Genomic DNA, 127894 nt, shown 5'->3' on the forward strand with positions numbered 1-127894 from the left:
GCTACATGAATCCCAATTCAGGTTCCTCTACAAATTGCACTAAGATTTTCCAGTTTGATTGTACAGGGTCTTTGAAAGTTGTATTGGGTGATTTTCTCAAATTTGGTCACCTTTTTCCCTATCTACCAACACTTTTTTGGATTTCAAAGAATTATGGTACCTTGGACCACATATGGTTTCTTGACAGTTTTTCTCTGACCTGCAAAGCTCGAGCACAACTGCAAGTGATGTCCGCTTGATGTGGTTGCTTCACTAAGAAGATCTTTTCTTCTATAAGCTCATGTTGTAGTAATTTGACATCATTATCTTCTACACCGTTTAGGCATCTAAAGTTTGATATGCTTGGTTGTCTCCCACGAGCAGTTGATGCCTGATCCTTCTCCAAGATGTTTAGCCATTGGTCGTAGATTTTATTATTCTACATGACCATGTGTGCTTCTTTTTGGCAATGATTTATGGTTTAATGTGATGTTTGCCACATTTACAAAGGCCTTAAAAAAAAGAAAAGGAAATTAACTTTATTTCAAGACATATGTGTAACAAATATGAGCATAGGAAAGTGGAACTTACATCCCAGGGTGCTCGACTTGGATGACCAACAAGAACTCCTGGCTTGAGTTTTGTTGGTTTAGAATATGCAAGCTATTGACCATGGTCATGCTTGAAGACCTCCACATAAGGCTGGTGCTTCATTGCTTTTATTCTCTCCATAGCACCTGTGAGGTCCCCAACCCCGAGAAGATTGGGGCGACTTGATAGATGGCCTTCCTTTATTCTCCTTTTCTGTTGACGACACCCTACTCCGTTTACACAAAGTGGAGATTCTAATGAAAGTTGCTTCCTAACATAAAGATGAAATCCCATTGATATATTTAGAATCCGTAAACAACGCCTTTTTTCCCACGTTTAAAAGGCCCGACCACCATCCATAAACCATAAATATGATATGAGACTTAGCCTAAACTAACTAGTAATCTTGTGAAAACTACCCGACTAATTGGGTCCATAGCTTTCAGGGGCACGTAGATTTGGAACATCTCGACTCTTGACACAATGAGTTTATAATTTCACTTCTCTTAATAGGAGGGAGTCAAGAGTTTCTCGACTAATTGAGGCCACCCATCCTTGATTGGCAACCTGAGCCACCCACACTTTCCACCCCACACTCACACTTTTTAGCTTGTTTTCTCATTACTATCACGCTTTTTTACACATACAAACAATGTTCCTTGATTAATTCCAGACACAGGTTCTTTTATATAGCCCTTCAAACAAAACCAAAACAATTCAAACAAGGCCTAATGAAGACAATCCTATATTTCAACAAAAAGAACTTTTCCATTTTCTTATGAGTTTGCCGCTACCCGCGGACTTCCTCGGTCTAACCAACAAAGCCTTTGCAAAGGATTTATTCGCTAACCGCGAATTGCACAACCTTTCTATCTCGCTAACCGCGAGGCATCCCACTACCCGCGATCAATCATATGTACCTGTTGCGAGAACCACTATCATGTCTAAATTATACGAGGATCTAGAGCTATTCTTGGCTCTTTGGACATTTCTCAATGGAGAACTGAAAGTTGGCCTACCACAATTCTCACAAATGAATAGGCCCAACAAAATCACAAGTGAGGAGGAACGCTTGGACCCACAAACCAAACCAGATGTAAGCTCAATTGTTGAAATACTTGTTAACAAGTTGGGGCAATACTTTGGAGGCAATGAAGCTAATGCAACGCTACCAATCACTACTAAAGAATTAATCGTGAAGGGAATCCTAGATGGTGTACAAGAGTCAACATTAAAACAAAAAGCTATTGGGAATCTATGAGAAGACCTCATCTTGAATTCACGAATGTAGTGGTAAAAATGGCTAATGGATCTATTGTTATGCCTATTGGAATGTTTAAATATCTCAAGATCAAGGTCTTGGACACAAGGTAAGGCATACCTCCTGTTGGGTTTCCAAGCCCTAGATTAGTTTAGTGTGAGCCCGTGGGAACAATATCCTATGGCATGCAAATACTTTTAGTTAGGAGCCACTCCACAAGTGGAGTTTGCATTGTTTTTGCATGAAAAGTTTAGCCTACAAATGTAAAAGGATTTCTACTCAATCAATAGCAATAGAATAGCGTTATTTTTTTTGTTGCATCTCTGTGTCGAATCTTTGCTCTCTCTCTCTCTCTCTCTCTCTCTCTCTCTCTCTCTCTCTCTCTCTCTCTCTCTCTCTCTCTCTCTCTCTCTCTCTCTCTCTCTCTCTCTCGCATCTGCTGCTCAGCACCACACCATGGCTATCTTCCGGCTCCACCCGCCCTAGCTCAAGTTACAACAACTAGTATCAGAGCTTTGGCTCAAACCTCGGCTCTCGACTCAACACAGCACGGGTACAGCTGCTTAGAGAAGGGAAGCATGCGTAGTCGACTTGCAGGGAATTGATCAGACCCGGCATCATTCATTTTGCCCTGGCTGTGTGGTGAACTTTCGACATACCAGCAAGCCCTGGTTCAGCCTTCTCAACCTGCTGCAAGCCAAGCTCTCCATCGACTCCCTGTTTCGGCTGCTCTGCAGATAACTCGTTTTTTTTTGTTGTGTTTTATTGTGATTTTCACATTGCAAGCAAAGGGCCACCCAATTTGGTCTCGAACGTCCTATCCAAGTAGGCGGGCAACATCAAGACTATTGTGCTCGGTTGCATATTGAAACACAGGCCCGCAGGCCCTGGTTGGTGGCGATAGTAGAGTTTTTCGAAACGCCTACCGAGGCAATTTTTCGCAAGGCTTGGTCTAAGGTGCATGCAACCCGTTCAAGAGAATTTTAAAATGCTATGTAAAGTACCTTGTCAACAAGAGCAAGCCAACTTCAAGGATTTGAACGAGCAACGTTTCAACACAATAATAAAGGTTCCTATGACTATATGGATGTGTGTAGCAGATAAAGGGCTATCTAGTACTCGAGAAATCAACTCGATGGAGATTGTTCCAATACATGTTGATATAAGGAAGATGCAAAACATCCATAAGCCAACCTTTTTCTTCGAGAACCAAGAGGTACATCAAAAGATGCTAAATATCCAGATCTGCTTCGAGACTACAGTACAAGTTTTTAAAACTATTTTTTTGTCACTTTTGGTGTCATAGAGCTGTCCTCTTTTGTCTATTATGAAAACCATCATAAACTTTCCAGTCAAATCCTCTTTTTACTTCATCATATGCCATGATAACAAAACTTTGTACGGGTTAGACATTGCCACCACACAGATAAGTGGTAAGACCTCCCAATTTTTTGTCGGTTCTTAGCCTGTTTTTATCGCTTCTCATGAGGTTACTGGGTACACCATAAGCCCAAGGTTTGGCAGTGAACCAAAAACTCCAATATTTTTTGGTAGCTACATATTTGGCCTACACCCTATCTGTTCAAGGGGGGGTTACTGATCTAGCACCAGGTTATGGATAAACCAAAAATCCTTGGTTGTGAGAAAACCTAAAACTCACGGTTGACGAGTATACCAAAAACTCGAGGTATCATGAGTTGCTTGTCCAGTTCGGGCTTAAGGGGGGGATTGTTGGGTTTCCAAGCCCTAGATTAGTTTAGTGTGAACCCGTGGGAACAATATCCTATGGCATGCAAATACTTTTAGTTAGGAGCCACTCCACAAGTGGAGTTTGCATGGTTTTTGCATGAAAAGTTTAGCCTATAAATGTAAAAGGATTTCTAATCAATCAATAGCAATAGAATAACGTTATTTTTTTTGTTGCATCTCTGTGTCGAATCTCTGCTCTCTCTCTCTCTCTCTCTCTCTCTCTCTCTCTCTCTCTCTCTCTCTCTCTCTCTCTCTCTCTCTCTCTCTCTCGCATCTGTTGCTCAGCACCACACCATGGCTATCTTTCAGCTCCACCCGCCCTAGCTCAAGTTACAACACCTCCATCATTATGGATTTCGCCAAGCAGCCTATGTCATTTGAGATGATCTTAGGGCGTCCTTTGATGAGGGAAGCAAAAATGGTGCATGACTAGTCTAGAAACCACGTCTACTTATAGTTCCAAGACTTTGTCATTAGAGTTGATCTTGTAAGCAATTGAGCGCATCCTTTAGGAAACACGTTTATAATTGACAATCAATCGGACACCACAATTCACCCATCTCCATTGACATATTGTTATACATATAAAAAGGACATGGATATTGGGGAAGACTCTCTTTATATGGATGTCCTACCTGTAATGGCTGAGCCAAACAATGTTGATTGGGTACACCTCACAACAACCATAGACACTTGGGTCAATAGAGGAACAACTTGGGTAACACCCGAGGGGGAAAATATACCACAGTTTGCACCAATAAATATGTTAAGTGCAATGCATATACCTTCTAAGGATACAAAGAGTGAAGACCTAAATGACATCCAAGCCACTAGTGCCTTGGAAGATTGTGACCAATGTGACTTAGAGATTGAATCACTGATAAGAAGTTGATTCTGAGATTGAAAGGGAATCCAACCCGCATATTAGCTGGAGTCACAAAACAAAACCCTTGATGCCAAGTACCACATCCTATAATGATGTATTCTGGAGTGAAGTGGACACAAATGAAGAAAAATCAAGTGAATCCATGCTAGAAGCAACCCAAAATCAAAAATTAGACAAGAGGAGTAAGAGATATAAGAGGCGACAATATAGAGTGAATGTACGTGCTAGGATAAAAGAAAAGAGATCCACCGCAAAATGGCTTAGTTATGTGGGGGCATGTGATGCTCATCAAAAGTTGGTAGATAATTGGGGTGAATATCTCTAGAGTGTCATGAGGTACAGTCCGCAACCCCTTGACCTTGCACAACTAGAGATTATAGAGAAGCCAAAAATGAGTCGTGTTGTAAAAAGACGTCAAAATTGAGAGTGAGCTCAACAACAAAAGGAAGCGGAAATTCAAGCAAAGACCTAAGCACAGAGGATCATGTAGACTTACAAACTGTACCTGAAAATTTTAAATCTTATACCATAGGGGAGCAAAAAGTTGGGTATGCCGAAAGCCCAGTGAATGCCTACCAAGGGAAGTAGTGGAGTCTACGATGGTCCGACAGTAGTTATGGAGATAGAACTAGCAGAACCTGGTGAGAAGTCTAAGCCAATTTTTATTTGCTCAAGACCTACTAAGATTGAAGAGGCTGTACTTAAAGAGCTTCTCAATAATTCAAGGATATATTTGCTTGGAAATATGATGATATGAAGGGCGTTCCACCTTCCATGGTGCAACATACAATTCCCATGATTAGCATTGCCAAACCAGTCCATCAATGACCCTACCCAATGAATCCTAAGTATGCAAAGATTGTTTAATAACAGATGTGGATTCATATACCCTATTGAGAACTCGTAATGGGTTTCTCTAATAGTAGTCATTGTGCCAAAAAAGAATAGAAAACTCAGAGTGTACATGGATCGAGACGTGGACCTCAAGAAGGTTAATGCAACCACTAGGAGAGATCATTATCCCTTGCCATATTTGAAATGTGTGCTTGAAAGAGTTCCAAGCAAGGAAGCTTATAGCTTTTTAGATGGGTACTTTGGTTATAATCAAATCACGATTGCACTAGAGGACCAAGCTAAAACTGCTTGTAAAACTGAATTTGGAGTGTTTGCATTTTGTGTTATGGCCCTTGGCTTGACAAATGCCCATGCTACATTCTAATGATTGATAAACATTGCGTTCAAGGAATATTTAAGGGAGTTTTATGAAGCTTTCCTAGATGATCTTTGCAATTATTCCTCTTGGGAGAAGCATCTTTCATGTTTACGAAAAATATTTGAAAGATGCAAATTGTATCGCATCTTGAACCCTTACAAATATCAATTTTGGGTTAAGCATGGAGTCATTTTAGGGTGTATAGTGTCCAAGAATGGGATTCCTACATACAAGAGTATAATTAAAGCGATTGCCAATTTGCCACCACCTACAAACCATAAGGGAGTTCAAAGTTTCATGGGCCATGTTAGTTATTATCGACGGTTTATTTTAAACTTCACTGAGATGGCTTGTCCATTGTACAAGCTTCTTATCGAGTTTCACTAGACCGAGGAGTGTGACCATGCTTATGAGTTATTAAAATAGGCCTTGACAAGTGTCTTAATCCTATGAGTGCCCGATTGGAATGTAATTTTCCATGTGCATATTGATGTACCAAACTTTGCTATTGTGTGTGTTCTAACTCAACTAAGAGAACATAAATTGGACTACTCTATTAGCTTTGCAAGTCGCCAATTAAATGATACTAAGATGAACTACACCATTATAAAGCGAGAAGGTTTAGCTATGATTTATGCTATAAAGAAATTTCTATATTACCTTCTTGCTACCAAGTTTTATTTTACGTTGATCATCAAGCGTTGTTGTATCTAGTAAACAAGCCATCTTCCATGGGAAGAATTACAAAATGGTTGTTAATTTTGCTCGAGTTTGATTTCATTGTTGTTGTTGTAAGATCTGGCAAGAAACATGTTATGAAAGATCATTTGTCTTGCATACCCAATGGTGAATCCCCTATTGGAGTTGATGATGAATTGCCCGACACTTCCCTGTTTATAGTCGAGACAATGCCTAAATGGAGTGAAAAATTTGTCAATTTTTTAGTTAATGGGTTTCCCCCCAAAGAGCTTCGAAAGGACTTAGCTCAAAGTTAATCAAGAAATGGAACTTTATTGCTTGATTGTATGAACTCTCTATAAGCAATAAAAAGATGACATTCTTAGGCGTTGTGTCCATGAGGATGAATATTTGTACATTTTGCAAGAAGCACACATGGACGTAGCTGGTGGTCACTTTTTAAGCAAATTGACTACTAGAAAGGTATTATAATCAAGCTATTGGTGGCCCACTTTATTTAAGGATGCATCACTCTTTACAAAAGGATGTGATGAATGCCAACGTTATGCAAAACCACAAAGAAAAGATAAGATGCCTCCACATCTTATTAAGGTGACCCAACCATTTGAAAAGTGGGGCTTAGACTTTGTAGGTCCAACTAGTCCGGCAACCCATAATACTCAATCCTGATATATCATCACGGCCACTTACTATGTGAAAAAAATGGGATGAAGCTAAAGCTACATGCAAGGTCGTTGCAAGGGCAACAACTAAGTTTCTCTTTGAAAACAACATTACACGATTCGGATGTCCCTTTGAGATTGGAGTGACAATGGCACCCATTTTATAAATGAAGTGATAAAAGAAATCACATAAGATTTCATGACATCCCACCATAAGTCTACACATTATCATCCACAAGAGAAAATGGTCAAGCCAAGAGTACCAACAAGACTCTAATTTCTATCTTGACTAAGACAGTAGAGGCTCATCGTATAGATTGGGACTTAAAGCTTACATCAAATTATGGGCTGATTGTACTACTTATAAAGTGGCTATTGATTCCACGCTGTTTAAAATGGGGTATGGTCAAGAAGCAGTAATGCCATGGGAATTCGTCATTCCTAGTCTTCGAGTAGCTTCTGAAGAAGGTTGGGATGGTAACCCATTAGTTGAGCAGTTATATATCCTTAAAAGGCTAGAGGAAGAAAGGCAGTTGGCTATGCGAAATGCCCTTTTAGAGAAAGACAGGAGAAAGAAGTGGTTTGATCGCCATTTAAAGAACAAGCACATCAAAATTGGTGATAAAGTTCTTAAGTATGGAGTGCGTAATGAAAAGAGAAAATTGAAATACACTGACAGAGAACCATATAGAGTATGCAAAATTACCCCACAAGGTACCCTTCGTGTGAAGACTCTAGACGGAGTTGAAACCATTGGAGTCCTCAATGGGAGTAAATTCAAAATATATTATGATCCCCTAAGCCAAGAGGAATTATGTGCCATCCATCAAAAGGAAGCAGCAAAATAACAAGTTGAGTCAAAAAGATACAAGCTAGGATTGAAGCTCGAGAGCAACCACAACATATTAGATGCCAATGAGAAACTAATCTTGGAGTTACACATTCATTCCAAGTTGAAGCAGATGACAAGTTTGTAGACTCTGAACCGCCTCTATGGTACCCAATTGAGTTGAATAGATCCTATGGGAAAGTACTATATAATGCATTATTGGACACAGAAGCTCAACATAATTTGCTATCCTATGGAATGTGGTGTTAGCTAGGAAAACCACCCTTATCCACAAGTACCATCCAAGTCAAGGGTTTCAATAAGAAGAGAAGAAGACCATTGTTTTTGGAATCCTACACACTCTTGTCATTTATGACAACGAGACCGTGGTTTAATGCTTTTTGGTCATGCATGTTGTCACTATGGGGGTACCATAAACCTAGGGTGCAAGTAGATGTCTGCAACTAAATGTAATATCAATTGGGGGGCTGAGAGTATCACGACACAACAATCAACACTTTTTTTGGATAAAATCCTCACCTATTACCAACTAGAATAATTGGTTTAAAAGGATAATGACATCTTTTAATAAGGTAGGATCTATCCAAGGAAGGGGGGAATACAACTTATCGTGTATCGTCTTGTAAACTCCCACTCATCCTTCCTTCCCTGACCTTTTAACCTCCCAATATTAGAGAATATATATATACATATATATCCTTAGACTAGCCAAAAAGTAATTAAAAGAAGAAGGCAAAGAAGCAAAAGAGCACGAGCCATATATAGAGAGAACGAGACATCAAAAATCCGCAAAACTCACAATGTCATATCATGTACACCGACACCCTAGAATTACTCGAACCTAATCAAAATATATGTATGTTCATAGATATGGATAGTTCATTAGAGTCATCCACTTCTACACTTACTGAGAGGTACCCTCTTTACTTTTCTCAAGTGTTTAATGTGATCTATCGTGTTCTTACCTCTGAATGGGATCTGGTACATAAAGTATCGCGTGAGGAAAATTTTGAGGAATTAGAATGGCTGATACGTCTATTGACCACTAGTGATCCCTACTCAGTAAAGAACGTCTCCCCGATTGCACAAGCTTATCCTTTTTTCTTAGTGAACCTATGTGCATGGGATGATGAGGAAGATTTATCTGATTTCACGGATGAGACCCATGATCTCACTGAGGATGACTTTATTTATCTTGCGGACAATGAGGATAGAGGCTTAGCCTTAGGGCTATCATCCAACCTATACAATATCTTCTTTCCTTGATCTTGTCGTGTGGAGCAGATAGATATTTTGTTTTAGTGTTGTTCAATAAATGTTTAATGCCTTCTCCCATTGATGAGCCTCTTGGAGGTATATGGTGTTGTTTGCTAATGTGTACACGAAGACATTACAATAGCTCAACATTTTAGCATTGGGTGGTCCTTGGCATGTTCACATCAAAACGCATCAAAGATCTGTGGCCAACAAAAAACAACTATTTTGTATCCTTTATTGTTACTTTCTTGTTTTTATAGCATTCAAATGTTTGTTTGTTCCAAGAGTGATCGGTAATAACGGCTCTAACATACTTGCTTAAGTATTCTACCTTAAAATTCCATATAATTTTATCTCATAGTTCTTGTCTAGGTTTGTTAATAAAGAGTTTCAGTTGAGCTAATTTGACTTAGGTATGGCGTTAGAGATATTCTCTTAATACTTGAGGAGATGCCTTCCTAATTCTCAGTGGTTACTTTAGGCTCTTGATCCGATATTATGAAGCATTGTGTGCAATGTGTTAGTGCTTTCTAGTGGGCTTAATCCCTCTTGACCTCTAGCTTAAGTGTTATAAAGGAAGTTTGACTATTGTGATGGGTAACAATGTCAAAATGACCCCCAAAGATACACAATTACAAATTTAAAAAAAGGCAATGCCACTAAAAAAGAAAAAAGAGCCCAAAAAGTCAATTAAGGCTCTATGTGGCAACAAAGTCTATAGCACAAACACTTTAAGGGTTGAACCAACGGGAATCAATTTAGGCGACGATTTCATGCGTGATTTCCTTTCTCATACCTTAACTTGAGGGTCTTTTAGGTATAGCCTCTAGTCAACTCTGGGACATGAAACACTCTGCTCTTGTGATTAAATAGCTTAATTGATTGAGGAGAATTTGAAAAATTGACTATGGGATTAACAATTGACCTTTATTGCTAGAGTCCTTGATTCATTGACCTCTACAAGTGCTAGTGAGTTTAATTATAATGTGTTTTAATGTATAATGCTTAACATGTGCATATAATTTTTAATTTAACATATTCTACAAGAATGCAGTCATTGTGTTATTCTCTTGAGGATTTTGCAGGGATCGAGTGCAGCTGAGGAGTCGCGATGTTACAGAAAACATGGTCATGTCTTTCAACCTAGACATCTTGATTGTGAGCATGTCCATGGGCCACTACTCTCATCAAGATGCTCACTACTATTTGACCATCCTTGGTACCTACTCAAGTTGCCACACTCATAGCTTCCGAGGATGAAATCTAGATCTAGAAGGGGAGCATGTTACCCATGATACCATTATTGTTTTTTTCATATTTTTAGTCATGGACTGGCCTTGTCGGTCCCGTAGGTTATGGTCAAGGTTTGGTGATTGCCGATGAGAGGTGCACGAAAACTGTGCACCAAATTTATTTAGTGTTGATTGGCCCATGATTGGCCGAATGTGGGTGCCCATATGTGAAAGGGACGGACCCATAGATAAGGATTGTAAACCTAGTTTTTTCTCATTTTGAAAGTGCTAAGATTTGCTCTTGCCTAATCCTCTTGGGCTGTCTGTCTGTGAACGTGAGAGAGAGGACGTAGGCGATGAAGCAGTGGCATGGTTGCAGCAAGGAGGATGAGCAGCAGCAACAACGGCTTCTTGCTCTCGATCGCGCATGATTCCATCAACGATAGCAACAACGGAGGAGGTGAGTGACACACCATTTGTAGTCATAGAGCTTGTCTGTGTACACAGGTTGTGTGCTTGCAGCCCCTATGGCTCGCATACCGAAGTTGACAACACCTTTTGCAATCTCTAGCAAACCCCTATGCATTTGATAATACTACTCTCTAAGCAATACATTACATGCACTATATTGCAACTATCTCACTTAAATCAAACTTTGTCCCATTTTAGGAACATAATGCACATGATGAAGCATGTAAATGCACCACTAGGTAATGACAAGCATACATCTCTTACACCAACAATGTCACATGTTGAACCATCAACAAGATGCACACAACCAAATCTCTCTCTAGAAAAACTCGTGAATCACTCATGGCATGGAGCGACGTGAAAAATAGCATCATCATCATCTAGCAACCAAATTGGAGAAAGTGTGCACATAAAGCAGATAGCAAGAAACCAGAGGCAAAGGTGACATCACCATCATTGACATACTCAGTCATTGCATGTGCTCACTAACTACAATCACTAACATATCTGCATCACACATGCATCTCTTGTGTCGCCTCATATTCTTGAAGCAATGCCATCCAATGTGTCGTGTACAATGCCAACCTCACATAAGCTAACAAGAATGAGACTGCTATCTCTCAAGAGTCAACCCTATTGAATCCATACATATATGAAAGCATATGGCATCAAACCATGGAGAGAAAATGGGGGAAAAATCAGATAGAGTTTTCCCCAATAACTGAGCAAAATCTTAACCAAAGACTGGCATAAACAATGCACATAAACAATAAATTTGTCCTAATAATTAATATATAATTCTCCTAAATGATTTTCTCATGTTAAACTGATCATTTAATATGGGGAAGTACTAGGGGAGAAAAGCTAGAATATTGGTTAGGTTGGCAGACCGATCACAGTAGGCATGGGATCCAAAGGGGGACCACCTGCAAAAGAGCAATGTGCATCGATGGGGTTCAAAGACCCTAAGGTTCAGCCCATTAAGACTTCCAAAATGCTAAGGTTCCAAAACTAAATGAAAATCTTCAACGGTCAAACCTAGGGAAAATTGGATGCTTGTGTGGGAAGACTCAAAAGTCTTCCCACATCCCTATCCAGGAGGGGGCGAGCCATATTTGTAGGGGATGAGAGAGAAACACACACACACACCCACTCTTTCAAGCTCCCTTTACACAAAGGGCATAGTGGACACATGTCAGCTTCCTAGCCCAGTTGGCCCTAAGGTGCATTCAAATCCTATTGGATGGCCATAGAGGTGGACCAATGAGAATTATGCTAGAGTAAATTTAATTTAATTAATTTAAAAACACTTGATAAAAGAACCAATAGAAATTAAGCTCTCTAGAAGACTAATGGATAGTCTCCCAAGGGGTCCAATGAGCATTCAACAGCGCAATGGCTTGCCTGATTCCTATTGGCCAGAAGACTAAGAGGTTCAATGAGATTTTAATTGCGTTATTTAAATACCTAAAGCTCTCACAAAAGGGGAAAGGGGGACACATGTCACAAGGCTATCACTTATGCTTCTTAATTGTCATTGGCTAAGATTTGCATGGGCCAATAGAATGCCAGCATGAGCAAATAGCAAGAGAGAGTCGACCAAGAGAGAGAGGGGGCTGATTTTTGCAAGGCATTATCACACACACACTCACACAAGCTCGTGTGTGAAGTAAACAAGACTATCTCCTTCTCGAGCTTTAATGGAAAGCTCATCATCTACTCCAAGCTTGTCAGAAGGGAGGCCTACACCAACAACTCTTGGCTTTGTGATGCAAATCCAACCAAGAGCCAAGCTCCAATGGATGCTCGTCTCCTCTATCATGATAATTACTAAGCTATGCTAAGCTATTAAGAGTGATTATGAGGAGACATACTTCTACTTGTAAGAATAATCCTTTCTTCCTCTCGATCTACTCTCATACCCCGCTAGCTCTCACCATCTTCGAAGTTGTGTGAGGTCTTGGGTTTGAGACCGTGAGGGAATTGATGTTGTGTTTTCAAGTGTAATCTTGGTGCTTGAAGCTTCCATCTTCATTACACCAGCAAGTTATTGAAGAAACACAAAGTATTGTATTGTAAAATGTCTCCCTTGATGGGGGAAACCTATAATACAAAGTCTTTTGGAGGGGGGACCGGCTCCATTTAAATCCGGCCCTTAACTGTTGTCAATAGCTTAATTTCTCTCTCTTTTTGAAGTATTGTTCATGCCTATCTAACTAGGTGTTATGATTTTGTTGCTCTTTACTCCATCCAAGCACTCTTGCTATGCTCATTAGGAATCTATTCTTAATGAAATGCTCACTATGTCTATGTTATTTTCCGCTATACACAAGTTACTAGATCATTAAAAGTTACAATGGTATCAGAGCATTTGGTTTCTGTTTTCTTGCTCAAGAAGAGAGGTCCTCAAGCTAACTATGAATGGTTGGTATTATTAATTGCAATTGAGTAAGTAGAATAGGGATCTTTCATCCTTGCAGTGCGCCTGCTTCGTGTTGATAACGGGGCATCACCATTGAGAGCTAAGGTCTTAATAGTGGAGTCCTACGGGGCTTTCCTACGGCTTAACCACTATTGAGCTATTAGAAGCTTGATAGGAGTCGGTACTGTTTTGGTGGTGAAAGACCCTCTCTTCTATTCCTTGCAATTAATAATATCCGAGCCATGGGAAGAGCTTGAGTGCTTTCCTAAAGGGGTTAAGAGGAGTAGCAACTAGGGCTTGAAGTGCCAAAGTACACTTAAAAATTTTACACCTAAAAATTGTTAGAATGGTTGACAATAGTAAAGAGAGTGTAATTAATGTTGATAGCTTTGATTTTGCTAATGAACAGGCTACTAATGATGCCCCTATGCTTGTTAATTACCTTGTTACTAGGCTTCAACAAGCCATGGGCAATCCCTCCCTCCAAAGTGAAGTGCAACGGCAGCTACGTGCTCATGGGATTATCCAAACTCCCCACCAAGAAGAGAGACTACCGAGGAAGCCTCCTTGTGAGATACATGCTTTCAAATGCATAATAGGCCCTCTTCCACTGATGGGCATTAAAGGATATCGATAGTGGAGGATCTATGCTTCCTAGAAAATAATCACCATTGTTATTAATGTGAGTATATATAGACTATGAAATCGATGGTTTGCTTAGGAAAAAATGTTTTGAAATCTTGCCACAAGCTCATTTTGAGTTTGTGGTGGTAAGAAAGATAGAGGGAGATGGATCTCATGACTATAGATATGTGGGTAACCTTAGCCTCCCCCCCCCCCCCCCCCCCCCCCCCCCCCCCCCCCACCCACCCACCCACCTTATTTCTCCACACTCTCTTGCTGACATCTTTCACCCGGAAGTACATAAATGGGCGCGCATGTGTGCACGCATGCGCGCGCACATACACACACACACACACACAAGTATATCCACAAGCACATATAATTTTACACACACAACTATCATACACAATAGCATAAGCAATTTGTATGCGGGATCACATTCTTGTTGCTCTTAAGTAAACCTTTGGAAGCTTTGGTTTAAAACCAATATATGCATATCATCATAGGTAAAGATGGAACCAAGTTAAGTGGTGCTGCATGAGTGATATACCCCCATCTCTTGCATGGTGTGGACATCCTCTCTTTGTACCCTCATCACCCCACTCTCCCCTAAGAGAAGAAATCGTCATCTCAATTGAAGCTTGCAAAACCATGGACCCAGCACTCTTATGCTACCTAAAAGCATGTGCATGGAATCCTCTGCATCTAAGGCTAGAAGTTATCCTCCTTTGTCCTTACATTTCGAGCAAAAACTCCCCAGTTATGGCCAATCAGGTCCACGAATACCCACTATGGTGACATCTATAACACGTGCACTATTTCTATGACACCTGCAGTCCATACATTAAGGACTTATTATAGTTTTTTGATTATGATGGATGCAGGTAACGAGAACAATGCTTGCATAGAAGGGCTATTGATTAAATTAGAAGGGGTTTAAACCCACACTTCCATGTGGAAGATATTGTACCACAAGGCCTTTATAATTTGAACATGGCCATTTCTTGCATCCCTATTTTTAGTCTTATTGATGTGGTTATTTTTGTTTATTGGCTACACACACACACACACACACACACACATACACACTAATAGTTCTTGTGGTGTTGAAATCACCATCGATGACCCTTTGAGCATATTACATTAGTAAGTCTTCATGACATGCAAGAGATTGTACAATCTTGGGATGCAACATTACACACCTTAGCGTATGGAGATAAGCTTATGGATGTCCCTAGTCTTATACTCGGGGGGGGGGGGGGGGGGGGGGGGGGGTCACTATAATAAAAAAAGCCTATCACGTGGGTTCAACATTAGGGATTTCTTTTTTATCACAGTTTCACATATGAAGGGTTTCAAAAAAATGGTATTGGAAAAAAATTTACAAATCGAATAAAAAATGGTCCCTTTTATCGGTGCAAAATTTATGGCTAAGGGGTTTTTAAAATAGTCCTTGAATGCACACAATATATACATATGACATATAGTGAAACAACCCAAACACCCCCCCCCCCCCCCCCCCCCCCCCCCCCCCCCCTCCCAAGGTCTTATACAAGGATTGCTCTTATTTATCAAGGACCCCACATTTCATAATATTATCATCCAACATGAACATTGTGAGCTCATGTTATTAGTTGTACTTGATATCCCTGCATGGCTAAGATTGTATGTTGTAGCCAAGGAAAACCCAATTACTGCCAATGCTAGACTACATGACTTAATGGCTAATATTAAGACCATTCTTGATGAAGACACTAAGGAGCAGAAGGAATGGCGGGACCATTCGCCAACTGTTATGCACCAATTTATGGAACTTCATGGAAGGAAGCTAAGAAATTTGATGAGGCAAAGGTGAAGAAGTACGATGCAAGGAGCCTCGGAGTACCCCTTGTCCCCCCTATGAACCCTACCAGTAGCCTAATTCTAGAAGAGCTTGATGCGGACGAAGGAAACACCATAAAGCAAGAATTCTCTATCAGTAGGGCTACTATGTACAAGATCACTCCATCAAAAGACACCTAGACAAACCCCTTCATACCTGACTGGATGCTAGAGGTCACGCTTCAAGATACACATCAAAAGGTATGGGATTTTGACAAATTTTCCTTATTGGCACCACCTATCCCTAAAGGTTTTTTGCTTACTTTTTAAATGACAAAGACCAAGCAACAACAAAGATTGGGTTAAACCAAATCTTAATGATCAAATCATCTAACATTTTGGAATTTTTTTTAATGGGATGCCCTTTTAGTCTGTCCATGTTTGAGACACAAAGGTGCTCATAGGGCTTAGTATATGTGCTTGGGGTTAAAGGTGCAATTTCTCTTATTGATCAAGATCAATATTTTACTAACCAACTATGGAATATTCATAGGACTTTCATCATGTGGATGCGACTTTATGGTTGAAAATCCTGCAAGGATGGGAATGCCTTATGGTTCGACCATGCATTATGGCTCATGATACATAAATTTCTAGCCTTTTTCCCTACTGATCACTCCTTGAAGAAATCAACTCTTAAATTTTGAAATGGGTTTCTTTAGAAAGACAAGAGGCTATTAAAGCCCTCCTAATCCATGTTACGTATAAAGGAAGACTACTAAAAGAGTATGTCAAGCATGCAACTCTCTTTCACCAACCACCACCAAACTCACCAGCAGGTGGTGACCTATAACTTTTCTTGGAAAAAGTTGTACTACCTACATGGCAGGAAAGAAGAGGAGGAAAAAGAGCTAGAATGAACACGCCCACCCAAGGAAGAGGAGGGAAACCCAAAACTCAGAACCTAAGGTAGCTGACCCAACCCCCAACCCCTTCATGGACTTCTATTGCTTCTCCAATAGAGTCATTTGGCAGTTATTCTATGGTTAATAATATTTTTTGTACCCCCAACAGAATCCCCACATGAATCTCCACCATACCACTCCTTCAAATCTACCTACTATTGGTTACACCCCAGGATGTGCCTAGTCGACTAAAAATCTTTTGTATTTCTAACTGCAAGAACTCATTGTCAAAGATGAAGTTTTGAGAAGGATGTTGGCCCAACGCTCGCCTATGGCTACCCCCCTCATATCAGATACGATACCTTAATGCTTTTTGGAAAATCAGCTCTATAAGGAGATCCATTAGTTATGTCTATGGAGTGGGAGGCAAGTATGCATGTAATCTTGATCGTTTATGTTTTGGGTGGACTTTTCTAGAGAAAATGAAGGACAAAGTATGCAATGCCAAATTGGTCTTTTGTTTTGATTCACAGTATGTGTCCCTATGTAGACCAAGGATAATGGGCTTTTATGAAGAAATCCAACATATACTTGCATATGAGGTGATTTCCATAAGTTACCCTATGGATCAAGTCAAAAATCTTTTCTACCTTTGTTATATAAATATGCCCACACACAAGAACGTTCAAAACTTAGATCAAGATGTGGACAATGTGAAAAAGACCTTTTTTTGTTACTTGTTTGGATAAAGCCCATAATAATTCTGTTTTGGTATGCAAGGCTTAGATGTTAGTACAAGCCAAACAAAGGTTAGAAGAACTAGATTTTGTCCCACATGAGGAATCCCAAGTAAGGGCCCTAGAAAGAATATACTACATATGTGAGCAATTTTACATTGTAAGCACATGGCGACTCCTCTACCTAATGGCCAATTATGAAGCTCACCAAAGGCCTTTAATTGGATAACTAATGTTACTAGCACACTAAGAACATGCATTCCTCTTATCAAGAAGAAGGCTTTTTTTTTTGAACCAAAAAGCTTTGCTATGTCATAGCATTATAGTCCAATCCTAGTGGATTGTGGACTCCCTCTATGATGTTGTCATAAACGCTCCTAAGAAAGCCTCCTCTGTATTTTTAACAGATATAAACAAATGCCATGAAAACATTTCCCATGAAGAAATCATAGGGCTAAAAACCAAAATAGCCCAGCTAATCTTGTATGCCTATGACCATTCACATAAGAAGCACATTTCCTTTGAGAGATTCCCAACTACTTGTGTAATTGGTAATTGGTATGATCCAGAATATAAGAATTGTATCTCCACTACTAAAGAACAAGCTATTTTCATTCAATTCGTGGCTTGTGGACAACATGATTGTTCAATGTAATGGAAATACCTATTAACAAGCTAATGGCATACCAATGGGGTTGGCTTGGTCACCAATATGGTGCAATTTATATTTACACTCATGGGAATCTCAGCTAGATTGCAAGATCCATTTACTAGGCATAAGCTAGCACTACTACAGACTGCCTTCAGGTATTTTGATGATATACTTTGGGTCAACAATGACCACTCTTTCTTCCTTAAGCATTTCCCGATTTATCCCCCTTGTTTAGCAATTGACCTTAATGCGACATCTTTTAAGGATGGAGTAAGGAACAAAACTACATTCCTCAACATGCAACTTGAAGTCAAAGATGGTAGAATCAAGAGAAGCAAGCTTGACAAAGACAAAATTGTTTCAACTCGGATATTCAAGTACATTCACAAAGGCAGCAATCGACCATCAGGTATGGGCTCATAAAGTGACACTGTCAAAGATAAAACGTATCCTCTTTTCCAACTCTTCATATCAAAATGCAGCCCAAGACATCAAAAAGGATGTATAGACTTTTATAGCAATGGCTTTAAAAGACTCAGACTTTGGAGGCTGGTGAAAGGATTTCTACTTAATTACGAAACAGAGGTTCATAACATTCCAGCTCTATCACACATGCTCAATGGTGGGCACTAGGTAGTACAAGTGGTTTACAACAATTTGGCCTAAAAGTTAACACTTTACTGTAAAGTGGGTTGACACAAAGCGGGTTGACACAAAGCAATACACGTTTCATGGCTAAATTTGAAAAGGCTAGTTGACATGTTGCTAGATGCGGGTCCGGTTGTGGTATACATTTTGAATTTTGGGACTCAATAAGAGGGATTAAGGGTGGATTACAAAGGATTCAATATGGAGACATTTGATGGGTAATGGTTTAAGCTTAACATGGAGGGTTGTGTTGCAACAATGCGTAAAGGAGAGTCAAACTTTCTTGAGGTGGACATGGAGAAAACATGGAGCGATCTTTGAGACACATTCGCCCTTCATGAGCACTGCAAACAACTATGTCCATTTTGTTGACTATAAGTAATGGTGAAAATTTACTACAAGTAATCTCATAATATAGCCAACATTCTTTGTAGGTGATTTCTGTCCTAATACTTCGAAGCTAAGATGGCGATTCGTCATTGAGATTGCCCCTTGAAGTGCACAAATCTATGAAGGCTACAATCTCTCGATTGTGGGTGTACCAGAGGAAAACATAGACATCGTGGAAGACACCCAAGAAAGGATGCTCGAAGTGGAAGCTTTCAATGAAGTCGTGTATTTCATCATGACAACAAACGCATAGGGCAACAATGTGAATGACCTCTTGGATGAAGGTGAGGATGCTTTTCTACGGAGTGAGCTCTTTTAGATACGAGGATTTACATTGAGTTGTACCACGAAGAGATGGAGGCTCTTCAAACCAATTCACAATATTTGAGCAAATTTGCTCCTAGTGCACCTAAACATGTTCTGGTGCAATAAAAACACATCTTGGTTGTTTTTTATGGTATTCAATTAGTTTTTAAGGTTCTTTCATTGATTAAGCTGATTGTAATATGAAATTTAACTGGTTGTTTAATTAAAGTTTTTTTATTGACCGTGCAAGTTTAGGGTCTCATACATGTTGCTTGTTTCTCTCTTGCACTTTTTCTTTCGTACACTCACTTGGGACACCTCGCTCACGACTAGACCTAGATGCTTCATATGACACCCTCTCAGCAAAGCACTGTGCATATTTGGAGTCTAGGCAAGCATCCTCGTTGCCATCCCTATCGTGGAATGTATCCTCGCAGCGCCCTGATTCTTCTGTGTCCATCGACATCAATGTGAACCATCACGGCCACAATGCTCTAAGAGCCGAGTCCCACTGTGTATGAGTGGTATTAAATAGATGTTGGTATAAAAAAGTCACACTCACTTTCCTTTGCTTTATCATGTTCTAGAGAACATCCTCCTTGAACTTCGTGATGCTCTTAATATTGGTTTTTTTTTTTTTTTGTGTACTTGCATCCTTCTTGCATGACTAACCAATGAAAATTCAACGTTTCTTTTCAAGCTCCTAAATTGAAGGAGTGAAATTCACACTACTTATTAAGGAAGGAAAAGTTTACCCAAAATTACCCGAAATACATAAGATAGTGTGCCATATATATAACTAGTACGGCCGGCCGCCGAACTCTCCCCCTCTCTCCCTCTTTCTTGCGTGCAAAGGGGCTTTTTTTCATCTTGGACTTTAGCCTTCAGGTCGCAGATTGCGACAAGTGTAAAGGACTCCCCCTTCTGCCACGTTATGTTAGTAGATTTTAAATTCACTAATATCCCTCATACATAGTGGGACGAACAGAAATGGAGGCGGATGTTGTAGAAATGGCGCGATGGAGTATCAAGGTTCAAATGTATCACCTTGCGCAATGCATGCCTTGCTGTGTTGAACGCAAAATTTCAAACATTTTACCAGGTCCTTTTTTACAAATTGCATTTTTTACCAGGTCCTTTCGGCATCAATGCCCTCGCCATCTTCTTCAGCACTTTTCACCTACAGCAAAATTCTCTGCTGAGCTGCGCTGCTGCGCAGCCCCTACATTTCACCATCATCAACTTCAGCAAGATATCCATCATCACACAGGCTGTGTTTGGTTCCCACTCGCCACTTTCTTCGTTGGTAAGCGCTAGCTGTGTCTGTCTTTCTTCTTTGCTTCTATAGGACATTAGACAAGCTGGTTGTTTGCCTCTTTAGTGCTCTGCAGTATCGATTTCATCCATCATACCGAAATGGATGAAGAAGGCGGAGCCAGGGACAGATCTGCTTTCAACTCGTGTAACTACAGCGACTCTGCTTACTGGAACAAACGCTACACCGATGACCCAAAGCCTTTTGAGTGGTACCAGTGCTATGCAGGAGTCTCTCCGCTCGTCAGGAGATTCATACCTTTGTCATCTCGGGTACTCGTGGTTGGTTGCGGCAACGCAGGTAGTTGCAGCTCTCAAAGTCTTACTCAACCTCTACGTCTTAACGTTTATCTTCTTTAAGCTTGACTTTATTTTGCACGAAATTTGAGAATGCAAGGAATGAGTCAGTGCCCGTTTGTTAGAGGTCTAAGCTTCGTGGCCCTAGGAACGGCACACCAGCATAGGCTTAGGTCGTCTCAAAAATGGTTATGCTGGGCATGTCATTCCTTTTCTCTTCTTTCCATGGGCACAACATGTCGCTCAAAGATGCATTATTTTGCAAGCCTTGATTTTATGAAGCCTGAATTGCATTATGTGTCCTTACATGGAAATTTGTCAACTTCATGAAGCATGCTATTATGAACTCTACACCTAAGCCATCTGAAGCTTCAGCCTGTTATTGCAATTTAAGGATTTGGAAATTTAAGTCAGGAAGTGTAATTAGTGTTGTGCAAGTGATGGAGTGCGCGCGCACAGAGAGAGAGAGAGAGAGAGAGAGAGAGAGAGAGAGAGAGAGAGAGAGAGAGAGAGAGAGAGAGAGAGAGAGAGAGAGAGAGAGAGTGGATGGAGCAATCTATGCAGCACTGCATTTGAGTAGTGAATAATGAAGAATGGTTATTTATAAGGTTAGTAAAGTGAGCGATTGGACATGGCATGTTTGGTAGGGCACATCCGCCCTTTACCAACAACCTCCCACATAAAAGCCAATGTTCCTTTAAGCAATCTATGGACATACATACAAGGTATCTAGAGCTTGGATCTCTACCCGATGCCCATAAGCACTTGAGTTTCCAAATTTTGGGAGGGTAGATCTTTGGTTAGTAGATCGGTAGTAGGGTTGTCATACGTGTGAACCTTGACAACCTCAATGTGCTTTGTCCTCAAGCACCTTATGAATGAAGTGATACCTCATATCAATGTGCGCTATCTTCCATGAAACACTAGATGTCGTGCTAGTTGGATAACACTCAAATGCAACAACATATGCAATTTCTGTTGTAAACAGAAATATATTCTTGCAAACAAGATCACAATGAAGCTACACTAACAATGAATGTAAAGACATAGCATGACGTAGACCTTCTGCTATCCACATTCCTTGCATAATTTGCATGCGTGTAGCCAACTACACCGTGTCTTTGCCTGCAAAGCAAATGCAAAACTCTTTCATACCATTCAAGCATATCCTCACACCTTTCATTGTCATCCAATGCTTCTTGCTAGGATTTTTCCATAAATATGCTAACGACTCCCAGCACAAATACAATGTTTGTACGAATCCAAATCAAGGCGCATGTCAAAGAACCACAAGTAGATGCATAAGGAATCTTAGCCATCTTAGCCCTTTCCTCATCATATCTGGGACAATCCTTGATTAAGTTCCGCGTAGGCAAAGGAGGAGAAATTTGCTTCCCCCCTCCATATTCAAACGCTTCGGTGCAAGGCAAGTAAAGAGCCTTCGTAGACTTGTCCAGCATAAGGCGTATGCAAAGCATATGGCTTGCTTCTTCCAAATCCTTCACGTGAAAAATTCTCATGTAACTTTGCCTTCGATGCATCTACCTCAAAACCATTCTTCCTAGCGATGAGCATATCATCGTTATAAAGGATCAGAATTAAAAGACTACCATTTGTAGCTTTCTTTGTGTGGGGCAATGATGAATTTTGCTTCTTTTGCAACTTGAGACTTCATAAAAGCATCAAACTTATGATATCGGTGCCTAAACGGTTTTTGCCTATGTCAAACCGTATAGGCTTCTCTTAAGAACACACATGAAATTCTCTTTCCCGTTCTCGTCACAAATCTAGCTATTGCATGTAAATGTCCGTATGAAGTGTTAAAGTTTAGGCACTCAAGTGAACTGCCCAATGTGATCCCATTATTTAGTTTGTCTTTTAGGTATTTATTTTACTTATTTGTCAAAGTCTTGGGTAGGGCAATTTACTAGGCTTGCTATATAAGCAACCCCTTGCCTCCATTGTATACACATTCAATTATTCATTGCGAAGGTTGATTGGTTCAGGAGACTCTCTCTCTCTCTCTCTCTCTCTCTCTCTCTCTCTCTCTCTCGTGCTCACTCCCCTTGGTCTCTACGCTTCCGCATCGTCGACTTTGACATGGTATCGGAGCGAGGTCGTGCTTGAAGTCCTTGGCGTGGAGGGCTGGTCGTCGACATTCCTCGCCCCCCCTTTTGCTCCCAAGCATTTTAAAACGTTGATGCGTGCAGCGGCGCCGAGACCCTTCTCCTGGGTGTTTTAGAACGTCGCTGCCTGTAGCCCCACCCTCCCCTTCCCTGCGTTTTGAAACGCACATTGCAGTGTAGCAGGTGTTAGGTGCCTCCCTTCCTTGGCTTCCAGCGTTTTGAAACGCCGCAATAGAACAGGCTCCCCCTTGGCGGCCCTGCGTTTTGAGACGCCATCGTGTCCAGGGTGCCTTGCGTTTTTTTCAGCAGCGTTCTAGAATCTAAAACGCTATTGGCCAGCAAGTTAAGGGGCAACAACTTGTGTCTAGCGGGTTGAAACCGGGCCAGTCCTTCGAGAGCATGGCTCCTTGTTTTGATGACCCTGATCCGTAGACAGGGGCATCAGGGAAGACACTTTTGGCGTGACTTGGGAGGCAAAGAGGCAGAGAAATTGGAGCTTAAGAGGGGGACAATGTGGGGATTTTATCGGCTTGGTTTGTGCGGCCAACTTTGGAGTGTGAGAAGGTTCCCGGAGTTCCAGATCTTGCAACTTCACCATGGCCCCGCCTTGCTCAAGGGCCGGCGACAAATTGAACGGGAATAATTGCGCTCATTGGAATTTGATTATGCGACGTTGGTTCTCACGGAAAGGGTTATGGGATGTTGTCGACGGCTTGGAGCCTCGTCCCACACGGGATTCCCATAACAGGTACACCCACCTTCAAGATGACAAATATCTCAAATCGTGTTGATTGAGATGCGGCTAATGCGAAGGCAATGTCGGCCATTGTGGAATCTCTTACAAAGGACCTTTCTCCAGCTATTCAAACCTTGAAGATTGCCAACGAAATGTGGTTCAAGCTCGTAGGTATTTTGATCGGGATTCTACAATGCGAGCAGTCACCCTTCTTGGACAGTTGTTTGCCATCCACTTTCCCCGAGGAAGGTCCATGCAATCATTTCTTATGAAGACTAAAGTTATTCATGATCAACTATCGGCTATGAAGAGTGCATTGACGAGTCCAGTTAGCTGCTTTGGTTCTCACGAAGTTGCCTCAAGAGTATGAAACAGTGGCTAGGACACTACGGCTACAAGTCACAAAGGAAAAGCTGGAATTTGATGATCTCAGCTCTTTTTTCATTGAGGAGGAAGCCTGTTGGTAACTCAAGGCAAAATTCAGATTTTTGAGCCTAAGTTAGGGGCCAATCTGGTGTCCGTCTACTCATACAGGTGCAATCTAGCAGCCTGTATCCCTCTCCCCTTTGTTGTGTCTTGAAAGTACAGGTAAAATAGACGACTAATAATGGGTGAAAGCTAAATCAAGGTTTGAAGTAAAGTTTACCGCCCTTTTTGGATTGAACAGGCCGGTTTCACTTTCCCGTAAGACGGGAGATTCTTGCAAAACAAACCACACAAAGCAATAATTCTCAATGCGTATCAACACCTTATACTTGTCGCTCCTTGCTCGGAAAAGCGACCTCTGTACTCAGTCGTCACATGAACACTTGCCGTTTCCGTCGCCAACCTCTGCTCCAGAAATCCTAGCGCTAGCACTTTCTGCTGCTCCCGGCTTGTTGGAAACTGGACGCTTGCTGCTCTTTTATAGGCTCCGGCACCCGGCGGGAATAGCAGCCGAAAAAGCAGAGCCCTGGCGCCCTAGAGAGAGGGGAGAGAGAGATCGTTGGTGTTGGCGTTTTTTAGAGAGAGTAGAGAGAGAGATCGTTGGTTTTGCCCATGCGTAGGTTTTTTACGTAAGTTTTTTGAGAGCCTTGCTTTATTTTAATAATAAAAGGGCTGGTCACTTAAAAGTGACCGGCCACTTTATAAAATAAAGTGTGAACCTGTTCAAACTTTAAAACCTCAGTCAGTTAGTGAAAACCATGCTACACGAACACATTCCAGGCGTCCCCGGGTGCAGGACACGACACAGATGCACTGCAGACACAGACTCCTCATGGGAAAACATCTGTCCTCCCGCGACTGTTCCTGCTTTTCGTAAAAAGCTTCATTGAACCCATCTTTATTCTTGTGCTTGCGTTCTTACGCGTATTTTCTTACTCAGCTCGGATTTCCTCCTTAGCCTACGGAATGCCCCCTTTCTGATGCACCCGTCACCCATCATGTGACGCATCAGGGGCACTCATAACCCGGCCCTTTCCACCGGACTTACGGAAACTCCTTCGCGATGTTTACCGTCACCCATCAAATGACACATCAGAGTTGTCCGTTCTTGATGGCAGTTCCTGTAGCTACAATCTTTTAACAGTTCTTAGTGCACACAATAAAATATCCTAAAAAAAGAGATTAATCATTAAAAATAAGAAAATAGTCCAATTAGCAACATCCCTCTGGCTTCTAAACAGTTGACCTCAACTGTAGTGCTTGGACATATATCTCCAGTATCTCGGGATAAGCTGCTAATTCCTCCTGCGTCTCCACTGAGCATCTAGATTCGAATAATTCTTAAACGTAACCAAATACTTCCGTGTTATCTTTCCGGGTTTGAGAGATTGCTCCTGATGACTTATTATCTGCTCCGGTTGGAGTATTTCTTCTGTTTCCTCAACCTCAGGAGGTTCCTCAGCACTAGGCTGGCTCGGAGGCGGTCCCATATACGGCCGGAGTAAACTGACATGGAAAGCATTATGGATCCTCCAATTAGGCGGTAGCTCTAATCGGAAAGTGACATCATTCACTCGCTCAGTGATCTTAAACGGTCAATAATAACGGGTAGAAAGTTTTACCACCTTCCCCTTATGAGACGCTTGTTTCTTAAGTCTTGCATTCTCAAACTTGAGTAAGACTAACTGTCCGACTGTTAAGTCTAGATTCCTGTTGTGCTTGTCTGCAGCTTTCTTATGCTTTTCTTGAGAGCGTAGAATAGCTCTCCTAACTTGCCCGTAGGCTATGTCTAAATCCCGGACAAATTCATCTGCTGCAAAGATCTTATCCTTAGTTAAAAGGATGGCTGGAAGCAAAGGCTTACCATAGAGAATCTCAAAAGGTGCTTTCCTCGTCGATGAGTGTATGGTATTGTTATACGCATACTCGACAAGAGGAAAATATTTCTCCCAGTCAGATTGCCGGTGTGACACATAAGCTTTTAACATATCCAATACTGTGGAATTGGCTATCTCACTTTGCCCGTCCGTTTGAGGATGGTAGGCAGATGAAAAATTCAGCTTCGTACCAAGATTATCCATCAAGGCACGCCAAAAATTTCCGGTCATGCGAGGATCTCGATCACTCACAATAGACTTTGGCATTCCATGATGCTTAAAGATCTGTGCCAGGAAGACCCTAGCCATATGATCTGCTTTTATCGTTTTCTTAACTGGTATAAAGTGTGCTTGCTTGCTAAACCTGTCCACAATGGTCCAGATCGCGTCATTTCTAGTCAGAGTTCTAGGGAGGTCCATGATGAAGTCCATGGCAATACTTTCCCAAGGTTCATTAGGCACATGCAAAGGTTGTAGCAACCCAGGCGTCTTATGCCGATCATACTTCATTTTTTGGCAAACCAAACAGTCCCTGACATACTTATCAATGTCAGCTTTAAGGCTAGGCCAAAAGAAATATCTTTCCATTGCTAAGGTCGTAGGGAGAATACCCCGATGACCCGCATAAGGCGAAGCGTGTGCTTCATCCATGATCTTCTTTCTTAATGGTTCCGCCACACATATGGCCTGATGGTGGTAGAGATAACCGTCCCGAATGGAATAGGGAAACTCATTCTCTCCACGATGTAGCTTTCCCCAAATGGTGGAGAAATCTAGATCATTCGGATACAAATCTGGTAGTGCTTCTAATTCTTGGTGATACACCGAAGTGATAGCGTTCACCCTTGGCCGCCTAGACAGTGCGTCCGCGACCACATTCTTACTCCCAGCCGTGTGAAGGATCTAGAAGTGAAACATAGACAAAAAGTTTGCCCATCTCATCTGCTTCTCAGATAGTTTCCTTTGCGTAAGAAAATACCGCAAACTCTGGTGATCAGTCTTGATCACAAAATCCGCTCCTAGAAGATAGTGCTTCCAGTTGGATAAGGCGTGAATCACAGCCGTGAGTTCCTTTTCGTAGATTGATGCATGCAACTCTGCATCCTTAAGCCGTCGGCTTTCGTAAGCCATTGCATGTCCTTCTTGGTTTAACACTGCTCCGATGCAATCGCCTGAAGCATCGTAGTGAACCTCAAATGGTTTCCTTAAGTCAGGCACTATCAAAATAGGTCCCTGGCTTAGCAAGTACTTGAGCCGATCAAAAGCTCCTTGTTGTCTCGATCCCCATCTGAAAGGAATCTTCTTCTTTGTCAAATCATGAAGTGGTCCTGCCACATGAGCAAATCCTCGGACAAACCTTCGATAATATGAACATAATCCCAGGAAGCTACATACATCATGTACCGTAGTGGGAATAGGCCAATCTTCTACCACTCGGATCTTGGCAGGATCCATACTCACTTGATTGTGAGAGACTATATGGCCGAGATAGTGTATCTCAGAGAGAAAGAACTCGCTCTTCTTTGCATTCACATGCAACTTATGCTTTCGCAATTCTTGAAACACTAAGTCCAAGTGCTTCCGATGTTCCTCTTCTGACTTAGAGAAGATGAGTATGTCGTCAAAGAATACTCCCGTAAAAGCTCAATACGGGCTGAAAATGCGATCCATCATGCGATTGAACGTCGCAGGAGCATTGGTCAAGCCGAAAGGCATTACCAAAAATTCATATAGTCCAAAGGTTGTGCGGAAAGCAGTCTTATGGACATCCTCAGGGGTGATCCGTATCTGATGATACCCACTCTTTAAGTCTATGCGACTGAAGACACTTGCACCCTGCAACTTATCAAGTTCACTAACGACGTTAGTGGGGATGTCGTGGTATTTAGTCAATACTATGCATGATGGAGTGATGGTTATATTGTCTTGTGGGTGACTACCATGGGTCTATACCTTGCACTTTCCTTCAAGGGTGAATCTAGGCTTATCCTGGATTCATCTAGGTATATATCATCAATCCGAGGGATCGGAAAGCGATTCTTGATCGTGATCTTGTTTAAAGACCTGTAGTCTATGCACATTCGAAACGTGCCATCTTTCTTCTGCACCAGTAGAACTGGAGAGCAATAGGGTGAATCACTTGGCCGTACTAACCCTTTCTCTAGAAGCTCGTTGACTTGCTTCAGAATTTCCTCTTGCCTATTGCATGGTCCTCGGGTCTCTCTGTCGGTAATTGAGAGGGTAATGAATCGGAAAAACAGTCACTATACTGTTGTAAAAACATTGACCTTTCTTTATCTAGCACAGATAAATTTGATTCATCACAATCTGACACTTCACGTGCAAAAACCAAGTACGCAGAAAGATGCTTTTTCATTAGAGAAGTAATAACAGAAGCTGATACAATAGGAATAGACTCCCCTTTAAGCTTTACATCCAGAATGTGAGTCTTTCCCCTGCTCTGTACAGTGATCTTTTTGTTGTAGGCATCCATGATTCCCTGTACACGAAACAACCAAGGAGCGTACCGGAGGGAGTTCATCAGGGAGTGTTTCTATGAAACAATCTTTGTACTTTTCAATAGATTGAAGACGCTTAATTTCCAGACTAGAGAGAGAGTCCCTACTAGTTTTATCCTTCTCACGTGCAAAAATCAAGTAAGCAGAAACACACTTCTTCATTTCTTTCTTAATGGAGATATGGCTTACAATTGGGAACTGCCAATCTCCGACATCAGCATGAATCTTTATTTTCCTACCCCCATGATCAAAAGTGAGGATCTTTTCCACATAATCGGGAATAGGTGTCATGTGGAAGTGCCGTGGCATACCCAAGATGATATCACATCCCTCGATGGGTGCCATCAAAAATGATTCGCGGTCCTTGTACTCGCCAATCCGAAGATTGAGCTGTCCTTGCACGGGAGTTGCATTGGTTGTCAACCCCTCGAATGCCGATCCGGATGTAACTGATGTGCCAAGCTGAGCCGGTGTGAGGCACAAATGTTCCGCAGTATCCAGGGAGATGAAGTTATCCGTGGATCCTGGATCATAGAGAATCAGTACTCGCTGGTTGTTCAAAGACCCCCAGCTCTTCAGAAGTTGACGCTTTCCTTTCTCCGTTTCTGTGTTTCCTTGAACATCTGGAATTGAGTTCGAGCTTGGCGGTGCGGGTTCCTTCCTTGCTTTCTCTTGCCTCGTAGAGGCTTGTTCTTGCCGTTGTTGCTTTAGCGGGCAATCCGGTTTCATACGTCCTTTCTCGCCACAGTAGAAGCATCTTCCTTCCTCTCTGAAAGTTTGAATTTGAGTAGGAGAAAGATACTTAGTTCGCTTGCCATTGCCCTCTGGCTTCTTAGAGTGATCATCGTCCCTAGATGGAGGACGTTTTCTTCCTTGGCCTCCTTGGTCATCATAGACCCCTCTTTGTCTTGCACGATAAGTTCTATGCTCCATTTTTCTGGGTGTCTCGGTTGAGTGCAAATCCTCAGCAATGATTGCCGACTCCATCATCCTCTGAAGAGTATCATGCAGATACACCTTCATACTCTTTCGAAGCTGCGGTTGGAGAGCCGCTTCGAACTGTCGTTTCTTTTCCTCATCGGCAATCTTCATGAAGGGAGTGACCTTCAGAAGAACCGACCAATACTTGTCCACATAAGTCGTTACTCTTTCATGTTCCTTCTGGGAAAGCCAGTCCCATTCCTTCCGCATGTCCTGCTCTAAGTCAGGTGGAAGGAATTGTTCATAAAATTTAGATTTGAAGCTCTCCCAAGTTCTAGCATGTGAACCTTCCAGAATCTTGGCTAACCACCAATTACTTGCCGTTTCCTTGAGGTGCATCCCCACATGGCGTAATTTGGATCTTTCTGTGAAGTGCCCATTGGTAAAGGCGACTTCAAACTGTCTGATGAAGGATAGTGCTTTGGAGATGTCTCTCCGTCCGTTGTAGGTTTCGAACTTGATGTCCTTGTCGCCCGATTTGAAGACTCTCATGCGATGTTGTGACTTGCGACCATGCTTCTTGAATCGAGGCTTATCTTTAGGTTGATGTAAGGTAGTGGCAGTAGTAGCGGCTTCCTTCTTATGACGAGATGATCGAGAAGTAGAAGTATAATCAGGAGAGTAAGATGGAGATGAGATAGAGATGTCCTTGCTCTCGTCTAGCAAAGAGAGCGCTTTTTCCTGGCCTTTCCTTGAAGTAGGCCGTTCATTCTGATCCGAAGATCCTTTGTGCACCTCGGCACGTTCTTCTTCTCTTGTCTCCTGTGGTCTCATGCCAACAGTGTTGTCTGGATGCTTGGCTGCATCAGTTCCATTCGTTTTCTTCATTCCGCCCAAAAGCTTTTGGACGTCTGGCAACAGTAAGATTTGTTGCAACTCCGCAAGCTGAGCTTGCACTTGTTGAAGCTCCTCTTCAACGCTTCTCCCTTGGCTCGACATGATTCTTCCTGTTCTTCTCGGAACCGTCCTTCTTTGCAGAGAAAGAGAGGAGTCCGAGCTTTGATACCACTGTCACAAAACGGGAGCGTACACGAGCACTTAGAAATCTGAAAAATAAAATACTTTGCAAAAGGGAGAGAAGGGAGAAGATCGACACAGTGTTGGGGACCAAAAGATGGGCTGGTCCCCCCCCCCCCCCCATTAAGAGTATTCTTTATTCAGGGAGAATTCTTATACAAGCACGAGAACCCGAGGAAACCCCTCCGTTCTGTAGTCTTAGACCCGAAGGTCGTGCTTTCCCGTAAAGGGCTTGGGCGCAAGGCTGTTCCTTCCCGTAAGGGACTTAGGCGCGAAGCCGTACTTTCTCGTAAGGGACTTAGGCGTAAAGCTGTACTTCCCGTGAAGGGCTTTCCCGTAAGACGGGAGATTCCTGCAAAACAAACCACACAAAGCAATAATTCTCAATGCGTATCAACACCTTATACCTGTCGCTCCTTGCTCGGAAAAGCGACCTCCGTACTCAGTCGTCACATGAACACTTGCCGTTTCCGTCGCTAACCTCTGCTCGAGAAATCCCAGCGCTAGCACTTTCTGCTGCTCCCGGCTTGTTGGAAACTGAACGCTTGCTTCTCTTTTATAGGCTCCGGCACCCGGCGGGAATAGCAGCCGAAAAAGCAGAGCCCTGGCCCCCTAGAGAGAGGGGAGAGAGAGATCGTTGGTGCTGGCGTTTTTTAGAGAGAGGAGAGAGAGAGATCGTTGGTTTTGCCCATGCGTAGGTTTTTTACGTAAGTTTTTTGAGAGCCTTGCTTTATTTTAATAATAAAAGGGCTGGTCACTTAAAAGTGACCGGCCACTTTATAGGCCACTTTATAAAATAAAGTGTGAACCTATTCAAACTTTAAAAACTCACTCAGTTAGGGAAAACCATGCTACACAAACACATTCCAGGCGTCCCCGGGTGCAGGACACGACACAGATGCACTGCAGACACAGATTCCTCGCAGGAAAACATCTGTCGTCCCGCGATTGTTCATGCTTTTCGTAAAAAGCTTCATTGAACCCATCTTTCTTCTTGTGCTTGCGTTCTTACGCGTATTTTCTTACTCAGTTCGGATTTCCTCCTTAGCCTACGGAATGCCCCCTTTCTGATGCACCCGTCACCCATCATGTGACACATCAGGGGCACTCGTAACCCTGCCCTTTCCACCGAACTTACGGAAACTCCTTCGCGATGTTTACCGTCACCCATCAAATGACACATCAGAGTTGTCCATTCTTGATGGCAGTTCTTGTAGCTACAATCTTTTAACAGTTCTTAGTGCACACAATAAAATATCCTAAAAAAGAGATTAATCATTCAAAATAAGAAAATAGTCCAATTAGCAACAGTGTCGCCGTGGCGGAGGGATCAACGGCAACAAAACGGCCCCTCTTGGCCGCTTCCGTAACCTCATACACCGTGAGCTTCTCAAGAAGATCCAACCTCTTCTCGGGAGCTACATGAGGGCAAAACTTCACCTCGTGACCGGGTTCATGAAGAAGATGGGCTCGCACTTTGTTTGAACCACCCGTTCTCTTGTATGGGCATAGCTTGCACGCCCATGGTCTTGCACCGCCACCTTTGCCACGCGTGCTAAAGTCGACTTCATCCCACCACGACCACGTTTGCACGGCGGGCCTCCTTCGAGAAGAACCGGCTTGAGAAGTGGAGTTGGCTTGAGATGACATGATGTTGGAGAGACTCGAGAGAGTAGAGCTTAGAAGTTAGAGGAGAGCTTGTGTGGAGAGAGAGTAGAGGAGAGCTTCAAAGTGGGTAGAAGAGGGAGAGGAGAGCTTCAAAGTTCAAACTTCAAAGTGGGTAGAAGAGGGAGAGACTTGAGAGTGGAGACTAGAGTGTAGAGTAGTCAATGGTCATGCTTGAGCCTTGAGCAATGACTCAATGAGGCTATGAGGCTTGAGCAATGAGCATTGAGTAGAGAGGAAAGCTTGAGCTTGAGGGAAATTGCAAGGGAGTATGAGTATTAAGAGGCCCAAGGGAGCCTTTTATAACCTCCCAAGGGCCAAGGCTCCCCAAAATGTAGCAGTTGGGGCTGCACAGAGCCGTTAAAAACGGTCAAAAACGGTAACTTTTCGGCCTGACTGCTGCCGTTCCTAGCCGACCCCGTCCGACCCCTGCCGTCCCGGCCGTTCCCGGGCCGTCCCCGGTCCGTCCCCCCTGTGACCCGCCCGTCCGGCCCGAAATCCATCCGTTTCACATCGTCCCCTTCCGTTCCCGGCCCGATTATGGCCGTCCCCCGGCCCTAGGGCCCGTCCCCCCCGTCCCCTGTAATTATGGTCCGAATGCATCGGGAAAGTCATCCAATGCGTGGGGATACTGATTGTGAAGGGTCCTAGTACAGTTATGCTGCTGAAATCAGGCCAGAACAGTTGAAATTCAGCCAAGACTATGCGGGGCAGCTAGTAGGGAACCACAGCTTTTATTCCCTCTTTTAAAGAATAAAGAAATACCGAAAGGGGCGCCTGTTTAGGGGCCAATTTGGTGTTGGTCTTCTCATACAGGTGCAATCTAGCAGCCTGTATCCCTTTTCCCTTTGTTGTGTCTTAAAAGTACAGGTAAAGTGGGTGACAAATTAAATTGGTGAAAGCAAATAAGGTTTAAGTCTAAGGTCTACCGCCCTTTTTGGATTAAACAAGCCGGTTTCATGGTTCCATCGCCGGGATTAAATCAATTTTTCCCATAGAAGTGAGCCTTGGTCAATTTGGGCTTGAAGACACAGGGGATCATAGACCAGACACAGGGAATTGCAATTATGGCTGACAGACCAGATGATGTGACTGAAGAGGTTTCCTCTTCACAGGGTCAACAGACACATGAAGTGGGTGAGTCTTCATGACCACCACAGACGGATGATGATATATTCAGGACCCAGTTGGCTACTGCTGTGGCTATGTTCACACAAGTAATGCAGAACCTGAGGTTTTTAGCCTTTCTGCAACCTCCTCTTCCGTCTCAGCAAGTTGGGTCACTGGATCATATTCAAAAGCCTGTTAAGGCTCAAGCACAGGTGATTCATACTGCAGAGTGAATGGAAACACGTGTACACTTGACGGAGAACATGCAATCTCCACAACCTGTGTCTAAGGTGCAAGAACAAGTGGCTGAAATGCCAGTTTTTCAAGTTGTACTAGTTCAGCCAGCCACCTTTCAACAGCCTATAGCTGGTTCTAATGGGCAAGGAAGCAACCTACAGGCTATGCAACAAGTCTTCCCACCACCTTCAGTACACCCTGGCTATTTTGGAGGTGGATCAGTATTCCAGAGCATGGCTGGTCATGCACCTGGAAATCAGTTTTACACGCAAAGAACAGTGTTCGGGGGTGCTCAAACAATGATGCCTAACCCCATGTATGGTGTCATGGGCATGCAACCAGGGTTTCAAAGCACTCGGGGCCAATTTGGGATGCCACAAGCAAACTTTGGTATGGCTGGAATTACAAATCAATAGCCAAATATGGCATATCCAGGTCAACTTAATAGCGGCCAAGGAACACAAATGAACCCTAATAGTGTTCCCATGTTTCAGTCACTTCTATATGACAACTTAACGCCGCTGGAGAGGCCAACTCCGTACAAAGAAGGTGGCAAATTCACGACCTTTACAGGGTTTGATGACAGGAATTAGGCTCTCTCATTCCTCAAGGAGTTTGACAAGGCCTATGTAGGGGGAAACTTTACAGAGGCTTCAAAGGTCCGCAAGGCAGCCACTTTCTTGACAGGGAATGCAGGACAATGGTGGACAACTTTATTGCTTCAAGGGCAAGCTCCGTCCACATGGATTTACTTCAAGCAGATTTTTGCAGCAGCATGGTTATCTGATGACTTTGAAGCAGATGTCATGACAGAATGGCACCAGCTTAATGCTGCTACTTGCAAGAATCTGGATGACTACAATTGGAAGTTTTGGAAAGCTCTACTTCCAGTAAGTTCCTTAGAAAGTACTGCACGAAGACCAAAGTCACTACTTTGACGCAGCTCATTGAGGTAGCAAACACTGGCAATGGTTTGCACAAGGGAGAAGATTGTGAATTTAATACTGGCGTCAAGGAAGGATTAGCCAAGAAAAATTCAGCGAAGTACGTTCCCAATGAGGTTCCTAAAGCGACTCAGGAGCCAGCCAACGCAGGGAAAGGCAAAGCTACGGTTGAATCAGAAAAGGGACCAGCAAAGAAATGGAAAAGACGTTTTCCTCGCAAGTCTGAAGAGCAAAAGAAGGTCCTAAGGTCAGAGAACAAATGCTTTATCTGTGAGCAGCGTGGCCACATTGCTTACAATTGTCCTCAAAAGAAAAGGCCAGTTGATTTTGAAGACAAGGAGGACAGGAAAGGAAAGAGGCCCATGGTTGGTCTAGTGCCAGATATGGTGGGTGACAAGCCAAATTCAGATGCAAGTGAGCTTTGCAGAGCATGGGGAAAGGTCAGGGATCAAACAATGCTTATCTTCTTTGATCCAGGTGCCAAAGCCAACTTCATTTCCCCAGAATTGGCTTCAAAGTTGGGAGTTAGACCTGAAGAGATGGGGTATACAGCAAAGGCAGGTTTGGCATGCCCTGGCCATACAGAGGTTGTGACACCCATCATCGGAAAGTTGCGCCTACATATCCAGTCCTATGTAGATGCTGAAGAATTTTACATCATGCCACTGGACGGATGTGATGTGTTGCTAGGTATTTCTTGGTTGTTTCGTGTACAGGAAATCATGGATGCCTACAACAAAAAGATCACTGTATAGAGCAGGGGAAAGACTCACATTCTGGATGTAAAGCTTAAAGGGGAGTCTATTCCCACTGGATCAGCTTCTGCTATTACTTCTGTAATGAAAAAGCATCTTTCTGCGTACTTGGTTTTTGCACGTGAAGTGTCAGATTGTGATGAATCAAATTTATCTGTGTTAGATAAAGAAAGGTCAATGTATTTACAACAGTATAGTGACTGTTTTTCCTATTCATTACCATCTCAATTACTGCCAGAGAGACCCGAGGACCATGCGATAGATTTGGTGCCAAGCAGTAGCCCACCAAATAAGCCTCCATACAGGGTTAGTGCGGCTCAGCAGAAAGAGATAATGAGCCAAGTACAGGAGCTGTTAGAAAAGGGGCTGATTCAGCCCAATTCATCTCCATTCTGTTCTCTAGTGTTGTTGGTGCAGAAAAAGGATGGCTCATGGTGTATGTGCATCGACTATCGTGCACTGAACAAGAATACCATCAAGAATAGGTTCCCTATACCTAGAATTGGTGATATTCTGGACAAATTAGAAGGAGCGGCTATGTTTAGTAGGATAGATCTAAAGAGTGGGTACCATCAGATCCGCATTAGATCAGAGGATGTGCACAAGACTGCTTTTAGAATAACGTTTGGCCTTTACGAATTTTTAGTGATTCCCTTTGGTCTCACCAATGCTCCTGCTACGTTCAATAGGATGATGGACAGAATTTTCCGTCCACACCAGCAGTTTGTTGGTACATTTTTTGATGACATGATAGTCTACTCAAAGAATGAAGAGGAGCATAGGAATCACTTGGCCATTGTGTTCAAAGAGCTACGCAGCCATAGGTTGCTCATCAATGCGAAGAAAAGTGAATTTTTTCTGGAAGAGATTCACTTTCTGGGACACATTGTCTCAAAGGACGGTGTCAGAATGGATTATGCTAAAGTTGAAGCGATCAAGTCATGGCCAGAGTTGAAGACGGTGCACGATGTCCGAAGCTTCTTGGGACTATGCTCCTATTACAAAAGGTTTATCCGAAATTTTGCTCAGATTGGTTCACCTATACATGCTCTTCAAAAGAAGGCAGTCACCTTCAGATGGACACAAAAAGAGATTTCAGCTTTTAATCTCTTAAAGGAAAAGATGACTTCAGATCCAATCATTGTGTTGCCAGATCTTAGGAAGTCATTTGTGGTCCAGTGTGATGCCTGCGGTAGTAGCACTGGTGCAGTGCTAATGCAAGATGGCAGGGTAGTAGCCTATGAGAGTAGAATCTTGCAAGGGCCAGAAAAGACCATGCAAGTCTATGAAAAAGAACTGCAGGCCGTCATTCATGCGCTCTTAAGTTGGAAACACTACTTGCTAGGTGCAGATTTCGTTGTCCAAATGGATCATCAGACCTTGCGATACTTCTTGACACATGCAAAGTTATCTGAGAAGCATATGCGATGGGCAAATATCTTGTCCATGTTCCATTTTCAGATTGTGCATGTGGAAGGCAAAAAGAACGTTGTGGCTGATGCCTTGTCAAGGAAGCCACAAATTTCAGCTGTGTCAATTCCTTATCATCATGAGCTTGATGATATGAGGGAACAGTATGCAAATGATGAAGATTTTGCAAGGGTCTTTGAGCAGCTAATGGATGGACAACGTCATGAACACTATCTCCTCAAAGATGGCTTCATGATGATGCATGGCAGATTGTGTCACAAAGCCATTGCGACGCAAAGTTATGGAAGAGAGTCATGTCCCACCGTATGCAGCGCATCGTGGTATCGATGCTACAATTAAAGCGGTTGAGACATTCTTCTATTGGCCTACATTGAGAAGAGATGTGGATGCCTTTGTGCGAGAATGCCTAATATGTCAGAAGGTCTAGTTTGACAGGCAAAAGGCACCAGGGTTATTGCAACCACTACCTATTCCATGGCATGCCACAATCGATTGTTAGTGACCGTGATCCACGCATGACAAGTTTGTTCTAGAGAGGCTTGTTTGAGAATATGGGCACAACGCTCAAATTCTCTTCGTCATTTCATCCTCAAACAGATGGGCAGTCAGAAGAGGCAAATTCTACTGTCCTAGATCTGTTGAAGTCCTATGTGTCAGAGCGTAAAGGAAAGTGGGAGCAATATTTGCCATTGGTGGAGTATGCATACAATAATACAGTGCATTCATCAACTGGCAAGGCACCTTTTGAGATAGTTGAAGGTGGCAAGAAAGTTCCTCCCATACTGCATACAAAGGACACGATATTTGAAGCAGACAAGTATGTTCAAGACATGGATGAAATGTACAAGAAGGTCAAAGTGGCCTTAGAAAAGACTCAAGAAAAGCAAAAGAAAGCAACTGATCGTCAACGTCGTGAAGTGGTATTTTCACTTGGTGATTGGATGCTTCTACGCTTTGTAAAGGCAAGGTTAAAGAAGATGAAGGGCAAGGAAAGACTGTTTCCAAAGCTCAGCATGCGTTACTATGGGCCTTTTCAAGTATGCGACATAATCAATGATGTTGCATATAGGTTGAAATTGCCTGAGAGTTGGAAGATTCACAATGCGTTTCATGTGAGTCTTCTCAGACCCTATGTGGGTGATGTGCCAGAGGATATGTCAGCTGAAGATCAGCCGGAAGTTGAGGAAGTTGACGAGATCTTGGTCCCGGAACAGATTTTGGCACATAAAGAAAGAAAAGTGAAAGGCAAGGTTGCTAGGCGTTACTTGGTGAAGTTCAGAAACTATCCACAATGGATGCTAAGTGGATGGAAGAAGGTGAACTTGCAGAGTCACCAACTGTGTTATCACTTTACCTTGAAGCCTTCGATTTGCAACCTACCTTGACCCCTTGAGTTTCAAAGCTACATGGATTGTCAGTGTGACAATGGCTTCTGAAAGAAATGATGTACATGGTATTTAAAGTGAGCTAAAATCAAGTACATCTTACATGAATGTTAGAGTTGTACAGATTGTCAGTTTGGCAATTGCTCTTACAGAATGTCCAAAAGTGTGGTTAGTGCTATAGAAGTGAGTATTTCTTGTCAGTTTGTCAAGGATACAGTAATTGCTTCTATTAAAGGGTACATGTGTAACTGCATTCTTAAACTGTCGGTTTGGGTATGCTCGAAAGTGTTACTGGATCCAACGTGTACTAAAAGACAGTGGCAAAATGCGTAGCTACCATTTTGTCATCGGAAAGTTAATGACTCAAAGCAATGGCAGAGTGCGAAGCTACCACTGTGTCATTGGGACAGTTCACACGCAGGCAATACATGTGTCGACGAGGTGTTGAATACACAAGGGTTGACAATGAGCATGTATGTGTCGTACACGTGTCGACATGTGTGCGCACACCCGAGTGTTGACTGTGAGCATGTACGACATAGATGCAAACGAGGACGTTTGAGATTTCAAGAGGGGGGTATGTCACCAACATGTGACTACTATTTATCCTTTTTTTGATTTCTTTCTTATTATTTATTTATTTTCACTTTTTGGAAACACCCCTCGGGAAATCTAACTGCCCTGCATTGCATAGCTAGTGTGGAGGCTACATTTCAGTTCTTGGTGTGGCTGCAGTGTACAAAGAGGATCAGATGACCTAGAAAGATACAATGGCAACATCTCCTATAATTTAGGGAACTGCTATTTTGGGGCCTGAAAATGTGTTCGCGTCATTACCTCCGGAATGACAAGGGGAACATTTTATTACTCTGCCGTGAAGTCAACTGGGCAACCGGTCGGGAGATTTTTAGGCGGCAACCCTGAAACGGGAAATAGCCTGTAAATGTGCCAAGTGGCACATTCTGTGCACTTTCCTCATGCATGAAGAAGTGGCGCTGAATTTAGAGAAGGGAGGCTCATTTTCAAGCTTCTGTCTCACAGGTTGAGAGCTATGGAGTGCTTCCTTTCCCTCTTATGTACAATGCGGTGCCAAGAGTGATGCCTTGCACGCTACGCAGTGCTCTCTCTCTCCCCTATGGCAGTTTGTTATGCCCCTCTAGTGGGCTTTTCAATCGACCAATGTACAGTTGTGTGGGTTCATGCACGGTTCCCGAGGCAAGAGCCTCTTGCACAGGTACTGGATTAGCTAGCGGCTAATCCCCCGCAGGTACAGGTGATTCGGAGAGGTTTCACGTGCGAAATCTCGTTCGATTCAAAGGGCAAGTAGCCCTACAGGTGCGGGAGCTCGAGGACTTGCTACGGATGCGACCGGCACGCAAAACGGAGCCCGAAACAGTGAATTACAGCCTGCTGTGTATTTTTGCAGGTTTAGGGTTTTAGCCCTAAACGGACCCTAATACCCCTAGGAGGTTCGGGGACGCGAGGGGACCGCTGTACATGTGATTTGGTGCATTTTTCGGGGCAGAAAACAGAGAATTCAGCGTGCTTCAGATTCTCGCCAGGTTTTGTAAAGTGTCCAAATGCGTCCGTGAAGTCATCCAATGCGTGGGGATACTGACTGTGAAGGGTCCTAGTACGGTTATGCTACCGAAATCAGGCCAGAAGAGTTGAAATTCAGCCAAGACTGTGCGGGGCAGCTTGTAGGGAACCACAGCTTTTATTCCCTCTTTAAAGAATAAAGAAATACCGAAAGGGGCGCCTGTTTAGGGGCCAATCTGGTGTCGGTCTTCTCATACATGTGCAATCTAGCAGCCTGTATATCTTTCCCCTTTGTTGTGTCTTAAAAGTAAAGGTAAAGTGGGCGACACATTAAATGGGTGAAAGCAAATAAGGTTTAAGTCTAAGGTCTACCGCCCTTTTTGGATTAAACAGGCCAGGTTCACACACCGAGGTGTATCCAGTATCCCGGCCGGTGCTAGGATGTCCATGGTAGCTTCTCATCGACTTGGTCTCACTATTGATGTCCACTATGAGCTGCAGAGAGGGTGTTAAAGTTTAGGCATCTCAAGTGAACTGCCCAATGTGATCCCATTATTTAGTTTGGCTTTTAGGTAATTATTTTACTTATTTGTCAAAGTCTTGGGTAGGGCAATTTACTAGGCTTGCTATATAAGCAACCCTTTGCCTCCATTGTATACACATTCAATTATTCATTGCCAAGGTTGATTGGTTCAAGAGACTCTCTCTCTCTCTCTCTCTCTCTCTCTCTCTCTCTCTCTCGTGCTCACTCCCCTTGTTCTCTACGCTTCCGCATCGTCGTGAAGATCACTATGTAAGAGCGTTGTCTTGAATATGTTTGGACCAAATCGACGTCCTCTTTGGCAACCAAAGAAAGAAGTGTTGGGCCATTGTTGGCATAGTCGTCATTTTGAGAAATGACAAAGACCTTGTCAGAATCTATTCCTTGCTTCTACTTGAAGCCTTTCGCAACCAATCTAGCTTTTAGCATCATTGTGTTTAATCTTTAACTTGTAGACCCATTTACACAAAAAAACTGTTACCATATACATGTGGTAGTGATGTGTGTGAACACACTAGGACCGCCGGGGCATTTTTTTCCTCTTTAGGAGGTTTTTTCCCCCGTGCATTGTATATACTCCCATCACTCTATGGCTATCTATCTTTCCATTGCACACTAAGTAACACACTCTCTATTGTGTACCTTGAGCTTCCTTCGTCTTCTCCAAGCTATGTGTGTTTCTCTGCAACCCTAATTCCAACAATTGGTATCAGAGCAGGTCACGTCCTCCCGAGCTTAGTCGCCAGCTGCTCCAGCACACGCCTGCTCACTGTCTCCGATTGCAGTGAGCTTTGGTGAGCGTTCGCTTGCAGTGAGCTTTGGTGAGCGTTCGCTTGCAGTGAGCTTTGGCGAGCGTTCGCAGGTCGACAAATATTTTGGGGGAGCTCGAAGAGCTTGGTTTGCTCAGAATTTTGATTTGGGCTCATTTCGGCCTCCGTTTCCGCTATAGGCAATACTGCGCAGGCTATTTCGTCATTTTGTGCAGAATTTCTGTCAGTGTCGTTTTCTGCATAACAGGTGTCTTTTAGTCTTCTACGGTTTGTGCTATATAGCACAGGTTGTTCCCTCTCCATTTCTCCTATTTTCGGGCAGTTTTCACATCAGGTGCAGCATTTACCATGGCTGACAACAACAACACAGATGTGTTCAAGATGTTTGCTGCTGAGGACAGGTTGGATGGGGACAACTACCCTATGTGGGCTTATATGATGCAACATGTTCTTGTGTCAAAGGGTGTCTGGAACATTGTGCAGGGCATTGATGTACGTCCTGGTTCTGAGGATGTAGGCGATGTTGAGATGTTGCAGGTCTTGCTGCAAGGATTGCAGATGTTAGAGTTGTTTTGCCTATGACAGAACAAGCTCGTTGGGATGTTAAGGATGCGCAGGCTCATGCATTGATTGCGTTGTCTGTGAAGCGCACCATTGTTCCTCACATCCGTTCAGCAAAGTCTGCAAAACAGGCTTGGGATATTATAGTAGGTCTTTATGCAAGCCGCAATGAGGCTAAAATTGCTTTGCTGCGTAAAGAGCTGGAGTCGAAGATTATGCATGAGGAAGATGATATGGACACTTTCTTTGCTAGTGTCAAGGATATCAATGAGCAGCTTATTTCTGCAGGTGAAGTCATTTCAGACAGTTCCCTTGTGCAGACTGTTCTTGATGCCTTACCAGATTCCTACCAAACTTTTGCTAGTACTTGGAGACTGATGACCCAAGGAAATCCTGAAGTTGTCAAGTTTGATGCATTATGCACATTGCTGTTGCAAGAGTCACTTTCTAGAAAAAACAGGACTAGGCAGCGTGCAGTTGAACAAGCTTTTATTGCTTCTCAAAGAAAGGGTGGTAACAGTAATGCAGCCACTTCTTATGGTTTTGCTGCGAGCGGCAAAAATTCTGTTCCTAATGCTTCTGTTGGCAGCAATTCGTCTGGAAATTCTGGTGATAAGGGCAAAAAGAAGATGCGTTGCCATTATTGTAAAGCCAATGATCACTTGATCAAGTCGTGTCCTAAGTTGAAGGCCAAAGAGGCTAAGAGGAAAGAGGGTGGTTCCACTGCAAATGCTGGTTCTACTAAAAATGCAGCCATTGTTGAGTCTTCTGTGAAAGGAGACTGTGTTGCTGATGTTGATGCAGAATGGGCTTTTAGCGCAGAGTGCACTTACAATCCTGTTGTCCATGATGCATGCTTGTCAGTTGCTGCAGATTCACATGTGTGGTATTTTGACAGTGGTGCTACAAAGCACATTACCTCACATCGTGAATTGTTTACCTCTCTCGAGTCTGTCCCTCATGGGAATTCAGTCACTTGTGCCAACAACGCCTCTTATCCAGCTCAGGGAGTTGGAAAGATTGTGCTCACTGCTGCTAATGGCAGTTCCTTCACACTAGTTGATGCACTTTATGTGCCTGGGATCAAGAAGAATCTCTTGTCTGTATCCGCACTTGCTAGACTTGGACTTGTAGTCAAATTTGTGGATGACAGATGTACAGTTCATGATCTCAGTTTTGGTGATGAAATTGTTGCATCTGGGCTTTTGTTCCGTGGGCTGTATAAGCTCACTTTGTATGACAAGTGTGGACAAAACTTTGCAAATGCTGTTGCAGATTCAAGGGCTATTTCAGATGCAAAACTTTGGCATGCACGTTTTGGTCATCTGAATTTTGCCAGTTTGCTGCGTTTGCAGAAATCTGATATGGTTGCTTCTTTGCCGCCTCTTGAAGCACGTGTCAAACATGTTTGTGAAGGCTGTATTTTGGGTAAGATGCAGCGTTCTAAGTTTCCAAAGGATGGTTCAGTTCGGGCCACATGCAGGTTGCAGCTTGTGCATAGTGATGTTTGTGGGCCCATGCAAACTCCGTCCTTGGGCAATTACCTATACTTCGTGACTTTCATTGATGATTACTCCAGGCATGCATGGGTATTTCCGCTTAAAGCGAAGTCCGAAGTCTTTATGTGCTTCAAACAATTTCTGGCTATGGTTGACAATGTCTCGAAATGTACTATGGGCACCCTCCGTTTCGATCGAGGGGGGGAGTATATGTCTCATGAATTTAATGCATTTGTGGCTAGTCGTGGGATAAAACACCAATGTACAGTGCCTTATACACCTCAGCAAATGGTGTTGCTGAGAGGAAAAACAGGTCACTGACGGAAATGGCACGATGTATGGTCAAAAGTCAAGCTTTGCCGCATTCTTTTTGGCTTGAGGCCATCATGTGTGCCACTTATGTACTTAACAGGTGTCCTACGAAAGCTTTGCAGTCTATTACTCCATATGAAGCATGGCATGATAGAAAGACTTCTATTGAGCACATGCGTGTTTTTGGCTGTTTGACATATGCTTTGGTGCCACAAGTGCAGCACAGAAAATTGGATGATAAGGCTGTCAAATGTATTTTTGTTGGTTATAGTGCTGAAAGCAAAGGTTACAGGTTGTATCATCCGCAAACAAAACGTATTCTGGTTTTTCGGGATTTAGTGTTTGTGGAAGATTCTGTTCAGCCCTTGCTGTCATGTACTATAGATAGTAATGTAAGCTCACAGGACATTTATGACACTTTGTTGCCTCTTTTCAGTGGTGGAAATACGAATGTAAGTTCCAATGAGGCAAATGTACAGCCTATGGGGGTTTCTAAAAATGTTACAGATCAGCCTATTACTGATGTAGATGTACATGATGTACTTGATGAGGAAAGGGCTGAAAATGAGCAGGCTAGAGGTATGCCAAAATGGCTGGTGCACACTTTGGGTGACAGTAAATTGGATGCACCTTTGTCAAGTCGTACTCGTTCAGGCTCTCGCCATGCATCTTATGCATCAGATTGTTATGCTATGGCTGTGTCTAGTTTACATGATGTTGAGGAGCCTCTGTCTTTTGATGAAGCACAGAATTCAGAAAATTGGATGGCTGCCATGCAATCAGAATATGATGCACTTATAGAAAATGACACATGGACTTTGTGTGATTTGCCTCCTGGCAAAAAGGCCATTGGTACAAAGTGGGTTTACAAGTTGAAACGCAAGCCAGATGGTGAGATCGATCGCCATAAGGCTCGACTTGTTGCAAAGGGTTATGCACAACAAAAAGGCATAGATTATGAAGAGACTTTTGCTCCCACTTGTCGTATGACTACTGTGCGTTTTGCTCTGTGCATTGGCAGCTCATTTTGGTTGGGATGTACATCAATCAGACATTGTTACTGCTTTCTTGAATGGTGACATATTTGAGGAAGTTTATGTAACACAGCCTCGCAGTTTTGTCATAAAAGGACAAGAGGACAAAGTGTGCAGATGTAAGAAGGCTTTGTATGGGTTGAAGCAATCTCCTCGTGCTTGGTATGAGAAAGCTGACACTCATTTGGTTAAACGAGGCTTTTGTAACAGTCCAACAGAAAGCACATTGTATGTAAAGCGTGAGGATGATGTACTTCTCATTGTGGTTCTTTATGTTGATGATTTGCTGAGCACTGGACCAAATGAGAGACATATTGCTGAATTTAAGGCTGATTTGAATGCTACTTTCAAGATGAAAGATTTGGGGCTGTTGCATCATTATTTGGGCATACAGTTTAAGCAGTGTGATGGTGGTATTGCCTTATGTTAGAAAAGTTACATAGAGACATTGCCATGTGTCACCAGCGTGTGACTACTATCTATCCTTTTTGTTGATTTCTTTCTTATTATCTATTTACTTTCACTTTTTGGAAACACCCCTCGGGAAATCTAACTGCCCTGCATTGCATAGCTAGTGTGGAACTGTCCAGAGGGAGTCCAGGCCTGAGGGCAAGAGAGCACTAAGGTTGGACAAGGACTATGGTTAGCCAAGTGGGGTCATTGACTAGCCAAAGTGGAATCCTTTGCTACAGAGGCTACATTTCAGTTCTGGATGTGGCCGCAGTGTACAAAGAGGGTCGGATGACCTAGAAAGATACAATGGCAGCATCTCCTAAAATTTAGGGAACTGCTATTTTGGGACCTGAAAATGTCTTCACGTCATTACGTGCAGTTTGACATGGGGATCATTTTGTTACTCTGTGGCCAAGTCAACAGAGGCTGCAGGTGAGATATTTTTAGACCCGAGGGTCTAAAGCGGGAAAATGCACAAATGAGTGACACTTGGCACTCTGAGGCCAGTTTACTACTTATAGAGAAGGCAAAAACGTGATTTATAGCTGGGAGGCTCATTTTGCAAGTCTCTGTCACAGGTTAAGAGCTATGGAGTGCTTGCTTTCCCTCTTATGCACAGTGCGGTGCCAGGAGTGATGCCCTGCACGCTACGCACTGCCCTCTCTCTCCCCTTTGGCAGTATGTTATGCCCCTCTAGTGGGCTTTTCATTTGACCAATGTACAGTTGTGTGGGTTCATGCGCGATTGCCGAGGCAAGAGCCTCTTGCACAGGTACTGGATTAGCTAGCGGCTAATCCCCCCGCAGGTACAGGTGAATTCAGAGAGGTTTCACGCCAGAAATCTCGTCCGATTCAAAGGGCAAGTAGCCCTACAGGTGCGGGAGCTCGAGGACTTGCTAAGGATGCGACCGGCACGCGAAACGGAGCCCGAAACAGTAAATTACAGCCTGCTGTGTATTTTTGCAGGTTTAGGGTTTTGGCCCTAAACGGACCCTAATACCCCCAGGAGGTTCGGGGACGCAAGGGGACCGCTGTACAGGCGATCTGGCGCATTTTCAGGGCTGAAAACAGAGAATTCAGCGTGCTGCAGATTCTCGCCAGGTTTTGCAAAGTGCCCGTATGCGTCGGGAAAGTCAGTCAATGCGTGGGAATACTGACCGTGAAGGGTTCTAGTACAGTTATGCTGCCGAAATCGGGCTGGAACAGTGGAAATTCAGCCGAGTTTGTGCGGGGCAGCTTGTAGGGAACCACAGCGTTTATTCCCTCTTTTGGAACAATAAAGAAATACCGAAAGGGGCGCCTAAGTTAGGGGCCAATCTGGTGTCCGTCTACTTATACAGGTGCAATCTAGCAGCCTGTATCCCTCTCCCCTTTGATGTGTCTTGAAAGTACAGGTAAAATAGACGACTAATAATGGGTGAAAGCTAAATCAAGGTTTAAAGTAAAGTCTACCGCCCTTTTTGGATTGAACAGGCCGGTTTCATGGTTCCATCGACGGGATTAAATCACTTTTTCCCATAGAAGTGAGCCTTGGGCAGTTTTGGGCTTGAAGACACAGGGGATCATAGACCAGACACAGGGAATTGCAATTATGGCTGACAGACCAGATGATGTGACTGAAGAGGTTTCCTCTTCACAGGGTCAACAGACACATGAAGTGGGTGAGTCCTCAAGACCACCACAGACTGATGATGATATATTCAGGACCCAGTTGGCTACTGCTGTGGCTATGTTCACGCAAGTAATGCAGAACCCAAGGTTTTTAGCCTTTCTGCAACCTCCTGTTCCGTCTCAGCAAGTTGGGTCACTGGATCATATTCAAAAGCCTGTTAAGGCTCGAGCACAGGTGATTCATACCGCACAGTCAATGGAAACACCTGTACACTTGACGGAGAACATGCAGTCTCCACAACGTATGCCTAAGGTGCAAGAACAGGTGGCTGAGATGCCAGTTTTTCAAGCTGTACCAGTTCAGCCCGCCACCTTTCAACAGCCTATAGCTGGTTCTAATGGGCAGGGAAGCAACTTACAGGCTATGCAACAGGTCTTCCCACCACCTTCAGTACACCCTGGCTATTTTGGAGGTGGATCGGTATTTCAGAGCATGGCTGGTCATGCACCTGGAAATCAGTTTTATACGCCAGGAACAGTGTTTGGGGGTGCTCAAACGATGATGCCTAACCCCATGTACAGTGTCATGGGTATGCAACCAGGGTTTCAAAGCACTCAGGGACAATTTGGGATGCCACAAGCAAATTTTGGTATGGCTGGAATTACAAATCAGCAGCCAAATATGGCATTTCCAGGTCAAGTTAATAGCGGCCAAGGAACACAAATGAACCCTAATAGTGTTCCCATGTTTCAGTCACTTCCATATGACAATTTAACGCCGCTGGAGAGGCCAACTCCGTACAAAGAAGGTGGCAAAGGAGTGTCATTCACGACCTTTACAGGGTTTGATGACAGGAAGAAGGCTCTTTCATTCCTCCAGCAGTTTGACAAGGCCTATGCAGGGGGAAACTTTATAGAGGCTTCAAAGGTCCGCAAGGCAGCCACTTTCTTGACAGGGAATGCGGGACAATGGTGGACAACTTTATTGCTTCAAGGGCAAGCTCCGTCCACATGGATTTACTTTAAGCAGATTTTTGCAGCAGCATGGTTATCTGATGACTTTGAAGCAGATGTCATGACAGAATGGCACCAGCTAAATGCTGCCACTTGCAGAATCTGGATGATTACAATCGGAAGTTTTGGAAAGCTCTACTTCCAGTAACTTCCTATAGGTTTGTGCCATTGACAGAACATATTGAAAAATACTGTTGTGGCCTACCCAAAGGATTGAGAAAGTACTGTACGAAGACAAAAGTCACTACTTTGACGCAGCTCATCGAGGTAGCAAACACTGGCAATGGTTTGCTCAAGGGAGAAGATTGTGAATTTAACAGTGGCGTCAAGGCAGGATCAGGCAAGAAAAATTCAGCCAAGAAGCACGTTCCCAATGAGGCTCCTAAAGGGACTCAGGAGTCAGCCAACGCAGGGAAAGACAAAGCTACGGCTGAATCAGAAAAAGGACCAGCAAAGAAATGGAAAAGACGTTTTCCTCGCAAGTCAGAAGAGCAAAAGAAGGTCCTGAGGACAGAGAACAAATGCTTTATATGTGAGCAGCCTGGCCACATTGCTTACAATTGTCCTACAAAGAAAAGGCCAGCTGATTCTGATGACAAGGAAGACAGGAAAGGAAAGAAGCCCATGGTTGGTCTAGTGCCAGATATGGTGGGCGATAAGCCAAATTCAGATGCAAGTGAGCTTTGCAGAGCATGGGGAAAGGTCAAGGATCAAACAGTGCTTATCTTCTTTGATCCAGGTGCCAAAGCCAACTTCATTTCCCCAGAATTGGCTTCAAAGTTGGGAATCAGACCTGAAGAGATGGGATATACAGCAGAGGCAGGTTTGGCATGTCCTGGCCATACAGAGGTTGTGACGCCCATCGTTGGAAAGTTGCGTCTACATATCCAGTCCTATGTAGATGCTGAAGAATTTTACATCATGCCACTGGACGGATGTGATGTGTTGTTAGGTATTCCTTGGTTATTTCGTGTACAGGGAATCATGGATGCCTACAACAAAAAGATCACTGTACAGAGCAGGGGAAAGACTCACATTCTGGATGTAAAGCTTAAAGGGGAGTCTATTCCTACTGTATCAGCTTCTGTTATTACTTCTGTAATGAAAAAGCATCTTTCTGCGTACTTGGTTTTTGCACGTGAAGTGTCAGATTGTGATGAATCAAATTTATCTGTGCTAGATAAAGAAAGGTCAATGTTTTTACAACAGTATAGTGACTGTTTTTCTGATTCATTACCATCTCAATTACCGCCAGAGAGACCCGAGGACCATGCGATAGATTTGGTGCCAGGCTGTAGCCCACCAAATAAGCCTCCGTACAGGGTTAGTGCGGCTCAGCAGAAAGAGATAATGGGCCAAGTACAGGAGCTGTTAGAAAAAGGGCTGATTCAGCCCAGTTCATCTCCATTCTGTTCTCCAGTGTTGTTGGTGCAGAAAAAGGATGGCTCATGGCGTATGTGCATCGACTACCGTGCACTGAACAAGAATACCATCAAGAATAGGTTTCCTATACCTAGAATTGATGATATTATGGACAAATTAGAAGGAGCAGCTATGTTTAGCAGGATAGATCTAAAGAGTGGGTATCATCAGATCCGCATTAGATCAGAGGATGTGCACAAGACTGCTTTTAGAACAACGTTTGGCCTTTACGAATTTTTAGTGATGCCCTTTGGTCTCACAAATGCTCCTGCTACGTTTAATAGGATGATGGACAGAATTTTCCGTCCACACCAGCAGTTTGTTGGTACGTTCTTTGATGACATGATAGTCTACTCAAAGAATGAAGAGGAGCATAGGCATCACTTGGCCATTGTGTTCAAAGAGCTACGCAGTCATAGGTTGCTCATCAATGCAAAGAAAAGTGAGTTTTTTCTGGAAGAGATTCACTTTCTGGGACACATTGTCTCAAAGGATGGTGTCAGAATGGATCCTGCAAAAGTTGAAGCGATCAAGTCATGGCCAAATTTGAAGACGGTGCATGATGTCCGAAGCTTTTTGGGACTATGCTCCTATTACAGAAGGTTTATTCGAAATTTCGCTGAGATTGCTTCACCTTTACATGCTCTTCAAAAGAAGGCAGTCACCTTCAGATGGACACAGAAAGAGATTTCAGCTTTTAATCTCTTAAAGGAAAAGATGACTTCAGATCCAGTCATTGTGTTGCCGGATCTTAGGAAGTCATTTGTGGTCCAGTGTGATGCCTGCGGTAGTAGCATTGGTGCAGTGCTAATGCAAGATGGCAGGGTAGTAGCCTATGAGAGCAGAATTTTGCAAGGGCCAGAGATGACCATGCAGGTCTATGAGAAAGAGTTACTGGCTGTGATTTATGCGCTCTTAAGTTGGAAACACTACCTGCTAGGTGCAGATTTCGTTGTCCAAACGGACCATCAGACCTTGCGATACTTCTTGACACAAACAAAGTTATCTGAGAAGCATATGCGATGGGCAAATATCTTGTCCATGTTCCATTTTCAGATTGTGCATGTGGAAGGCAAGAAGAACGTTGTGGCCGATGCCTTGTCAAGGAAGCCACAAATTTCAGCTGTGTCGATTCCTTATCATCATGAACTTGATGATATGAGAGAACAGTATGCAAATGATGAAGATTTTGCAAGGGTCTTCGAGCAACTAATGGATGGACAACGTCATGAACACTATCTTCTTAAAGACGGGTTCATGATGATGCATGGCAGATTGTGTGTCACAAAGCCATTGCGACGCAAAGTTATGGAAGAGAGTCATGTCCCACCGTATGCAGGGCATCGTGGTATTGATGCTACAGTTAAAGCGGTTGAGACATTCTTCTACTGGCCTACATTGAGAAGAGATGTGGATGCCTTTGTGCGAGAATGCCTAATATGCCAAAAGGTCAAGTTTGACAGGCAAAAGGCACCAGGGTTATTGCAACCACTACCTATTCCAGATAAACCATGGGAAAGTATTGCTATGGATTTTATCTTTGATCTTCCGAGAACGCAGACAGGAAACGATGGTATTTGGACCAGTATTTGCAGATTCAGCAAATAGGCTCATTTTATTCCTGTCAGGAAGAAGATAAAGCCAGATCAGATGGCACGCTTGTTTATGAGCAATATTTTCAAGTATCATGGCATGCCACAGTCGATTGTTAGCGATCGTGATCCACGCATGACAAGTTTGTGTTGGAGAGGCTTGTTTGAGAATATGGGCACCACGCTCAAATTCTCTTCGTCATTTCATCCTCAAACAGATGGGCAGTCAGAAGAGGCAAATTCTACTGTCCTAGATCTGCTGAAGTGCTATGTGTCAGAGCATAAAGGAAAATGGGAGCAATATTTGCCATTGGTGGAGTATGCATACAATAATACAGTGCATTCATCAACTGGCCAGGCACCCTTTGAGATAGTTGAAGGTGGCAAGAAAGTTCCTCCCATACTGCATACAAAGGACAAGATATTTGAAGCAGATAAGTATGTTCAGGACATGGATGAAATGTACAAGAAGGTCAAAGTGGCCTTAGAAAGGACTCAGGCAAAGCAAAAGAAAGCAGCTGATTGTCACCGTCGTGAAGTGGTATATTCACTTGGTGATTGGGTGCTTTTACGCTTTGAAAAGGCAAGGTTAAAGAAGATGAAGGGCAAGGAAAGACTGTTTCCAAAGCTCAGCATGCGTTACTATGGGCCTTTTCAAGTGTGTGACATAATCAGTGATGTTGCATATAGGCTGAAATTGCCTGACAGTTGGAAGATTCCCAATGCGTTTCATGTGAGTCTTCTCAGACCCTATGTGGGTGATGTGCCAGAAGATATGCCAGCTGAAGATCAGCCGGAAGTCGAGGAACTTGACGAGATCTTGGTCCCTAAACAGATTTTGGCACACAAAGAAAGGAAAGTGAAAGGCAAGGTTGCTAGGCGTTACTTGGTAAAGTTCAGAAACTATCCACCAATGGATGCTAAGTGGATGGAAGAAGGTGAACTTGCAGAGTCACCAATTGTGTTATCACTTTACCTGGAAGCCTTCGATTTGCAACCTACCTTGACCCCTTGAGTTTCAAAGCTACATGGATTGTCAGTGTGACAATGGCTTGTGAAACAAATGATGTACATGGTATTTAAAGTGAGCTCAAATGAAATACCTGTTACATGAATGTTAGAGCTGTACAGATTGTCAGTTTGGCAATTGCTCTTATGGAATGTCCAAAAGTTTGGTTAGTGCTATAGAAGTGAGTATTTCTTGTCAGTTTGTCAAGGATACAGTGATTGCTTCTATTGAAGAGTACATGTGTAACTGCATTCTTAAACTATCGGTTTGGGTATGCTCGAAAGTGTTACGGGATCCAACGTGTACTATAAGACAGTGGCAAAATGTGCAGCTACCATTTTGTCATTGGAAAGTTAGTGACTCAAAGCAATGGCAGAGTGCGAAGCTACCACTATGTCATTGGGACAGGGTTCACACGCAGGCAATACATGAGTCGACGAGGTGTTGAATACACCAGGGTTGACAATGAGCATGTATGTGTCGTATATGTGTCGACAGGTGTTGAATACATCAGTGTTGACAGTAAGCATGTACGACATAGATGCAAACGAGGACGTTTGAGATTTCAAGAGGGGGGTATGTCACCAGCGTGTGACTACTATCTATCCTTTTTGTTGATTTCTTTCTTATTATCTATTTACTTTCACTTTTTGGAAACACCCCTCGGGAAATCTAACTGCCCTGCATTGCATAGCTAGTGTGGAACTGTCCAGAGGGAGTCCAGGCCTGAGGGCAAGAGAGCACTAAGGTTGGACAAGGACTATGGTTAGCCAAGTGGGGTCATTGACTAGCCAAAGTGGAATCCTTTGCTACAGAGGCTACATTTCAGTTCTGGATGTGGCCGCAGTGTACAAAGAGGGTCGGATGACCTAGAAAGATACAATGGCAGCATCTCCTAAAATTTAGGGAACTGCTATTTTGGGACCTGAAAATGTCTTCACGTCATTACGTGCAGTTTGACATGGGGATCATTTTGTTACTCTGTGGCCAAGTCAACAGAGGCTGCAGGTGAGATATTTTTAGACCCGAGGGTCTAAAGCGGGAAAATGCACAAATGAGTGACACTTGGCACTCTGAGGCCAGTTTACTACTTATAGAGAAGGCAAAAACGTGATTTATAGCTGGGAGGCTCATTTTGCAAGTCTCTGTCACAGGTTAAGAGCTATGGAGTGCTTGCTTTCCCTCTTATGCACAGTGCGGTGCCAGGAGTGATGCCCTGCACGCTACGCACTGCCCTCTCTCTCCCCTTTGGCAGTATGTTATGCCCCTCTAGTGGGCTTTTCATTTGACCAATGTACAGTTGTGTGGGTTCATGCGCGATTGCCGAGGCAAGAGCCTCTTGCACAGGTACTGGATTAGCTAGCGGCTAATCCCCCCGCAGGTACAGGTGAATTCAGAGAGGTTTCACGCCAGAAATCTCGTCCGATTCAAAGGGCAAGTAGCCCTACAGGTGCGGGAGCTCGAGGACTTGCTAAGGATGCGACCGGCACGCGAAACGGAGCCCGAAACAGTAAATTACAGCCTGCTGTGTATTTTTGCAGGTTTAGGGTTTTGGCCCTAAACGGACCCTAATACCCCCAGGAGGTTCGGGGACGCAAGGGGACCGCTGTACAGGCGATCTGGCGCATTTTCAGGGCTGAAAACAGAGAATTCAGCGTGCTGCAGATTCTCGCCAGGTTTTGCAAAGTGCCCGTATGCGTCGGGAAAGTCAGTCAATGCGTGGGAATACTGACCGTGAAGGGTTCTAGTACAGTTATGCTGCCGAAATCGGGCTGGAACAGTGGAAATTCAGCCGAGTTTGTGCGGGGCAGCTTGTAGGGAACCACAGCGTTTATTCCCTCTTTTGGAACAATAAAGAAATACCGAAAGGGGCGCCTAAGTTAGGGGCCAATCTGGTGTCCGTCTACTTATACAGGTGCAATCTAGCAGCCTGTATCCCTCTCCCCTTTGATGTGTCTTGAAAGTACAGGTAAAATAGACGACTAATAATGGGTGAAAGCTAAATCAAGGTTTAAAGTAAAGTCTACCGCCCTTTTTGGATTGAACAGGCCGGTTTCACCATGTAAGTTTGGACTTGAGGATTGCAAACCTACCGCCACTCCCATGGAAACAGGTTTGAAGTTGAGTCTACATGATGCTGGCGATCCTGCTGATGTCACTCTTTACCAAACTGCTATTGGCTGCCTCATTTATGTATGCAACACGAGGCCGGATATTCAGTTTGCAGTCTCACAGGTCAGCAAATTTATGCATAGCCCAGGGTCTAAGCATTGGCAGGCTGTCAGGAGGATTTTCTGCTACCTTAGTGGCACTTTACATCTTGGCTTGTTTTATCCCAAGGGGGGATCATTGTCGCCAGACTTACATGCTTTTTCAGACTCAGATTGGGCGCGTTGTTTTGACACGCGAGTGTCCACAAGTGGTTTTTGTTTCATGCTCATTAGTTCATGTATATCATGGTTGAGCAAGAAGCAACCTACTGTGGCCACTTCGAGTTATGAGGCTGAGTAGAGGGCAGTCTTCACAGCTACAGTTGAGTGTGTATGGCTCAGATGCCTTATGGTTGATTTGGGTGTTGGACAAGACACTGCCAACACTATCTACACTGATAGTCAGAGCGCATTGGCAGTTGCGAGGAACCCAGTTTTTCATGCTCGCACAAAGCACATTGAGGTGCATTACCACTATGTCAGGGAGAGGCTCTCAGCAGGAGAGATCAGCTTGGCTTATGTGCCAACACAGGACAACCTTGCAGATCTTTTCACAAAGGCATTGTCTCGTGAGAAGCTTGAAGCTTTCCGCAAAGCTTTAGGCTTACTCCCCTTTGTGGACTGATCACGTCCTTAGGGCATGGCACTTCCCTTTACTCATGTGCCAGCTCTCGTTCACCGCATCACTCCAGGGGGGATTTGTTACTATATACATGTGGTAGTGATGTGTGTGAACACACTAGGACCGTCGAGGCATTTTTTCCCTCTTTAGGAGGTTTTTTTCCCCGTGCATTGTATATATGCCCATCACTTTAGGGCTATCTATCTTTCCATTGCACACTAAGTAACACACTCTCTATTGTGTGCCTTGAGCTTCCTTCGTCTTCTCCAAGCTGTGTGTGTTTCTCTGCAACACTAATTCCAACAAAAACATCCTTTCCCTTTTGGCAAAGGTACTAAGTCCCAAGTCTGATTCTTTTGCAAAGAATCTTAAGCTTGTCATCTCGTAACATAGCCTCATCATAGTAGGAGGGCTCTCCAATGTAGTCTAAGCCTCACACAACTCATTCAAACGGCTTAGAAACTCTAGTTGGACCTTCTCAATGTAATAGGTCCTGTATAAGGAAGTGGCTGTCCGAATTGCATTCCAACACTACTCGATGTATTGCCACTACTTTGTGCATTCTCAACGCTACTAGGAGCATCACTCAGTACATTTTTCTCATCTTGTGGCTCGACAATATGTTATCTTTGCTTATGTATAGGCGGCGTTGTTCGTAGAACCCCATGTCAGCATGGTTTCCGCGAAATCTGGGTTCTGTCCGTACTATTCGCCTACGTCAACACTTTTCACAACTTATCGTCTTTAACTACTTTTAGGGTTTAGGCCCCTCGTCCAGGTCCTATAAGTTGGTTAGGGTTTAGGGTTAAGAACCTTAACCCATTTAATATTTGCAGTCTGTTAGAGTTCAGGCATGTCTCGGTCTCGGTTTTTCCCAGGGATATCTGTTAGGGAGTGAGGACTGTTTTGTTGCTGTGGCTTGCGAGTGTGAGGTAGGTTTCACACGTCGGGTTATGTCTAGTCATGTTTAGCCTTGGGTTTTAGGCTCAGTTCCATGGCCTTGCAGGCTCCTGGTGCCCTAGGTATTTTTCCCCAGTGTCTCATGAGCATTTGATGCCCTTCCCTATTTTTCTCACATTTTCTCTTCTATTTCTAGGGTCGTGGAGGCATGTGGCTGGGTCGGGTAGTTTGGCCTTTGGCCTATATATGCAGCAAAGGGGGGGGGGCGGGGGGGGATCACCCGAAATAGGGAGAGAGAATTCGTTGACTGGTTTTGTTGCTTTATTTTCTAAGTGGCTGTCCACTTATGAAGTGGGCGGTCGGCATATTTTAAAATTGGTATGAACTTGCCGCAAAACTCATTAAAACCTTATAAGTTAAAAACAATGCTTTTCACAACACTTCCCAGGCGTCCCTGGATGCAACCACATGCACAAATGCAATGCAGACATAGATTCCTCGCGGAAAAGCGTCTGCTCTTTCCGGAAAACTTGTTAAAATATTCTGCTTTTTAAGAAAAGCTTCTTAGAACTTATCTTTATTCTTGTGCTTGTGTCTTTATGCGTATTCCTCTTTTTAGTTCGGGTTTCCTGCTAGACCAACGAGATATTCCCTTTCCGATGCTCCCATCACACCATCACATGACGCATTAAGAATATTCGTTTCCAGGTCTCTCCTACCGAACTAACGGTAAAACCCCTTCGCAATGCTTAATGTCACTCATCATATGACGCATCAGAGTTTTCCGTTCCTGATGGCTTTTAATAATTCCAGTAGATCTATAGTTCCTAACCTTACGGTTCAAGTGCACACCTTTAATTATCCTAATTTCAATAAAAAGAAATTACTCGAGAAAATAAGAAAATAGTCCATTTAGCAACATCCCTCCGGCTTCTAAACAATTGTCCTCAACTGTAGTGCTTGTACATATCCGTCTAGAATCTCGGGATAGGATGCTAATTCTTGTTTGGTCATCCACTGAGCATCTAGAGTGGAATCTTTCCCGACTTAAGTGTCCGGTCTTGATGATGGATAGTCTGCTCCGGTTGGAGTATCTCTTCTGTAGTTAGAGTGTAGGTCCTCAGTAATGATTGCTGACTCCATCATCCTCTAAAGGGTATTATGAGGATACACCTCACGCTCTACCGAAGCTGTGGAAGGAGACCCGCTTCGAATTTTTGCATCTTTTCCTTGTCGGAGATCTTCATGAAAGGAGTGACCTTTAGAAGAATTGACCAATACTTGTCAACATAAGTGGTGACTTTCTCATGTTCCTTCTGGGCGAGCCAGTCCCATTCCTTCCGAATGTCTTCTCGAAATCAGGTGGAAGAAATTGTTCATAGAATTCAGCTTTGAATTGAATCCAATTGTAAGTTCCTTGCAGAGCTTTGGTATACCACCAAGTACTTGCAATCCCCCTTGAGGTGTTGAGTCACATGCCTCACCTTCGACGCTTCTGAGAAATTGCCGTCTGCAAAGGCAACTTCAAACTGTCGAATGAAAGCGGTAGCTTTTGGAACATCTTCCCTTCCGTCAAAAGTATCAAACTTGAATGGAGTGTTCCTAGGTCTATAGACCTCCTTCATATCCTTCCCGGAATGATTAGATTTCTTGGTTATGGTTCTGGATTAATGTTCATGGATATTTTCTGGATTCTAAAGGATCTTGAGCATTCCGCTCCTTGGATTCTCTAGGTTCTCGAGCATCATGCTCTTGTCGCCTTCTGAGAGAATCCCAAGTCTTGTGTCGACTCTTGCAGAGAGAAAAAATTTCCAACTCTGCGAGCTTTTCTTGTAGGACTTAGGTTTCCGCCTGCTTACTTCTCTCTTGGCTTGTCATGGCTTCTTCCCGTATCTTCCCAGAGTCGTCCTCCTTTATAAAGAAAGAGAGGAGAACACGCTCTGATACCACTGTCACAAATGGGAGCGCAGACGAATAATCAACAAGATGAACATAAATAATCTTTCAACTAAATAGAGTTGAGGGAGAAGTTTGACACAGTATTTGGGACCAGCCCATCCCCTTAAAGAGAATCCTTTATTAGGGAGTATCTTTTTACAAGCACAAGAACCGAAGAAAACCCCTCCGTTCTAATTCTCTGACTCGATGGTCGTTCCCTTCCCGTAAGGGAAATCCGAGAGGCGAGCTCTCAATCCTTTTTCCGTCTGTACTCGGAGTCGAGACTCCGCATGCAATTTCCGAATTCCGTTCCCGGAATTCTCAAGCGTAGGCCGAAGCCTTCTTGCTTCTCCTTCGCGATGAAGTAACTGCAAACACACACAGAAACACGAGACAACAATTCGTATGGCGAATCCACAATAGATACTTGTCGCTCTTTCGTGGGAAAAGTGACTTCCGTGCTTCGTAGTCTCGCGATCTCTTACATCTTCTTTCAGCAGAGTCTTCCCTTGCAGGTGTTGGCAACTCCTTCCTCTGAGTGAGGGCATGGGATGCTTTTATAGCTCCTTGGCCACGGCAGGAATAGTTGAGCGGAGGCTGCCCACGTAGGGATTGCGGCGGAAATTTTTGTTTTGTTTTGCTGTTTTACCCGACATAAGAAGAGAGAATTCGCTAGTGGCTGTCCACTTATGAAGTGGGCGGCCGTCATATTTTAAGATTGGTCTGAACCTACCCAAAAACTCATTAAAACCTTATAAGTTAAAAACAATGCTTTTCACAACACTTCCCAGGCGTCCTTGGATGCAACCACATGCACAAATGCAATGCAGACATAGATTCCTTGCGGGAAAGCGTTTGCTCTTCCCGGAAAACTTGTTAAAATATTCTGCTTTTTAAGAAAAGCTTCTCAGAAACCATCTTTATTCTTGTGCTTGCGTCTTTACGCGTATTCCTCTTTCTAGTTCGGCTTTCCTGCCAGACCGACGAGATATTCCCTTTCCGATGCTCCCGTCAGCCAATCACGTGACGCATCAAGAATATTCGTTTCCCGGTCTCTCCTACCAAACAAATGGTAAAACCCCTTCATGATGCTTAATGTTACCCATCATATGACGTATCAGAGTTTTCCGTTCCTGATGGCTTTTAATAATTCCAGTAGATCTTTAGTTCCTAACCTTACGGTTCAAGTGCACATCTTTAAATATCCTAATTTCAATAAAAAGAAATTACTCAAGAAAATAAGAAAATAAGAAAATAGTCAATCTAGCAACAAGACAAGCAAAGCAAGGAACATCCATGAGGTCTTCACCGTGTAAGTAGTGCATAGGTACATCCAAAGTGCAAGTGGAGGAGCCACAGGACCAAGCAGAAGCAAGGAAGAAGCTCTACCAAGTAGAGGCAAGGCAAAAGAGCCACCATGGAGCAGTGTGCCGGAAGAGACCCTACAGGCATCCAATGCCAAAGGATCCTCGCATCTAGTAGAACATGTCCAAAAGAAGTGTCTGACGTGCCAAGAGGCACGGGTCTATCATACAAAGAACCAATGAAGGAGGTGAATAGGGCAACCCCAAATAGAAGACAACAGTCGAGGGAGAGGGAGGGAGGGTTACTGAGGAAGAAGTAGCGGTGGAAAACACAAGCCATGTCCACTTAAGTACCTGTACCAATCCAATCCCTTGCATCTTCCCGAGGGCAAGAGAACCTCGAGGAGGGAAGATCTGTAATGTCGAGGGAGATCCGTACGTTGTGCCAGAACCTATATCTGAGTCCACGTCTCAATGTCGAAGGAGCAAAGCTGAAATGCAACTTGAAAACACGCCGTGTAAGCGTCACGGCGTGTCGAGTAGGGGGTAAAGACCTGTGAATCAGGAAGGGTAACTGAAGGGAACTTGACGAGGCAAAGGGGAAGGTGCTGTACATGCCGGAAAACGCAGCAAAGGGGGCTGGAATGTTGCTGTAAACAGAGCATTGAGCCATTCTCAGAGTGTCGGGGGACACTAGGTGCTGAAGGTTGGGGCACGAGGACGGGTGGGGCACAGACTCCCGGCTGAAAATCAGGGAAAACAATCCCGAATCTGAATGTGGAAGGTCCAAGGAGAGCGGTACCGTGCAACAATAGATGATCTTCAAGTGGCAAAGGAGACAGAACTCCGGCTGGGAAGAAGGCCAAAACTGAGCATGTGCCAAATTTGGAAAACGCTGGTGTAGATGAGTCTTTCACCTGCACACGTTGGGCGGCCAGCAACAAAAACGCAAGGAGAGAAGCACTTCCTGCTGAAAACGCTGGAGATCTGAAAATGCAGGCAGAGGTAGAGGGGCAAAGGGATAGGTGTTAGGAAGAAGAAGCATAGGCGATAGGAGAGGAGCCTCAAATCTGAAAACGCTAGGGCCCAAGTGCTGAAAACGCATGGGTTGAAAAAACGCTCCTGGAGAGGACAAATCCTTTGCGATGGAAACTTCTCAATAGTGATGGTGATGGTAGAAAAGCGCTCTGAAACCATGTCAGAGTGTGCAGCGGAAGGGGAGAGGATGGAAACAATGGAACATCATGAGACATAGAGAGAGAGAGAGAGAGAGAGAGAGAGAGAGAGAGAGAGAGAGAGAGAGAGAGAGAGAGAGAGAGAGAGAGAGAGAGAGAGATGGTGAAAGGTTGGCAAGCCAATATACTCCAGATGGCGAATCATGTACAATGATGAGACGATGGAAAAGAGGGCGCCCCTGCTCCTATATATAGGAGAATAGGGGTAGGTCGGGCAAATGCCTAATAAATCACCCTACCTAATAAAAGACCCTCCAATATAAATGGGGGAATGTGAAGTGACCAAAACAGGTCTAAGTGGGCAATGTGCTGAATCAACCCTAAATGTGCCTGGTGTACGGGTGGCCAACCCACAACCAAGGGCCAGTGCACGTGAAAGTGAGGAGCTTGTAGACAAGGTGCGAAGCATCTGGTGATGTCAAAAATCTAACACCTCTCTGCCCCTCTGTCCTCCATGGTGGAGAGTAGCTTTGGGTCGTCGAAGTCGTAAATATCACACTGTCTACTCTGTGTCCTGGCGTTGAAATCCCCCGTGAGGAAGACTTCACCCAGTCTAGAGTACTCCATGATCTCCTCCTTGAGACATGCATATTGTGAGTGTGTATCGTCCCCCTCCTCTCCTCTGTGTGTATGAACCTCCTCCGTCTCTCCTCTGCCTGTTTGTGCAAACCTAGATCCGTTGGGTGCAAAGTAGCAAATGGCAATGTAGAGGATGTGCTCCTCAGATAACTCAATCCGTATCCACATGTAGCGTGCCTGTGGATCGTGGGCTACTATCTGTATCCTGCTATGAAGTGAGCGGCGATAGAGAACGGCTACTTTGCCAGATCCTCTGGAGGTGTTGTGCCGTGTACACTTCCTGTGTGTAGACTCCCACTGATAGTCCTGTACTCGGGGTAGACCTCTCTCTGAGCTCTCGTCTCTGTGAGTAGGATGATGTCTCTACCATGCATCACCTCTTCCAGTCTCCCTGGATGTGTCAATAGAGAGCCATTGCAGTTCCAAACTTCCATATGTATCTCCTCGTAGAGTGTCCCATAGACCGCGAGTCCCTATGCTATGGCCTTGCCATCAATGATGACTCGACCATCTCTATATGAGGCCCTCTTTCCCTCCTTGCGGGCTTGGTGTACTCTAGGCATGCATGTGCGCCGGTGTGCCACTTGCATGGGTGTGAGATCGTCATCTAGGTAGATGGGTGGTCCATCAAGCCCTCTCAAGATCACCCTCTTGCGAAGGAAAGTAGTCCGTGCGTCTTCGGAGGAGTAATGTAGGATGAGGGCTCTCTTCCTTGTAAGGTCTTTACCGGCTCTCCAAGCTTTGATGAAAGGGGGTGGCTCCTCTTCATTATAGCCGAGTTTCTTGCATAATGCCTTTCCATTGGACTCGGGGGTGGAGTCTTCCTTTTCCATAATGCCTGTGACGCGGATGTTGAGACGTCGGGCTTGTCTCATCTTCCCCTCCTCAAGGGTGGTGTGTACAATGAGGACTTCCTCCTCGTGAACCTCCTCTTTTGCCTCCTTCTTGAGGTTCTTCTTCACTACCTCGACCCACCCCTCTTTAGTGGCTCCTAGTTTGTCCTCGATGCTAGCGGTCAAAGCGTTGGTGAGTTCCTCTATGAGGGCTTCTTTTGTGTCCGTGGTCATCTCTCCTTCTTCGGGGGTGAGAGATGCGATCGAGGCTTTGAGGAGCTCGATTTGTTCTCTCATGTCCTCCCTCTCTCTGGTCCATTCTTCTCGCCTCTTCCGCCATTCCTCCTCCTCTTGGTCCCTCTCCATCTCACATCTCTCCTCTCTTTCTTCCATGCTTCTCTTTTTTTGTGGTAGGTTTCTCCCTCCTCAAGCTTGGAGAGGCGGTTGATGACGGTGTTAAGGGCGGAGTCCGTCATCCTCTTGTTTTCCTTGATTGTGGCATGTATTTTGTCATCCATCTTCGACATTTCTTCCTTTGTTGCTCCCTTTGCCATGTGGAGGGCCTCAATCTTTGCTTCGGGGGGTGATCAAAGTGATCAGGATGATCAGCAAGACAAAGGCAAGAGGGCCATGATTGGGGGGGGGGGGGGGGAGGGGGGGTGTATGTGTAGGTGTAGGTGTATATGTGTATTTTTGTGTGAGTTAGTGTGAGGGGAGATGTGGGCGTGTAATGTGTGTGTGAGTGTGTGTGTGTGTGCAGCAGGGCTGAAAGCGGGTGGGCTTGGGAGGGCTGGGTGTGAGAGGGTGCGGGGTATGTGCGGGGGGGGGGGATGTTAATGCCTACAGGTGGGGACTGCAGCACAGAGAGAATAGGCGGGAGGGGTGCAGCCCAGATGGCGCAAGCAGCAGGGTGCAGCCCAGGTGGCGCGGCCAGCAGCAGGGTGGCAGTTGATGGCGATGCAGCAGGGAGTGGGCGCGCAGCTCAGCAGAAGGTGGTGGGCGGTGCGCGAGCAGAGAGAGAGAGAGAGAGAGAGAGAGAGAGAGAGAGAGAGAGAGAGAGAGAGAGAGAGAGAGAGAGAGAGAGAGAGAGAGAGAGAGAGAGAGAGAGAGAGAGAGAGAGAGAGAGATGAAATGTTATATTAACGTCTTCAAAAGGCCATAGTGACCTATGAGACCAGAAAGTTACAAGGTGGTGGATCTGATACAAAGTCAAGAGTAACAGAATAACAACAGTACAAAACAAAGATATACACTATGGGATCCTAGACTGGTCTATGTGAACTAAGCAAAAAAGGGGGGCGGCTTGCTGGGATAGCTGAATCACAGGAGATCTAGCATCGGTCGTCGGCGGATCTCATCAATCTCCTCCATGGTTAGTAGTCTGACCGGGCGTCGTGCATGCCTAGCCAGAGTGCTCCGAATCTTGTGACGTAGCCTCCGTCGATGTTGTGTGGTCCTCCGTAGTCGTGGGCGCCTGGATTTCCCCAGTTTAGTCTCTCGGTCGATCAGTGTGCCTCTGGTGTGAGACGAGGGGGATCTCTGCTGTGGGAGTGGCTCTTGCGGCTGTCCCATGTCTGCTCTGAAGAAGTCTGTGATCTGTCTTTGAGACTGGCTAGCCTCGCCACTCATCAGGCTATCTCTGTGTTTGCGTAGCTCGAGCAAGAACAAACCCAGGCATCTCTGATCCTCGTATCCCATGACTCTTGAGAGTGGTCCAAAACCCTCTCTGAACAAGCAATGGAAGCGGTCTCGTATCTCGTAGTAGACGGGGCAGTGGCATGTATAATGTAGCTCTGTCTCAGGCTCCATGTCACACAAGGGGCATGTCCTGGCCTCTGTTGGTACTCCGCTGTATCTCCCAGTCTCAATCCGCAGCTGGTGAGAAGATGTGCATAACTGGCCAATAGCACATCGTATCCCATGGGACAAGTGGGTGTCCATGTATCTGGGTCTCGTCACAAAGCCATCCTCCGTAAGCTGGAGAAGGTGGTCTCTGTAGGAAGCCATCTTCGTGCCCAATTCCTGTGCTGGCTGTATCCATGTCCTCCTTGTGTCTAGCTGGGTCAGGTCTCGGCGGACGAGCTTGGTGATCTCTGACTGTGTAAGAGTGAGATGGTGCAGCCAATGAGTACTGGAATGGTGGCAGCCTGTCTATGCTGAACCCATGCGCCTGAAACCATGATGCCATCTCCCCATACCAGCATGTTGTATCTCCTTGCATGGCTAACTGTCAAGAGGACTCAAGTGCTGTGCGAGCATATCTGTCTCTAGGAAGTTCCCATGTACGGTTTATGAAGGAGACTGATCTGGTGAGCTCCTCCACCACTAGTGGGGGGGCCGCTAGCTCTGCTCGGATAATGGCCCGTGGTACTAATGCCTTGGCTCTAATGAGCCGCGAGATCATAGAGACGAGAGGTTTCTCCATGTTCCCCCATCCATCTATGCGCCCCGGCCTCCCGTGGTGATCCAATGAAGGTCCCTATGTCTCAACTCCATAAAGCAATGCTGAAGCCACCAAAGTGTCAAAGAGCTAGAGCTTCGTCCGGGGCTCCTGAAACTGAACCTGCGAACACATCTACTCTAATCTACCCAATGCTGCGTGGGCTCTAGTCAGTCTGGTCTCTGCTGCTCTTCTGTGTGAGAATGCAGGTCCGCTAAAAACCACTCCAAGGTAAGTGTAAGCATCTGTGTACTCCATAGTCTCTTGGCCATATGTGAATGTAGGTGTTGACCTCCTGATCCACTATGGGGTGGTATTAAACACCATAACCTTGGTTTTACCAAGGTTGACAGACAAACCGCTTTCGTGGGCAAACCTATGCAAAGCATCCAATTGACGTTGCATTCCCTCTAGAGATTCGGAGATCAACACTATGTCATCAGCATATAACAAAAGTGGAATCCATGTCCCTGCCAACTGTGCACCTCTATCACCATCGCTCTCAATGTAGTCAGAAACCTCATCCACATACATACCGAAAAGAGTAGGAGAGAGCGGGCAGCCCTGCTTCACCCGAATAGTGGAGTGAACCGGTGTAGAAAGTCCTTCAGGGGTGCGTACATGCCCTACTACTGATCTGTACAATGCCATGATCCCCCAAATGAGCTCTGTGGGTACTCCCATTTCTTGTAATCTGCGCATCAATCTAGCTCTGGGTATTGTGTCAAAAGCTTTGCGGAAGTCCACAAAGCTACAATAGATCCGTCTCCCATGAGATCTGCCCTCCTCGATGATGGCCCTGAGTGTCAAGATATGGTCAAGAGTAGAGAAGCCTCTCCTGAACCCTGCCTGCCCAGCTGCACGCCTTCCTTCCCTCTCTGCCCATCTACTCAGCTGTTGCTCAAGAATGGATGCATACAACCGTGCCAGTGTGTGTCCAATCATGATAGTGCGTTAGCTCCCAGGCTCCATGGGGTCTCTTGACTTGAAGATAGGTATGATCGTAGATAGGCTCCAAGTGTCCGGTAGGCCCTCACACATGGCACGGTTAAACATAACTGCTATAAGCTCTGCTAGTAGGTCTTTGGCATGCATGAAATGCTCAGCGACTAAGCCATCATGATCATATGCTCTCCCCGTCCTCATCCTGTCAATAGCTTTCTTCACCATCTCAACGGTGAAAAAAGCACATGTGTGTGGGCATGGATCGAGGGGGGTTGGGAAGGGGCGGCTGTCCAGGTACTGTGTACAAAGATGATGCGTACTGACCCCAGGTCTCCGTGGAGGAAATAGCGGGGGGGGGGGGGGGGGGGGGGGGGGGGGGGGGGGTTAACAAACTGCTGACGTGTCAAAGCCTAAAGAATGGGAAACCCTAACCCTAAAACCTGCAAACCCTAACCCTAAAACTGCAAAAATCCTAACCCTAACCCTAAGGGCAGCGTGGCAGATTTCCGAAAATTGCGCTGGCATGATGATGTGGCAGGCTGTACGGATTTCCGCGTTTTGTGCTGGTTGATGACGTGGTAGGCTGTACGGATTTCTGTGATTTATGCTGGTAGCTTTTTAGCTTTGCTTTTGGACCAGAAGCTTTTAAGTTTAAAGGCTTTTTACTGTAATTGCTTTTCAGGCCAAGGGCCTTCAAATATGAGGCTAGGGCTCATTCTCTGGCATGCTTCAGTACGAAAGTGCAGAGTTTGGAGTACCGGCTTGTACTGTGTTGATGCAATATAAAGAAATACCGAAAGGGGCGCCAAGGTTTGGGGTCAATACTCTCTGGGGTGGAATTCCGCCACTCCGTGTCGGGTGTCGTCTCTCTCTCTCTCTCTCTCAGTTCAGTTGTTATTGAAGTGTTAAAAGCTTGTTCAGTCTGTTCTTTTCTATTGGCACGTGGTGCTCGTGTTGTGACAGTGGTATCAGAGCACCAGGCGTGTGCTTTTTTGAAAGCATACAGGTCCTACAAAAGAGCAGACAGAGCCATATTGGAATTTATTTGAGTTATCTTTGCCCTCCAACCCGGACCTATCAGCCACTCTCACCCTTACTTCATCGTGCATCGGGCGCGCTCCCGTCTTCACCGCAATGTCTTAGAGGGCATAAGCTAATTAAGAACCCAATACTTGGAATTCATGGATTCAAAAGAATATTTGCAGTTCCTGCTCAACGAACTCCAGGACATTCTTTCACGGCATCCTCAGCAGAATCTTCCGATGCTGCAAAGTTTTCAACAATTTTTGAACTACATGTTACCCCCTCTGATGCCCTAGGTGGTACCTCCTCCTCCGGCACCAGAAAGTACGAGAGCTTCTAACCGACAACCTTCTCAGCCGTCTGTTCCAATCGGGGGAGTCTTCAAGAATATGGTGTAGCCATCTGACCCTGATCCAGTGCAACCGCCTTTGCCACCGCCATTGCCCCCACCTCCACCACCACCGCCACCAGGGTACAATGGTTGGAGCCCATATGGATACCCTTATTATCCATACCCGGGATATGCGCCTAACCAACCCAAAGATTTCAAGGATGGTGGCACGACAGTCAAATTTTTCACTTTTTCCGGGGTGAAAGATCGCAAGAAAGCATTGGAGTTCGTACAGCAATCGGACAACATCTATGCTTTGGGGAACTATACAGAAGAATCCAAGACTTCTCGAGCAGCGGGATTTCTTAAAGACAATGTAATGCAATGGTGGAGTTCAATCGCGACACAACAACATGCTCCAAGGACCTGGCAAGCTTTCAAGACAGTTTTTGCATGTAGTTACATGACTTCGATGTTTGAAGTCCGGATTTTGGTAGAGTGGGGCAACTTGAAAATGCTTGCCATCGAAACCATGGACGAATATAACCAAAGGTTTCTCGACGTGTACCTTCCGGTGTCCTTTTTTAGATCTGTTCCCTTGGAGGCCCAGTGTGAGCGATACACCATTGGACTACCATCACCATTGCAAGAATACTGTCTATCCAAGCAAGTCTCTACCATGCAAGAACTTATGGACCATGCCGCGGTCGGCTACAAACTGATGAAGGGAAAGCTAGAGTTTACCACAGAAGAATCTCCGGCCGCTAACCACAACTCTCGGCAACAACGAACAAATTCTCGAGAGTCTCGTGAAAGTCAACCACAAAAGCCTTGTTTGACACCTCAACAACGAGGCACCTTACTACAAGAAGGCCGATGTTTTGGTTGCTTTCAAACAGGACATAACTATTTTGGTTGTCCCCAACGCACTGACAGACTTGCGGAGCTGACTCCCACGTTGACGGTCGATAGAAACCCAGGACCATCTCTAGCCAAACGAGCTAAACCGGCCATTGGATTAGTACCTGACATCTATGGCATACGCCTTGAAAGTATAAATGAATTGTGTCGAGCATATGGCAAAGTCAACGGTTTGAAAGCCCTAATTTTCTTTGACCCAGGAGCTGTAGAGAACTTTATCCATCCACAATTCTTGAAGCAGATGGACTTTGATTATGATGCAGAGGGTGGAGAAATTGAAGCTGAGCTAGCCTCAGGGCAAACTCAAAAAGTGGTACCACTCAGTGGTGCTCTTCCAGTGACTATCCAAGATTATCATGGAAAAGCCGATTTCCGCATTATGAAGTTGGGCAATTGTGACGTTCTATTAGGCATGCCTTGGCATGACAAGAATGATGCGACTCTCCAAGTTCGGAACTGAATCATCACCGTGATGCAAAAGGGCAAGCCAGTCGTCCTCAAAGTTCGGTTGTTCGAACAAAACCCTAAATGAACTCTCTAGTTGTTCTATAGTTAGATACTTTTGAACTTTGTTTGAGAAAGTATTGTTTGAAGCTTTGTTTGAAATTTGTTTGAAATGGATGGTATCTATTTTGAACCTGTCTTGGTGCCGATTTGAATTGTTTGACTCTGGTTTGATACTGGTTTCAATGATTGGTGATTTTACTCCCAGGTGGAGAAGTGAGAAATGATGTTTGAGAATGCTTGTTGATACTCATGGCTTGGCCCGGACCCTTGTGGTTATTTACGGGGGGAGTATTGTTGTTGTTACTCATCGCCCGGACCTGGATGGTTATGCGGGAGGAGTATTAAGAAGTCTGAGTAGTGGTTACTCTCAGCACCTCCAAACGACGCAGGCTGCGGTCTGGGGGGCGTTTGGTTGTAAAAGGCCTCTATATCTCATGGCTTGGACCTTGTTAGGTTATGCGGGAGGAGTGATGAGGGAGTCGTTGAACAGCTCATGGTCCGGACGTGGATGGTTATTTGCGGGGGGAGTGTTCATCGGCGGCTTTATGTTTCTATGTTTTGTAACATGCATATGTGAGCATTTGTGTTGCATTGTGATGTGCCAACCATTGAATATTCCTAATTGGATGAGATTGCCTGGGTATGTAATTTTAGTGCATCAAGACACCCGTGGAAGATCGGTACGGTCTGGGTGTGATGGCTAATTTTACTATGCCAGAATATCAAGAGTTCCGATCTGGAGAAAGGAGAAGCTAACTCCTTTATCAAAACAGCCGAAAGGAGAAGCTAACTCATTGATCAAAAGAGCAGAAAGGAGAAGCTAACTCCTTAATAAAAAGAGCAAATTGATTGTCCCTCGGAATGTCCCTCGGAATGACCCTCGGAAATTTTTGAGCTAACTTGAGTTTTTTTTCAGATATGCTGTAATCGCGGACGATTACTCTCTTTCAAGAAAGAGAGATGTAACAAACTGCTGACGTGTCAAACCCTAAAGAATGGGAAACCCTAACCCTAAAACCTGCAAACCCTAATTTTGGAAACCCTAACCCTAAAACTGCAAAAATCCTAACCCTTACCCTAAGGGCAGCGTGGCAGATTTCCGTGTTTTGCACTGGCATGATGATGTGGCAGGCTCTACGGATTTCCGCGTTTTGCGCTGGCCGATGACGTGGCAGGTTGTACGGATTTCCGTGATTTACGCTGGCAGCTTTTTAGCTTTGCTTTTGGACCAGAAGCTTTTAAGTTTAAAGGCTTTTTACTGTAACTGCTTTTCAGGCCAGGGGCCTTTAAATATGAGGCTAGGGCTCATTCTCTGGCATGCTTCAGTACCAAAGTGCAGAGTTTGGAGTACCGGCTTGTACTGTGTTGATGCAATATAAAGAAATACCGAAAGGGGCGCCAAGGTTTGGGGCCAATTCTCTCTGGGGTGGAATTCCGCCACTTCGTGTCGCATGTCGTCTCTCTCTCTCTCTCTCTCTCTCTCTCTCTCTCTCTCAGTTCAATTGTTATTGAAGTGTTAAAAGCTTGTTCAGTCTGTTCTTTTCTATTGGCACGTGGTGCCCGTGTTGTGACAGGGGGACTGCTCATGAAAGAGCCGCCACGCCTCACGCGAGTCCTGACTCAAGAATAGCTGGTACAGATCCTGCTCGAGTCGAGCCAAAAAAGCCCTCTTCTTCCGCCTCCCAGGCGTCGGAAGTCAATTTGTGACTGTTTGTGAGTGACGTCCCCCAAAAGCATCTCCCTCTGAAGTCTGGCTCTAGTCTGGCGGCACTCCTCATCGTACCAGCTGTTCTGAGGCATGCCCTGATCGGCGTCTCTGCTCAGGCTTGGTGTGTGGGTATGCCTCTGCTGCTGCATCATGTAATGTCTGTGTCAGTATAGTAGTTAGTTCCTCTAGAGAGAGACAGGGGGGCTGTTTTTGCTGTGGCTGTGGGTAGGCTTTTGAATCTTTGGAATGGAGAAGGAAATAACTTTGTGAGGAAAATTAGGTTTTTAAACTTCGGATTTTTGGTGAGTACGTACATTTTAGGAGTTTCAAAGGGGCTTAGTGGAGAGATTGTAGGGAAGTTCACTTTTGACAAGCTTGAAAAGATTCTCGTATAATGTAAATCGGTTGTGATTTTTGCAGTGATGTCTGAAGATATGGTAAAGGATGGGTACAAAGACATTGTCAACATTGACATCTCGCCAATAGTCATAGAAGCTATGCAAAAGAAATATCACTCTATGCCCCAGTTGCAATGTATCCATCGTGCTGTATTCAATGTTATTAAAGTGCCTCTACCGAGGTTGTGATTGTGCAGAATTACTGCTGTGTTTATGCTATCCTTTATATGCTTGAACGGATTTATCCTTAATCAAGATATACAAGATATGACGATGGATGTCTTGGATATGTCTTCCTTAGATGACTGCTCTTTTGATGCTGTAATTGACAAAGGTGGGCCATTTCATAGAGGGCTTAAGTTCATTCTTAAAGCTGAAGATTAGATTTATGGATTGAGTTTTAGTAGTTGTTATCTGCAGGTACACTTGATTCAATAATGGTATGGGACCCTATCCCGTGCTTCTGCATTTTCTAGTTAAATGCCTTGCTTAACAGATTTTAGTAAGTGTTAGATGAATTAATTATTGGTTCAGTCACAGGTAAGTAATACTCAAATACATTTTGCAGTGTGGAATTGGTGCGCCATGTAATGCAGAGATTATGCTCGCGGAGATCAGCAGGTTTTGTTCTTTGAAGTTCTCTTCCTGGCAGTGCCTGCTCAAAGAAGCAAGCCTCTTCTGTATAGTTCTTACCAAGCTTTGTACATAGATGCAAGAGAAAAGTTCTGTACAACAAGAATACAGTTTTTAGACGATTTCATGATTGAAGGTGGGCACTCTTTTTTGTTGGGCTGCAGGGTTTTGAAGCCAGGTGGTGTTTACATGCTGGTACTTCTTGTGCTTCTCAATAATAAGTCTTTTGTGGAACGTGTACTCTAGGTTTGTAATTGGTTTCAAAATGCAGATAACATATGGGGATCCCCGATTGCGAATGCCACATCTTAATAGAAACGTTTTTGGCTGGAGCATCAATCTCTTTATCATACGTAAGTTCTCTAATCACGCATTCAATCATATGATGTAACTCTTTGTCCCTGGTATTGTGATCGAAGAGTAGCATGTTGTTTTTTTTACAGTTAGCTTGTATACTTCTTTCACTCTTTTCGAATGGAATTCTTTCATGGGTTTTCATTTGCCAAATATTTGCGGCATTTTCTTGCTGCTCTTCTATAGCTCTCGAGGAAAGACTATGGCTCTGACCCTCTTTGCATCGTTATCCTGAAATTTTGCTACAACACATTTGCTAGCAATTTTTGCAGCTCTTCATCAGAAATATGTGCTTGCTCATGGGAAATCAATTATATAGGTTCATAGGGTTCAGCATCCCAAACTCTTGGACTAAAGACTTGCATCGAGGCAACTTAAAAGTTCGAGCCAAAAGTTATGAGTGGAGAGTCTTCAAAATTTGCCGTGAACTTAGTGACTGAAAATCGCTTTTTGCGTCGATGACCATAACTTGACCATGAACACAAAACTAGACATAACTAATGCAATCTTCATTCAAACTTGACCAAATTCACCAATAAGCTTAGGATAACATTGTCCACAAGTGCAAGGGTCTGCAAGTCAAACCGGAGAAAAGGTACATGAATCATGATCCAACAATTTTCACCAATTTGTCTTTGATGATATAAGCTGGTTTCTTTTGATAAATGGGTTCTAGGGGTACCACTTGTGTGTGATTTAAATCATTGGTTGGAAATTTAAACTCTTTCTTGCAATTTTCAGAGCCTTGGATGAATCATTTAATCTGGCTAGGGTTTTGGCTTTTGAACTTTGGAGAGAGAGTCGAAATTGCATGGGATCACACTCTAGAGTAGATCTATACATTTAATTTGTGATTTGGGGGTGGTACATGGATCGTGATCCAACGATTTTGGGCGTTTGGGTTGAGACTCAAGCACTTTTTTCTAACAGCTATCTCAAGCCTATTGAAGAAATTAGATGCAAATTTGAACTTGGAAAACAAGAGTTAGTCCCATTTTTGTGTTTCTAAGCATACTTTTGCAACTTTTGCACTAACTTTGTTTAGTGGTCTTCCTTTGACCATAATTGGACCACTTTTCACTTTCCTCTAATGGGCTTTCTAGTCTCCACTGTGTAGATGTGTTATAGAGCTTGTTCCATCCCAATTTGAAGCTTGTCATTTGGACTTCTGAATTCCTTGACATATGTGGCAAAAAGTTAGTGGTGTTTCCACACAACTTTTAACATTATAAGTGTTAGTAAGGGATTTTCTCATGGTTTGATAGCTCTCAAAGCTAGTTGTACACTGTTTGGACCAACCGTTATTTTCCGCTGAGTGCCAGCCAGGTACATGAATTGCGGTCCATGTTTTTTGGCCAAATCATACCAAACTTGTACTATACATTTCTTGGGCCTTGGAGATTATAGTGATATCAAGTTTGGGCAGCTAGGACCATGGGTGCCCCAAATTCTTGGTGTTCCCCGAGTATTTTTGAGCTTCGTTATCTTTAGGTGGCTTTTTTCTGGGTCAAATATTCTCTACTAGCTATTGGTACCCTTCTGTTTAGATTTTTCTTTTCTACATGGATTTATGTTCTTGCAAGTTTTGAAAGTCTGATTATTGCAGTTTGTAGGTGCTATGGATAGTTTCCTTTTGATTCCATGTGAGCCTGATTTGGGCAAGCCTGATTCTATGTAAGCCTGTCATGCATGGAATTCCCCTGGTGGTTAGTGTGATCTGTCCCATTATGGATTTGGGTCCTACTCCTTGTGTATGTGCATTTTGATCATTTGAAAGCATTAAGCATCGTATTAGGAGTATACCTGCCCGATCTTGTGGGTATTGGTGGCCCAGTTGATCCCTAGCAAGCAGGAGAACATCAACTCTCTCAAGGCACAAAAGATCTCTCTCCCCTCCCCCCTTCCCCCTGAATGTATCATTACCTTTTACCTGGAAGTCATTCCGTGCTTTCCACAACATCGACTGTCTTTCTCCATCTACATTACCTGTGGCTCAGATGGTTCGTGATTACGACGGCCGATGGCTGTATACTATCATTTTGATCATTCATGCCAAATTTGGCTGAGCCCAAAGTCTTCCAAGTTTTGCCATACTGGGTATTCTTCAAGTGCATGATTTGTAGATCTTGTGTTTGCTTTGAGATTTTGATTTTGACATTTTTGGTGATAATTATTAATTTTCAACATTTATTTATTATTATTATGCAAGAAATTAGAAAATTAACCCAAAATTTATTATTCTTGGCCCAAAAATTGGCCAAAAAATTTTCTCGCTTCCTAACTACTCTACTTGACAGAAATTAAGCCTTATCAACCCACTATTATGCAAAAACAAGCGAAAAAGCAACAAAAGGTTAAAGAAAAACACGCTTTGTACACTTTGATTTCATGGTTTGATGGTGTCCCCCCCCCCCCCCCCCCCCCCCCCCCCCCCCCCGTCCTATTGGGAGTCCTCCTGGATGACAATGTGTTAGGGGTAGGGTGTGTGCATGGGTGATAAGGCTTGTGTAAGGAGGCCCTATTATGTGAACGAAGTCTATGCACGGAGTAACATGATGCAGTGCAAGATGTGGGTCTCGAGCGATGCGCTTAAGGCTGCTCGTTGGCAAGGCTTTGTTGTTATGTGGTACCTGTTTAGAGAGAAATTGTTACAAGTGTGTAGCACGTTATTTGATGGTGAATGCATTGGGAAATTCAGTGAGGTTTAACTTTCCAGATTTATGTGACTCTTCGAGCTTGTGGTGGTGTTTGTTGTTTATGCAACCAAACCCATTGTTTCATGTGAGGTGGTGCTTTCAATGGTTCTTGTGATGGTGGTTGTTTGGGTTGCCAAATCCATCGAGTTGTTTGAGGTTGTTTGAACTTGGAATGGCAGTGGGTGATTACAATTCCTGGTTGTTCAAGTTGGATTACAATGTTGACTTTGATAAGATGTAGTTGACTTTGATAAGTTGGATTACAGTGTTGACTTTGATAAAGAGGATGTTGTCTGGAGCTCCTGTATTTTGTGTTTGTGTACCCAAATTGTGGTAGAGGCTGATTGAAGCATGTTCTTGGGAAACCAAATTTGTCATGGTCTTTTGTATACTAGAGGTGGTTGGGGTTGCTTGAAGCGTTTTGACTTGGAATACTAGCCATTCATAGTCCGTTGTCACCAAGGGAACTTCATGTGTTTGACCATTGGCAATAAATTGTAGGGAATCCATAGACCATATTGGTGTAGCCTTGTAGGTGCACATCCAAGGTACGCCAAGAACAATTGCGTCATCAATTTCTTTGTTTTTGTGTTGTTGCTTCTACCCATCTCATAAGATAATTAGTTGCTATAATGATGTATTGGACATGCCTTTGGTATGTTGATGGAGTTATAGGTCCTACAAAATCTATTCCCCACTTGGCAAAAACTCTTGCTCCCATCATTGGTTTCAATGGCATCTCATCCCTCTTAATTGGTATTTTGGTTCGTTGGCATTCATCCCATTGTTTGACATAGGCTTCCACATCTACGTGTAGCATAAGCCACCAAAGCCTACCACCACTGGCATTGTTTTGGCTATAGTTTTAGTAGAGAAATGACCTCCTCTCGTCCAAAGTGTGCTTATGTAAGGATAGGTATACCTTCTGTGGGCGTATCCGTCTCTCCCTCGTCTGTAGAGACGAGTTGAGACGATTGCAAACTTTGGAGCTTCTGTCGTAATTTGCTGACTCCAAGCAATGTTGAGTTTCTAGGTACTTAACTATACATTTGCCCCACTTAGGTGCTACGATGTCTCGAAACATGGGTACTGACTTTGGTATCTTCGTCGCACGACAGGTTTCACACATATACTCGTGAACGGTTTTATATATATGGGGTCAGTATAATCCTAGTCTCATCAAGAGTTGATTCAGTTTCATTGTGACATTTTATGCCTTGGACATGGGCTTGCTTTATATAGGTTTTTATTCTCCTAGTTCAGTGCATGAGTGCAAGATTTGGTCGGTTCCATGTTTATAGAGACGTCCTACTAATAGAAAGAGAGATCTGCTTGTCTCAATCTCTTGAGGATAGTCCTCCTTAAGTTTGTTGCCCTGAGCTAAAACAAGAATTAGGCGCTTGCTCCATTTTGGCACCATTTTGATGTTCAATAGATATGAGTCAGGTAGGTCATTATCTATGCCTTCAGGTGCTTCTCCATGAAAATCCTTGGTAGATGGCCAGCTCCCTGATGGGTGACGCCCTTCTTGACTACAACAATGAAGCCAAACTCTAGTAGTATAATAGACCATCGAGCAATATGTCCCATATTGCAAGGTTTATTCACTAAATATAGTAGAGCCTAGTGATCTATGAAAAATGCGAAATGATTAGCTAGTAAGTAATGCCAAAATTTCTTCACTACATAAATAATTCCCAATCCTTCTCTCTGTGGTGGTATAGTTTTCCTCTACGCTGTTCAGTTGTCAATTGGCATAGCACATGGGAAAGTCCATGATACCCTTGCATGGTTGAGCCAATATACATCCAATAACATAAGTTGATGCATCAATATGTACATGAAAAATCTTGGGCTTTCAAGATTGGAGTGGAAATGAGGTAATTCTTTAACTTCCGAAAAGTTGCTTCACAATCCTTAGCCCAATCGAAATTACTAATCAACCGGAGGAATATTGCAATAATTGTGTATGTGTGGATGAATCATCGATAATATCCATAGTGGCTCATGAAGGCTTGTACCTCTTGTCATGGTTGGCTTAGGCACATTTACTATTGCTTGTATCTTTTTGAGATCAATAGATACGTCGTTTTTGGACACAATGTGTCCAAGGATTTTGCCTTGTTGCACCATGAAAACACATTTCTTTGGGTTTAGGAAAATCCTATAGCTCTTGCACTTGTGAAATACTTTTCTCAAGTGTTCAATGTGGTCCTCTCGCAACAGTGAGTAAAGACATACATCATCCATGTAGATTACCAAAAATATTTGTATATACTCTTGAAAAGCATGGCTCATCAACAATTGAAAGGTGGTTGGCGTATTTTTCAGGCCAAAAGGCATGACTTGATGGGCATATATACCCTTTTCTGTGGCAGAAACCATCTTATGTTGGTCTCAAGGTTTAATAGCCAATTGGTTATAATGTGAAAATCCATTAAGAAAGCTATAAGCTTCTTTGCCTGTCACTCTCTCTAATACATGATTTGTAATAGGTGGGAATAATTATCCGTGATTGTGGTAGCATCAATCTATTTGAGGTTTACACACGCTTTGAGTTTTCCATTCTTCTTGGGCACTACAATATAGGTGACATCTAGTCCGTGTGCTCGATTTCATAGATGAACTCTACTACTTTTAGCTTGTCTATCTTCTCCTTGATTTTGTGTGTAAATGTTTTGTTATAAGTTTAAGGACGTTGTGTGCTTGGGTTAGTATCGTTCTTAAGAGGGATAGCGGGTTGACAAATGTCGGGGTCTACTCCCTTAAAATCTTTGTAAGACCAGGCAAACACGTCCCAATACTCTTTGAGCATTGCAATCCGGATCTTTTCTTCCTCCGGGTTAGGTAAGTTGCAATGTATGTAGGTCTAAGTTCTTCCCCCGGTTCTGCTAGGTCAATTGCAGTGTATGAAGCTTTGAGTTCTTTCCCCAGTTCTGCTAGGTCTACTCTCTTGGCTAGAGATGACTAAACTCCAACAATCTCGGCTAAAAATAGCAGGTTTCATGCGCAACCGTAAACAATTTATCTAAAGTGCTTGCCAAGTGGATAAATGAGTTTTAGCTTGTAATTTGAGCCATGGGGATTTTTCCACAAATTTAGGGATTTTTCCTAGCTCGTTTGGGCTTTTTATGGGCAAAAAGTGCATTTTTGGGTAAAAATTGGTCAAAGATGATCATAAAATGCTAAAAACTAGCCCAAAAATGCCAAATAATGGCTCAAAATGCCACATCACTCACGGTGGTGTGATTATTAAGAAGCGAGGAGCTGGTTTGAAGAAGAATATCAACTCATTAAGCCTATGTGTGAAGGGATACAGAGGCTGCTTTTGGTGTGCTAGTGTAGTCCCGCACTGTTTCTACCCTGTATTCGAGTGTGTGGGTGATTCAATTAGGGTTTCCTCTCTTCAAAAAGGTGTGTGGGCTTGTCTATGGAAGTGTTGAAGCTTCCATGAAATGGTCTCGACGAAGAATCGAAGGAGGTAGAAAGTGTTTTTGAAAGGGCAAGAGGCATTGTACCTGTGCAATTGGGAGTTAGGCTACACCAAATCATCACACACATAAGAGTTTTGAGTTGATCTTGCTTCCTTTTTAAAGTGCAGCTTTCATGGTTGGAGTTTGGTTCATTTAAGTGTGTCTTTTGCTTTGAATCTTCCGCAATTCGCTTGATTTTGTTAGGAACCCTCACAGTCAGAGGCCCAACGCTTTCCTAGCCGCACTGCGCACTTCTTCACACAAATTTGGTGAATCAGACGCGAAGTAAGCTAGGGTTAGGGCTCAAAAGCTTCATTGAAGGTTTCAACACAAAGCTTTAAAGCTATGGAGCAGTAAGAGCAACAGGGGTGCCGTTTGATCCAGTCACAATGCAAATGTTTCAAGCCTTTGCTTTGTTTATGCAGCACCAACAAGCTGTTAAAAGAAGGAAACTATTTTCAACCAAAGCCCTTCAATTAGTGGTGAAGAAGATGAACCAATTTGATGGTAAAGATGTAACAAAGTATCTTTGTAGGTATGTGAAGGAGATGGAGCTACATCGAGTGCTTGAAGCAAAGCTGGTACACAATTTTAAGCTGATTGTGGTTCCTGAGATCAGAGAGCATGTAAGGGGAATTAAAAATGAACATGGGGGAACTTGGGAAGCATTCAAATTAGCCTTGAAGGAAAGGTATTTCATGGAGTACTCTGAAAGGGTGACAAAGAGAACATTTTTAGAGTGGGTAGTTCTGCCAAAAGAGGGACTTCTACCTACCGAACTTCTAAGGGAATTTGAACGGCGCTATGATCAAGTGTCAAGACTAAAAAGGCTATCCTAAATTTAGAAAAGACGGAGCTCTTTTTGCAAGCTGTCGAGATTCAAGAGAAGTTGGAGTTACTACTTGAGAAGGATGCTGAACAAGGCTTAAAGACTGATTGGAATGAGGTTGAAGATGCAGTTTTACTTCTAGCTAACGACGACAAAGAGACAAGATGATAATCAACCCAACTCAAGCCCCAAGCGTTCCTGAGAGTCCCATAAAGGCTATTATTGTGGGTTCCAAAGAGTGACAAATTTATATTAGATGATATTGTTAAAGGAATGTAAGAGCTACAGTTAAAGCTTACAAGGTTAGAAGAAAAGGAGCAACCGTCGGGTCAATCTATAGGCAAAGCCCTCCAAACAAAGAAGGCTTTGTAGATAGATGCATATGGTGTGATAGTACTGACCATGCAAAGAGGGATTGTGAAAGCTTTAAAGATGCTTTAATGAAGGAGCTTGTTTTCTTTAAAGATGGCAAGATTCACTTAAGTGAAAGTGGTAAGCCCTTGGGGACAAACTTTGGCAAAGGAGGGATGAAAAAGCTAGTTGAGGACATGGCTACTAGCCATAGCCATGCTGTAATTGAACGGGGCATGTAACAGGTTTGGACACTCCCAAGCGTGAAATCAATAGCAACACACGAACAAAAACTTCAAAATCACTGAACTTTAGAGAGAGAGAGAGAGAGAGAGAGAGAGAGAGAGAGAGAGAGAGAGAGAGAGAGAGAGAGAGAGAGAGAGAGAGAGAGAGAGAGAGAGAGGACACGGCCCAGCGGAGTTCCGTGCCTAGAGGTATAAGTCCCAAAGTTTGGCGCCCCTTTCGGTAGTTTTTTATTATTAATCATTGCAAAGTACAACTCCCAAGGGACCTCTGCTCTTAGACTCTGCGTCCAGATGCTCTGCAGAGTGAGGCCCAAGGGCTCTTATAAACTTACAAGGGATGCCCCAAATACAGAGCCCCAAAAGCAATAAACTCAAAAGCAAATTGTCCCAAAAACATCTAGTCTCAAAATCTACCATAAAAAGCAGTCATCACAAATTACGAAATTCCGTATAGCCTGCCACGTCATCAACTGTCAACGCATAACGCAAAAATCCATATTGTTTGCCACGATAGATTGTCAACGCAAATCTAGGCCTGTTCGTACAGCCTGCTTCCGCGTTAGCTTTCCTCTATCCCGTATTGCCACGTCATCGTTTTGTGATAGGGCACCATGTGCCAATGAAAAAGAATAGACAGAATAACTTTAAGCACTTCAAATAACAACTGAACCGAAAGAGATGCAGACACACGAGACGGGGTTGGCGGAGTTCCACCTCGAGAGATCATTGGCCCCAAACCCTGGCACCCCTTTTGTTATTTCTTTATATTGCTTGAACTCAGTACAACAGCTTGAGGCTCTTGCTCTGCTTCCGCTCTTGCGAGAATGCCTGAGAAGAGGCCCTCAGGTGATATTTAAAGCCCCTTGGCCTCTCAAAAGCAATTACATGAAAAGCTACAACCCCCAAAAGCATCTGGCCCAAAGGTTGGCGTTGAAATCAGCTAGCGAAAATTGCGGAAATCCGTACGGGTGCCACGTCAGCAGCCATCGCAGAACACGGAATTCCGTACAGCATGTCAGCGCAATTTATGGAGCATCCGTACAACTGCCGCCACATCATCAGTTTGGTATGCAGAGATTGAGTGTGTGTGTGTGTCTGTGGTTGTGCTTTATTTTAATGCCCCTAGGCACTTGGGCCCCATCGGACAGGGTCCCGTAAGTTGGTGAGAACTCTTCTTTAAAAATAGGCCACTTGGCAAGGCTTGCAAGTTGGTAAAACTTCTTCTGCTGCTTCTAGGGTTTAGGCCCCTCTATCGGGATCTGTAAGTTGGTTCCGTTCTTTAGTGGCTTGACACGTAAGCAGTTTATGACATCCCCCCTTCTTGAAAGAAAGTAATCGTCCACGATTACAACATATCTGCAAAACAACTCAAGTTAGCTCAAAAATTTCCGAGGGACATTCGGAGGGACAATCAATTTTCTCGGTCCAAACTGGAGCTCTTGATATCTTGGGTCGTTGACTTCCTAGAATTCCAGATCGGAGCTCTTGATATTCTAGCATAGCAAATCATCCATCACACCTAGACCGTGCTTATCTCTAACGGGTGTCTCGATGCACTAAAATCACATACCCAGACAATCTCATCCAATTAGGAATATATTTAGTGCTTGGTACATCACAATGCAACACAAATTCTCATATGCATGTTAAAAAACACAACGAACAGTGCCGCTAAGCACTCCCTCGAGATAGACGGTTTGCAGTGAAGCTACTCAACAACTACCTCGTCACTCCCCGGCAAATAACCTAAAAGGTCGGGCTGTAACAGACTTGGACACTCCAAGTCAAGAATCAACCACGACAGCACCAAATGACCACTTCAAAACAATTCACAGATCACAATAGATTTGCACTGGCCCGCCGTGCCTAGAAATATTGGCCCCAAAGACTGGCGCCCCTTTCGGTATTTCTTTTTGTATCAATCAATCATCAAAGTACAAGAGAGCGGTTAGGGTTTCACTCTCAGACTCTACGTCCAGATGCTCTGAGAAGTGAGGCCCTCACCACTAATTTAAAGGTTACAAGGGATGCCCAAAAGCAGAGCACCAAAAGCTTTTAAAATAAAAAGCATCAATTCTCTCTCTCTCTCTCTCTCTCTCTGTCTCTCTTAGAGAGTCTTTTAATTCGTGTCGCTCATCATTGTCCATTTTTTTTTTTTTTAGCCTCTGCGATATCCGGAAATTAGGGTTTTTGGCAAAAATTAGGCTTTGCAGGAATTTTAGGGGTTTTTGGCAGAAATTAGGGTTTCTGTTGTCCGCCACGTCATCACTTTGTGACATACCCCCCTCTTGAAAGTATTGTAATCGACCGCGATTACGCCTGCAAAACCGACAAAAGCCATAAACTGTCTTAGCAGACACTGATTGTTAGTACCTACGTACTAGGAACACACATCTAGCACATGTACAAAATCGACAGTCACATCACACGACATCACAGGACACCACAAGACATCACAGGACATCACATGACATTCAACATTCATTCGGATCTTAGACCATGATTTATCGGCAATGTAGCTAGCAATCACATCTAGGTCCAATCGGGACCTTATCGATGTCCGATTGACTAACCCCTATTGCAACCATGTCTATTCGAGATCAATCAGACCAAAATGCTGCTGTCATTTCAGCTATCAGTTCCTGCACTCACAAGAAGTCAAGAACAAATCAGTATCATTATCAGGAATTCCATTTCATAAAGTCATCCAGCAGAATACTGTCAGCTCTCAGTATCCCTGAAGCTCAAAGAGACATCAGTGACTTTAGTATCAAAATCAAGGCATCTGTTGACAAAGGAGTGGAGTGACTCCCCTCTTGTGCATCCCACTGCACCAGATCTTCGGCCAAGCTAAATTCTGGGTTCCGTTTGGAGTAGACTATGCTAAATCAAAACATCGAGGTAAAGTCTCACAATCTGAGGAGTATCTGCTAGGTCCTCCTCCTCCATCCACTTCGCATCAAATGCAGGAAAGTTCTTGAACTAAACCAAGAACCGCCTTCGGACTTTACCTTTCTTCGTATCATTATGTGCCAAAATCTGTTCAGGAACAAGGATCTCCTCGTTTTCTTTCACTTCGGGTTGCTCATCAGGCTCCCCATCATCAGGCACATCACCCTTAACAGGTTTCAAGAGACTCACATGCAATGCATTGTGAATCCTCCAAGTATCTGGCAGTTTCAATCGAAAGGAGACATCATTTATCTTGTCAGTGATCTGGAAAGGTCCGTAGTATCGCATACCAAGCTTTGGAAAAAGCCTCTCCTTTCCCTTTTTCTTTCGTAGGCGTGCCTTCTCAAAAGTAAGAGCACCCAATCATCCTCCTTCAATTTCAAGTCGCGACGATGGCGATCCGCTACCTTTTTCTGTCGTTCTTGAGACTTCTGCAAAGTCTCGCGAATATTCATCCGCTTCCAATATCTAATCTTTCGTGCTCAGGAAGGATGGAACCTTCGCAGCACTTTCAACAATCTCACATGGCGTCTTCCCCGTCGAAGAGTGTATCGTGTTACTGTAGGCAAATTCCACCAAAGATAGGTTCTTTTCCCATTGAGTCTTCTGATCCGAGATACAAGACTTCAATAAATCTAAAATCACTGAATTGGCAATCTCAAATTGCCCGTCAGTCTGCAAGTGGAACGATGATGAGAACTGCAACTGCGTGCCAATGTTCTCCCAAATTGCCTTCCAAAACAAACTCATAAATCTGGGGTCTCTGTCGGAGACAATCGTCTCAGACGTGCCATGTAATCGGAAATCATCGTGATCATTCTGTGTTCTCGGGAGATCAAAAATGAAATCCATTACAATACTTTCCCAAGGGTGGTTGGGTATGGGTAAAGGCTGTAACAATCCCTGTGCCTTATGCCTATCAAACTTGACCTTCTGGCATACCAAGCAACTGCGCACAAACTCTTCCACATCCTTTTTGAGTCTCGGCCCAAAGAATTATCTCTCTACCCCCTTCATGGTGGTAGCAATGCCGCGGTGACCCGTAAAAGGTGGACAATGGCATTCAGTTATAACCTTTTCTCTCAACAGCTGTGTAACGCACAACATAGTCCTTTTTCATCAAGTAGCCTTCCCGAAGGGAGTATCCAGCTACTGTCTCCCCATCCCGTAGCCGTGTGAAAAAATATCTGCAAAATTTGTATCTGTGGCATACTGATCGACCATATCCTCGAAGCTCCTATGATGTATCGCGGAAACAGCCAGAACCAACGGTTTCCGAGACAAAGCATCTGCCACCACATTCTTCTGTCCCTGCACATGGACAATCTGGAAGTGGAACTGTGACAAGATGTTCGCCCACCGCATCTGCTTTTCCGAAAGCTGCTTCTGTGACAAGAAGTAGCGCAAACTCTGATGGTCTGTAAAGACAGTAAAATCCGCTCCGAGTAGGTAATGCCGCCATTGAGTAATAGCATGGATAACCGCCAAAAGATCTTTCTCATAGATCTGTGCTGTCATCTCCGGCCTAGAGAACAAACGGCTCTCGTAAGCTATGACATGGCCTTCTTGCATCAAGACCGCACCCAGACTACGACCACAAGCATCACAATATACTTCAAATGACTTCTGCAAGTCCGGCAAAGTCAAAATAGGTCCCGTAGTCAATTTCTCTTTCAATGTCCCAAAGGCAGTCACCTCTGTTGGTCCCCACGAAAAAAAAGTACTCCTTTCTGTGTCAAGGTATGCAAAGAGGAAGCAACCTCTGTAAACTTTCGTATGAACCGCCTGTAGTACGAACACAGTCCCAAGAAGCTTCTAACTTCATGGACATTCCTCAAATCGGGCCAATCACGGATAGTCTCTATCTTGGCCGGGTCCATTTGCACTCCTGCTCTGCTGACACAATGTGTCCCAAAAAGTGTATCTCTGGTAGGAAAAATTCACTTTTCTTTGCATTAATCACTAACGTGTGATCTCGTAATGCCTGAAAGACTTGAAGCAGATGATCTCTGTGTTCTGCCTCATTCTTGGAGAAAACAATGATGTCGTCAAAGAAAGTGCCAACAAATAGCCTGTACTCTCGAAAAATCCTGTCCATCATCCGGTTAAATGTCGCAGGATCATTGGTTAAGCCAAAAGGCATCACCAAAAACTCAAATAACCCAAAAGTCGTCCGAAAAGCTGTCTTGTAGACATCTCCTGGCGCTATCCTGATCTGATGATATCCACTTTTCAGGTCAATCCTGCTAGAGCACGAGGATCCCTGTAACCTGTCGAGTATATCATCGATCCTAGGAATCGGAAATCTGTTCTTGATGGTGATTTCTTGAGCGCTCTATAATCGATGCACATTCTCCAAGATCCGTCTTTCTTCAAAACCAACAACATTGGAGAGCAATATGGTGAAGTACTAGGCTGGACAAGACCCTTTTCCAAGAGGTCTTTCACTGGGTTCATAATCTTTTCATTCTGTACTCGGCTCACACGATAAGGTGGCCGATTCGGTGGTGTGCTTCCAGGTATCAGATCAATGGTTTGATCTTCAGGCCCTCTGAAAAGCAATCGGCATGAGTGTGGAGAAAAAAAATCTTGGCGTTCTTTTGATCGGGTCAAAACATATTCAACCTTTATCCAGCGTTCAGTTCTCTCCCAAAAGAATGAGTAAGAAACTGAAGTTCATCAAGTACAATCTCTAAGCCCTTCATTTATCAAAGTCGCTTTCTCGGCCCGATAGTCAACCACGGCGTAGTTCTTGTGGTACCAAGGGATCCTGAGTAGAACGTCACTCGCGTGCCCTGAACACCCCTGTCATTGCAAACAAAGTTTGCCAATGCTCGATGTAATGGCAATATCCCATCCGGGTGCCAGTCGAACTACCTCTGCCTGTGGCGTCAGTCTGTCGGGCGTAATTCCAAATCCAGCCGCCAATTCCAAGTGAAAAGAAGTTGGCCTTGGCTCCTTCAAAAGAGCTTCTTGATCCTTCACTTTGCCCCAAAAGCGGCAAAGTTTGTACTTTCATTCATTAGATTCGATGCAGGTCCCACGCCATGTGGTACCAGTTCTGCTTTTCTATCTGCCTTTTCTGCCACATTCCTCAGCCGCTCTCGAACCCTCAGACCTGTCATCGTCTTTATCATTTTGTTCTTTCTGTGCCTTATTAGGGCACTTCGTGGAGATATGTCCCGGTTCCCCGCATCCAAAGCACTTCCCCTCTCTGATGAAGTGAGCTCTCTCCTCAGGAGTAAGCTTGGGTCGTGCATCATTTTTCTCTGGGTTGCTCTTTTTCTTTGTACTTTCATTCCCAGAAGTCTGTTCGGCTCATTGTGTCATGGCCTCATCTGTGGGGTAGGTCAGACTGCCAGAGTGAATGGCAAAGCCCCGCTTCGCATGACTCATCAACTCCTGAATAGAAGCTGACTTCTGTTCCAAGCAGTGATCTCGGATCTCTGTAGGTAGACCCAAGGTAAACCGCTCAATCTGTTCTCTGAACGAGATCTTCTTGAATGAAGAGGCGGGTAGAAAAGAGCTCCAGAATCTTTCACAGTAAGTATTTACTGTATCGCTCTTGGTCATTCGAAGATGGTTCCAAGCAGCTCATATATCTCGTTCAAACTCTTGCGTCAACCAAGAAGAAATAAAAAGCCTCTTAAATTTCAGCCATGTAACTGGCACAGTCTTGCTTAATAGAAGCGTGGATCACCAAGTGCGAGCATTCCCCTTAAAATAAGAGGCAGCTCTCCGAATCTTGGAGTGCTCTGAATAGCGTCCTCCCGCGAAAGAGATGTCAAACTGCTGTATAAAAGACAAAGCCTTCGAAGCATCTGAGTATCCTGAGAAAGTATCAAACTTGATCGAGTGGCCACCTTCCTTAAACTCTTGGACTTTCTTGCTTTTATCTTCGAGAAAGTCATACTGGTTGGCTTTGTAAAAATTCTTCTTGTTCGCATAAAAGTTTCCCTCATCGGAATCTGAGTTGTCTGTAGACGAGTCCTCAGTAGAACTGTCATTCTCTGGGCGAGATTTTGCCTTCTTCTTGCCCTTTCCGAAGCTTTGTTTCTTGCTTCGCTTTTTACCTTTTCCGTCTTCTTCGCTCGAATCTGAAGAGCTAGAAGAACTGTCAGAAGAAGAAGAAGAAGAAGAAGAAGAAGAAGAAGAAGAAGAACTGGGTACTCCTTCAAATCGAACACGCTTCTTCTGTTTCTTTGCCTTGTCAAATGTCGATCGACGACCCAAATATCCCGGGAAGTCAATGCCTTTCTTCTAATTTTTGCTATGCTTTTTGCCTTTCTTTTGCACATCGAAAAGCTGAGCAATCCGTGCATCAACCACGTTCTCTAGTTCCTTCTTCGTATATTTCTTGGAGGCAGAAGGTTTCGTGTTGTGGTTCTTTGCCACTCCATCTGTACCTCTTCCAAAGAGGTCTGGTTCATATATTTTGCCATCTTCGGGTCCTTGGCAAAATTGAGCATCATCTTTGTTGCATCGCCAATCAATTGACGACGCTCCATCTCTCTTTGCTCCGCTTGAGTAGGCCGAGGCGGGCCATACTCTCTGTCTGAATCTTCGTTGTGATCCTAGCCCGCATCTCCAGATGCAGAGGGAGTCGACTGATCATTGCCTAAAGCCATAGGTGCCGCGGAAAAAAAATTCGGGGATCGGATTTCCCGTAGAAGAGAAATTGGCCGTGCTCTGATACCACTGTAACAGACTTGGACACTCCAAGTCAAGAATCAATCGTGACAGCACCAAATAACCACTTCAAAACAATTCACAGATCACAATAGATTTGCACTGGCCCGGCAGAGTTCCGTGCCTAGAGATATTGGCCCCAAAGACTGGCGCCCCTTTCGGTATTTCTTTTTGTATTAATCAATCATCAAAGTACAAGAGAGCGGTTAGGGTTTCACTCTCAGACTTTGCGTCCAGATGCTCTGAGAAGTGAGGCCCTCACCACTAATTTAAAGGTTACAAGGGATGCCCAAAAGCAGAGCCCCAAAAGCTTTTAAAATAAAAAGCATCAATTCTCTCTCTCTTAGAGAGTCTTTTCTTTTTTTTTTATATAAAAAAAGCAAAATTCGCATCGCTCATCATTTTCCAAAATTTTTTTTTTCAACCTCCGCGATATCTGGAAATTAGGGTTTTTGGCAGAAATTAGGGTTTGCAGGAATTTTAGGGTTTCTGCTGTCCGCCACGTCATCATTTTGTGACACGGGCCATGAGCTCAGAGGATTGATACAGCCAAACGCTCCCAAGATCGCGGCCTGCGTCGATTGGAGGTTTCAAGCATACGACCAAACGCTCCCTTGACATTTCGTCTTACGTCGTTTGGAGGTTTTCTAGCGTACAATGAAACGCTCGCCAGGCATCCCGTCTGCGTCATTCCAAGGTTCAGACAATACCAAAACAACATTTCTCACTACTGCACCCGAGACTAAATCACCAAGCATTGAAACCAGTATTCAAACCAGAGTCAACTATTCAAATCGGCACCAAGACATGTTTAAAATAGATACCATCCATTTCCAACAAATTCAAATAGTACTTTCTCAAATAGAGTTCAAAAGTATTTAAAACAACTAGATAATTCATTCAAATTTTTGTTCGGACAGTCGAACTTTGAGGACGATTGGCTTGTCCTTCTGCATCACGGTAATGGTTTGGTTCCGGATCCGGAGAGTTGCATCATTTTTGTCGAGCATGCCCAAGAGAACGTCGCAATTGCCCAACTTCATAATGTGGAAATCGGCTTTTCCATGATATCCTGTTAGACTTACACCACTCTGCTGCTTCACAGGTCTAGGGCATACTTGTACGGCTAGTATGTCTCTGGGCTGACCACCCATAGTCTAGGTTGCTCCTGGTCTGGTCGCCCGAGTTTGTGGCCGGCCACCCACTTTGTCCGGGCGCCCTCATATATTTCCATATATCATATTTCTGTTGGGTCGTGGGGATTTTTATCAGGCCTTGCCCTACCTGCCCTTGGGCACCTATTTATAGGGGCAGGGGGGTACCCACTTCCATCATTTGATAGGTTGTACTGACTATCTTCTGCTCATGGTAGTCATGGGGGCTGATCGCCCTCCCTTTACCATCTCTCTCTCTCTCTCTCTCTCTCTCTCTCTCTCTCTCTCTCTCTCACGCTTCCGCTCACGTGCACTCTCACATGGTATCAGCAGCTTCAGGCTCTCCATGGGACTAGCGCTTCACCATCAGCACGAGGTTTTCCTCCCAAGGGATCAGATCAGCCAGCGCTTCTGCAGATCTGCCAGCGTTTTGCAAAATCCAGGCAAGCGATGGAATTTGGAGAGTTATCATCGCGGACGACCTTCTCCACCTGTGTTTTTTGCTCCCACACTTGGCGATCACCTTCTGGCAGCCAGCGCTGGCCCTTTTGGGCATTTTCATCGCGGAAAACCCCTCCCTCAACTTGCGTTTTTGGCCAGATTTGCGTTTTTGGGCAAATTCACACTCATTCAGCAGCGGGGGGGGGCAGCGCTAGACTTGGTCCACCTGGATCTTGCCACCACCACACCAGCTTGGCATTCGGTGCCTTGCCGGCCCGTATCCTCTTCATTTCCAGCCATATACACCTGCTGTTTTTCTCTGTTTTCAGCCCACTTGGGGTTGTGACATTGATTCCCCGCCCTCCCTACACCCTCCACTCCGCTCCGGACCTTGCCGGGAGCGTACGAGCACACTGAAAATCTCTGGAAAGCAGCGTTTTCATCACCTCGCAATTGCGTTTTTGGGTGGACAGCAGCCTCTTGGTTTGTGTTTTTCACAAAGGATGAAGTTACCTCCTACTAGGACACCATCCGACGGTGGTCCGTGCGGTCTTTCAATGACTGCTATAGTACACGATATCATTGACATCCGCTTGATCATCTACGGGCGTACGATCCTTGGGAGATCCATTCATCATTCGGCGGTTGCACACTCCAGAGGGGGTGGTGACTTGTGGTTTGCTATGGACACACCTATGCACTCATCAAAGGAGTTCACACGAGATATGGCCATGCTCATGGCATATGGGATTCTGAAATTCCCAGAGAAGACACCACCATCTTGGGTGGACAGACACTTACCACTTGACCTCGACACGTCAGGTCACCTGCTTATACAGGAGCATCTACATGGACTTAGGGAGAGGATCTCAGATCTCTTCTTGGACAGGTTCATTGCTTGGATCTACAAACTGGAGCGGGACTTCAGTGCTTTGGACTCTCTTGGAGAGTTTACTTGCGAGATGCGGGAAATTAGGCATCGTTACGCGACTCTTCCGGAGTCACCCGTAGCTTGGCTTGGATGGTAGTGCAGTTGCTCTTCTACACTCCTGATCATTTGGATTGCTACCTTCAGAGTTGCTTACACTCACGCTCGGTAACCTTACAGCAGCAGACTTATCCCCCGACCTGGGCAGTAGGCCACTCCCAGCTCATTCACCTTGAGAGCCACACCGCGATGTGGTTTGGTGGCGTTGTTGGCACGGATTCTGCTTTGGTTGACACCGGAGGATTGGAGGCAGGAAATATAGGCAAGACGGCGCAGACAAATTGGTTAAGCCTTTCCTCTTCTCAGAGGTTATTCACAGCGCAAACTGCTCAGTCTGGCTTCCCTACTCCTACATGATGATTACGGTGCAGATAGCTTGGTCTGACCACACCTCTTCTCAGAGGCCCTTCACAGCGCAGACTGTTGAGTTTGGCTTCCCCTTGTCTTGGATTACCCTATTTATTGACAGGAACGATCCGTTGGTGGTCGCGCGGTCTCTCGGTGACTGCTGTAGCTTACGGTAGCTTCTACAGTGCAGATTGTTTAGTCTGGCTTTCCTTGTTTCGGAGGACGTTTACGGCGCAGATTGCTACATCTGGCCTTCTTGGAGTTTTACACAGCTTAGCCACCTGACCACACTGGTTTACAAGTTCGTGCATTGACATGCTTCTAGTCATTCTCATGACGACTCCTGGGCTTCTCCATTTTCTCCGTACGGTTTGACTACAGACACCAGAGATCCTATTTGGCAAAACACTTGCAGGTCTATTGGCACTTCTTTCACGAAAAGGAGTTGTTTTCACACTTAGTTCGAGACCTTCATGCAGTATCTTCATATTGCATTAGCGGAGTACTGCAGTTTGCTACATTGCTCGTGACGGCACTTTATCATGGAGATCTCTCGGAGGTCGAGACACCCCAGACTGCTGCTACACTTGCAGAGTATGTCGGAGTATTGTACTTCAGTGGACATCGATAGACATCTTCATCATTTGCCTCACACCTTCGGCTTCACGCGGTTTGTTCAGCATCAGGTGCTGAGAGGAGGTGTTAGACTTACACCACTGTGCTGCTTCACAGGTCTAGGGCATACTTGTACGGCTAGAAGTTCTCCGGGCTGGCCACCCATAGTCTAGGTTGCTCCTGGTCCGCAGTCGCTTGAGTTTGGGGCTGGCCGTCCACTTTGTCCAGGCGCCCTCATATATTTCCTTATATCATTTTTTTGTTGGGTCGTGGGGATTTTTACCAGGCCTTGCCCTACCTCCCCTTGGGCACCTATTTATAGGGCAGGGAGGTACCCACTTCCATCATCTGATACGTTGTAATGAGGGGCTTTTGCTCATGGTAGTCATGGGGGGTTGATCGCCTCCTCTTCACCATCTCTGGCGTTTCTTTCTCTCTCTCTCTCTCTCTCTCTCTCTCTCTCTCTCTCTCTCTCTCTCTCTCTCTCTCTCTCTCTCTCTCTCGCATACGTGCACTCTCACAATCCTTGGATAGTTTCTGGAAGAGCCTCAATGAGCGGTACCACTTTGTGAGTTTGCCCTACGGCTAGCTCTGCTTCGAGTTCTCCACCCTCTACATTGTAACGAAAGTGCTTCTGCTTCAGGAAATTTGGATGGATTAAGTTCGGGGTCAAAGAAGATTACGGCTTTTAAGCCGTTAACTTTGCCATAAGCTCTACACAATTCATTTGTACTCTTGAGGTGTATGCCATAAATATCAGGTACTAGTCTGCAATAACAAGTCTAGCTCTCTTAGCCAGAGGTGGCCCTGGGGATCTTTCTGTCGTGGGAGTAGAAGAGCTCTCTAAAGACATTGAGGCTCGCTGAGGACATGTAGTGAACGTACGCCCTATTTTACATTCGAAGCATCGGCCTTCTTGTAAAAGGGCTTCTCATTGTGCCAGACGAGCCCTTTGAGGTTGGGTTTCATGAGACTCCTGAGAATTTGTCCGTTGTTGCCGAGAGTTTTGGTTAGTGGCCGGAGTTGCTTCTGTGGTAAACTCCAACTTTCCCTTCATCAGTTTGTAGCCAACCATGGGATTGTCCATAAGCTCTTGCATGGTTGAGACTTGCTTGGACAGACAACATTCGTGTAATGGTGATGGTAGTTCAATAGTGTATCGCTAGCACTTGTCCTCTAAGGGAATGAACTTAAAGGACATCGGGAGGTAGACGTCGAGAAACCTTTGGTTATAGTAGTCCATGGTCTCTATGGCAAGCATTTTCAAGTTGCCCCATTCTGACAAGATCCGGACTTCAAAGAAAGAAGTCATATAACTGCGTGCAAATATTGTCTTGAAAGCTTGCCAGGTCCTTGGAGTATGCGGTTGTGTCGTGATTGAACTCCACCACTGCATAGCATTATCTTTAAGAAATCCTGTTGCTGGAGAAATCTTGGATTCTTGTGTATAGTTCCCCAAAGCATAATGTTGTTGAATTGCTGTAGGCACTGCAATGCTTTCTTTTGATCTTTCACCTCGGAAAAGGTGAAAAATTTGAATGTCGTGTCGCCATCCTTAAAATCTTTTGGTTGGTTAGGTGTGTATCCCAAGTACGGATAATAAGGGTATCCATACAGACTCCAACCATTGTAGCTTGGTGGCAGTGGTGGTGGGGGAGGTGGGGGCAACAACGGTGGCAAAGGCGGTTGCACTCGATCAGGGTCAGACGGCTGCACCATATTCCTGAAGACTCTCCCGATCGGAACATACGTGTCAGGTGCAGCGGAAGTGTTTTAAGGGTTTAGCTCGGATCTAGTACTCCACACAAACACAAGGTTAGGTTACTTTACTTGAAAGAGAAAGTGAACTGAAGACAATGAATGAGAGAGATGCACAGAGAGAGAGAGAGAGAGAGAGAGAGAGAGAGAGAGAGAGAGAGAGAGAGAGAGAGAGAGAGAGAGAGAGAGACGACACGGCATGTCGGGTCCCAACCACCCTCAAGGACCTCCTTGCTCTGTTGCTAGAGCAAGTACTTGCTTTATTACTTGCACAAAATGCTGTCACCATAAATCACTTCCACTTCACATTACAGTATGTGACCAACTTGTACAACCTTGTCGAGAAACCCTAGAAGAAGAATACTCAAAAATTGCGTAGAACCTATTAACGTGGTAGCCGCCTGAAAATCATGGAAATTGTTGATGTGGCAATGTTGTATGGACAGCCTGCATTTTCTGCTGACAGCCCAGTGGGTGCTAGCTTTTGGTTTCCAGCACTTTTGGCCAAGGCCTAAGGCTCAAGGCCGTGGGGCCAAAGTGCAAGACTCGTGTGCCGCAAAGATGCTATTTAGGCCTTTCAAGTTTCAACTTTGGCATCTTAAGATCTTTTCTAGACTCTCTCTTTCTTTCATCGTACGTGCTGAATGAGCTTTGGCTTAGTCCATTTCACACCATACAAACATTGGACTGTCCTAGCATTAGACACTCGGACTTGTCAACCCAGCCTCTGTTGATATGTTAGGCTAGAGGTCTATCATGTGATTGAAGTCCTTTGAAATTCCAATTGCCTCAACTCCATTGAGGTCCATCATGTGTCTTTTCCTTTGAAATTTTAATTACCTCTACATCCAAAACCGATCATTCTATTTTTTCTCTCATGACAATAGAATAGGATCCTTTCCAGGCTTACTAGGTAATTTGGGGTGTGAGATGGAAATGGTTGACCTATGTGGGGCTATGCATCTCTTCACTGGGTCACCATTTCTCCATATAATGAAGAGTCTCTTTTGTAAAGCTGGAGGTAAATACAGCTTTGATGTGACTGTATTTTGTTTGTTTGAAATCTTGTCACATTCATTTTCCTTCAACGAAAAACAAGCTTGTACTTCAATCAAATGGGTGTCATAGTGTATCATAAATTCAGTGCAAGCTTCACATTTCACATCATGAAATGTTTTGTATTTCAATGAAGTTTGACAAGACTGCCTTTCTTGAGACAGCCCAACCTGGCTCGAGGAGATCTGTACAGAGTTGTTCAAAAGCATATGCAGAGCCAGTTTTACTTGATATGGATGGTACTTATGCAGACAAAAATGCACCAGAGGATATGGAGTCCCATTTTGTGTATATGTGCACAAAAGTAGGTATTAATTGAGCCTTTTTGTGCTGCAACTTTAATGGAAATCTTGACCGACATTAAGATAGGATTTTCTGATGTCTTTTGTTGTTCTGCTGCTGGTTCTAAGGAGTCCTAACGAGAATTGGAGTAGCTCAAGGGCTTTGGCTTTAAGCTGGTCCGTAATTTTATGCTGGTCCGTAATTTTATGGCTCAACAAATGTGGGGATGGAAGATTGCTCTCAAGCGTTCTGCAAGTAGATCATTTATCCAGAGACATTTGTATAGAAGAATGGAACGAATTGGTTTAAAAGCAGATTTCTTTGTTGGTGTGTTAACTGATGAAAATGCAGAATTTTCTTGAATTCTATGGTTCCCGTGTGAGTCATGAATTTTGTGCAGCTGGGACATGCATAGGTTGAAGAAACCTATGAAGAAGCTACGAGGGCTTTCCCTTTTACAGGATCTTTGACTCCAGTTCTGCCAAGAATTTGCATTGTTGGCTTAGGTATATAAGGCAAAACTGTTAATTTCCTCTCTCTGTGTGTAGAATAGAGATGGCGTACTTCATTGGCGCTCAACTGGAAGATGGATTAAGAATGTTGGTATTCTCTGGTCTGCAAAAAGGATGCAACTGCTGGGGAGTCACTCTGCAATTGTGCTACCATGCATTGATCCGCCAGAAAAAATGGAATGATATGTAGTGGTCTTTCAGTAGTGTTGGCCAACAGCCGTAATACTGGTGTTTTCAAGTTTGTCGTGCACAATGGTGATGCTTAACATGTGTTAATTTCAACTACAAACATTGACCTCGGCTCAGCAATTTGAGAACCGCCCCAGGAATATGAATAGCGTACATTCCAAGTAAAATTGAGTAAAAGCATGTGATGGGTTAGGGAGACGTCGCTTAGTGACCATTCCCCGTAATCAGGGTGACTGGCAGAGGCCGGAAGCACTGATTACGGGAATGGGTTGGGGGGAGGGGGCCCAACAGTGACACCTGACGGGCCTGCACTGTAATGACATCGTACACGAGTTAAGCACAAATCCATCAGTGCTTGAGGAGCAAAATTTCTGACGTGTGCTGATGTGGCAGCACTGAGTTGGTGCTGAGTTATCAGAAATCTGACGGCAAGCTACTGTTATTACCATCGGTAACGTGCATCAGATCACAGGGTCAGGATCTACTGCCCCCCAACCCCCTACCTTGAAAGTGTCTTAATAGCTGGTCTCTATGGAAACCTTATATCAAAACATGGCTAATTATCCATTTCTTATTGTGTCATGTATCGTTGGATAGCTCTTTAAGAATACAATTCAGCGATTTATAGTCTTGGATAGCTTTTGAAAAAACACAATTCCCATTTTGATGCTATGCTATATTATAGCAAAAATAGTTTCCACCATTACGCGCTTTCACCCTGTGACCAGCAATTTAATGAGCAGATTTGTTGGTTGTTTGTAGTGGATCTTTAAGTTCTCCCTTGTGTTGCTTGCCAATGTGAAGTTCTCCTCCAATGCTTCACTCCAATGAATTCGACTGATCTTGTGAAAAGATCTCAAACAGCAAATACCTTTGCTCTTGGAATGGCTTTGTTTGCATGAAAGTAGCCCTTTGCTTTGCTGTGGCAATGTGATGTTAAAAGGGCTACTAGAAATTTCAATAATCTATCAGTGAGAGTTTTCTCATTACAGCTAGAGTTTTGTTTGAGACATTCTATATCGTTTTCTAATGCTATTGTGCTTCAGGAGAGGTGCTTGGTGACTGCCTTTGCTCCTATTGAGCAAGACAAATTTGACCTCGCCTTGATTGAATTCTTGTCTAATCTTTGATCAAATTCATTTGCAACAGATATAAATTGTGAACTGTAGCTAATGTTCTGTTCGGGCGGGTTGCGTTAGCAAAGGCAAACTATTTGAGCTCAACCAACATCAGGCGAAGCCCAAAAGTGCAGCAGAAACTCGTACAATTTGGCCAGACCCTTCTCTAACATGCTGTTAATTGCTATGCTAGCAACAACTTTTAATGAGATAACTCTGGATGGCTTCAAAAAGTACAAATTCAACACATGCATACTTTTAACTTTGTGCGAACAAATTTGAAGGAAGGAAAAGAAACAGAAATGGAATGTTCAATACATTGCATGATTTTTGTTTTTGTCATGAGGCTTTTCATATTTTCTTGTTTAAGAGATCTAATGGCTATGCTCACAGTCGAAGCATAGCTATGGCGACTTCATACTAAAATGTGCATCCTTTAAATACTTGTGTTTTTGCAATAGCACGACATTTGTTATTCATGTCGATGGTTCACTTTCAAGCCTTCCCTTTCAATGCATTTCAGAATAAAGTCCTCTTTGCCTTGTTATATTGCCAAGGACCTTTGGAATAAGATGTATAATATGTTTGCAAAGGCCAGTGTTTGGGACAAGTGTCTCGGTCTAGAAATTCGAAAATGCCAAATGAATGCAAGAGGAAAAGGATGAAACAAGGTTAGATTTCAAGAAATTTGTGTAAAAACATGGCCTAGAGGGGAATAGTGTATGTTTAGAAAACTGATGATTTTCAAAGAATGGAAAAGGCCTCATCTTTTTTCAAAATGGTTAAATAATTTTGGAAAGTATATCCATAGAGCTATAACTTAGAATGGAATTATTTGAATGCTTGTGCACTATTGTAATTGCATCACGATCTACATTTTCATTAAAGCGAGTGCTATACCAACACAAGCAAAAAAGTTTTTGAAGGCAACATGGAAAGGTGCTATTTTCAAGGAGTATGAGAAGAGGTACAAGAGTCAATGTGTGGCAGTCAAAGTCTGGTCAACCGTAGATGAACTAGGAAAACAAATGATAAAATCACCAGGCTTGCCACTTTGAAGGTTGGAGGTAGTAGGGCTCTAGTCAATTGAGATAATTTATGAAGTTTGAACTCAAAGAGAGAACCTGCAAAGTTTTGAAAAAAAACCCTGTAATTTGCAATAAAATTCATAGAAACCTATAAAAGTTTCTTTTATTCCTCTCTCTCTCTCTCTCTCTCTCTCTCTCGTTCGTTTATGGCGCCCCATTCTCTCTGTGTGTGAGGTCATCCATAGCCAAAAGATTTTGGTTCCCACCTATGTGTGCCCCGCCGCTTTCACTTCTCCTGATGCTCTCGCCCTTGCTCAGGTTCGGGAATTGCATGATCTCCTAGACATTCGCTATTCCTTGCTCGACTCTATCTCTGCACTCGTTGCCATGAGATCTCACGGCTACCATTGTCCCCTCCTTCACTGCGTTGAACCGCTTTCCATCGGCTCCCTGTTCCGATTTCTACAGAGTTTGCTCGACACAGTGGATGTTGGAGTCTCTGTCTCTCTCTCTCTCATATGACAATGCTCCTACATGAGTGTAGTGGGGCGGGGCTCATCTTTACAACAGAAACTAGGGATGGCCCGTTAGCGACGAGGGTATGGGCTTCCACAGAGCTCTCGGAATTGTGTCCGTGAATGATGACTAGGGAGCAGGTCAAGAGAAGCAGGATTGAGACCATGCCCCTGATGGAGCACGATCCCCTCTGTGTTGCCCTGTAGGAGCTCTCCTCCATTCAAGATGCCTCCAATAGCCCCTCCAATTTTGTCTTGCATCGACCCAATCCTGCTACTGTCTTGCTCGCTCCTATGCCCTCGCCATTGACCATGTCACTCAACAACTCCATTGTGATCAGAGGGTCGTCGTCGATCTCCACCATGCGATGCTCCAAGGTCACAATTCTTACAGGATCGTAGAGAGAGAGAGAGAGAGAGAGAGAGAGAGAGAGAGAGAGAGAGAATTCCAATAGAGAAAATTGAGTGTCTACTTACGTTTCTGTCCTCTCCCCCATGCACCCTTTCTCTTGCAGTGCCCTGCCAGCTCCATTGCACATACACATCTAGCTCACCCTCTGTACCTGTGCCTTCTTGGATGCAAGCATTCCATGGGAAGCAATGCAAAGCATTTCATGGGAAGCCAAATGCAAGATTGAACTTCACCCTATCCTAGGTGGGCCATAGGCCTATTGTTGCACTCATGCACCTACTCTCTCTCTCTCTCTCTCTCTGCTCGACCTGCGACCTCACTCATAGACCATGTCTTTTCGCTCCGCCCCTTTCTCTCTGCTCGACCTGCAATCTCACTCGTATGTTCTCAGGTATGCTCCCTAAAGAGGCTGCTTTGCATGCCCCAACAGGTCAAGATGGTGTAGTAGATGTCGAACTTTTGAAGGCAACATAGGAGCAGGCGGGGCGGAGGTAGGGCCGTCCTAGCATGATCAAGATTTTAGTGAGGAGAGGCGACGATAGTGACATCAAGAATTCTTTGCCTTTCAACTTTGCAGAGTCCATCAGAATCTCAGTAGGAATTAATAGGTTTTGATAAGTTTGACCGAACATTAGGGGAGCATAGCTTGGAGGCTTCTCCGAGTCCCATGAAATGCACCTTTCCATGATTCAACATATATATGCTTCTAACTCTAATGAGTATGTCGTATCTCTGGGGGGGGCTAATAAAGAATTATGCATTTTTAAAGAAACAATCTCTTCTTCCAAAAAAAAGCTAAAAATAAAATGTTATATTTAAAAAATAAAAATTCTTCTCTTTTTCATTAGCAACAAGTGATAAAATCACAAGGCCTACCAAATTAAGGAAACAAATAAAGAACATGAAAGTGAAACAGAAAACTACTAGGATGGTCATAGAGAAAGTGATTTGCAGATTACATCATAAAATGTTGACCGCGATGAAAGATTGAATGTCCAAAAGCTTCTTTCGTCCAATGCTTAGAAGCCATGCAAATAATAAACGAACGACCAATCCATGCAGGGAAGGAAGGAAGAGAGAGAGAGAGAGAGAGAGAGAGAGAGAGAGAGAGATTGTCAAGCAGAGAGAACTCCCCAATGCAAAGAATCTTTTTGTACTCCTTCCAACTTTCCGTCCAGATTTAAGTTGCACTTATCTTTTTCACATATATCTAGATAGGAAAAACGTGCTCCACTTGTGGAAAAGATGCTCTCGAATCTACTTCCGAAGTAACCTTGTTGTACCCTACTCTTCTTTGCATGCCAGTTCTGAGCCTCACTATATCTCATGTCGCCTCCGTTGCCCAATCTTTTTAACAAGCTTCAGCTCTCCCCCTCTCTTCCACTCGCTCCCCGCCTTGCTTGCAAATGTGAAGAAGCTCCTAGGGATCATGGCTCTGGCCTCCATCAACCTTGGGCCGCTATGCACAACAGATCTATCGATTTTCTCTCTTCCTCCTCGCTGTGAGCGTAGGATATTGTTGCACCCACATGTGATCTCTCCTTGGCGGGGGGGTAGACCTGATCTCCACCGAACTGAGCTCCTATTGAAAAAATAGTTTGCATATATAGTTAACCAAGGCACAAACAAGTAGCAGCATGAAATATAACCCTCAACAGAGGTGAACTTTGGAAAGATTTAGGGGAGGGGTGGTGGGGGGAAGAATGAAGCCTAACGTCACAGGAAGAGCTCTATGCGCTGCAGTCGTCGACTAGGCCCCAAAACAATAGTGTGAATGAACACCTATTGATAAGGGCCTCCGAACCCCAGATACGAAAATCCCACATCCAGCGACATGCATGCACCGCTCTTAGGCTACCACCACGCGTAATGAAAGCATAGAGAAAATAAAAAATACTCCAAATTTTTCATTAGCAACGTTTCTTGCTTTAACCCCGAAATACTTTCCTTGGTCAATGAGTTGTTGAAGTCCATCATTAGGTTTACACACTAGTCATCTAAATGAGTGCCCACTATCTTATTTCAACCAATCAGCATTATTGGGCTATCAAAAAATGCTTGAAAATACAACTTAACCTTTTTTTCTATTTTAATCAACAAAAAGAGAAGGCATCTCTATAGCCTTTGCCCTTTGGGTAGGCAAAAAAAAGGCATAGTTGCAATACTTAAGCCAATGAAAAGGCTACACACTATCAAAAAATGTCGACTATGTTACGGCCAACTAAGTCTTGTGTGATCATAGCCTTACTTATAATCTGCATGGCTTTATCTATGCATTACGCCAAAAATGCCAAATGTCACCATGCATTAGATGCTTAAACTGGCCAAAAAGTGTATGCCAACCGCCAAAAAGCATGTCTAGGGGGTGGGTATGAGCATGGTGTGGTGACAATTGCATGGAATGGGTGATGGTTGTGACGCTTGGTATGTACAAAGTGAATATGTCTAGAACGCTTATGTAAGATGGGTACCACATCATGTGTACACAGAGAGAGGTACACACCTAAGTAAATATAGCAAGTTGCATGCTTTTTGCCTTTTCCTTCACATGCTCTCTTTGCTTGGATGTTGAGAGCAATCCTGAAGAGCAAAAAACGTGAAAATTGCAGATGGGTTTACCTTGGTAAAGTGGTTTTTCTAAGTTGGCTTCACAGGTGTGAGTGTATGTGTATGTATGCACGTGTGTGTGTGTGTGTGTGTGTGTGTGTGTGTGTGTGTGTGTGTGTGTGTGAGAGAGAGAGAGAGAGAGAGAGAGAGTGTGCACGCGCACGCATTGGCTTTTGAACATAGTCTTGGGCTTTAAAACATTAACAAAATTCAAATTTTCACTTTTGCTTCCTAAGACAGGCTGAAAGAGAATCCTCTCCTCTTTGGAAGAAGTTTTTATTAACACCTATGTGTGTGTGTGTATGGGTAGTGAATCTTAAGGCATTACTCTTGGTTAATAGAATACACTCTCTCCTTTCTTTCCTGTTTTGTCTGCAAACATATAACAAGTAATACATTCATGTGTGTTTGTGTGTGTGCGCGCACGTGATTCATGTGTGTTTGTGTGTGTGCGCGCACGTGCAGATGCATCCATGTTCCACACACACACACACACACACACACACACACACACACACAGAGAGAGAGAGAGAGAGAGAGAGAGAGAGAGAGAGAGAGAGAGAGAGAGAGAGAGAGCATTGCCTTTCAACAACAAGATCTTGAATTGTTCAGCAATTCTAAAGAAAGCTTACCTTTTAAGCTTTTCTATGAGACATGTCAAATCCTCAACTATGCCACTTGCAAGAGAGAGAGAGAGAGAGAGAGAGAGAGAGAGAGAGAGAGAGAGAGGTGTTGAAAATGTGTAGAATATGCTGAAGACCAAGCAAGCCTCCTCTTCAAAGCGTTTTTTTTCTAATTTTCAAGAAGAAATATCTCCCAACAGAGAAAATATATTGGAAAAGCTTTCAAGTGGGCATGCATCTCTTTCTCTCTCTCTCTCTCTCTCTCTCTCTCTACATATGTATATATATATACATATATATATATAACCCATCATCATACTTAGCACCCTATACCACAATGTTGAGAGAGTGGCACCATGGTATTGGGGGCACACCTACACAATTGGTGAAACCTTCCTCTGACCCAAAGCACAAATTGTGAACGACCAAGCGATGCAATGGCACATTTCCAACCCTAGATGTCCACATCTTGAAGTCAATTAAAATGGGAGAAAGATACAATTGCACATCTCCAACCTTGAAGGGAAGTATCTAAATGAAGTTAATTAAAATGGGAGAAAGATGGACTTTCACTACTCAAATGGACTTGCTCTCATCATACCGACATTGTTTTCCACCCTTATCGGGAGCATGAAAGTGCCTCCAAAGGGTGCGGAAGCATGGAATCTCAAACACAAGGAAGAAATATCAAAAGCACGGTTTCAAAGGTGTGGGTTCAACATGTTGTAGACCTTAAGGACGTTTTTCCCATGTGGTTTGGCCAACCTTATCTAGCCGGGAAGACTCACCTTAAGAGTCGGCGAGCTGCCTCCACCTAGGGGAGTTGGCTATGTGTGTTGTAATTTCAAAGTTGTAGTTAATTCTCCGGGGGGGGGAAAAAAGCACGGTTTTCTCCAATGCATCAACTGACAGAAACTAAAAAGCTTACAAAATCATTCCCCCACCAACAACCATTGGATCCCTCCGTCTTCATAATCCAGAAGCTTCCCTCCTTGAAATTTCACAGTTATCTTTTTCTCACCATCTTTGCTCGTTCAACGGTCAACGCCCGCATGTGCTCTTTACATTCATCCATTTCAACCAGTAAGAAAGAAGATTCCTCTGCTCGCCGACCTTTTTTTTCATGTGCTAAGGCTATCTTAAGTGGTTCCAACCCTTGTGTTCATAAAAATCAAACACGAAAGCTTCCATACAAACTCTGCATAGAACTACTTGAGACTTGAATGACAAGAAACTCTGGGCTGAACTCTACATAGAAACACTGCAAAACACCAGCAGGAAGAAACATGGGACATGAAACCATGACACATATGAGAAAGAAGCTGGTGACGAGCCTGTTGGTAGCCATAGAGACAGTTTCCTACCATGAGTAAGCACATCTATGTACAAATGGAACCAAAGAGTGCAAATAAGCTATATACAAAGAAATAACATACCAAAATCTGTTGATTTTGCTTCAGTCCATCGGCTCATGCAGCTAGCATGCACATAACATGTAACATTACTACAACCCTCTTAGTGGAGAACAAGCCATTCAATACAAACATGCAAAATCGGAAAAGGGCAGCAAGACCACAAATGTAACCCAATTGCTACCATTAAGGAGATCGCTCATTACCATGACACAGTAAAGAAAGCTACATACAATCGCATGACAGCAAAAGGGCATCCTTGACCACCCCAGCAATTAAAAGCAAAAGCACCCAGAACAACCTGCACGTAATGCCTCATATTTTACACTCTCCTTTGAGAAGGGGAAAGTTTTACATCCAAGAGTCCAATCCCACATACTAATGGATACCTGTAGGGATAAAAAGTGTCCTAACAATTGATAACGAGCATCAATGGTTCTAGGCAGAGCATTTACAAAACTTGACAAGGCACTGCCATCACCATGCGCTTAGAAGAAGGCCCAAACAAACAAACCACATGAGATTGCGAGAGCCCACTCTGTAAATTCCGAAAACCATCAAGGCAAGGCTAAAACCATCTGTATATAAACCCAAATGACTTGCTACATGTGCCCAAAGAGAGGCCCACTCTCAAAGTGAAATGCAACTTTGTGTATCTTCATTACCAAAGAGACGCAAATAGGCTTCATGCCTGACTGCCACTCTCAAAGTGAAATGCATTTTTGTGTATCTTCATTGCCAAAGAGACGCAAATAGGCTTCAGGCCTGACTGTAGATATCAAGAAGGGCTACTCTGCTTGAAATCCCTTAAAAACATCCCCCACATGACGCTCCAAAGGAAAACTATGGCATATGCAGAGCTCTCAACACCTATGAACACCTATTGATAAGGGCCTCCTAACCCCAGATACGAAAATCCCACATCCAGTGACATGGATCTTAGGTTACCACCGCTCGTCACGAAAGCATAGAGAAAATAACAAGGTTGCTCTGCTCCTTTGTATAGAGTGAAGCTATGTGAATTAATCCAACGGCATATTCTATGATGTTTTATGCACTGAAAGTACATAAAAGACGATCATCATCCAAAGAAATAGAAGGGCTTCATTAACTCCAAAAGGTAAAGAACATCACAATCACAATCTCTTAAAAATGAGAACTTACTGTAGCTCGTAGCATCAATTTTCTCAGGTAGCTCTTTGATATCCACCTCAAAGCGCTCTTGGACCTACACCCATGCAAAAGAATGAGTTTTTATTTTGCTATAAAGAAGACTTATCTTTTAAAGCTTACACATGTGATACCTGATTTAATACAGTTGAGTCCTCTGTAGATGCCACAAAGCTAATGGCCAAGCCCTTAGTGCTTTAGGAGGTCGAAGAACTCAAGACTGATCAGGAGCTCGACCCCAAAGCCGAGCTAGAGCAGCAGATGGCAATGGCCAGCAACACATGAGGGTGAAGAGAACTGCATTAAATCAAGCTTCGATGTTGTGACCAAACGAGCATATACTTTGACCAAAACATTTATAGATATAGACAAGAGTATAAGATCTATGATGACTTGGGACTTGAAACAATAGAAGCTCATATCATAGGAAACTCATGGGATAAGACATATCAAGGTGAAGATAATGTCATCTACAACTTGACTTGGGGAATCATATGTCATGTTTCATGAAGGTACATAGGAAACTATGCAGAAGGTTTATAGATGACAAACATGAATAGTGCTACCCATAGTGTGCCTTCACAGTCCTGAAAGGTGAGATCAAACCAAAGTCAAACAATCTTGAGCACATCTCATGGACAAAGCTTAGGTGATCACCCTAAGAAGGGGGGAGCTATAAATTCATCAAAATTGGCTCATATACCAGGAACCGTAAGCTCTAGCCAACAACCCTCTTCAAAGAAGAAACCGTTGAAAGATCATATGGTTGTTGGAAGTTTCTAGTTAACCTAGACTCCCTTAGAATCTACACTAGTGCATCTATGAAGACAATCAAGGACAAAGGTTTCAATTGATCCCCACTAGTCAACAGTCAAAAGCTGAGCAACCCAATAGTGTTCAAGCAGTTACATGTGACCAAGCTCACATATGCATATCAAGATGCAAATGGCAATGAATATAAGAAGGTTCATGATATTGTACAAACCCCTACGGATGGTAAAACTGAAGTCAAAGACTACTTGAAGATGGTGCAAAACCTCAAGCTACCAGAACAGGTGACAGATAAATCAAAATCAATGGAAGCTAAAGTCCAAAAAAGCTACACAAAGGTCAACACCAAAATCTCCTCTGAAGAGACAGATTTTACTAGAAAGTACAATGGATCTTCTAAGATCAAAGTTACTCAAATGCAGGAAAATAATGCACTACAGTTGCAAGCAAAAGGTGCAACAATACAAGCAAACGAGTCAACATTGATTGAAGTAGGTGATCAAATCAAAGAAGTTGAAGGAAAAGTTCAATCCAAGGACACTGCCACAGCAAAAGTAATCAATTCACACACAAATCCTGAGAAGATCAAGTGCAACATTACTGGTAAAAACAAAGAAAAGCTGTCAAGCGAAGTAAAGCTCAATTTTTAGCTAGATAAGAATCTCATGTCTTTTCGCACTTGAAAAAAATGTGGCCAACCACAACTGGAAGATGCTCCAGAATTCATTAGCATCTCTGGAGACAAACGAGCAAAATGCTGGGGAATCATTTCCATCGCCATTCAGATAGGTTCTTAGATCATCATAGCAGAATTCCACACAATCACAGCAAAGGATATACTAGACAACATCATAGTGGGAATGCCAATGGCCCAAAAGATGTTGAGATACGGAGTTGAAAAGCGACGGAGTCATCAAAGACAACAAAGAATGAAGATCAAGACTGGTCACCCTCAGATGACAACACAAAGTCCTCAAGCACATTTAAAGTGGAGATTGATGCCAAAGTAAAGGTTATTGAGGATGAATCATCTCCATTGAACAGAACCTCAGAAGAACTTAAAGCAGATCAAGAAATAGCAAGTGCAGATCAAATAAAGCAAAAGAGCAACCATGAAAGATATTAAGCAGAGAATGCCATCAAAGCCAAAAGTTAAGAATGAGGTTACAGACACCATGGAAGCAATAGGAAGTCCAAAGATCCAGACATTGCAAATTGAATCAACTGATGTAAGTTCTAATGGAACTCAAAGTCTCACCAATGAGAATAGCTATAGTCCTCAATAGTGCAAATGGAGCAAGTGTTATATGCCATGCTCTAGTGGACGAAGAAAAAGAGATTTAATATGGTTGCAGACATCGTCCAAAGGATCCTTCAGATCATTCCATGTAAATAGGATAGTAAAGCAATGCTAGGTATGGATGCGAGTAAAAAAGAAATGGTTGCTACTCTTAGCCTCCAAAAGCATGAAGAGCAGGTAAAGTTTCAAGTAAAGTCTTCAAAAGACATGCTTGCAGATGTCATCCTTGGACATCAGCGGTTAGACCAACATAGGGCTTACAAAGAAGATACAATGCTCTTGCTCTACTTTCCAGTTGGTAGCGAGCGATAGATACACGTACAATTAATGCTAGATCTAGAGTTGCACAAGTCACAAGAATCAAAGACAATTCTTGCAGACAAAGGTAAAGCTAAAGTGGACCTTCCACTGATTAACACAAAAGGTGTGATAGCATATGTTTCTACATCAAAGAAACCTCATGGATCAGCTTCTTCAAGCAAGCCATGCTTTCAAAACGTCAAGTCAATTGCTGACCCACCTGAAACCTCTAAGGAGACACCCAAAAAAGCAAAGATATATCAGTCCAAGTACTCAAGAAATCAAAAGAAAGTAAAGCAAGTGTTTGTTTAGAGCAATTTAGTCAAAATCAATGATCCGTTTGGATTAAAGACAGGAAATCAACACAGAAAAACAAACACATGGGATGGATATCATCACAATGGAGTTTAAAGGAACATGAGTACTATAGAGGTAACAGACAGATGTGGGTACCAAAACCACAGGTAAGGGCATATGAAGTAACGTTAAGGCACTCTCAAGAAAGAAGACCCACAAGGTATCAACCTCAAAAATATCCTAGGATACCTAAGAAACAGGTGTACAATAGAACAACATCAAAAGATGATGAAGTCTACCACAACTCTCAAGAGAATACATAACAAAGATGGATCTCAAAGAATCTTCCTCTTGGACAAGGATTCTACAAAGGTTATACAAAGATTTGGCAACCAATCAACCAAAGACCAATTGCAATTGAGAAGAACCTGCATGAAGATCTCCAGAGTTCAACAAGACCTAGATCTAAGCAAAGACAACAAAGGAGTTACAAAGGTCATCAAGATATTTTGATTCCCAAGTCTATCAATGCCTCGAGTCAACAGCTAGATTCCAACCGTCAACAAAGGCCTACAACATCAGAGACTCCATTCAACTGGCCTAACTCGACAACCAAGCAGACAATGGAGTCTTTACAGTCAAAGAAGGACAAACCAACCAATGTGAATGCAGATTCAAAGAAGATGAAACAGGTATGGCGAAAGAAACCTTCAATGACAACTTGGTCCTTCAATAATCCTCTCTTCAAGGAATCAAGCTTACTTTTACCTAAAGAAATGTTTGTAGTAAGGTCAATAATGTGAAAAGTCAAGTCACCAGGGTGAAAAGACACTCTTTGTCATAGTCAAAGTCGGGCTGCTAAGCCGCAAAAAGAGCAAAGCGTTAGTCCCAAAGCTTCTAATACTAAAACTCTATGCTAAGAGTCATAGTTATTAGGCTTACGCTCAAGCTGGATGAGTTGAGCATATTTAAATTGTGTCACTCATGCTGGATGCGATGAGCATTAGAGTCAAAGTCTATTAAATTAATCATGGTGGAGTGACATAGAATCTAACACACATGCATAGTGCACATTAAGATGAGAGCACACATTCTCGACAACGAAAACCCTTCTTAAAGGGGTGCCAGCTTGTAAAGCCACGACATATGCTTCCATATCTACACCTTCTTTCTGAAAAGCCCCTCAAACATCTTCTTGCACAACATATTGTTGACCATGCATTTTTGTGTAGGATGTCCCATCATTGGACATATGCATTAGACACTCTTTTTTGCTTTCACCTATGCACCTTGAGTCGACTACAACAAGCAAATCAATGTTCCATCATGATGAACATATTTGCTACCCTTTTAATTCTATATCCATCAACAAATAATCTCTTCAGTATTTTATTCATATTTCCCATGCTAATAAGTACTCGAATAATGCGCGTATCCCAAAGGTACTTTTTTCCCACTTGGTTTTTTTCCTTTGGTCACCCAGGTATTAGACCTTAATTTAAAACCTCATCATTCTACTTCTCTTGTACATACTCTTAATAAATAAACAAAAGCCTCACCATATACTGCTACAATGGAAAAATGTGACATCATCTCTCACATCAAGAACAAATTTGGACCAATGAAGATGCTACAACATATTGAACCTCGTCAATAAAGTCAACGACAAATGAAGACATGCAGCCCATTGATAACCAATTAAAAACCTTCCATAGCCTCCACGGACACTTTTCAACAGTGCCCAAGGACGGGCACTAAAATCGAAAGGGGGAATGTTAATTGAGCAGATGTCAGGTAACAAAAGTTGTTAAGGACCAAAGCCATATAAAGGCATATCAAAGACAAGATGCAAAGAAGTAGTAAATATTGGAATTGCACATTTTTTACATTTTTCAAAATGGCCATGTATTGTAATTTCCTGATTTATTTTAAGCCATTGTAATAATTGAATGTGTTATGGGCTCAATGAAAGTTCCAAGCTTTAAAGAATAGGTCACTTAGTATGCCTAGGTTACAGATTTAGCAACTTGTGGAGCCCTAAAGGCCTTGGGCATCCGAACATTGCATATTTTTACCCTAGGTATATAAGGCAGTGTGTAAATGAAATTAGGGTTCTCAGCCTCATTTGTTGAGATCACTCTTTGGTGAGAGCTCATGAGGTGTATGGCTATGGAGTCCTTGAGTTTCTCCTTGCTCATGTGACTTTATTAACACTAATCAAGGCATGATTCTCTTTCTTTATGTCTCTCTCATACTTCTTTTGATTATTAATGATGCTTTGATTAGCTAGATTGTAACTAATTAGTGGTTAATCCCGCTCTAATCTTGTGTGATTTCCCTTTAATCTTTATGCGTGCATGTGGATTTGATTGGAGTGCGGATGTTGAATAAATCTACGCATGTGTGCCTGTGATTAGTGTGTTGTATGATCGGATTAGTGATGTGCGCGTCTTGCAATTGTTAGTGTGTGTGATTAGGTTGATTTGAGGTGAAGAAAAGTGGATGTAGAGATTGCCAAACATCATGGATTAGCTCCTCCATAGGCCATGAAGCCCACTTTATAGAGTTACTGTTTATGTTGCCATGATAGCTCACTAATCGTGTGAGTGTTTCCATGCCCTAGCCGGGCAGCTCATTCCTTCGGATTGACAATTATTGGTAAGTGGAGCTATGCTATGATGGTACCCCCAACACCAACATTAGAAAAAATTTGGACTCTCGGTCCAAACTGGGCAACCCGGTGAAGTACATAAATTCTTTGTCAAAACCTTATCACCAACACATCATTGCAAAGACCTTAGAAAGTAGGTTCTAAATTCCAAACTCTGAAAAATTTGGATTTGATTTGTAGAAGTTATGGCCTCCCCACTGAAGTTGAAATGTGGGGAGAGATTCCATTTTATAAGATGGAGTTGTCACATCAAAAAATGGAATCTTTTAGAATATAAGGAAGCTGATGGCATGCTATATAACAATGGATAGATCTTGATGAGTATATTCTAAATTTAAAAGGTATGACAAGTTTTGATTTCATTTGTTAAAATTTACTTGTTCGCTCGTTTTGGACAAGAGACAAAAAGTCAAAGTCTTTATAGGGCCCCTTTGAGAGTCCAAATTTTTCCTAATGTATATCATTGTTGCCACAGACTATCTCCCAAAATGGGTTGAAGTCAAAGACACACCAAATGAAAATACCAGAACCACCGCACATTTTCTATATGAAAATGTCTTTGTAAGATATGGACTCCCATAGAAATTGTCATTGATAGAGGCACACATTTCATTAACGAAGTTATTGAAAATCTTCTTGATGAATTCATGATTGTTCATAAGAAGTTTGTTCCATATTATCCACAGGCCAATGGATAGGTTGAAGCTACTAATAAGAAACTTTGCATGGTATTGACTAAAATTGTGATCGAATCATGAATAGATTGGTACTAGAAATTACAGTTTACTTCATGGGCATACAAAGTGGCCAATAAGACATCCATCGGCGCAACACCTTACAATATGGTGTCTGGTCTGAGTGCCATCCTACCCATCGAATTCTCAATCCCAACTTTGAGAGTAGCTAAACAATTAGAGTGGATAGGTCATGAGTTGTCATCAAGATTAGATGATTTAAAAAAGCTAGATGAGCTACGTCTTCAAACTGTAGCATCTATCTATGCTCAAAAATAATGTCAAAAAAAGTTCTTTGGCAAGCATGTGCAATCAAAAGAATTCAAAATAGAGGACTATGTTTTGGTGTATACCCTAAAACAACATGCTAAAAGCCTCAAAAAGTGAGGGATGGGACCCTTTGTGATAAAAAATTTCTCACTAAGTGGGGTCTTCAAGCTTGCAGCATTAGAAGGAGAAGAAATGGCTAGCTGGATTAGTGGATGCATGCTCAAGAAGTATCACTAACCACTAACCCAGAAGATGCTACAAAGAATTCATAGTGAAAAACAACGAACAAAAGAAAAGCAATGGATTGTTGAAGAATCAAAAGTAGAAGATAAAGAACGAATGGCTAAACAAAGGCTTCTACTACTACAACAACAATTTGGAAGACCATTGTGCATCAATGTTATTTCCATAAATGAATTCAAAGAAGATCAAATGGATCCAGTGATCAAGGTCAAGATTGGCAACAATCAAGTGGAAACTACTTCTATTCAATACATGTGCCCAAGGAAATGTAATTTCCCTCAATCTATATACACAGCTTAGTCAAGATGCAGAGCTATGTTGACCACCATATCAAATAATTAGGGTTGGTAACCTTATTAGTTCAAATCAATCAATATGTCTACCCACACGAATTTTACATGATAAAAGATTATCAAAAGCAACGGCAAAGGAGGTACAATGTTCATATCTGTTGGAAGTCCAATCTGGTACGAATTTAGATTGAAACAGAGAGTCAAACGGTTCCATTAACTAAAGTAATAGAAAACGGGCTAGCAATGGAACAAAAAATTGACAAGGATACACAACCCTTGCCTACATAAAGAATGCAATGGATCCCCAAAGAGTCACCACAAAAACCAACACTTCAAATAAAGGCGACATCAGCCTCATCCACATCAAAAACGACAAAAAAATCCAACGAGACAAACACAAAACAAAAGAGAAAGATGGATACCCAAGCACCAGCTCCACACAAGGTAGCTAGGAAGGATCAGATATATGCAAAATAATCACTCTAAACCCATGAGCTCGCACAAAATCAGGTACCGTCTCACACACCTATACAAACCACTCATGCATCTATCACAAATTATGGGTAACAAAGAAGTTAGTTCAAGCTCAAAAAACACAGGAGTTTATTTGGATTCTTTAAGAGAATTGTGTCAAAACTCTCTGAAAAGCTAGACCAACAGACAAAGCAACCATTATCGATTCAACAATTAACCAAGTTAGCAAAGCAAGTTTGGGTATCCAAAGAGTTATATCACGCAAAAAGAAATCAACCTTGGATATGGCTTCCACTGGCAACACCACACAGAAAATATCAAAACCATAGGTCGGGTAAGGAAATGCCAAAACCACAAGTATGGCAGCCAAAACAGTCCAAGCAAGTTATCAACACGGCAAGTCCTGTCAAATGCAAATGCCTATGAAAGCTCGTGTTTCACTAATCCAACAGAAGTTATATGTGCCCTGGAATCTTTATCCACCTATCTTGTACCCATAATTTCCAATTCATCCAGGAGGACTCAGACACGGGAGGGGGATAACGTACGAAACCTATGGCAACTATCGGGCACTATCTTACAATGGTTTAAACCTTGTTGTCTTTTATTGCAATTTGATTTTCAACAAATGATAAGTAATTATCCATAAGTACGTAAAGGGGACTCAGGTCATGTCAAGGCCAAAAGTAACCCCTTTACTCCATACATGAAAGTTTTTTGTATTTTGTTTCTAATTATATGGTCACCTTTGGTCAAAATCAAGAAAAGGCACAAAAAATAGACCAATATTGGCCTAAATATTGTGCAAATAGTAAGAAAATGTATTTTCTTAGTCAAGAATAATTTACCTAATTTTTGATAATTTTTTGCTTTATTTTGCTAAATTTTGGGATGTACCATAATTTTTAAGTACCTTTTGCAATTTTCTTTCTAAAATCTAATTAAAAATCCATAGAAGAAATGGAAAATTTGAAGCCAAATAACACAATATCATACCATGAGGAACTCTCAAAAAAAGTTTGAAAGAAAATTGAAGATGTCGAATTTTGAACTAAATATGAAGGTGACAGGTAAACCTGTCGTATCTTGAACATACGAAGTCCAAACATGAAAATTGAAGATCCATAAAAAATCTAAGGTATGCATAGAAATTATAAAAGTGCAAAGAAAATGGCAATCAGAAGCATTAGGCACATATACTAACTTAGCGGGATTTCCTAGTCATTTTTACATAGTGACCCTGCGAGAGAGAGAGAGAGAGAGAGAGAGAGAGAGAGAGAGAGAGAGAGAGAGAGAGAGAGAGAGAGAGAGAGAGAGAGAGAGAGAGAGCGAGTACGTGCGGCATTCGGAGAGTCCATACGCACAGATCAAGCATCCCCATGGTGAGAGGAGCTAGCGGTGAGGTCTATGATGCTTATAGAGCATGTGCATGCATGCCAAATACTAACCCACTCACCAAAAACACAAATCAATGTAGAGGCTCCAAAGATAGAAACATGCACATTGGGGGTTGCACAGGTGACCAAAACATGAATGGAAGGGATCAAAAGAACCACCAAGGGGTAGTGAAAGCAAATCCAAGGTCTCAGCATGAAAAAATCACCAGTGGCACCTATTGCAATCGGTGCCACCACTCTCGAAAGTGCATCAAAATGTCACAGCAGCTTCACAAGGGCGTGTATACCATGTGCGTGACATGAAATCCCAATTTAAGTAGGTGCTTGTTAGCAATGCAAGCAAAAAATTGTCATAGGGAAAAATAGGCCATCCAAACCCTACCTTGGCTCCAAATGGATCAAACAAGGCACCTATAGGTACACAAGAATAGCAGGAAGCTACCCATGAAATTTGGTCAAGAAATCACACCAGTGCAGCTATCGCAGTTGGTGCCACACGAGGTCCATTTGCACAAGCACGTGATTTCCACAATTTCCCTAGGCTAGGAACAAGTTTCCCATGCTTAGAAATCACCAAATGATCCACCCAAAAGGAAAATAGCACAAATCTTACAGATTCCAAGACAAAAAGGAAAAAAATGACCAAAAATACCAACGGGCAGTTCTAGAATTTTGATGCCATAAGATGAGAAGTACCCAAAGGAAGCTAATACAATGGAAAGTTTAGCAAAATTTTCCATTAAATTCAGATTAGGAAAAATGTTCATTTTTCACCAAACAAGGTAGATAAATCTTAAGACCACAGACATGAATTTCTCCATGGGAAGCTCAAGAAGCACCCAGGGAATAAGTAGGAAAGACTTGAAGGTGATCAAAAAACCAAGAAGACCATAACAATGCCGAATACCTTTGGGAACAGGAAAAATTTGGGCAAGGGGACCAAATCAATTTTTTAAAGATGGTGCATAGCACGAAATAAATCTACACATCAATAGGAACCAATAGGCACCACTCTCTTGATGATTGGTCACAACAGCCAGCTACCATGGTTGGTGCCACAAGGACAAGCCAAAAAATTTCCAAAAAATGACACTTGAGCCATAGCAAGTGGGTAGTCCACTGATCCAAAATGATGAAGGGATCCCACCAATGGGCTTGGAATCATAAGAAAGTATGCCATGTAATAGATGACCACACAGGGCCAAATACTTAGGAGCCAAGATCCTTTTTTGCTTGGAAATAGGGTTGATGAGATCCAAATTGATCAAACAAGGTATGGATGGAAAGAGTAAGACAAGTAGAACCAAAATGTACAAATTTCATCTTCATCTGACACAGAAGCCAACTACGGCAGTTGTTGCCACCTACTCAAAATTGACAAAGGATGGTATCAGTGTGAAGATTTCATCAAGAGGATCCTAATAACATCCCATTTGCCAAAATTGGATGCCTTGAACTCAAGTTATTGATCTAACTAACTAGGAGAGAACTAACAACACAAATGATTGACATCTGATGACTATCCAGCTAAAAGTTGGATCTTTTCATTTGTTTGCTACAGGGTCAACCACTCCAAAGAAGATGAGGCATAAAAGCATTTACAAATTGGAAGAGAAAGAGACTTATCAAGTCAACATGGACCACATTACAGGATCAAGAGACTATTTTGTCAACAAATCCATCCAAGTACAGCATGGCCTCAGAGTGTTCGACTGCATATGCAGAAACGAGCAAGGGAAGAGATGGGAGGCACCCCAAATGTCGAAAGACTTCAACACCATTGCCTACACGCCACAAAATGCTGACAGAGTAATCTCTAGTCTAAGAGTTGAGGACTTCTTATCAAAGCCAATAGTTTGAGCTGACTACAAGCAAGTTGAAAACAAATCTCTAGAAGATAAATAAAGAGAAAATGTAACATTTAATGGCCTAATAACTTGTGTGTAGCAGAAATTAGCATGAACATAGTGGGCATTTCATTAGAATAGATTCCTAATGAGAATTACAAGAGTGCTTGGGTGGAGAGAGAAACAAAAAGCATACCACCTAGTTAGATAGCATGAACAATACTTTCAAAAGAGAGAGAAATTAAGCAATTGACAACAGTTGAGGACCGGATTTGCATGGAGCCGGTCCCCCCTCCAAAAGGCTTTGTATTATGGTTTCTCCCATCAAGGGAGACATTGTACAATACAATTCTTTGTGTTCCTTCAAGACTAGCTAGTGCAATGAAGATGAAAGCTTCATGCACCAAGCAAAACACTTAGCAAACACAACTATAATTATCCTCGTTCTCAGACCCAAGACCTCACACACCTTCGAAGATGGTGAGAGCTAGCAGGGTATGAGAGTAGATTGAGAGGAAGAAGGAGTATCTTATGAGAAAGATGTACATCTCCTCACATAATCACTCATATTAGCATAGATTAGATTAGTAATTATCTTGGTAGAGGAGATGAGCATGCATTGAAGCTTGGATCTTGGTTGGATTTGCATCCACATGCCAAGAGTGTGTCGATGTAGGCTTCTATCTCACAAGCTTGGAGTAGGTGATCAGCTCTCCATTAAAGCTTGGGAAGAGATAGTCTTCTCTCTCTTCACACATGAGATTGTGTGAGTGTGTGTGTGATAATGCCTTGCAAAAATCAGCCCCCTCTCTCTCTTGGGCGAGCCCTCTTGCTATTTGCTCTTGCAGGCTCCCCATTGGACCTCCCCAGGGCTAGCCTATCACAATTAAGCAGCATAAGTGATAGCCTTCTGACATGTGTCCCCCTTTCCCCTTTTGTGAGAGCTTTAGGTTAATTAATAATTCAATTAAACTCTCATTGGACCCCTTTGCCTCCTGGCCAATAGGAATCAGGCAAGCCATTGGGCTGCTGAATGCTCATTGGACCCCTTGGGAGACTGTCCAATAGTCTTCTAGAGGATTTAATTCTCATTGGTTCTTTTATTAAGTGTTTTTAAATTAATTAAACTAGATTTACTCTAGCCTAATTCTCATTGGTCCACCTCCAAGGCCATCCAATAGGAATTGGGCACACCTTGTGGGCATCTGGGCTAGGGACCTGACATGTGTCCCTAATTCCCTTTGTGTAGAGGGAGCCTGTGTGTGTGTGTGTGTGTGTGTGTGTGTGTGTGTGTGTGTGTGTGTGACTTTCTCTCTCATCCCCTACTCCCAAGGCTCACCCCCTCCTATGTAGGGATTTGAAAAGACTTTTTGGTCACACACAAAGCATCCAATTTCCCCTAGGGTTGACCTTTGGACACAACCTTTGAATTTTGGAACCTTAGCATTTTGGAAGTCTTAATGGGCTGAACCTTAGGGTCTTTTTAGCCCATTGTTGCACATGGCTCTTTTGCAGATGCCCCCCCCCCCCCCCCCCCCCCCCCCCCCCCCCCCCCCCCCCTCCTTTGGATCCCTACTGTGGCCGGTCTGCTAGCTTAACCAATATTCTAGCTTTTTCTCCCCTGGCATTTCCCCATATTAAATGATCAATTTAACATGAGAAAATCATTTAGGAGAATTAGATATTGATTATTATGACATTACCTCTCTCTTGAAATCATAGTCGTCCTTGACTATGGTGTAGAGAAGATAAAGCATATTCATGAGTCCTTTTCTTAGCGGGTAGAGGATCCCTATGTTACCCTACGACATCATTCCACAATGGATGACTAGTCCATTTGGTGCTTGAGAGCCTGAGGCTGCCGCAAGCATGTCTGCACTTTAGTCCTATCAGTCTTCCATAGTAGAGTGACAAGCTCTACTTGGTGTTTGGGAGACGTCGTCTCCACAAACTTGATCTTAGCATGCATACTACTTAATTTTTGTGCACAATAAAGAAAAAGAGAGTCTTATAAGACAAAAAAACTTTGTTCATTTTTAACATTTTGTACATTTTCTTACTCTTGGGAAGCATTGTAAGCATTGACAAGGTTTAGGTTATCCTTTAATTGTATGCCTTGCCTCCATCTAGCATCTTCAAAAGGATAATTTTTAAACTTAATAAGATATCGTCGGATAGTCTTACCGCCTCTTAATACCTTGTCTTCATGTCGGAGAATGGACTCGGGCTGCAACACTTCCTCTTGGTCGTCGATCTCCGGTGGGTCTTCAATAGTTGGTTCTTGAGGTGGCTCTCCTTTGTAATGCTTTAATAGGCTCACATGGAAAGCATTGTGTATGAGCCAGCAATGCAGCCACTTCTCATGGATGCTTCTACTGGCAGCAATTTGTCTAAGAATTTCGGTGATAAGGGCAAAAAGGAGATGTGTTCCCATTACTGTAAAGCTAATGATCACTTGATCAAGCATTGTCCTAAGTTGAAGGCCAAAGAGGCTAAGAAGAAAGAGGGTCGTTCCACTGCAAATGCTGGTTCCACTACAAATGCAGTTATTGTTGAGCCTTTTGTAAAAGGAGACTGTGATGTTGATGCTGATATAGAATGTCTTTTAGTGTAGAGTGTACCTATAATCTTGTTGTCCATGATGCGTGCATGTCAGTTGCTGCAAATTCACATGTGTGGTATTTTGATAGTGGTGTTACAAAGCACATTACCTCACATTGTGATTTATTCACCTCTCTTGATTATGTCCCTCATGGGAATTTAGTTACTTGTGCCAACAATGCCTATTGTCCGGTTCACGGAGTTGGAAATATTGTGCTTACTATTGCAAATGGTAGTTCTTTCACACTTTTTGATGCATTTTATGTACCTAGGATCAAGAAGAATCTTTTGTCTGTATCTACACTTGCCAGAATTGGTCTTGTTGTCAAATTTGTGGATGACAGATGTGTAGTACATGATCTCAATTTCGGTGATGAAATTATTTCATTTGGCATTTTATGTCGTGGGTTGTATAAGCTCACTTTGTATGACAAGTGTGGGCAGGATTTTGCAAATGTAGTTGTGGATTATTCTAAGGCTATTTCAGATGCAAAACTTTGGCACGGACGTTTTGGACATATGAATTTTGCCAGTTTGGTGCATTTATAGAAATCTAATATGGTTAATTCTTTGATGCCTCTTGAAGCACTTGTCAAAGATGTTTGTGAAGGTTGTGTTTTGGGTAAAATACAGCATTTGAAGTTTCCAAAGGATGGTTCAGCTAGGGCCACATGCAACTTGCAGCTTGTGCCTAGTGATGTTTGTGGGCCCATGCAAACTCCATCCTTGGGCAATTACCTTTACTTTGTGACTGTCATTGTGATTACCCCAGGCATTCATGGGTATTTCCACTTAAAGCAAAGTCCAAAGTTTTTATGTGATTCAAACAATTTTTGGATATGGCTGAAAATGTATCGAAATGTACTATGGGCACCCTCCGTTGAGATTGAGGGGGGAGTATATGTCTCATGAATTTAATTCATTTTTGGCTAGTTGTGGGATAAAACACTAATGTACAGTGCCTTTTACGCCTCAAGAAAATGGTGTTGCTAAGAGGAAAAATAGGTCACTTACAAAAATGGCACGATGTATGGTCAAAAGTCAAGCTTTGCCACATTCATTTTGGCTTGAGGCCATCATGTGTACCACTTATGTACTTAACAGGTGTCCTACAAAAGCTTTGCGGTCTTTGACTCCATATGAAGCATGACATGATAGAAAGCCTTCTATTGAGCACATGCATGTTTTGATTGTTTGGCATATGCTTTGGTTCCACAAACACAGTGAAAAAATTTGAATGATAAGGTTGTTAAATGTATTTTTGTTGGTTATAGTGCTGAAAGAAAAGGTTATAGGTTGTATCATCCGTCTCAAACAAAGTGTATCTTGGTCTCACGGGATGTTGTTTTTGTAGAAGATTTGATTTAGCCCTTGCTGTCATGTACTAGAGATAGTAATGTCATCTCATGGGACATTTATGACACTTTGTGTCCTCTTTTTAGTGGTGGAAGTTCAAATGTAAATTCCAATGAGGAAATTGTACAGCCTATGGGGGTTTCTAACAATGTTACAGATAAGCCTATTACTGATGCTGATGTACATGATGTACTTGATGAGGAAAGGGCTAAGAATGAGCAGGCTAGAGGTATCCCTAAATGGTTGGTGCATACTTTGCGTGACAGTAAGTTGGATGCAACTTTGTCCAGTCACACTCGTTCAGGTTCTTGCCATGCATCTTATGCATTAGGTTGGTATGCTAAAATGACACATGGACTTTATGTGATTTTCCTCTTGGCAAAAAGGCCATTGGTACAAAGTGGGTTTACAAGTTGAAATGCAAGCCAGATGGTGAGATTGATCGCCATAAGGCTCGACTTGTTGCAAAAGGTTATGCACAGCAAAAGGGCATAGATTATAAAGAAACTTTTTCTCCCACTTGTTCTATGACTATTGTGCATTTTCTATGTGAATTGGCAGCTCATTGTGGTTGGGAAGCACATCAATCCAACATTGTTACTGCTTTCTTGAATGGTGACATATTTGAGGAAGTTTATGTAGCGCAACCTCGTGGCTTTGTCAAGAAAGGACAAGAAGATAAAGTGTGTAGATGTAAGAAATCCTTGTATGGGTTGAAGCAAGCTCCTCGTGCTTGGGAGGAGAATGCTAACACTCATTTGGTCAAACGAGGCTTTGGTAACAATCCAACAGAAAGCACATTGTATGTAAAGCGTGAGGGTGATGTAATTCTCTTTGTGGTTCTTTATGTGGATGATTTGCTCAAATTATTCAACCAAATGAGAGACATATTGCTGAATTTAAGACTGATTTGAATGATACTTTCAAGATGAAATATTTGGGGTTGTTGCATCATTACTTGGGTATACAGTTTAAGCAATGTGATGGTGGTATTGCCTTGTGTCAAAAAAGCTACATAGAAACATTGCTATAAAGTTTGCACTTGAGGATTGCAAAACTATTTCAACTTCCATGGAAATATGTTTGAAATTGAGTCTTCATGATGATGGTGATCCTACAAATGTCACTCTTTTCCAAGCTGTTGTTGGATGCCTCATTTATGTATGAAACACGAGACTGGATATTCAGTTTGCAGTCCCATAGGTCAGCAGATTAAGGCATGGCACATGGTCTAAGCATCGGCAAGCTGTCAAGAGGATTTTTTGCTACTTGAGTGGCACTTTACATCTTTGCTTGTTTTATCCCAAGGAGGGATCATTGCCGCCAGACTTACATGCTTTTTCGGACTCAGATTGGGTTGGTTGTTTTGACACACGAGTGTCTACAAGTGGATTTTGTTTCATGCTTGGAAGTTCATGTATATCATGGTTGAGCAAGAAGCAACCTATTGTGGCCGCTTCTATTTGTGAGGTTGAATACAGGGTAGTCTTAACGACTACGGTTGAGTGTGTATGGCTCAGACGCCTTATTGCTGATTTGGGTGTTGGACAAGAAACGAGCAACACTACCTACACTGACAGTCGCGCTTGGTAGTTACAAGGAGCCTAGTTTTTCATGCTTGCACAAAGCACATTGAGGTGCATTTCCACTATGTCAGGGAGAGGCTCTCAGCAAGAGAGATCGGCTTTGCTTATGTGCCAACACAGGACAACCTTGCAGATCTTTTCACAAAGTCATTGTCACATGAGAAGTTCAAAGCTTTCCAAAATTATTTGGGCTTACTCCCCTTTGTGGACTAATCATGTCCTCAAGGAATGGCACTTTCCTTTACTATGTGCAAGCTCTCTTTCACCGCATCACTCCAGGGGGGATTTGTTATCATATACATGTGGTAGTGATGTGTATGAACACACATAGGACCGTCGGGACATTTTTTCCCTCACTAGGAGGTTTTGCCCCCGTGCATTGTATATACACCCATCATTCTAGGTCTATCTATCTTTCCATTGAACACTAGGTAATACAACCTCTGTTGTGTGCTTTGAGCTTCCTTCATATTCTCCAACCTGTGTGTGTTTTCCTACTACCTTAATTCCAAAAGAAAAAAGTAGAAGCTATTTTCAAACAAGCTTGCCCCTAATCCTAGCAATCTAGATACACCAGTGGGTTGTGGCTATCCATCCTTGTGGTGATTTGTGTTTGTGGAAATTTCTTGAACATTAAATTCTTAGCCTCCCAATACACAACATTGTCCATTTTGAAAATATATATATTTTCAGTCGGCATCATTTGCATCAACATTGAATGTTGCATAAGTTCGTTGCATAAATGTAATAGGCCCCAATAGTCCCTTTTGATGCTCATTCTAGTCCATGATCTAAGAGAAAGCTAACATCATATACTCTGGTACCTTACTTGTCTTTGGTTGGGCCTTTGGTTTATGAGTATATCAATAATGACTTTCTCATGCCCTTGTATCTTCACTCATCATGATTGAAATTGTGCAACTAGCCTAACATAATTTTTAGCATCCAAAGGCTCCATAATAGCAAGAAAGAGCATTGGGTAGAGGCAAGAAGCACCTCTATCTCAAGTGTAGCTACAACCACGAGCAAAGGAGTATTGAGCTGAATTTTTCATCTTCTTGTATGTATTATTCTACATACAGGAAGATGACAATTGCAACACTATCAACAAATCAGATGGAACTAAAAGTTGTAAACTAAGGGAAGATTGTGAGCTTAGTACAAATCAATATGCCAATAACTATTGACGACCACCAATGCCCACATCTCTTTTGTGCCATGGAAAATACATATATCAACAAGATAGTAATCCTATACGTTCTTTGATGCGGACATACAAAGTAGCTATGGATTGGCAAGAGGATGCATTAGAGTTCATAATTAATGACACCTCTTATGTCACTCCACTAGCCAAAAGTGATCACTTGTGGGAAGAACAACCCATTGCTGCATATCCACAACAAGTGATAAAATGTACACATGTACGACATTTCAATGAACAATCAATAAGACAGGTATGGGAGAAGAAATCAATCATGGCCACCAAACTCACAGATATGGCTACCCAAGGTCATAGCTTCAAAAATGACAACCAAAATGAAACGGCATAGTACTCCTATAAAATTGTGACTACCTCAAAGCAATCATACTTGGCAGTGGCAATTAAAATGACAGTCAAAATCCACAACAAACCCATCCAAGTATTAATGGATTCCAAAGAACACACAACCCCACCAACCTCAAATAGTGTAGACAACTTGGCAGTGGAAACCAAAAATACCGACTCGACACTTAGCCCAACTATCTCCACCAACCACAATAACCAAATACAATTGGGTAACTAACATCCCACTAACATGTCAACCACAATTGAAATCATGCCATTGAAATCAATGACATAGGTATTTGTTAAAATCATGACATAGGAATTTCAAAAACCCACAATCAAAGAAAGAGTGCAACATCTTCAAGCACTTTGCAGAAAACGTAAAATATATGAAGCCTCTACAACCAACACCATTGAACAAACAGTTCAATATCCACATCTTGCATAGCATAGTGTTTTCCCATGCATTTTTTTCATTCGCATGATAGGGCCACATTACACGATCTTGCAGAGACACAATGTTACTGCCCATGCACATTGCACAACCTTTAACTAAAATCATGACATAGGAATTTCAAAAACCCACAATCAAAGAAAGAGTGCAACATCTACAAGCACTTTGCAAAAAACGTAAAATATATGAAGCCTCTACAACCAACACCACTGAACAAACAGTTCAATATCCACATCTTGCATAGCATAGTGTTTTCCCATACATTTTTTTCATTCGCATGATAGGGGCACATAACACGATCTTGCAGAGACACAATGTTACTGCCCATGCACATTGCACAACCTTTTGTTCGGGACAACTCAAACTAGGAAGGAGGAAGTTTACTACCCATGCACATTGCATAACTTTTTGTTTGGGATGACTCAAACTAGGAAGTGGGGAGTAGTAGTCTATGGCTACTGCAAAATGAAGAGAATTCATGTGGGGAGTAGTAGTCTATGGTTACTGCAAAATGAAGAGAATTCATGTGTAGAGTGTATAAATTGTGTTTTTTTCTTTATTTTTTGCTTTTTATTTGGTTTTTACCTCTTATAAGGCATATTAATGATAAAATTTTGGCAATCACGATGCCTAGAGTGAGAGAATGTATATATGAGTGTGAGGAATAATTTGGCTAATGTTTGGCTGAATAATAATAGATTTCAATAATGTTATTTAATTTTTAGCTAATAAGGATAAAAAATCAGTAAAATTTCCAAGGAGAGCTAAAATCAAGTTTTGAAAGCAAACACCGAATCAACAAAGCAAAAGCTTCAAGCGTAGCGGCAAAAGATTTGGTGCAAATCAAATTTTTAGCTAGCTTACTACTAGCCAAATTTGCAAAAACAAGGGTAAATAGTGACAAGAATATCCAAATCACGAGCTATTTGAGCCGCAGGTGATATGACATGGGCAATCTAAGAAAAGAAGATAATAGTACACTTGGGGTTCTAGGTAAGTCGGATACTTATACCCAAAACCTCATCTGTCATTGTGTGTGTGTGTGTGTGTGTGTGTGTGTGTGTGTGTGTGTGTGTGTGTGTCTGTGTGTGTGTGTGTGTGTGTGTGTGTGTGTGTAGCTGTTAAAGTTAATAAATAACACACCAATGAACAAGATGTTCAAAAAGACGACTGGCTAAAGATGTCAAGGCAAAGATAAGTACAGAAACAATTCAGTCTTTGAATCATAACTGTAAAATATAGTAAGAATGAAGTATCATTCCAAAGGATTTGTACAAAGTTATCAAAAACTATCCCAATTGCATCATTAAATGTTTCCAAAGTCGGACTGCAGCAAGCTAAACCTCTTTAAGCCAAGATAGAATTCTCACCTGCATCCATATAGTCAAGACAATAGATATGTTAGACTTGGTTGCGTATGGCAAGCTTCAAGGAATCTATCAGTTGTTATCCATGTCAAACTTAAAAAGTTTTAGACTAGCTACTGTCCTGCATATTTAAAGTCTTCATCATGTTTTTTTTAGAGTTACACATACAATTAGCTTTTTATCATATCCATTAATTTCTTTTAAAAAAGTCGACTAATCCATATTATTGTAAGTAAAAAGCTGGCAAGCAGAGCTTAGTTAAGTAATTCATCCTTAAAATGTATTCCGACGTCAAGCCCTTCAAAGCCAAAAACACCTAGGATTATCTTTTGACCAAGCAAGCCCTATCCTGAGACTCGGTAAAAACCAGAAGAATGTAATGCAATTCACTAATCCCGCCAAATCGTAATAGGCAGGTTCATCCAACAGCATAAAATTTTTTTTAAAAGAAATAATCATCAGTAGCAGTTTGAAATCTCCAAGTCTTCCCAGCATAGTTTCTTCAAACCTCATCGAACCTGGACCAGAGCAGAGCCTGGATTTCTAGAAGGTTCCATTAATTTAGAGCAAAAAAACCAGAATTTATTTTATGTATAGCTTCATCACTAGATGTAAGTGAAGAACCAGATCTATGCCAGATAACCAAGCATCAGGTAAAGTTTAGAAGCTTTGTAAGTCACAACATAATTCTCCCAATACCATACCAAACTAAGGTAGCCAAAAGAACCCAATCATTATCCATGTTTTCCCATACTAGATTAGTATAATGTAAAACCAGATCCGTCTAATGTCCAATCACACCCAAGATTAATCTGAAGATATAAAGTCTGTGTAAAACCAGTTAGACTAGGCCAGATCTCCATTTGAATGTACTAAAACTATCAAAATATGGCAGCATTCCAGTAACCAGAAAATCCATGCATAACCAGCATCACTACCGACATTGAGCCCTTATACTTACCATCTGATTTAAAAGAACCAAAATAGTATTTGATGTCATCTTCTAGCTCAGTAGCAGAGGATTAAGTGAGTATGCAACCAAGCAAGAACCAAACAACATCCTATGCTGATGTGAAAAAACTTTAACAGAATATGGCAGCATAGCCAGTATACCATATTCCAATAACCTAACAATTTGATGTCATTTTTATGTCAAGCAACCAAAAAAAGTAGAGTGAGTGTATGTAATCAGTACCATGAAAAAATAAAAACCCCTAATGATGTGTATTGATTAGTGCTGAGGTTTTATCAAGCCTTTTGCTTTCAGCTAAGGAAAATCCCAAAAGGTACAAATTTGCTACAGGCTGTAAAAATTCCATGGCAACAAAACCAGCACCACCATCAGGCCACCATGTTAAAAACCAGTAATGCCACCAGGTTTTTAGAAAAAGTACCAACAAAAAACCAGATCAGTGTCGGTCAGAATTACTGTCAGGTATGTATGTATACAGTCTGCATACATTTTAAGGCATACCCCTAAGAGCCATATGAATTAGAATGTTTTATGCATGAAAATGGTCAGATCTTAGCCAGATAACCAATGCCAACCAGTAACCAGTCCCTGGTTGTAGGTAAATCAAAGCCAACAAGCATACCATATAAGTTTACAGAAAAAAATCCTTTTTTGTGCTTCAAGTCATCAGTGGGCAAGTAGTTTCTTAAGTCCTACTACAATAGTTGTAATAATGCCAACAAATATCAGTAGTAAAAATACATTATCTCTTTGCCTTCAGCAACCAAAAAGAACATAGAGCATCCCCCTTTTTGCAATCAAAGTTCCAAGGTAAGAACAAGAAGTTGTACTACAGTTATAGCAGTCTCCCCCATATTACAATATCACCGAAGCCCAGTTAGACCATGCCAAATCATCCAGTATTAACTCCCCTTTTTTTTCCTTGAATGTAACATAATCAAGTGCAACTATCAGAATATGGCAGCATTAAAAAACACCCATCTTTTATACATTAACAGAAAAAAAAACTCCTGTCATGGAATAGTGGTAAAAAGAAAATGTGGGAAAATTGCAAAGTAAGCCCTAAAGAAAGTGAATAGAAAACCTTGAAGTAGAAGCCCTCCAACAGTCAGCACAGTAGCATCGAAAAAAATGTTGTTACTACAGAGCCAATCATCAACTAGTCTTGCAGACTATCCTCCACACCAAGAAAGTAAATACCAAGACCTCGTCTAAGTGAGGGGAAGAGCCCCTCACCTTATATGGTAGAGGAGGCAAGGAGGATTGCCAAAAAGTACTCATATGTGGGGGTGCTCCATCAGCCAAGAATCCATCATCCATAATAAGCGTGTAGGAGGTATAACAGCTACACATCCCTCCAGGTGAGGTAGGTAGAGACCTCAAGCCCAGTAACCCTAATCTCCAGTGCGGTTAGCAGAGCAGGTGTTATGTGCACCGCGACATAATTATACAGAAATGCATCGATCAAAAATAAAATCACCACACACACCCAGGTAAGGGCCCTAAAAGGGTTTTAAGTGGAATCGGTAGGAGGTAGGGTAAGAGGTGATACCCATATGGTAGCATTTTACTCAACCATGCAAAAAGTAGGTTAGCAGTACCAATTTCGAGTTTTTTTTCCTCTTTCTCCCTTGGAAATCTTTCGGCTATGAGTAGGTTTACTATGGTTAGCTGCTATGACAAAGTGTGTGTGTGTGTGTGTGTGTGTGTGTGTGTGTGTGTGTGTGTGTGTGTGTGTGTGTGTGTGTGTGTGTGTGTGTGTGTGTGTGAGAGAGAGAGAGAGAGAGAGAGAGAGAGAGAGAGCATTCAATGACTTACAACACACGTCATGTTTTTGCCTACTACATGTCGTTGGAGCCACCACTCTACACTAGATTCTACAAGTACTACCTATATACCTTACTCGGTATTTCCATATAGTCTGCACAACACAAAAAACACTAAAATGACCACAATTAAAATCAAAAGCCGATTTCCACAAGTTGCAAGGGCTTGACAGGAGGAACCAAAGTGATCCAAACTCCAAAAGAATTTTGGAAAATAAGCATCATGATATGTACTTCAAAGCCATATCATCAATTTCCAAATTAGTGAGGAAACATATATCGTGATCCATGTGCCCCCTGCATCCAAACTTTAAAAGTTTTCTACATGAAACTCCCCATAACCCCATTGCTCTACACCAAAAACAATGAAAAATGGTGTCCAAACATGGATTGTGATCCATGTCCTCACTTGCTCAGGTTTGAATCAAATTATGCCAATATCTAGAACATAGCTTGGGAAGGCTTTTCCTAAAAGTTGTTGGAGTTTGGACATTCTTTGATCTAGAAACCCCAAATTTTCCATAGCTCAAAGTTCAAATGGTCAATTTGACCCAGAGCAGGCAAAAATGGTGCAAAATCCAAAATGTCAATGCCCGATGACTATAGAAACATGTTAGGAAGCTACCCTACAAATTCCATGTCATTTTTCTCTAGAATATGGATCACAATCCATGTCTCGCAGATGCCATTACAGCCCAGATTTGGTCCACAAATAGCTTAGTGTACCTATAGGATAGGCGCATCAAGATTTTCAAAGAAATCTACATGTTTGGCTAAAATTCAAAAAATTGTACCTTCAGAGTCTTCAAGTATCAAAAATTAGGATTTTTTTAAAACAAAATCTTGAATTTAGAACATTGGGTGTTTTTACATGACCTAGGGAGCCAAAATGTGTCTTGGAAATGCTTAACATGAACATTAAATTGCGCATCATTGGTAAAAGATCCAACTAGAGTCAGATTATGGTGAAATCGACAAATAGGTGTTCTCTTTCATCAAGGCATCAGATCACAAAATTCTAACACCTACTAACCACAAGATTGTAACTAAAAAAGCTTAATAAGTCAATTTATTGGAAATATATGGCCATAAGCTGGAAATTTGTGCTAAGTTAGTGCTTTTGATCAAAATTTGAAAAGATCTCATTAGTGTGCTAGGATTTTCTATTAGGACACACTCCCCAAATCTTAGTTCATTTTGTGACCAAACATGGATTGCGATCTATGTCCCCTCCCACATTTCTCACCAAAACCTAGCCATCTTGATCCACATGCTATTTATAGCCCAAGTCCAAGGTTTAAAGTCATTTAGATACTAAAATCCTTGTGGATCACAAGCACCTCCTCTGTAATGAGTGCCTCCATATAGTCGGAACTACCCTCACCCATGGAACTAGAGCTATCATCCATATCATCCCCTTAACCTTATCAAACCTAATTTCTCTAAATAAAAATACTTTTTTCATGGGTTTGAGCTTCATTTCTTTGGAAACAAATATGGTTGTAGCATGTGTAGAAACAAAAGTTCTTCAAATAAATATGCTTCATGCCTAGGTTTGAGTGAGAGATACCCCTCCCCAAGGGTCTATGCACAAAATATACAATTTACACCTTTATACAATTTTCAATATACATCAGAGTTGCAAAATCATGTGCATAGGGGAGGAGTTCTCAACCCCCGACCAAGCATGACGTTTAGGCCATGAGCGGGACTGCATCCAGAGGCACCTAGCAACTAGTGCTTCCCTTGAATGGGTGTTATGAATGAAAGTGTACTCAAGGAAAAACATAACATTGTGGAGGGTGAATATATGTGTACACCGTATTGCGAGAAGAGAGAGAGAGAGAGAGAGAGAGAGAGAGAGTACTGGAGGGTGAAATAGAGTGCACAGAGACATGAGAACATCAAAAAAAGAGTATGACAAAATAACTAGTAGAGCACCGGACCCTGTGTAGGGAGACCGGTCCACCCATCCACTTCCGCTCTACAAACAGAGAGAATTTCACTTCCCCGGGAGTGAGCCAGAACACCTCCAACCTACTTAAGCCAGACATAAGTTGAGGCCGCTTCGCCTCCCTCCATGAATCCAAGCTCTGAAAGGATCCTAAATACCAGTAGGTGGTAGGGTATCAACACCAACCATACCAGTTTAGGTGCCACGCCTCTTCGATGCCCAACATCGGGTGTTTAGACAAATCCAAGGCAAAATCCCAACCACGTTAGCCGTGTAGGTCGTTCCACCCCCGACGCACTAACCGTGTAGATGAGCCTAACAAAAAGAAGAAGACCTAAGCAACATCCCCGATCGAGCAAAGCCCTAGATCAACGACCCTTTTATCTAAGGCTAAGCGATGCAGGTGATCCTAGTCTTGTAGCGACGCTACCATGAGAAACATAACACGTGAGTCTAGTCACAATAGCACCTTCTATATTCACAATAGCAACCTTCTATATGCACCTTCCAAGCAGTTAGAGTGTACAGGGCCTCTACCCGTACACGTCTACCATAAACCATCCAAATCACTTCATGTAATCTCACCTCTTTGTAAAGCAGGGTGACGAGCTTGCACAGATCACCAACCCTAACAATGGTAAAGAATTATTTTGCAAAGAAACTTCTTACGAAGGTTGGAATGAAAAGGAAAACATGTTTACCCTACCGAACTTGTAGAGATCGCTGGAGCACGGATATCCAATGAGAGGTGTTCACAACTTGTAACATTGTGTGCATTATGCAACTTCCATTTGACTAATAATTAAAACATTGAAATGCAAAAAGTTTTGATTGCTAGATATCTTATCTAAAGGCAAGGAGCGGCTTAAAGAGGTCGAAATCCCTCTAGTAGACAATAATTTCTTTCTATGCTCCGATGCCAAGATTTTACTCTTGAATTGCTACAAAGCTTGAGATCTCTTCCCTTGTAGTGGAAGAAGCACATAAACAAGCTATAGAGAAATCACAGGTTAGTCTAACGTCCACCTTGAGAGCGCCTATCGTACATGCTATTTTGAGAGGCCTTTAGCGTGTGGAAGAGTCAAATGCGTACCACGAATATCATTGAGAAATAACCACATATGGTATGCACAACACACAAATGAAATGTTGTTACCCTAAATTAACATTTTTCTATTTCTTTCTCAAGTTGAATGGCAAACCATGTAGATGGTGGAGAAAGTGCACCGAGAACTGGTTGCCTCACCCATAATTTTCATATGATGCATGGGTTAAGTCAGAGAGAGAAGATCATTCCATATTATTCGATTGACAAGCTTCACAAGAAAGCTTTGTGGAAGAGTTTCCCATGGTGGTTAGATTAGCCCAATGGAGAGTTTCAAGTAGAAGAAGTATTTGAGTATAATGGTTAGTAAACATACAAAGAGTTAGCTGCATTTATTTTCTAGATTCAATTTTCTCACTTCACAAAAAAAAATCTTTGCAATGTTCATGGATTACAGCTTGTAGAAAAAGACCCACCCCTATCTAAAGTCCTCAACACATTGAGGATAGCCAGGAAATTGAACTATCTAGAGAAACGCGCAAGAAGAAGGCCATGCGTGAACGAGATGGAGACGGTGAGATAAGAAGTTAGCGGTGGGTCATGAACGAGGCAACATATAGAGTATCCTCTATAGCACATGCTCACATGTGGACATCGATGATGATGGGAGAGCATAGTCTCACAGTGATGAGGGTGGTACCCATATGACATCAC

At 42.9% G+C, this 127894-nt stretch overlaps 2 protein-coding genes across 3 annotated transcripts; one reads left to right on the top strand and one right to left on the bottom strand.

The window, feature by feature from the left end:
- Nucleotides 1–20488: 20488 nt before the first annotated feature.
- On the top strand, nucleotides 20489–92825 carry LOC147462152 (uncharacterized). 2 transcript variants are annotated; one of them, XM_086509567.1, is made up of 10 exons: nucleotides 20489–20661; nucleotides 20737–20970; nucleotides 69448–69561; nucleotides 69691–69759; nucleotides 69846–69865; nucleotides 69994–70105; nucleotides 70195–70253; nucleotides 70330–70411; nucleotides 92172–92311; nucleotides 92418–92825. In XM_086509567.1, the coding sequence occupies exons 2-10, from the start codon at nucleotides 20772–20774 to the stop codon at nucleotides 92424–92426; spliced, it is 804 nt and encodes a 267-aa protein (XP_086365693.1). In that variant the 5' UTR covers nucleotides 20489–20661; nucleotides 20737–20771; the 3' UTR covers nucleotides 92427–92825. The 2 variants fall into 2 exon arrangements, with proteins under 2 accessions (XP_086365693.1, XP_086365694.1); XM_086509568.1 differs by having other exon boundaries at nucleotides 69994–70046; nucleotides 70223–70253.
- LOC147462153 (uncharacterized) lies at nucleotides 60412–61706 on the bottom strand. The gene is made up of 2 exons (XM_086502805.1): nucleotides 61524–61706; nucleotides 60412–61482 (listed from the first exon to the last, which is right to left on the bottom strand). The coding sequence occupies exons 1-2, from the start codon at nucleotides 61704–61706 to the stop codon at nucleotides 60793–60795; spliced, it is 873 nt and encodes a 290-aa protein (XP_086358931.1). The 3' UTR covers nucleotides 60412–60792.
- Nucleotides 92826–127894: the final 35069 nt, after the last annotated feature.

Source organism: Adiantum capillus-veneris, chromosome 3, assembly GCF_014529385.1.
Source record: "Adiantum capillus-veneris isolate H3 chromosome 3, ASM1452938v2, whole genome shotgun sequence".
Lineage (NCBI taxonomy): Eukaryota > Viridiplantae > Streptophyta > Polypodiopsida > Polypodiales > Pteridaceae > Adiantum > Adiantum capillus-veneris.

Bases quoted from the DNA above. Each gene is read 5' to 3' on its own strand.
- LOC147462153 (XM_086502805.1), bottom strand. From the start codon at position 61,706: ATGGCAAAGGGAGCAACAAAGGAAGAAATGTCGAAGATGGATGACAAA. The intron at 61,483-61,523 runs GTGAGATGGAGA...GAATGGCGGAAG, and splicing joins GGAAGAAAGAGAGGAGAGAT to AGGCGAGAAGAATGGACCAG.
- LOC147462152 (XM_086509567.1), top strand. From the start codon at position 20,772: ATGGATGAAGAAGGCGGAGCCAGGGACAGATCTGCTTTCAACTCGTGT. The intron at 69,562-69,690 runs GTATCCATCGTG...AAGATATACAAG, and splicing joins CTCTATGCCCCAGTTGCAAT to ATATGACGATGGATGTCTTG. The intron at 70,254-70,329 runs GTACTTCTTGTG...TTCAAAATGCAG, and splicing joins CAGGTGGTGTTTACATGCTG to ATAACATATGGGGATCCCCG.